Source organism: Castanea sativa, chromosome 11, assembly GCF_040712315.1.
Source record: "Castanea sativa cultivar Marrone di Chiusa Pesio chromosome 11, ASM4071231v1".
Classification (NCBI taxonomy): Eukaryota; Viridiplantae; Streptophyta; class Magnoliopsida; order Fagales; family Fagaceae; genus Castanea; species Castanea sativa.
Genome location: NC_134023.1, coordinates 16,093,814 through 16,237,992, shown reverse-complemented (window position 1 = coordinate 16,237,992; position 144,179 = coordinate 16,093,814). Strand labels below are relative to the sequence as shown.

General features: G+C 34.2%; 1 protein-coding gene, 3 long non-coding RNA genes and 3 pseudogenes across 9 annotated transcripts; 5 read left to right on the top strand and 2 right to left on the bottom strand.

The window, feature by feature from the left end:
- The first annotated feature begins 18,749 nt into the window (after window positions 1–18,749).
- Window positions 18,750–22,625, top strand: LOC142616145 (receptor-like protein 49; annotated as a pseudogene).
- Window positions 22,440–25,121, top strand: LOC142615502 (receptor like protein 27-like; annotated as a pseudogene).
- Window positions 25,122–33,872: 8,751 nt separating this feature from the next.
- LOC142614589 (uncharacterized) lies at window positions 33,873–42,131 on the bottom strand. The gene is made up of 5 exons (XM_075787144.1): window positions 41,882–42,131; window positions 41,594–41,707; window positions 40,698–40,764; window positions 40,580–40,614; window positions 33,873–34,629 (listed from the first exon to the last, which is right to left on the bottom strand). Exons 1-5 carry the CDS (start codon window positions 41,979–41,981, stop codon window positions 34,610–34,612), a joined length of 336 nt encoding a protein of 111 aa, XP_075643259.1. The 5' UTR covers window positions 41,982–42,131; the 3' UTR covers window positions 33,873–34,609.
- A 35,278-nt stretch (window positions 42,132–77,409) lies between these two features.
- Window positions 77,410–80,018, top strand: LOC142617304 (receptor like protein 27-like; annotated as a pseudogene).
- Window positions 80,019–81,285: 1,267 nt separating this feature from the next.
- LOC142617306 (uncharacterized) lies at window positions 81,286–87,464 on the top strand. Of its 2 annotated transcripts, none has more exons than XR_012840955.1 (3): window positions 81,286–81,426; window positions 86,283–86,366; window positions 86,760–87,464. It is a non-coding gene; the product is annotated as an uncharacterized LOC142617306 (long non-coding RNA). The 2 variants fall into 2 exon arrangements; XR_012840956.1 differs by having other exon boundaries at window positions 86,283–86,583.
- A 1,561-nt stretch (window positions 87,465–89,025) lies between these two features.
- On the bottom strand, window positions 89,026–97,634 carry LOC142614814 (uncharacterized). 2 transcript variants are annotated; one of them, XR_012840578.1, is made up of 6 exons: window positions 97,503–97,624; window positions 97,028–97,413; window positions 96,740–96,853; window positions 95,844–95,910; window positions 95,726–95,760; window positions 89,026–89,750 (listed from the first exon to the last, which is right to left on the bottom strand). It is a non-coding gene; the product is annotated as an uncharacterized LOC142614814 (long non-coding RNA). The 2 variants fall into 2 exon arrangements; XR_012840577.1 differs by having other exon boundaries at window positions 97,028–97,634.
- An 8,106-nt stretch (window positions 97,635–105,740) lies between these two features.
- Window positions 105,741–132,243, top strand: LOC142617305 (uncharacterized). 4 transcript variants are annotated; one of them, XR_012840953.1, is made up of 6 exons: window positions 105,741–105,899; window positions 108,587–108,674; window positions 115,334–115,387; window positions 129,066–129,147; window positions 130,118–130,171; window positions 131,504–132,243. It is a non-coding gene; the product is annotated as an uncharacterized LOC142617305 (long non-coding RNA). The 4 variants fall into 4 exon arrangements; XR_012840952.1 differs by having other exon boundaries at window positions 105,741–105,954; XR_012840954.1 differs by lacking the exon at window positions 105,741–105,899 and adding an exon at window positions 107,637–107,964.
- Window positions 132,244–144,179: the final 11,936 nt, after the last annotated feature.

Genomic DNA, 144,179 nt, shown 5'->3' with positions numbered 1-144,179 from the left:
CGTGATATCAACGCTGATTCTAAACTTCACATTTGTCTTTTTGACCATTACCACGTTCGCCGGCCGGTGCGGTAGTACACCTCTCGTATGAAGTCCGCTTCTCGTAGCTTCCGCACTTCCTCTCGTTGCGGCCCGATCTCGCTCAGGGGCAAACACGCGTTTCTTTTGTGAATTTGGGGGGAAGGAGGGTGATACATTCAATTTATGAACTATGACAACTGGATCTATTCCCGGCATGTCGTCATGGCTCCATGCGAACACATCTTGGTTCTCTTTAAGGAACGTTAAAAGCGCATGTCGAATCAGCTTGGTCGACCGAGGTTCCTATCCCGGTGGTTCGATCGGCCTTGAATCATCTAGTTGGACTTCTTCCAATGTCTCCACGGGTTCCGCCATTATTCTCTCGTTCTTCGATGCTCATTGTACGTACAGGTCATCCATCTCCATCATGGCCACGTAGCATTCCCTCGCAGTTACTTGATTTCCGCGTAGTTCTCCAACCCCATGTTCAGTGGGAAACTTGATCATCAGATGGTAGGTTGAAGTGATGGCTTTCCATGCGTTGAGTGTAGGTCGTCCGAGTATAGCGTTGTATGCTGAAGAACAATCCACCACTAGAAAGGAGACATTTTTAGTTATTTGTCGTGGGTAGTCTCCTACCGTCACCTCCAATGTAACGGATCCTAAAGGATGGACTCGGGTTTCCCCAATGAAGCCGACGAGGGGCGCGCGTGCCGGATCGAGCGCTCCTTTGCAATCCCCATCCGCCGGAACGCAGGATAGTAAAGGATGTCTACCGAGCTCCCGTTGTCTACTAGAACTCGGTGGACGTTGAAATCCCCTACTCGGATGCTAACCACAAGCGCGTCGTCACGGGGGTGGTGAAGGCGCCGGCCTCGTCTTCAAAAAACTCGATGCGGAGCCGTTTCGCCGTATTCTTTCTAATGAAGGTCCCGTCGATCGGACACTTTGTACCGTCCTTAAATAAGTCTTTCTCGGCCTTCTTGGACGATCCTATCGAAGCGTTGCCCCCCATTATCATCCGTATGTCCGTTACGGTGGTCCGGGACGCTCGTTTTCTCGTCTAGGATTCTGCTCCCGAGGATGATCAGCTCTTTCCTTCCTCACGAACCTTTGCAACCTTCCTTGCCTTATAAGGGCTTCAATCTGTTGTTTCAAATCAAAACAATCCGTCGTATCATGGCCGTGGTCCCGTGAAAGCGGCAATATCTATCTCTCGACCTCTTGTTCGGATCTCCCTTCAACTTACCCGGAATGTCAAGCTTCCTTCATCTTTGATTTGCATTAGCACTTGGTCAATCGGGGCCGCGAGGGGGTGAAACTTGTGAACCTCCCCGAAGGCGGCTCGGGTCTCCGGTCCTTCTCGTCGATCTCTGGTTCTAGCCACTTTTCGTCCGTTATCCGGTTTCATATCTTCCTCTCTCTCCTTTTCTTTGGTTTGTAGTCTTCTTTGGCCAGAAGGCATCCTCCGCGTTCATATACTTCGTCGCCTGTAATAGACATCGAACATAGTCTTTGGGTCATTCTTACATAGTGGAAAATAAGAACTTACCCTCTTGTAACCCGTTTGTGAATGCGCCACAGTGTCTTGTCGTCGGCCTCGTCTATCGAGAGGGATTCCTTATTAAAGCGGGCTATATAAGACCTTAAAGTCTCACCCTCTCGTTGTTTAATTCCCAATATACATGCAATAGACCTCTTGTGCCGATGACTTCCAATGAAGTGTGACACGAACGTGCACCTAATTCCTTAAAAGTGCCGATGGAATTGGGCGTCAACTTGTACCAATCCTCGCAGCCCTTTCAAGGTGGTGAGGAAAGCCCCGCACATGATCTCGTCCGGTACACCCCGAAGATGCATTAGAGTTCGAAAGACTCCGGGTGATCCAACGGGTCCTTGGGATCCGTCATAGTTTTCCACATGGGGCATTTTAAACTTCGAAGGGACGGGTATGAATTCACCAACGCCGTGAATGGTGAATCCGTTCTATGGACTAGGTCGTCCGTATCGTCGGATACCCTTCCCTTGCAGGGCGTTCATCATGGCATCCATACGTTCCCTCATCTCCCGCATCTCGGTGGCTATGTGGGTCGGCATCGTTTCTAAAGCAAGTGGTGGATTGGTTTCTTGTCGCTCGGGTCTAGTCGGAGCGTTGTCGCCTCGTGTCTTTCCACGTTCCTTCCTTCGGGGCTAGCGCCCTCCCCGATCTTCCCGTGGTGCACTTTGATTTGCGTTATTTGCCGCAACGTTCTTCCAAATCATGATTTTGCTTAGTGAGGCGCTCAACCGCCGCCGCAAGCGTTTGGACTGCCTTTCCAAAGCGGTGGCACGTGGTTCGTCGCCTTGATTGTTGTTCGTCGCCATCGACGGCGAGTGCCATGCAACTCTTTGTCTCAGGGATAGAGCGAGGCTAAAAATAATCAGAAGATTTTCTTCCTCGTTCCCACAGACGGCGCCAACTGATGATGCCGAAAATATCACCAGTGAGTTCCAAACACTCCTCAAACGAAAGCAACACCTGCAAAAGTAAAACGAAGAACCTAGAGGAGAGCACCGGTGTGGTGTCGGCCGAATACCCTCCGAAGGTCAAGTTAAAATCTTGTTCCTTTAACCCTAGAGTGCTAGAGTTAAGAATATTATGCGTACCTTCATACCTAGGGTTTCTGGGGTATTTATATTGAGTAGAATTACCTTTCTTTAAGGATACAACTTCCTTCTCAAGTTCCTTTCCATATAGGAGTCTTCCCAAACGTGCGTCGCAAGAAGTCCAAATATACACGTTTGCGTGGGGATAAAGCAAAGGCTTATCCGAAATGTATCAAACGACATGCCACGTGGCAGCCATAATTAATTTATACAGGACGGATATTCAGCAACACCCAACCGTCATAGCTGGGTCACTCATGGTGTCGACCCGTCATCTCTGTCCATCCATTTACTATTTTTATCCCCTTCAGTTTTCAAAAAAATTGTTTGCTTAAAAAAAAAAACTATTTGTGTATTGCACATTACATAATGGATTTATTCAATTTCCAAGTGTAAGTGTCTATTAGTTGGTAATGCTACATGCAGGGGTGTAGCCAGGAATTTGTATTTGAGGGGGCCAAGTTACAAAAGGCAGTCTATTTTACCATACACATATACAAAAATTTGCATACTATTATTTTAAGCACCAACCCATCATTATCCATAATATTGAAAATTTTCTTATTTTTTATTGAATTATTCAGCTCCTAATTTCAAATTAAAAAAAAAATGATGATATGGAAAGTGATATAATATATTATCATATAGCAATACAACAAATTGAACAACTTAATAAACAAAGCATATTCATAAAACTAAATGACCATTATCACATATATATAAAAGGCATAAATCTAAATGCCCATATGATGTTGAAGAAACAAACAAACCTGAAATACTGAGACACAAGAAGAAGCTGGAACTAAAAGCAAATATGGATTTTTTTTTAGATAAAAGGAGTTTATTTGATTTCTACCATTTTTAAGAAGAGAGTTAATGTGTTCAGAGCAATCAACAATGAGAGGAAAGAAACATAAGGTAGTGTGGGCTTGTATCAAGAGAAAAAGTAGCAGTGATAACTTCTATTTTCTTTGAGAATCTCATAGGTGGCTTCTTGAGATTGACAATGATGGGAAAAAAAAAAAGAGTAAAATTTTGTTTGAAAATGATTGGTAAAAGACGATATTTTGAGAGTGTGGATTATTGTCTATTGGATATTTGGATTGACAACAAATCATTTGGACAATTGAGAGAGCTAACTAGTATTTTATTTGAGGACTTGGGTTATCTATTGGACTAAGTAGAGATCCTAGAAAGAATTGGGGGGGGGGGGGGGGGGCCGTCATTATTTTCTAGGGGGCCATAGCCTTTTACTTATTTTTTGCTATCAAACTCATAGCCTAACAGTAGAAGAAATCAAAACTTGGGGGGGGGGGGGGGGGGGGCATGGCCCCCCAAATGGACAACATAGCTCCGCCCCTGGCTACATGTTTTATTTAAAGTATTCACTAACTAGTTCTTAATATTGATTTACTAAATATGCTAATAGTATAATGTTTAAATTTGATGGTGGTGCAGTAGGTTGTTGAAGTGATAACCATAGTGAATTCACAATATTTATCAGCTAGTTCTTTAAAGAAAAATGCTAGTACCACAATTTATTGCAAAACTTTTGCCACAATTTATCAAATGGCAAGTTGTAAGTGGTAGAAAAAAACTTGTGAGCCCACACTACCACAACTCGAGGCGAGTTGTGGCAAAAAATGGACAACAAGTTGTGATTCTAACATTGCTCTTTCTTTAATACTAATCTGATCAATATGCTATTAGAATAATGTTTAAATTTGATGTAGTTCAATAGGCTATTGAAGTGACAAATAAAGTGAATTCATAGGCTAAAAGGATGCATTTAACTATATAAGTATATCTTTGTTAAAACTGCAAACCACTTCCATTAGAGTATTTCAATAATTCCTTTATGACCAAAATGTACCAAGGGGATGAGAGAAGTAGTTTAATTTCTTATGTCTTGGTGGGGGGGGGGGGGGGGACAAATAAAAAACACGGATCACTCGAAAAAAGTGGATTAATTTTATTCTTTGACTCTTGAGTTCTAAATGTAACCACTTCCTATGTCATTCATCTCTCGCAAAATTTCCATCTTTTTTAGTATGAGTGTGTAGAACTAATGGAAAATTACTTTGAGCTTCTTTTCAATTTCTCCATTTATAGATAAAAATATGGTATAGAATCTAATTTTATATTATTTCTTGCTTTTTCAAACATATCTAACTCATGTAATAATTGATTACACTTTTTTTTGTAGCACACTATGAACAATAAATAACTTAAATTGTATATTGAATTGTGTATTGTACATTGTAGGGAAAAAATATTAATTATCTCTCTCTCTCTCTCTCTCTTGTTTGGGATATTGGGACTCAACATGTTTATTACCTTTCTATTATTCTCCAAAAGAAAGATTCTCCTTTGATGCTAGACTACTGTCTTTTTGGTTTGGGAAGTAGAAGAAAGAATTAGGCTTATTTTTTCTATTTATTTTTTGTTTAATTAACAATCTGTTTGTGTCTCCATTTAAATTATTTTTCTTTAAATTCATGATATGTTTTTTTAGATATGTGATATTTTGTATGTATTAATGATTTTTTGGCCCCCCTAAGAAGAATGTCTACTCCACCTAATGGACCACCACATGAGATGGTTGACTCAACTCCCATTTCAAGTGAGCAAGGAGCCCTTACTACATCTAGTGAGTGAAAGTTTAATCTTTCATGTAGTTATCTTTGTTATTGTATAGACTTTGAATAAGTTAATTTGCCAAAATGCTACTGACTATGCTGTCTTATTTTTCCTAATAGCTACTATGGCCAACAAACGGAAAAGAGGTAGAAATTTATGCACCAAATTTAAAAAACTAAGGGAAAATAGACTCATTCCGATAACCATCCCTCCAGGGGCCCAAGGGCCTGTGGGCAAAAATGCTAGTGTGTTTACAAGAAGGGTGGCTACATCATTCGTGAAAATGCGAACCTCAGTTATCAATCTTTGTCTAAGGCCCCACAAGAACACCGACAAATGTTGAAGAATGTTTTGGTGGTAAGTTGTTACTACAAAGGCTTGGTATTTAAAATTTGTGTAAAAAAATGAATGATAATTGTTTTTTTAATTATTACATTTTAGGCTGGTTTCTTGTTGGACCCAAATAGCGTTGAGCATAAAAAGTGTATGGAGATTTCATTGTTAAGTACCTATATAATAATGTTTGTAGTAACTATTACAAGGAGAACTTGAAATTTAATAAGGAGGAAGTAAGGGCCAATGTTCCACTAGAATTGACACGGGATAAATGGGATGCTTTATGTGATTTATATGAAACAAGCACATGGAAGGAAAATATTGTTAATACTAAAATGTAAATCATTTTCAACACAATTATATTTTGATATATTCTTTGTTATGATTTTTAATTCTCTTTGTTTTAATTGTTATCTTTTTTTTTTTTTTTTTCTATCTAATACTTGTTAGGGTAAGTCAGACTAAAATAAGGAGAACAGAGGAAAGAACAAAAGTGGTCACACTTGTGGATCCAAATCATTTATTGATTATTATGAAGAGGTTGCAACAATATAATTCTTTATTATTTATAATAATGCTAGTGTATACATGTTAATTTTATCTTTATAATTTGCAGAAAAATCAAAGTGGTAATTAAAGAGATTGGAAAAGTGGATTTTTATAAAATGACCCGCACAAAGAAAGATGGTTCTCTCTATGATTGCATGGAAGTGCACATGTCCATGCATTAATGAGATGATGAAGAGGGTAGATATATTTCATTGCAACAAGTTTCAACTTGGTTGCATATCTTCACAAGGAATTCGTTATCATTGATTAGTATTTGAGTGAATAGATTGGAGCTTTTTATTATGCATATGATATTGAACTTGGGTATTATTTTCCCTTATTAATAGTTATTGATTGAGCAGTCGTTATGCTTATATGAGTATTTGTGATTGAAAATTTTTTATGTGTATAGGATTGTGCCTTGTTATTTCCCAACAGGTATCCATGTAAAATTTAGAATATAAATTTTAAAGAAAAAAAAAACTTAAAATATTATTAGCAACAACAATGTCATCGCTAATATTTTATCATATCATTAGTGACGACAAACAATATCATCGCTAATATGCAATTTTTAGTGATGACATGTTTGTGGTCACTTATCTATCATTATCTGTGACGACAGCAAGCGTACTCGCTAATAATGACATATTAGCGACAACAAAAATGTCGTGTTTAATAATAATCTAATAGCGATGACAAAAAATTTCATCACTACTAATGAGATAGTAGCGACAACATTTCGTCTTGGGATCTCGAGTTATTTATGACGACAATTGTCACTATTAGTGACGACTTTGTCATCGTTAATAGTATTGTATTTGTGAAGACATTAATATCGTCACTAAAATACTTTTTTGTTACCACTTTTGTTTAACAAAAATTAGCAACGACATTTTTCGTCACCAATATAATTAGCGACGATATTTAAAGCATTAGTGATGACTATATGCCGTCGCTAAAGACCAAATTTCTTGTAGTGCTAGCATGTCCAGACATGGAGATGTTGGGGGGTTTTAGAAGTGTCCATTTCATATGAACAAAAGACGTCTAGCTAGAGAAGAACATATAGAAGCAACATCATCTTTGGACCGTTAACAGTTACATGGTAATGAAATGCTTATCCAACAACAACAACAACAACAAAGCCTTTAAAGTCCCAAAAATTTGGGATCAATTATGGATACTTGATAGACTAGTTAGTATCGGCCACATATATGGTAAAAGAAAGGCATATGCTTTCCCAAATCAAATCCAAAGAAGAAATCATGCACTTGGTCACCAATTCCAAATTTCCATATCTATGAAGATCATCAAGGCATCCCTCCGAGACCACACAACGCATCCCAACCAAGCTCAAATCAAGAAACAAATTAACTCATCCAAGCCAAGACCAATACCCCCTTCAGCACCAGAATAACAGATGATTCAATTGAACTGGAACAAATACAAAACTAATACTCTACTCTTCATAGTAACTACTAAATTTTTAGTGTCAGCAAAAACCCACGTCACAAATGGAAAATCAAGAATAATGTGCCTAGAATTAGCTTATTTCCCTCTTACATAACTAAAAAAAAATCAACAATTAACCCAAAAAAAAAAAAAAAAAAATTCTTGCACCATTGTCAATAAACCTCTAAAAAAATTCAAACCGATTAAATATTTGAGCTAAAAATAAAGATATTAATTAAAAAAGATCCCATTTTTCAAAAATTACATTCACCAAGCAATCATTGTTAATCTCAGCAAAACAAGTATATTTACGTATATGAACAGAGAGGGAAGTAGAGAACTGACCTCCAAAGAAACCAAACCATATGAGTTGGATATACTGAGGACTTAAAAATATAATTTTGACAAAGAAATAAGCAAAAATTAAGGACCTAAATTGGGATTTGGCAGAGAGAGAGAGAAGAAGAAGAAGAAAAAATGAAATAGGTTGGATGGATGATGCTTTAACGGCAGACGCCACTGTCCGTACAGGAAGAATTCGGGATTCTCGTCCTCTCCGTCAGTTTTCTCTCCATTACCGTCCATTGCCACATGCTCTGCCACGTGAGTGTGATTCACTAGAACTGCAACGTGAAACTTTTTATTTTTTATTTTTATTCTTTTGAGACACATATATATATATATATATATATATATATATATATATATATATAAAATATTTTTACAATAATTTTATACAAATCTTAATTGGTAAATTATTATTAATTCTAATATGATTTTACCATTGATATTTCTCCTTTAATTGTGAGTAAAAACTTATCATTCTTTTCTTTTTTTAATCAAAATAAAAAATTGTGTAAATGAAAAGAGTTTGTAAATATAGTGTATAACTATGAGTAAAATGTGGAGCATACAATTCGATGTATTTAAGATTTGTTTTTAATTTCACTATTTCATCCTTTTATTTTATTTTATTCCTCACTGTCTTTTAACCATTTGCCAAAATAATTTTTATCCTTAATTTAAGTGGGGTGGAGAAGCTTGCTGCAAGCTCGCGACATCATCAGGGAAGGGTCTGTATGGGAAGTGGCTACCACACCCTCCACGTTTCAGAGACGGGGTTGACCAGGATTTGAGAGTATGTGACTTGCTCAACGACGAAGGAAAATAAGTCCCGGCAGTTTACGATGAAGACGGCATACCAAGTGGCCCTCCGGCTCAGCCATCCGTGCTTTGGGGAACACTCCTCCGCCTCGCAAGATCAGCGGTTGTGGAAGAAGCTATGGTCCCTAAACGTGCCTCTGAAGGTTAGGACCTTTATGTGGAGAGCGTGCTCTAATGTTCTCTCCACAAGATCCAACCTTGCCCGGAGGAAAGTGTAGATTGACCCGAAGTGCTCCTTTTGTGGACAGCATGAAGAAACAACACAACATATTTTGTGGGAGTGCCCGTTTGCCCGTAATGTATGGGCTTTGGTTAGGGGTAAACTGCAAAAGAGCAGCTTCGAGACAGAGGAGTTCTTCATGCTCGCCCGCCATATGGTACACAGACTTGGCGGTAAGGACCTTGAGCTGTGGGCCATAACTTCATGGTCACTATGGAACGCCCGAAACCGCTTCCAGTTCAAGCATGTTCAAACCCACCCGTGCGAGATCTTCCACCAGGCCGACTCCTTACTTGAGGAATATCAGAGACTAGCTAAGTCTGTCCCCAAAAGATGATGTTTACGTTTACGTTGTTTTTTATGCATGATTTTGCATGGCTTTTTGTCTTTAGTAAAGAGAAAAAATAAAAGAGCCTTGGAGGTCCTGGAGCTATAGGTCCATTGTTTTTCTCTGGGCCGGGCTTCTTTGTTTTTGTTTCTTTTGTTTCGTTTTTCTTTTGATTAATATACTCCTACCTTTTCAGTCCAAATATATATATATATATATATATATATATATATATATATATATATATTATTTTTTTATTATTTTTATTTTGGAGAAACACGGTGGAAATCAACTTGAACTAAAAAATAAAAGGATAAAATATTATTTTGATCTCTAAATTTTACCAAAAGTTGTTTTTTCGTCCCTAAACTATATATAAAAAAAATCTACCTTTAATTTAAACTTGGTAATTCCCTAAAGGCATCTAAATTCTAAACACATAACTCAATATAGCACAATCTTTGAATTGCAGTAACTCAGTATGGTCCCTCTAACACAGTAGGTGAATATATTTGTAATTTATGACAGCTAGATGATTCCAACAATGAATATTTATGAAGTTAATAGGTGTTTTAAGGGGAACTTATTGTGGTAATTTTGTGGTTTGGATGTAGGCATGGAGGCAAAGATTTGGTACAAGCAACCATGGCGACAGTTCTAGGATTTTTTTTTTGGTACAAAATTCAGTTATAAAATTAGTTGCAGCCAAAGGTTACAACTTTACTTAATATCTTTTTATTAGTGGTGAATTTTGACAAATCCGCCATTGAATTACATCTTCTTATTATATCCTCTATGCTTGAAAAATTTCTAAAACATTAAAAATCAATAGCTATGTCATCAATAAGTTGTTTAAATTACAAGTTTTAAAGTTTAAAATTATGTATAAAATATAAACTTATAGATCATATAGTAAATAATATTCAATTGACACAAAATTTGACATGTGTATTAAAAGCGTAAAGAACATGCAATTCAATAGTTAGATTTTCAAAATATGTAATAATATTTATTTTATTGAGTAAAATTGTAACTTTAGGCTATAATCAATTTTGTAGCTAAACTTTGTTTTTTTTTTTTTGTGGGTTCAATAAAAAACATAAATTATACAAAAGTTAAAAATAAAACTTGAATATATCGTCGTTACAAAAAAAAAAGGCAAATAAATGAAGTTTTACAATTGCCTTCTATAAAGTTTTATATTTTGAAATTGTTGCATGATAAATTTATTAGAAAATCCTATGAGCTACATCTCTTTTAAATTTGGTAAGATCTAAATGTGTTTTTTTTTTTTTTTTTTTTTTTGAGGTTTAAGATCAACAAATTTTTATTTTTGTTGTTAGGCTTACTAAAATTTTTTATTTTTTATTTTCTAGATTTTAGATCAAATTGTTGTTGGGCTTTTTTATATGTGTGTTTAAAAAGGTCAAGAAACCCACTCTACCAATGTCACGAGTATCTTCACACCTAAATCAAGAAAGGGCCTCCCTTAGAGAGCTTCTAGTTCTCTCAATATGGCTATATTGTCTTTCTTAGTGAGGTGATTTAACCACACACTGAAGTCAAAGTTAAGAATGAGAGTGTAATGAATGATTGATCAGGAAAAGGTTTGGAGAAGAGGACCAAAAAGTCAGGTTTCAAACCTAGCTCATACAAGAGAAAGATTCCAAACAAGTACAAAGAAGATAGTGAAAGAAGTGTATTTCAAACTAGCATACGCAAAGCAAAGAGCGGGAAATGTGCCTTGTACCTCATTATATATATATATATATATATATATATATATATATAAAACCAACTCTAGGGGTTTATTTTAACCCCTTGGACTGAATATGTTTTTAATAAAAGCAAAAAGAAATGAAACATTTTTCAAAGTTGCTATCTTGCTAATATGGATGAAGTTTTAAGGAACCATTTTATTTTTTATTATTATTTTTTTTTGAGATAGAAGTTTTTAGGAACTTAATGTTGTTTTTAAGCTTGCATGTAATACTTAAGGGATCGCAGTTAGACTTATTTGGAAGGCCTACATTAATAATAAAGACAACTTTAGGCACTAATTAAAGTATTAGAAAATAAAACTTTAATTAAAGACCAAATGGGTAATAACCCCAAACTAAAAGAGCCAAAATATAATTTTCCATTATTATTATTTACTTGATAGTCTCTATCTTTTTTTCAAGCAAAATTTCCTGAAAACCACTTATGCTTAAATTAAAAAGTTCTATTCTCACATTTAAATAATCGATAATTTATTTATATGTGACTTAAGGGTTTTATCTAGAGATAGCTTGGAATATCCTACCAACGAAACAAGTGTTCATCTCTTTACCTATTATCGATTACTCTGTTTGCACAAATTGTTTGATCTATGATTTAGCGAACAGTGGCCCCTTAGGATATCATCTCTTAATATTCAAAGCTTAAGTTAGTGTGTTAAAATTATGTTGAATACATACAAAGCTTTTCTATCCAACGTGCAGTGGAATCAAACTTTGTACTATATGCTGCTACATGTTATGTATTGATTTGAATAGCTAATAATATGAGCCAAGGGCTGGAGCCTTTAGATCCAACATTGTTAGCTAAAACATCAACTTTTATTATAACAACAATAGGGTGGCATGAGAAACCGCATTGGTGAGAAAGTTAAGGCAACTAGGCAAGAGTGTTCCTCACTAATATTACTTTATCTTCTACTAATAGCAACTTCTCACCTCGTAGTTATGAAGTATTTTTACACAATAACGCATATGTGTGCTTCAATATTTTGACATGAGCGGTGGTTGTGTAATCATATATGAAAACATGATCTAACTCATGTTTTCATTTTTGTGACACGCTAAATGTAACTGATTTTACCTTCTTTTTTTTTACATTGAGAAGAAAGAAAGATGCTGAAAAAAGAGGCATGTTGAGTTAAGTCACCTGTATTTTTTTTTTTTTTTTTTTGTGAGGGAAAGCTCTCCATCTCCTCGGTGTCGTCCTCCTCTATTTGCCAAAATTTAATGGATGATGGAGATGGGATCAGTAAATTGAGAGGGAGTATCCTTCAATATATTAATTTTCAATAACAAACCATGCTAAATATAATAGTAAGTTTAAGGCTACAGTATAGATTCTATATATAGACAACGATGTTAGTAAGTAACAGCTTAGCTTTGAGCTTTAAGAGATGGAATTAACCTCTGCATCTCCTTAAATCGTCTTGCTGTAGAAATTTATCAGCTATTTGCCAAGCTGGTTTTTGATCTGCTCGGGAAAAAAGCAAATGAGCCTTCCAATGCAAATGATTCAATTTAGCACTACAAGGAAGGTCTGATCGAATCCCTTTAATTAGTAAAAAAATCAACACCCTTATAGGGAAGCAAACAAATGTGCCGATGTCCTTGCGAGGTGTGGGGCCAATCTTAACGAGGATTTTGTTTTATTTTTGGAACCTCTTATTTATTGATACCTTATGATGAGGATAATTCTGTAATTAGTCCATGACAAAACCTAAGGCAACGAATATAGCAAGGTCATCAACTTTAACCCATGAAACTACCTTCTTGTAAAGCCTACAGCTCCCCCTCATACCTGACACCTGTGTACTGACGGCAGTAAGCTGATGATAATAAACTAAAGGTGGTAAGCTGAAGACCACTGAGCTGAAGGGAGATGCTGAAGGTAGTAAGCTAATGACCCCAGTTATAAGATGACGACCTAAAAAAGGGATGACATTGAAGGCTAATGGGGATAAGCTGAAGAGATTAATTAAACCTCCGTCCGTGGCCTTACTTGGTCTCCACGCATACGTGTATAAGGGGAGTTCTTGTGCTACACGCATAACCCTAATTAAAAGGACTCCTATAAGGAAAAGAACTCTAGAAGATACGCAAAATCCACGAGTTACTCTCCTAGAAGGAAAAAAATTCTTGACCAAGGCATAAGTTTCGGCCCTACACTACTATAAATATCCCAAGACCCTCACAAAGCAAGGTACGTATAATTAATCCCAGTTCTGGCACTCTAGAGTTGCGAATAAGAGATTTCTATAACTTGACCATCGGAGGGTACTTGGCCGGTACTACACCGGTACTCCTCTTAAGGTCTTCAGCTTTTGAGTTGTGCAGGTACTTCATTGGGAGCACGTGAGGATCGTGTGGCATTCTTACAATTTTTGGCATCATCACCTTATTTTGTAAGGTCTTTAGCATGCCAAAATATTGGTTTAAGTCCTAAAAAAATGAAAGCCACGCTTCTAAAAAGTAATAAAATGAGGAATTACATTGGATTAATTATTCCAATGATCCAAGAGTTCAAAATCCCAAAAGCTTGCCATTCTTTTGCTGAGTTTGAATTTTTGATCCAACCATTTGATCAAAATAAAATTTTATCCATTTTAAAGATAATGAAATCCCCTTCAAAAGGATAGCACAATGGCCTATGATTTGATTTAAACTCTTTGGTTTTTACATTCAATAATTCACTTTCTACAAAAATTAAAAAATTAGATGGCATGGCGCAAAATTGGACTCCAATAAAAATGCAATTTAAAATCTAATTGGATTTAGACTCATCAATTTTTATACTTAATAATTCACTTTGTACAAAATTAAAAATTAGATAGAACACGTGGCGCAAAATTGAGAATCTAATTGAATTTTTTTCACTTAAGCATGAAACAGTCTTACTCATGCTAATGGACTGCATACTAGCTAAACAATGTGTTTATTTACAAGCCTTTGCCCACAAGTGTTTCTGGACCTCAACAAAGGAGGATAGGCCATCTGTTGTCTTTGGGTTTGGATGATGGAGGCCTATTACTTTTTGAACCTGATTGATTTGGGCTACGTTTGGAAATAGCTGAAAAAACTAGCTTTTAGCTTATTCAGCTTATTTCAAGTTGCCCATGTGAAACTTTATTCGGATTATTTGCAAGCCCACTGGCTACTTTTTCAATAACAAAACATCATTCTGAACGTAATCTTAGAAGGTGATGCTTGGAATGTCATTGAGCCGCTAAAAAAGTCAAATATGACCCCGCACTGGAGTATCAAGTCCATTCTAGAAGATATTTTGTCCTTTGCTAATTGTTTTTTAGATGTTGTATTTTCTTTTGTTCATAGAAAGGGTAATGTATCTGCACACTTACTCGCCCAGTGGGCAGCTCTTCTAAATTGGTCTGGGTCAATTCCCATCTCCAATTTGCCTTCTCATGTATCTCAGGCCTTTGTTAGAGATGGGTCCAGGCCCGATCTTTTTGATTATCCCCTGTTTCGGTTGAGTTTTTTGAGCAATAAAGTATTTATTCAGAAAAAAAAAAAGAAAAAGAACAAAACATCATTGGAATAAATAAAAAATAAAAAAGAACAAAACATCATTTGCAAGTGTTTGTGGGTCCACTTGAGTTACTTTTTGGTTTACTTTTTTAATATAAGGTCTCACATGACTTTTTCTTTTTCTTTTTTTTTCTTTTAGTTTTTTCTATTATACTTTCAACAATAAACTTTGAGCAAAAAATAAAATAAGTTGTTCCCAACAGATTCTTAAACTACTTTTAACATTTGATTTTACTTTTTTATTTGTTGTTGTAATTTGATTTTTATTTTCTTTCAGTATATGATGTGATCTGGGAATACTTATAGGCCCTGAATTTGAAAGTTGATTATTGCTAAAATAATATTTCTTTGTGAAGGATGTACTTATTTCAAAGTCCAACTAAGACACCCATGTATTGGCTTGCATGCATTTTTAGTGTTCGCATGTAGCACGTGACTATATATAGCGTGAAAAACTGTCTACTAATTTCTTTTAATTTTTTTTTTACCTATCTGCTAATACCAAAAGGAAATTGTTGTTATTTAAAAAAAGAAAAAGAAAAAAGAAATTAGGAAATTGAATAATTTTGTAACTAATAGTCTTAATACACTTAGAGTTAGTTATAGCTTTTGAACAAGCTTAGCAGTATTGTAGGGACACAATTTTGTACCTAAGCCCAAAAGAAGAAAGGAAATAGGCCCAAATAGCCTAATACAATGAATTTGTAAAGAGTATCTTGGAAAATTAGGTTCTAATGAATTTAAACAACAATCGTAATGGACCAAGATGACAATAGAATAAGGATGAACCAATTTTTTCTAAGGAAAATCGTCCTCGAACTCAATCTGAGGAGGTTGAATCTTTTATTTATCTCTCTTAGGGACATATTACAAATATTGTTCTTGATTCTACAAGTATCACTCTAGAGTCTAAATAAGAGTCATAAAGATCCTAAGTTATAGTTAAATTGTTCATCTTGTATTACATATATATCTCTTTCATCCTCTCCTCTTCTCGTTTATTTATGTTTTGAAACGGCGTGGAATGGCGTGGCATGGCGTGGCATGGCGTGGCATGGCATGGCATGACCTGAGATAAAGAAAATGTCAATTTTAGGAACCAATACATTAGAAAAATAAGATATTAAAAAAATGTTGAACGAAACTCACATTCAGAAAATGATAAAAAATAAAATAGTACTAATTAAGAAATAATAAAAATGAATTACTGTGAAATTAGTGTTAATTAGTAATGTCATATACATGCTCAAGATAAAGCAAAGGTCAAATTAGGAACAAATACATCAGAATAAGATATTAACATGATTAATCTAATAAATTTGAAAAAATCATTAAAAAATGCTGTAACTCATTCAAAAAATGACCAAAAAAAATGATATATCACTATTTAAGAAATAATAAAAATGAAATAGTGTGAAATTAGTGTTTTTCACTTTCTATTAAAAAAAAAGTTAATATAGATCGATTGGAGATGCTCCATCTCTTGCCCAACGAGTTCTTAGATGTTGTTCTTCTAGATATTCTCCTTCTTTGAAATGCAACAAATGACATAATTATCCTGTAATAACAACAACAATAAAAACATTTAGGGAGATGTTTAAACCGTATGTAATTTTTGCATTGTCTTTTTTTATTTTTTAAATTATTAAACAAGAAAAATTAGGAAACATATGTATCAGAAAAAAATCCATGGCTGTTTATTCCTTAATAAATCAAATCAAATAATTTTGTACAATATACAACATTAAGCAATTAAGCATCATTAAGAAAAAAAAAGCGGGTCACCATAATTGTAATTAACCAAAGAAAATGGATGAGCATAAGCATTTAAAGTCGGACTTATAGAATCAATTATGCATAGAACTTATATATATATATATATATATATATATATATATATATATATATATATATATATATATATATATATATATATCAACACCCAATTCCCAGGATATGTTAAAGTTCACACTCATCTATTATTCTTAGGTGCATCCTTTGCTAGACAATCTAACATATACATCCAGCAAAATAATTCATAAATGTTCTCACACTCACACATGCTTATTTATAAACCTCACCCAATAACTTAATTTGAGCAATATATGCAACAATATTAAGCAAGCATCATTAAAAAAAAAAAAAACCAAAACTAGGTCAACATTATAGCAACCAAATAAAATGGGAACTAAGCACTGTTTTCAACCGTCCCAATTCACAAATTGGATCACTAGGACTGAAATGAAAATTCCACAACATCTAGAATCCACTAACAGCAAGAAAAACCATGGACATTAAAACCCTAAATTCAATTGGCCACTTGACAAAATTGGTCAAATCCTCAAGAAAAAAAATAGTAACATAATTCAGTGACTGAAATCTAAGTAACAAATCAATTAAATGAGGAGTACCCATTTGAGTATATGAGCCAAAAATCAAATTCCTAGTCAAAATTTATTAACATGGAGACAAATATAGATGGAGCAATCAAGTTTGAGAACCAAACGATACAAATAGATTTCAAACATAATCAAGAAATAGAGCATTATGTATTTTAAATATAGAAAATCAAGCAAAAAAAATTACATGATTTGCCATTTTTGCAAACTCTGCGTCAAGTCGGTATTCATTCATGGTCTACCTTGCCATGCCATTGAAGCCATTCTTAGCAACAAATCGTAATGCCATTGAGCCATTAAGATTATTATTATTATTAAAAATACTTTATTGCAAAAAATATATATTTTTGCTATAATTTATTATTGCAACAAAATTTTTGTTACGATAGGTTACTACAACAATAATTTTTGTTGCAATAATGTATCTTTGGAAACTATTGCAACGGAATTTTTGTTGCAATAGGTTAGTAAAGTACCTGTGAAACTTATTGCAACAAACGTTTTGTTGCGATAAGTTACTACAGCAATAATTTTTGTTGCAATAAATTTTTTATATATTTTTAAATATTTTTTCCACCAAACACATCATATTTAACCTGTTAACAACATAAAAATATATTCACAATATTATAGCAACAATATATTTTGTTACAATAAAATATTTTTAATGATAATAAAAATCTTTTATTGCAACAGATTTATTGCAACAAAACTCTATTGCAACGAAATTTTTTTGTTGCAATAGAGATTTGTTGCAACAAAATGAAACTTATTGCAACAAAAAATTTCATTGCAATAAGGCTATTTTCTTGTAGTGTGGAAATAACGAAAAGTTAGAAAATAAATGAACTACTATAAATAAACTACTTGTAAGTTGTAACAGAATAAAAAATTAAATCAATCTCAAGGAATAGATCAAAACTTGGAGCATACCACTTAATTTTCGTGAGTGGGAAAAGTTTGTGCACATTGATTAGGAGTTTTGCATAAATGACATCTATCATCTCCAAAATTATTTGGTTTGGTTCACTAAGATTAGAAGCTATTATAGCACACCATGTGACAAATTGAGAGATTGAAACAAGAAATTCGTCTTTTGCATCTTCAGGCATCCCCTCATTCATTTTTTGGATGTTTGCTGGTCAACATCGGCTTATCCTGGCCAAAAACACAGTCTTTGTATCATAATGATCAACGAGTTGATTTAACAATATATATATATATATATATATATATATATATTTTTTTTTACAATAGAGTACTTCTGGAAACTTATTGCAACAAAATTTTTATGATAAGAAGCCAGTTAAGCGTGACAAAAACACAAGTCATGTGGCTAGCTTGGACCTTAGTTCCACTTGGCTTTATGGCCACATTCTTTCCAACAGTACCCTGTTTTTTCTTCCCAATCTCAGGAGGTTGAACCTCGCTGACAATTGGTTCTATGACTCCCTAATTCCTTCTAAGTTTGTCAACTTTAAGAGTTTGACTCACCTTAATCTTTCTCTTCCATATTTTTTGACCAAATCTCTTTTGAAATCTCTCAATTGTCTTTGCTGGTTTCACTTGATCTTTCTTACAATGAGCTATTAATCGAAGCTATAAAATGGAAAAGTGTCATTGGTAACCTAACTCAGTTAAGGGAACTTATTCTGGATTCCACAAATATGCCCTCAATTAGACCTAATTCCTTTGATGAATCTATTCTCCAAATATGCCCTCAACTGACAACAAATTTACAATATTTAGACGTTTCCAATAACCGAATTTATGGTCGAGTTCCAAGATGGTAGGGGGATGTGGGGATGAATTCATTATATTAGGTTGATCTTCATGACAAAATGCTTCAAGGACCATTTCCTACTCTAAATTTTTCTAGACTGCACTATATGTGTTTCTCCAATAACAATTTTATAGGAGAAATCCCTTCTTTAATTTGCGATGCAATTAACCTTCAAGTTCTAGACTTGTCTCATAACAACTTAAGTGGCATGATTCCTAACGGCACGTTTGGTAGATTGTAATGGTGATTACATAGGAATAGGAATAGGTATTACAAGGAATACAAGATGTTGTAATGTAATATTTATTACTATTCATTTGTTTGGTGACAACACAAAAATAGAACATTGAAGATAATGGAACGTTTAAATCAAGTTATATAAATTGTTACATTAGAATAAAACTTAAAATATATTTTAGGAAATATCTTACTAATATAATTATATTTCCAAAAGAAAATATTTTTTAAATTTGAAAGAAAGATTAGTCATTTTTAATTACTTTTTATTTTGATAATTGTTATGTGTATATGGAAAGTTTGTTTATTTAGAAAATATATTAATTTTAGAAATTAATACACTTACTAAGGAATAACTATTACAGTCCTTTTAGAAAGAAATAATTATTCCTCATTTTAAACAATAGTTATTCATGAGGAATGACTATTCCTGGTAATAAAAACATAACCAAACTACTAAATAGCTAAACCATAAGAATAACTATTACATTACAGTACTTACTACAGTCTACCAAACATACCCTAAGTGTTTTGTAAACTCTACTGCCATCTCGGTGTTGAATTTGTGAATGAATAGCCTTCATGATACCATCCCTGCAACCTTTGCCATTAGAAATAATTTTAGGAATATTAACCTTAGTGGCAATCAATTGGAGGGGCCATTGCCACCATCTTTGGCAAATTGTTAGGACTTGGAAGTTCTAGATTTGGGAAACAATAGGATATATGGAGCCTTCTCGTAATAGTTGGGAAGTCTTTAGAAATTGCAGGTTCCTGTCAATAGATCAAATAGATTTCGAGGTTGTATAGGCAGTCCTAAAACCAAATTTCCTTTCCTAAATTTGAGAATCATAGACATCTCTAACAATCAATTTAATGGTCCTTTACCAATAAAGTATTTCGAATATTTGAAAGCAATGATGAATGTAAATGAACGTGAGGTTGCATTGAATTATATGGGAGAATATTATTATCATGATTTATTGAATATCATGATTAAAGGGTAGTACATTGAGATAGATAGAGTCTTAACCGTCTTAACAAGCATTGATTTTTCAAACAATAGTTTCAGTGGAGAGATTCCAAAAATAATTGGAAGGCTTAAATCACTCAAGGGGCTCAACTTTTCTTACAATAACCTTACAAGTTATATTCCATCATCATTTGGAAATTTGACCAATCTTGAATGGTTAGACTTCTCTTTCAACAAGCTCGGTGGGGGGATTCCTAGTCAATTGATAGATCTAATGTCGCTTGAAGTCTTAAAGCTATCACATAACCAACTCATAGGACACATACTTTCAGGAAATCAATTCAATACATTCAACAATGATTCGTATACCGAAAACTTGGGATTGTGTGGGTTTCCATTGTCAAGAACATGTGACAACTACGAGGCAAAGCAACCACCACCACCGACCTTGCAACAAGATGAAAATTTAGAGCATGAAAATGGGTTTAATTGGCAAGCTGTTTTCATAGGTTATGCATGTGGAACAATATTTGGATTTTTTTGGGATATCTTATGTTTGAAATTGGAACACTAGAGTGGCTTATGAGGAAGGTTAAATTGAGGAGCATATCATGTTTAGAAGATTGAAGAAGAATGGCCACAAATGTGGTGGAAGAAGACAACTGATTCTAAGGTAAGTGATGTTCTTATTTTTGAGATTGCAGAATGAATCTCTATACCTAAAAGCATAAGGTTTTAATTATTATTAGCAATTGTGAACTTTTTTTCCCTGTCCCTTTGAAGATTATAGTTATGTATCTTGGATATCTTATGAATTACCTACTTATTCAATTTCTTTGAGTGTAATTTAGATGTCATGGGCATCCTTTTTTATCTCTTGCCTACTTGCAAATCTCTCAAAATAAATTAATTGTATTACTTCCAGAATCCCAAATAGTTTGTTTGAAACTCTGTTAGATCATAGTTGATTCAATTACTATGTTGAGTTCAATTAATGGAGGAAAAGAATATATGTGTCTGATCCTAACTAATTTGTTGAGGATCCATAGCCAACCCCAAATGTTTGGGATTGAAGCTTGCTGTTGTTGTTGAATTATTGTTTTAAGTTTGATTATAGTAATTTGTTGCAATAATGTATCTTTGGAAACTTATTGCAATGAAATTTTTGTTGTGATAGGTTAGTAAAGTACCTGTGAAACTTATTGCAACAAACGTTTTGTTGTGATAAGTTATTGTAACAATAATTTTTGTTGTAATAAATTTTATATATATTTTTAAACTTTTTTTTCCACTAAACACATCATATTTAACTTATTAACAACATAAAAATATCTTCACAATATTATAGCAACAATATATTTTGTTGCAATAAAGTATTTTTAATGATAATTAAAATCTTTTCTTGCAACAAAACTCTATTGCAACGAAATTTTTGTTGCAATAGTCTATTGCCACAGATTTTATCGCATCAGTGGGCAATGAAAATTTTTTGTTGCAATAGAGATTTGTTGCAACAAAGTGAAACTTGTTGCAACAAAAAATTTCATTGTAATAAGGTCCCAATATTTCAAATTAATTGTCAATTTCTGGACTTAATTAGCACTTATTAAAATATTATAATTAATCTGATCAGATATATGGAGGTTCCTAGAAAGTTTAAACTATGATAACGTGTACAAGTAGTACAATTTCACATCACCTCACACGTGACGTGAAATTAACATCTTTTTTTTATTAATAAAAGAAAGGTGGATGACTTCTGTTGACTTGGCAGCATATATATAATATGCATTCCACCCATACCTTCCTTATAACATCATCAGAAATACTACTCCATTTTCAGAGTTTTGTTTTTGTTGAATTGGGTATCAAATGGGGCGTTCAACTTGGAAGTATCAAGTCTTCTTTTTGTTCTGTTTGATCTTGCATTCTCAACTTCCCTTTCCATCGTCTCTCTCTACTTCCTTCTCTTCAATGCCACCATGCTCTGCTCTACTCCATTTTAATAAGTCTTTTTCTCTTGAAAAATCTGCTTCTGGCTATCATCCTTCTTATCCTAAAACAGCTAGTTGGCACGAGGATAAGCACTGTTGCACTTGGGATGGGGTCGAGTGTGACAAAAACACAAGCCATGTGGTTGGCCTGGACCTTAGTTCCAGCTGGCTTATGGGCCACATTCATTCCAATAGTACCCTATTTTTTCATCCCAATCTCAGGAGGTTGAACCTCGCTGACAATGACTTCAATGACTCTCTAATTCCTTCTGAGTTTGGCAACTTTAAGAATTTGACTCATCTTAACCTTTCTTTTTCCGTATTTTCTGGCAAAATCCCGTTTGAAATCTCTCAGTTGTCTTCACTGGTTTCACTTGATCTTTCTAAGAATGAGCTATTAGTCAAAGCTCTAGTATGGAAAAGAGTCATTGGTAACCTAACTCAGTTAAGGGAACTTATTCTGGAATCGGCAAATATGTCCTCAATTAGACCTAATTCCTTGATGAATCTATCCTCCTCTTTGACAACTCTTAGTCTCCGTTGCTGTCACTTATAGGGAAAACTCGAAAATAACATCCTCTGCCTTCCCAGTATACAAACCCTTGATCTAACGGGTAATTGAAACCTTAAAGGTTCTCTTCTAAAGTCTAATTGGAGCTGTAGTTCCCTAAAGTTCTTAGGTCTCTCTGGCAGAATGTTTCCAAGAGAATTCCTTAATTCTATCGACAATTTGAAGTCCTTGAAGCATTTAGCTCTCCCTAGTTGCAATATTACGGGGTCAATTCCAGCATGGCCTGGGATCCTTACAAAACTTACATATTTGGATTTGTCAAATAACAGTTTTAGCTGTGAGATTCTATTACCACTTTTAAATTTTAGATCTTTTTGGCTGACGCATCAAACTAACAATTTTTTAATTATTGGTGAATATTTTTAACAGGTCTGTTGCCGTCATCACTATTCAACTTGCCGAATCTCTCAACTTTAGACCTTGGGTACAATCAACTTGTTGGTCCCCTTCCTAGTCACGTAAGTGGTTTGAGTCTGATTGTTCTCTCTTTAAGTTCAAATTTCCTAAATGAAACACTGCCATCTTGGTTGTTCAGTATGCTATCTTTGGAGTTTTTGGATCTTTATGGTAATCAATTCATTGGTGAGATTAGTGAATTTAAGTACAATTCATTGAAGTATCTTAATTTGGGTTATAATAAGCTACATGGCTCTATACCTAGCTCAGTATCCAGACTTGTGAACCTTACTACTCTATATCTCTTGTCAAATAACTTGAGTATTATGTTGGGGTCTGAAATGTTTTCAAAACTCAAAAATCTTGAGGCTCTCTATTTGTCAAATAACTTAGTTAACATCAATAATAATGCTGCCTATGCCCTGCCCAATCTTCAATATTTGTTCTTGGCTTACTCCAATATCAGTGAATTCCCAATTTTCTTAAGACAGACAACAAATTTACAATACTTAGACCTTTCCAATAACCAAATTTATGGTCAAGTTCCAAGATGGTTGGGGGATGTGGGGAGGAATTCATTGTATTATGTTGATCTTCGTGATAACTGACTTCAAGGACCATTTCCCACTCTAAATTTTTCTAGTCTTCACTTTATCTTTTTCTCCAATAACAATTTAACAGGAGAAATCCCTTCTTTAATTTGTGATGCAATTCACCTTGAAGTTCTAGACCTGTCTCATAACAACTTAAGTGGCATGATTCCTAAGTGTTTGGTAAACTCTACTGCCCTCTCAGTGTTGGATTTGCGAATGAATAGTCTTCATGGCACCATCCTTGCAATATTTGCCAAAGGAAATAATTTTAGGAATATTAACCTTAATGGCAATCAATTGGAAGGGCCATTGCCGCAATCTTTGGTCAATTGTAAAAACTTGGAAGTTCTAGATCTTGGAAACAATAAGATAAATGGAACCTTCCCTTATTGGTTGGGAAGTCTTAAGAAACTGCAGGTTCTTGTCATAAGATCAAATAGATTTCAAGGTCATATAGGCAATCCTAAAACCAAATTTCCTTTCCCGAATTTGCGAATCATAGACATCTCTAACAATCAGTTTAATGGTCCTTTGCCAATAACATATTTTGAATTTTTGAAAGCCATGATGAATGTGGATGAAAGTGGAGTTACATTGAAATATATGGGAGAATATTATTATCATGATTTATTGATTATCATGATTAATGGGCAGTATATTGAGATGGAGAGAGTCTTAACCGTCTTAACAAGCATTGATTTTTCAAACAATAGTTTCAGAGGAGAGATGCCAAAGATAATTGGAAGGCTTAAATCACTCAAGGGGCTTAACTTTTCTTACAATAACCTTATAGGTTATATTCCATCATCATTTGGAAATTTGACTAATCTTGAATGGTTAGACCTCTCTTTCAACAAGCTCAGTGGGGAGATTCCTAGTCAATTGGCAGATCTAACAATGCTTGAAGTCTTAAAGCTATCACATAACCAACTCATAGGACACATACCTTCAGGAAATCAATTCAATACATTCAAAAATGATTCGTACACCGAAAACTTGGGATTGTGTGGGTTTCCATTGTCAAGAACATGCGATAAGCATGAGGCAAAGCAACCACCACCACCGACCTTGCAACAAGATGAAAATTTAGGGCATGAAAATGGGTTTAATTGGCAAGCTGTATCCATAGGTTATGCAAGTGGAACAATATTTGGAATTTTTATGGGATATCTTATATTTGAAATTGGAAAACCAAAGTGGCTTGTGAGGAAGGTCAAATTAGAGTAGCATATCATGCTTAGAAGATTGAAGATGAATGCCCACAAACGTGGTGGAAGAAGATAACTATTTCTAAGGTATGTGATGTTCTTATTTTTGAGACTTTAGAATGAATCTCTATACCTAAAAACATAAAAGTTTCTATTATTATTAGCAACTGTGAGTTTTTTTTTTTCTGTCCCTTTCAATTATAGTTATGTTTCTTGGATATCTTATGGATTTACCTTCTTATTTAATTTCTTTGGGTGTAATTTAGATGCCATGGATAGTATGCGGCAAATCTGGCTTGAATCCTTGTATGCTATTTAAGAAGACATAATATGGCTATGATGATGGCTGCTGTTTCTAGTCTTTTGCAAAATGGTGCATTCTAGTGTCTTGATGTAGTCACAACTGTTGGTTTGTTCACGTGGATCATCCCTTGGTTGCATTTCTATTTGCTATGTAGGTTTATTGTTTTGTTTTTAAAGGATAGGCTGACTTAGTCTGTTAGCTTGTGTTGAGGTGACACTGTTATGCTTTGTATTTTCTGTGCTTAAAAAGGATTCCTCCGTCTAGTGTAGTTCCCTTTAGGGCTTTGTGTACTCTAGTTTGTATTTAATAAAATTGAATGATTCATGGAAAAAAAAAATTCATATCATAACTAATGATTGGTTTAAAATATCAAGGGTGTATAATGTTAATTTTTCATGTGAATATTAACCCTGCCAATAATACTCAATAATTTACTTAATCAATTTAGATAATTCCATTTTATGTTGTTGATAATTTTAGACAAATCTATGTTAGCTTGTGGGACTATACTATTTTGTGTGAATGTCTTATTTATTTATGCATAAATGACTGTTCAATAAATGCCAAATTAATTTTTTTTTTTATTATCAATGTTTACTAGGCTATGGTGGAATACCTTTAGCACTGGTAATTATAGACTGAGGCCCTTAGAACTTAGTGCCCGCCTACCTAGAGATTTCCTTCTGCTCTCTTCAGAAGAAAAACAAGTGAGGATTCCAATGGATCCAACTTAGCCTTGGGCAGGCCAGATATGTGTTTTGTCTTAACCTTTGTAAATGATGGGTTTCATTTGGTTTCAACTTCAATGGAACATGACTGTGTAAATGGTGACTCCAAATTCAATTTCTTTCCACCATCAAAGAAAAAAAGGACATTTTGATTGAACTTTGAAGAAATATGCCTCCATCAAAGAATTACATTGAGATTGTTTTCTCCTCTATTGTTTCCATCCAGTTTCTTTATCATTTGATGCCTTTTGTCTCTCTCTTCCCCCCCTCTCTCTCTCTCTCTCTCTCTCTCTCTCTAAATTAAGAGGCTCATCCATAGTTGGTTTATTAATATAGACTTTTCAATTACTCAAGAATTTATTTTGTTTTAATTGATTTTTTTTTAATGCAGTTAATTGTGATAGTTGGTGTTGGAGTCAGTATTAGGCCCAAAATTTCCTCCACCTTGGATGGGAGGTCAGTCTAGTTTTCATTATTGGACAGTAGGTTTTCATATGTATATTTTATTGATCTGATTGGTCTACTTAAGATGCATATTTTCTGCTTACCTTATGAAACATGTGTACTCATTGTAGTCAGGAATAATCCTGCAACAGTTAATTTCCTTGTTCCAGTCATTCTTTTTAATCAAATGGTTTCTTATTTTAGAAAAATGTGTATCATTTTGACTTTTAAAAGCTACACTACATTTGTTTGGCTGTGTACAAGATTGTTTGAGATGAGAATCATGAATGATTTGCTTTGTAGCATTGCACCTTACTAGTCTATGATAGTTTCCTAGGTTAGCTGACCATTTAAAAGCAGGACATGCTGTCCAAAAGTTAAAATGGCTTGACATTTTAATACCTTTGGTTAGGATCTTTGAAACGATATTGTTTGTTGATTGGCGGAAGAGGTATTTTTCAATAATATAATCTAAAAGCATAGGTCTATATTATTTTTTGTACTTTTTCTGTTACTTAGGAATATCTGAATTATAGTGAGGATGGCTGGGCCACAACTTCACTATTATTGGGATAGCAACTGTAATTGCTGATATAACTGCTTTATTCCCTAAGTTTTTGGAATTGATCTTTCTATTCTTCTGGATCCTCTATCCATGTATTTTAGCCAATTTCCTAAAGCTCAAACTAAAATTTTAAAGTAGTTCTGAGTCACATTGTTGTCAATGGAATACAAGACAAGCATTAATAGAAAACCTCCAATTTCAAGTCAGTTTTATGATGTAGAAAGGATAGTTGGAAAATGAAAATCAACATTTAATAGTTTAACTCGCCTCTGAATTCTGCAGAAGGTTATGAGCTAAGCATCTTAAACTTCATGGCATACTGTGAACTGAAGATGGGCTCTCTAAATGAATGTTCTCAGGTATATAATATCCATAGACATTTGTCCATTTAAGAACTCACCTCAATTACACTATCTGCTTACACAGCGTATTTGATGAGGAAAAGAAGTATACCTTCTGTAATCCAATGCAAAGGTTCCAATTTACCTGTAGGCTGTAGCCAAGGTTTTTGTAATGAACTTTATCTGTGATTCAGGTTGGCACTATATGTTGCTTAACTTCTCAAGCCGCCAAAAATATATGGACATAAACATTCTTCACAACTTAGAGAAACAAGGATTGATTGTAAGAAAACTGCCAGTACCTATCCCAATACTCTTATTCAATGATGGGAAAAAAAAAAGATTGATTGTCTTGGCAATAATTTTTTTTTTTCAAGATTCATATAATGTGTGGTATTCTTGCATAAATACCCCAATACCACAACCACTCTCCCTGAGGTTCAAGATTCATATAATGTGTGGTATTTTTAAAAGCTGTTTGTGTGTATATACATATATGATGCATCGAACCTTGCAATTATATTTTTGATTGACTACTTACCAACCCATGGAAATCAGAAAAGTATTTCTACCACATCTTGAAGCAGAGTTTGGGTGCAGAGTCAAACTACCTTCTAGGAAGATTTCATGTTAAATAAGAAGTGAAAAGAAAATTGTACTTGAGTCAAACCTGTGTACTGGGGTAGTAATTTTCTTGATTTTTAATGAAAATGTTTATACATCCAAAAAAAAAAGGGGGATTATCTATTCTCATAGAAGCTAAATAGCTGGTAGTAAATGGGAACTCAATTCCTATTAACCATGACTTTTGGCTTATTGTAATAACTGATTATTTTTCTCTTTCTATGATTCAAAAGAATCCTTGTTGTCCTTCATTAGATTAAGCTCCATCCTTTAGGTTCTTTTTTTTTAATCTTTTTATTTTATTTTATAATTGTGTTAAATAGATATCTATAGTTTTTATTATTAGGTACAATGTCCATTTTCCATAGATAAGACAAGGTAACATTTGATTTTTTTCACTTTACATTTCATTCTAAATATAGACTGTCAGCTCTGTGCAGGTGTGGCTAGTGGATCAAGTATGAAAAAAATACCTATCATGTATTCTCACCTCCTTGCATATAACACGCCTCATGCTCTTTAATTTAATTCCAATATAATTTGAAAGGAGTTCGTGCCCTTAACATGCAAGGAATTCCAATGTCTTAGATCTTCACTGCTATGTCTTAGCCTGCTCAAATTTATTGATAGCTTTATGCATTATCTGACATATGAGGTTGCTATTTCCTATCCTCTAGCAAAAAAAATTTTCCACTCTCTGTGAAGATACTTCCATATTGCTTAGGCTTTTTAATGAAACCCTTTGTCTCATAGAATGATTCCTTTTCTACATATACTGTTGTTTATCAACAAAGCTCAAGTGCTACTCCAGTTTTCTTTTAAAAGAAAGTAGGGGAAAGATGTTGGATGGAGAGATCTAATTGAAAAGTTGAGAACAATGAACAAAAAAAATGTGAGAAAGCTCCTAATCAACATGTTGAGCCCAAGAGAACTTGTGAAGATTCAACTCAATGGGTTCTCTTTCTATGAGTTCTCTTTGGGGTTTATTTTTAGTAGCCATTTTTTTCAAATGCAGTAATTGAAGTACCTACGGTATGCCACGCAGCTCAATTTTTTATATCGTCTTCCATTGACATTCTTATGCTAGATGAATCTTTGGTTGGTTTAATTGGGAATTCAAGAAGTCCATCAAGGGCACTTAATTACCTTCAGAATTCTACAATCCTGATTCCATTCTATAAGTGACACATACACCTCTCTCTCTCTCTCTCTCTCTCTCTCTGTGTTTGTGTGTCTCTTTAATCTTTCGCACTTTTTGCATCAAATTCAAGAGAGAATTCAATGCTAAGCTTTAGAGCTAGGAGGCAAGGTTGAGTAGAGTTGCAAAACAGAGCCATGCTTGATTCATCTTTGCACAGCGAGGTTGGAAAAGAAAAATAATTGAGTTTTTTCTGATGAACAATAAATGAATAGGTTCATGTGAAATAAGATTGGAGGACAAAGATTTGTCTGAATTATATTTTCTGTGTATAGAACTTTTACATTGGTCTGAATATATAGATGCTGTTACAATGAACCTAGACAAAAAATTAACAGTTGCCAAATCCCATAATTACGACCGGAAACCCCTTAATGAAGCTGATTGGGAATCCCTTAATTGTCTCTAATAGTTCAACAAACCATATATGTCGGGTTTTTTATTTGAATATTGTTGTTCACTTCTTTGTATCTAGGATATGTGATTCCTTAAATATCCTTAACAAACATGAAAATCTTGTGAGTTTGTATAGATTTTTATTATTGTTGTGGTACTAGGTATTATAGTCCCTGATAATGTTATGGGTATAAACCAATGGTTCTAATGAGTTTGCTTTTCAATGTTCCTATCTTCATTACATTAAGTAAAGGTTGGATTGCTGCAATTTCTAATAGGTACTGAATTTCTAGTTTGGTATGAAAAAATAAATAAAATGTACAAGATAGGATGTGCTCAATAGGAATTGGAAGCTCCAGTAAAATTGCAGTGGAGATGGTTTGGTGCTCAATTTGGAAAGCAAAGGTCCCTAATAAAGTTAAGATGTTTGCATGGAGAGCATGTCATAACATTCTACCTGCATGTGCCAATCTAGTGAACAGAAGGGTTCTAACGTAGCCATGATGTCCAAGCTGCAAATTAAATGAGGATGACATGATACATGAATTATGGAATTGTGAAGAGGCATAAAGAATTTGGTGCTGCAGAAAAGAGGTAATTAGAGCATGAATTCCTAGACTTTGTTAGAATATTTTGGCCTATATTGGAGGAGGTCTGTGACAACACTGTGGACCAATTCCCGTCCTGGATGATTTGGAAGGCAAGGAATAAGTGGGTCTTTGAGCAGTCTACAAAACAGCCAAGTGTCATAGCAGGTGAGGCTATGTACAAGGAATATTTTGATGGTGCAGTTTTTGAGGATTTACATAGAACAGGAGCGGGAGTCATAATCCTAAATGAACAAGGATTGCTCATTGCAGCAATGAGCTGAAAAGGAAGACCAGTTCTGGAGACCTTTATGGCAGAACTTGAGGCTGCAGTCCAAACCATTTGGTTTGCTCGTGATGTTGGCATACAGAGGGGACAAGTTTTAGTGGGGGATTATATATAGCAAAACTTCAGGAACATGGAAACTACGAGTTTTGGTGGGCTAACGTTGTGAAGGAAGCTAAATTTCATCTGCAACGTTAACATGTTCAGCAATGGGAAGTTAGTTTTACTAGATACTCATTTTGGCAAGATGTGCACATAATACTGAAGATAATGTAACTTGGATAGAAGAGGTCCCATTATTTATTTTTGAACGGTTGAACAATGATGTACTGGGTTTGAATGTTTCAACATGCTACTTGTTTGGTTTTCCAAAGAAAAAATGGAAGCATAAATGGAAGCATATCACATTAATTCTACTCATACAGGGGACCAATACATTTTTTTTGCCCCCAACTAGTTCATTCTTACAATCAAAGTGGGGGGCTTTAGGCTTGCTACAACTAAATTTACAGAACCATGTACTATATATAGCTCATAATCCAATAACACAAGAAATACACAATACATTTATCTTTTTTTATTTATGCATAAATGACTGTTCAATAAATGCCAGTTAAAATTTTTTATCAATGTTTACTAGGCTATGGTGGCATAGCTTTAGCACTAGTAATTATCATAGACTGAGGCCCTTACACCTTAGTGTTCACTGCCTATGAATTTCCTTCTGTTTTCTTGAGGAGAAATATAAGTAATGCTTTCAATGGATACAACAAATGTACCAACTTATCCTTGGGAAGGCCAGATATGCGTTTTGTCTTATTCTTTGTAAATGATGGGTTTCATTTCAGGTACACAAAGCCTATTCTATACTTCAGGAAGACTACCAGGCCTCAAGGCAGGATCACCATGCTCACAATACCATTCCCCAGGAGGTTTGGAACCTAATTTGGAAAGGAAAAATCCCTCTGAAAATTGGAATCTTTGTGTGGAAAGTCATGCATGACAGTATTCCAACATTTCTGAATTTGTGTAATAGAGGGATCAATGTCCATAGTACATGCCCTCTCTGCAATTCTGAGGATGAAAGCACCACTCGTATTTTCCTCTACTGCCCTTTTGCTAGAGCCATTTGGCATGGTTCATCATTGGGTATTCATACTTCTGAGCTAAACAATGTTTCTGTCCAAGGGTGGGTTGGGTCCTTGCTGATAAGACACAAAAGGATGGATCAGGAGTCAATGAAATACCTGCAAACTCTGTTTACTGTCTTGTGGTCGATATGGAACAACAGAAGTGCTCTTAACTGCTCAAAATTTGTCTTGCAGGTACCATGAAATCTTTAACGAGGCTGATTCACTGGGCACACACAGGCATCAGCAAAATACAGACCAAATTCCAATTGGTGGGAAGTGGCAGCTGATTGTAAAGTTAGAAGAAAAGAAAGAGAGCTAAAAGAAGTGCTTATGCATATGAGGCCAGAAATCTACGAGAAGTGGTGTTTTGTGGTATTACTGTATTAGGAGCTGTGCTACTGGATCTGTTGCAGGTGCAGTTCAGGAGGCAATAGTGGAGGCAGCAGTCAAAGCTAAGAACCTTGGATATCAACAAATTTTTATGTTAAGTAATTGCAAAAAGCTAGTTCCATGCACCACCTATGTCCGCATTCCCGAAGGTACCCCTCTTTTTCAAGAGGATTCGCGGCATGTCAAGCCCTAGTAAGGTTCTTCGCTTTGCATGAATTAAAGCACATGCTCCACTGCTTGTGTGGGCCCCCGTCAATTCCTTTGAGTTAAGTAGTGGACAAGAAGCAAGCCCCAGATTGGAAAGAGAGAACTCTCGTGGCAGATATGTCCTCCCTATAGCAGATGGGATTAGATTGCAGGCTGATTTTTGTTTCTAAGGTTATCCTTAACTATGTATGGTCGTTATCTGTTTTAGCTACAAAAGAGCCAACTTCCTACTGCTGGCCGACTATGGAGCATGATGTAAATGCTACTTATGGTTAATGCCTTTTTTGAATGGTATAAAAAAAAAAAAAAAAAAAAAAACTTCAATGAAGTATGACTTTGAAGAAGTATGCCTACATCAAAAAATTACACTCAGACTGTTTTCTTCTCTATTGTTTCCATCCAATTTCTTTAACATTTGATGCCTTTTGTCACTCTCTTCTCCCTCTCTGAAAGACCGAATGGCCATACTTCACAAACTTTAACTAAGAACACTGGTACTTGGGAGCTTTTTTCTCTTCCCTCTATTAAAAATCTTTAGATTTAAAACAAAAGAAAACCATAATGAGCATACACTATACAGATATTATAAGCCCAATCATATTATAAGAGAGCACTATAAAAGCCAGTTACCCTGACTTTTAAGTGGAATTTATGACGTGCCTTTGTTTTAGACCCAATTTCTCTCTCCCTTGTGTGTGTTTCTCAAAAAAAAAATCCCAAGGCATTGAAGCCACTTGTGTGCAAGCTCCTCAAACCAGCATGCGCAAAGCAAAGAGTGAAAAATCTAGGGGTGATCATTTGTGTTCACACGTCGTGTTCATGTCATGTTAACTCATAAGTATCCAACCATATAAATCTACACGAACACAACATATTTATTAATCAAGTCATAACCCCTCAACCCTAACATGATCTGTTTATTAAACAAGTTGACACGATACAATTCACATAACCCATTTAATAATCATGTATTAAGGTCGGCATGACCTAACATAACTCATTTAATAAATAGGTCACGTAGTCAAGTTTACATGTTTTCCTAGCACGGATAACCTATTAACAATTCTCATATTTTAGTCAACTTTTTTTTTTTTTTTTTTTTTTTGAGATAGAAGTTTTTAGGAACTTAATTTTGTTTTTAAGCTTGCATGTAATATTTAAGGGATCGCAATTAGACTTATTTGGAAGGTCTAAATTAATAATAAAGACAACTTCAGGTACTGAAGTATTAGAAAAAAAACTTTAATTAAAGACCAAATGGGTAATAACCCCAAAACTAAAAGAGCCAAAATATAATTTACCATTATTATTATTTACTTCATAGTCTATATTTTTTTTTTTCAAGCAAAAGTTCCTGAAAACCACTTATGCTTAAATTTAAAGGTGTCATTCTCACATTTAAATAATCGATAGTTTATTTATACGTGACTTAAGGGTTTTATCTAGAGATAGCTTGGAATATCCTACCAACGAAACAACTGTTCATCTCTTTACCTATTGTCGATTACTCTGTTAGCACAAATTGTTTGGTCTATGATTTAGCGGACAGTGGCCACTTAGGATATCATCTCTTCATATTCAAAGCTCAAGTTAGTGAGTTAAAATTATGTTGAATACATACAAAGCTTTTCTATCCAACAAGCAGTGGAATCAAACTTTGTACTATATGCTGCATCATGTTATGTATTGATTTGGATAGCTCATAATATGAGCCAAGGGCTGGAGCCTTTGGTTCCAAAATTGTTAGCTAAAAACATCAACTTTTATTATAACAACAATAGGGTGGCATGTGAAACCGCATTGGTGAAAAAGTTAAGGCAACTAGGCAAGAGTTTTCTTCACTAATATTACTTTATCATCTACTAATAACAACTTTTCACATTTTTACACAATAGCGCGTATGTGTGCTCCAATATTTTGACATGAGCGGTGGTTAAAAATGAAATATTAATTAAGAAAGGATCCCCAAAAACATCACAGTCGACGATAACATTCATTGAGTCCTCGAAGATTGGGTTCCCTTGGACCTTGTTGAGAAGATAGTAGAGAACAATTTCTTGGTCATTGGGTCGAAACTTGACACTAGGTGGCAACTCCATATGTAGCTTCTGCACCAGCACTGATCTGATGATGAATCTTGTTGTTGTATCGATAATGAGTGCTCAAAAGATCACTGGAGTTGAAACTAACCGAGAATCTTCAAAGGGTTTGAAGATGATGAATGGGGTTTGCGTAAAAGAAAATTTCTTCAAGTGGGTTTGAAGAGAAGAGCACGCAATATTGAATGTTTTTATAGCAACAGAGAAGAGAAGAAATAATAATGATTAAGAGGCTAGGATTGATGTTAAACAATATTTCAGAGTCGAAGGCGAGTCGCTCGATGTCAATGCACGCGACGTGTTTGATTATGATCCTGATTTGTACACCAAGATGGTTAGGTACCCACTTGAAGTGCTGGCGATTTTCGACATTGTTTTGAGGAACATGGTGGGACGAATTAACCACTTGTTTGAAAACCACATTCAAACTCGGATTTTCAATCTCAAGAGCTCCCCTTCAGTGAGAAATCTTAACCCATCTGGTTAGTTTCTGAAGAAACACAGAGAAATCTATGAAATACAGAGGCAGAGTATAACAGAAAAAGAGAGAGAGAGCAAGAGAGAAGAAAAAATTTCTCAAATGAATTCAATTGTATTAGAATCTTCTACACTGAGTAACGAAGCTTTACCCAATATATATATATATATATATATATGTATATGTATTTATGTATGTATACAGTAACAAAAAAGGGGGAAAACGGTTACAAGTCCAGCTATCTATCTCACGTGCACACGTGCTGAAGCTTAAGTTAAAACATACACAAAGCCAAACGACAGCGTTCTATTTAGTTTTGCACTGTGTCTTCTCTATTTCTGGAACTGAACTTGCTTCATCTCCAATTTCTTCAAGCTGACAGCTACTACTGCTAGTGCTTTCAGTTTCTCCTTTTGCTTCTTGTACAATTTTTTAAACCCATATTTGACTTTTGGGATATTTGTACTGATTTTGGGTTGTGTTTTAATAAGATGTTGAGGTTACTACCCAGATCCTGTTGTTATAAATAGAGGTAATTTCATTTGGGGTGTTGTGATGATTATTGGTTTTATTTGTGTCACAGTAATTGCTTTTCTTGATATGAATGTATTTAGTAGTTGTTGACTATTGAGTTTTGTCAGGGCAAATAACTGAACCCCAGATATGCTTGAAGGAAGAGTGTCAAGCTAGGGACTCCATGACACTGGTTCACAACCGATGCAGCTAATTCATAGCTTGTAGACTGTAAGAATGTTGTAATATACTCTTGCTGCTAACAAGTTTTCACTGATTTTATCTTCTACTGATGTCTGTAGTTCATAGAAGATTCTTTATCAACAAGTTATTTTTATGTATTTTAATTTTTGTTGGGAAGGGATATTTGATGTTCATTGAAGACTCCATTTTTATTGTTGCTTGCTGTCAATATAGCTAGCATATATGAAAGGAAACTGTACAGAATCTGATATTATATGAGGTGTTTAATTAGTCTGTCCATCTCTTGGGAATTCAGGTCAAAATATTTGTTGTGAAACAAACGCACCTTTGTACTTGTTGTCCTATACATTTGTTTTTGCTGAATAATTCTGTAGTTATTCCACCAAAAGAAAGGTACATCAGGCTGAGGGCCTGAGCCCATCTCTGTTTTGTTAATGAATGTTCAAGTTAATTTGGGGTGGAAAATTTTGGTTTCAGAATCTGGGTTCAATACATGGTTTATGAATGATGTGGGTGGGTTTTGGTTGTGTGTGAATTAAAGTTGGGTAGGAAAACTTAAGATTGTTATTGATGAGGGGATATATATATATATATATATATATATATATATATATATATATATATATATATAGGAGATTGATTTTGAGTTTATATTTTAGATTCAGCATGGTGTGAAGTGTTTTTTTGTGATTGGGGTTTACAATTTGGTTGAGTCATACAATTGGCAGTGGGTCTTGGTCCTTTGAATGGCAGGGTGAGTTATTAATTTGAGGGTGGGTTCATAGGTTTGGATTAGATGGATCTTCAAGGCAGTGGCTTATCAATTATAAGGCCAGGGTTTACAAATCTATTTTGGATCAGGTTGGTTAATTCATGAAATTGGCATGCTATATATTTTTTATTTATTGAAGGATGATATTATATTACGTTCTTTTGTTCTGTTTCACTATAATGTTCAAGAGCAAATCCATGACTTTGTAGTTACAAAAAAAAAAAAAAAAGCATTTATAAGTTACTGTTCTCCATCACAAAATGTATTGTTGGATGGGAGAAGCTTGGTAAGAGTATTTTATATATTTTCACTCAAAAAAAGAGTATTAATTTATTTTAATTTGAACTGTCTTTCCCATGCATTAAATATTAGAACTCGATCTAATGTCCTGTACACTCTCATCTTCTCTGCAGGTAGTTGTTTGGTTTATAATCCTTTAGGATTTGAGGAAGTAATAGGAATTCTTGTGAGTGTTTCTATTCTTAGTCTTCCTTATGTAATTGATTTTTTTTTTTACTTAATATATTTTTTGTCAATGCTTCATACCCAGCACTTATTATATACCATCTTCCAAAATAATTTTATTATCATATTGTTTAGATTTTTTCTTTATCCTTTGTTTATTTAATTGTAATTATATACATGCAAGTCGCTTTTCTTTGAACTTAGTGATTGTTTATTCATTTTGATTTCTGGACCTTACTAATCCTAGTCCCAGCCATTTAGAGCACCCTGAATAGTGAATAGCATTGCTTTGAATAAGTCTGCATAGGTTATTGATTCTTACTTAGGCACATCTGCACATCACTAACATTACTTTATCATCTATCTTAACAACTTATTTGTGAAAAATTTTGGCTTTGGATTTCGTTGTAAACATAAGTATTGGTAGCATCATATTGCACTCAAATTATGGTTCTTTATTTCTTTTAGAGATAATTTCTAAAAATTCTATAAAAAAAAAAAGCTTATGGTTCTTTCTTTTTTGTGCCAAAAAAAACCCATAAACTATAGGATTATTTTTGTACTTTACATCCCATAATGTGAAATATGAAAACTTGTAATGATCACCACCCCTTTCGCTTCCAATGGTTTATTATAATGATGTACATGTGCACCGCAATATTGACGTTGGAAGAAAGATGATAGAAAAGAGTCATGTTGTAAGGGAAGTCATTTTATGCTCATAACTTATCTAATTGAGACACCTCTATTTCTTTCTTTCTTTTTATTTTTATTTTTATTTATTTTTAAGGAAATGATCTCCATCTCCATTAGCATAAGTTGTATTATGCTAAATGTCATTTTAACTCATCAAAATTTACTTTATTTATTATACCATAGCATTTAACTTTACACCCTACATGGCTACATCGTATTTTCTATTTTAACGTTCAATACGTTAAAATAATATGACCAACTCATAAAATAATATAAAAATACCATTTTTCATTTATTCATTTCACCCCTTCTCTCTCTCTCTCTCTCTCTCAACTTTTTCTTCTTTTCGAAACCCAAAGCAAACCATTTTTCTTCTTTTTATTTCTCCATCTCTGCATCAACCCAAATCAGCCAAACCAAATCCAGCATCAAACCCAAACTGATCAAACCTGAACAAATCCAGCCACTACCTCCCACAACCTAGAAAAGCCAATCATAACCCAAGAATCAAACCTAAACAGACCTAGCACCGCCGCCCACAACCCAGCACCATCACTCTCTCTCTTCAATCAACCCAACCGATGATGCAAAAACCAACAACCACCGATTGCAACCCATAACAACCACCATAACCCAAAACTGAAATGCCTAAACAAGTAAACCCATTGGAAAATTACCCAGACCCTATGAGTTGCGGGATAGAGAGAGAATTTGGCCGAGAAAGCTAGAGAAGAGGGAGAAAGAGAAAGTGCTGTCAATTTTTGGAGCCCGTGGTTAGCAGAGGTGTTTTGTTGAGGGAATCTATGAGAGAAAATTGGTTGAGAGAGAGAAATCTTTCCGTCAAGAGATACAGAGGGAAGACAAAAAGAAGATTGAATGAAAGAGAAGAAGCTATTTTATTATAGAAAGAGGGAAAAAATTGAATAAAATAATGCCAAAAAATTATAGCACATTTGTTCATACCAAGCCATTTGTAGACCATCATTGTAACCCATGCTAAATTTTTTGAGATTGAGGCATTTGGCACATCTAATGCACCTTTGTACGTCTGTTTTTGGTGAATAATTCTGAAGTTATCCCACAAAAAGGAAGGGTACATCAGGCTGAGGGCCTGAGCCCATCTCTGTGTTAATGGATGTTCAAGTTAAATTTGGGGTGAAAAATTCTGGTTTCAGAATCTGGCTTCAATAATTTAGGAATGATGTGGGTAGGTTTTGGTTGTGTGTGAATTAAAGTTGGGTAGGAAAAATTAAGGTTGTAATTGATGAGGGTATATAGGAGATTGATGTTGAACTTCATCTATTTTAGGTTCAGCAATCAGCGTGGTGTGAAGTTTTTTTTTTTTTTTTTTCCTTGTGATTGGGGAGTAATTCTAAGGTACTTTCGGAGCATCGAGAATGATGCTCCCTCCTCTCACATTTATGGTGGGGTCCGCTCATTACATTTATGGTGGGGTTCACCATGAATGTGAGAGGAGGGAGCACAATTTCACTATTCTTCGAGACTACCTAAGAATTTTCCATGATTGGGGGTTCACAATTTGGATGTGTCATACAATTGGCAGTGGGTCTTGGTCAATCTTGAATGGTAGGGTGAGTCATTAATTTGAGGGTGGGTAGTGGCTTACTAATGATAAGGCCAGGGATTAGAATTCTTGCTTAGGGTGTGTTTGGATACCGTTTATTTGCTGAAAATTGAAAATTTATTGCTGAAAACACTATAACAAAATAATTTTTAAAGGTGTGAATAGTGCTATGGGACCTAAATTTTCTTAGAAATCTATTGAAAAGTGAGTTTGGTGGTACGTTTACAGTACCCATGAGACCCACTAAAAAAACGCTGAACGCACGAATTGAACAAAACGCCCAATCCAAATGCACGCTTAGTCTTAGGGTAGATGTCTTAATAATGGTGGAGTTTTGCTCAAAGTGTGTAAACATAACACTGGGTGCAAACTATACCACAAGAGATTGAGGGCTTGGTGAAGTAGCAGGGGCCACTAGAAAGAAGAGTAAGAACTTTATATACAAATGATATTTGAAGGGAGACCTACTAGTTGAAGTCCTATTCACATGATAATTTTTTTATTATTAAAGGATGATATTATATTACGTTCTCCTGTTTTGTTTCACTATAATGTTCAAGAGCGACTAAATAACTTTGTAGCCTCTGTAATCAATGTTAAGTTGAAGTTGGATTTGTGGAAGGTACTGTATTGAGGACAGAAATCATCTCTTTTTTCTGTGCTCTTTTACTTAATTAAAGGATATGGATAATCTATGACCCCAAATTCAACTGGCTGGATTTAGTTGATTGGAGTGTAATTCACCTAAAAGGGAAGAGCTTAAAGGTCCGTTTGGTTGGAGGGGTGTAAAAGTGGAAAGATAGAAAATTATGGGAGGATGGAAAAGTAAGAGGATAGAAAAGATTTAATTTTCCCTCATGTGTATTTGGTTGGAGGGATGGAAAAGTGGAAGGATGGAAAACTTTTTTGTTTGGTTGAGAGGAAAAATGAGAAGATAGAAAATGATGTATGTATAAATTTACAATTATGTCCCCATTAAATAAAACAAAAAAAGTAACACATTTTTTATTTAAAAAATTGTGTCTAAAGTATGAACACTTCAATTTAAAAAAAAAAAGAAGTATAAGCTAAAGGAAGATGAGCACTAAAAAAAAAAAAAAGAGAAGTACAAGAAAAGACCAAAAAAAAAAAAGAATAAAAGGAAAAGAATCGTAAAATTAAACAAAAAGGAAGATATTTTTTGATAACCAAAAAATAAAAAAGAAAATGAAAAAATAGATAGCAGTAGTGTACTACGGACAGGGATAAAAATCAGAGGAGGTAAAAAAAAAAAAAACCAAACTGTCTTAGAAACTAAAACCCATGTGCAAAGTGCACAAGGGTATTCCAGTCTTTTTAATGCATTGAGTTTTCTCTTCTAAGTTTTCTCTCTATTTTGGAGAGAACATTTTGGTGGGCTCAAAGAGAAAATACTTGAGTCCCACCATATTTTTTTCCTCTCCTCCTTCCAACCAAACACCTATTAAAAAGTTTTCTCTCCTCAATTTTTCATCATCTCTAAAATCTCTCCAAACAAACATACCCTAAGAGCTATACTTTGTAAAGTGAGTAGTAAATTTATTTTTCTTCATTGCAAAGTTACACAAATGCCAAGTGAGTTTTGAATCTATGATCTCACCCTCCATCCCAGGGGCAGAGGAAGAGCCATCCGAGCTAAAACCCCATTAGAAGAGAAATAAAATGTATTTAGATGAATAAAAATGAAACCATTCACGGATAGAAATTACCTTCTCGGAATACGACTCCTTGATCTCCGAGGTAACTGTTATAATTAGAAAGAATAAGCAATGTAAGGTATCTAGTAGGAGGAATTCTCTTTTAAAACAAAAAATAACAGACACTAACCTTGTGTGGACTAGGTGATCCAGAGTAGGATGATGACCGCCCACGTCTTCCGACTGGTGCTCAACCTCTATTGTAAACACCACCCCCACAGAGAAAGACATGCTTAAGTTAAAAAGTAATACAAACTAACAGCACAAATCGAATTAACAAAGGGAGATAGCATTTTGCAAAACTCAACAACATACTGAGCCTATTACAAATTTGAAGAAAAAAGGAGTGGAATGAAATTGAAGCCAACATAATATTGCAACTCGAGTTCAGAACCTACATAGTCTTTATGTAAGATGCAAAAATCAAGGTGAAATCATGAGAACAACGGGCATGATAGAACTTATAAACAACACTAAATTGAAGACAGGTGGAGTTGTAGAGTCTTGCCCTTGGATATACCAGTATTGTCAAACAAGATAATGAACATTTCATGGCTATGTTAAAACCTATAGACATCCAATACATTCTATCTGTTACCCAAGCCACATAAAGGGCTTAAAGAAATTACTTCAACCCACAATGAACAACAATGTTTACAAGGCACCTCACAACCCATATTGAACAGCATTCCATATAGCACTACTACAATTTCTACCAAAATGTCCCCCGCTGCAACCCACAAGTACACCACCCATCTAGGTATCAACCACATGCACATCCCCACTACTTCTCATGTACACATACAAAGAAATTTGCTGGCATACACTCGAATGAAGCAATTCTACAAGTAACATCAGAGCTCTGCAACTTTGAGACCCATATTAAAAAAAAATTCATGAACCTTATTCCCATCCTACTGAAATAAATCCGACATAAATAAAGCAATAAAAGAGAGCCGACACAATTCAGACAACTAGAAACCAGATCAATCATGCTTAGGATTAGAAAAGATTTAGAAAAGTTACCTCCGTGGAGAAGCTGATGGTGAACGTGAGCGAGCAGTTGTACGAAGAGGAGGAGTACACCTACGACCAATAGGAGACCTTCTAAGAGGACTACGAGCTCGTCTTGGAGGTGAACTGAACGAAAACTAAGGTCATATTCAAGTTGCAAGAAGATAAACATATAAACAGATGTGTCTAAGAATGTGTGTATCACAAAATTAGTATATGAATAACTCCCTAGAGTTTTGAAGGGCCCCAGAAAAGCCAAAGGAAAATATAGCAGATAATCAAAAGTAATAAGTCTCATACAATGCTCAGAGGCTTTCCCTTTCACGATGCTCTGCCTTCCTCTACCAGCTCCTCCTCGATCAGACCCACTGCAAACCAACAGCAAAGCATCGCATCGCATCTAAAGACCCACCATACCCACAAACCAACAGACATTTTCTTCCTCGGAATCGATCTCCTTCCTCAGACCACCGATTTGACACAAACCACCCACATCCAACCTCTACAACCCAGAAACGGCGACCCATTTGCCGTAGGTCTCATCAAGCCCGTGGCCACAGATTCCTCAATCAAAACCCACCATACCCACCATGCCCACCATACCCACAAACCCACAGACATCTTCTTCCTCAAAACAGAGGTCAAGCTCCTTCCTCAGAAAGTTTTCTTCATTGGGCCCTCCCTCAAATTATAGAATCTCCTCCTTCAAGCTTGAGTTAGAATATCTAAACCTATTTCAGGCCTATAATTAATGAAGTAAAACATGTCATATCAAGAACAAACAAAATATGTATAAAGAAAAAGTATAAAGACATATTTTCAAGTGTAGAAGAGGAGTTGTACATTAAGAATTATGTTCTGCCATCATGTATAAAAACAAACCATTCCATTGTTTATTGCAATAGTAAGAGAAAATAGCATAATATCTTTCAAAGGGGCCAACAAAGAAAGCAATAGTGCAGCCCATGCCTTTATTTCCTTGAGAATTTTCAAATATTGTAGTAAAAGCCATTTTGGTAGCTGTTGTATCTCTATTTACTACCAATTACTTGAATAACAGTTTCTTTAGTTTGTGAAAATGGGGTGTTTATAACTTATTTGGATGAATTTAGCAATAAAATCATCTCTAAAACTAGTTAAATCATTATATTATTATCCCTAGGGTTTATTATGAGTTTCTTCCTTTATATTTTTGAGACAAATTGTATTCTCTTAATACTTTTTTTTCCCTTAAGCTCTTATATTTTAACATTTTTGTGCTCATGTAAATTATGAGTATCATCTACGTTCTAGATTATAGAGGAAAATGAATATGTATTTTTTAATTAGTAAAATAATGAATAAAAAAAAGTTAAATGATATATTTGCCTATCAAGGTTTGTGTTCTATCATAAAGCAAGCATTCATATATATATATATATATATATATCATTCAATTAATCTAATTTTTTGCGATAATTGATATATAATTGTTAAGTTTCATTTCAAATATAATAATACTTTCATAGTATGCTTTGAGCCATAGTATGTAGAAGATGAAATCTTATTCTTTCCAAGTGATTATTAATTTGAGAAAGTAAATATATATATAATTTTCTCTAAAACAATCTCGTGCATCGCACGGGTTAACGACTAGTATAAATTAAAACCCTACCCCTAAAAATCAAATTAGAAGAGGTTTAGAAAAGCAAGAAGATAAATAAATATTAGGCAAAAATGCAAAACTGATCCTCTAACTTTCACATTTTTTCATTTCAGTCCTCTAATTTTCAGTTTTGTCATTTCAGTCTTCTAATTTTCAATTTTTGTCAATGCAGGACTCTGTTAGAACTCAGTTAGTGGCTGTTAGAACTCCTGAAACGACACCGTTTTGCATTTTTTTTTTAAATTCGAAATTAAAAGAAAATAAGAAAAATCTGAAGAAGAAAAAAATTTATTCCCCTTCCCCTGAAATCAAAACAAAGATCTGAAGAACATCGGCTTACATAAATTGCAAGCTAGGGAAGTAGTAGCATAAAAAGAAGAGACGGCAGTTGCATAATTGCATTGCATATGTTCGTCAAAATTCCTGAGAGAAATAAAGAAAAGAACACGAGACAAGACGACATGGGCAAGAGAGGAGGAGGAGGTTTTGGGAACAAGAAATCAGTGCAAAAGTTGTCATCTTCGAATGGGTTTCACAATCCAATCTCATTGAGAGAAGAGATCATTGGAAAAAAGCAAACAAAAGGAGGCAACTCTATCAATTCCAAGTCCATGTTAAAGCTTGAGCATTTGCAGAAGCTTGCAACGTGGGCCAGTGGGGAGGCCACTATTCCTTCTTTGGGTACTACTGATAAGGTAGCAGGTGATTTCAGTCCTCAACTTAGTCTCTCTCTCTCTCCCTCAAACCGGCTCACTCTCTCTCTCAAACTGACCTCCAAATTTACACGGTTAGAGATTTGGGTGTTCTTCAGATCTTTGTTTTGGGTGTTCTTTTTTTTTTTTATATATGGATTTTTCTTATTTTCTTTTGATTCCGAATTTTTAAAAAAAAAAACATGCGAAACGGCGTCGTTTTAGGAGTTCTAACGGCAGTCACTAATTGAATTCTAACTGAGTCCTACATTAACAAAAATTGAAAGTTAGAGGACTGAAATGGCAAAACTGAAAATTAGAGAACAAAAATGTGAAAGTTAAAGGGTCAATTTTGCATTTTTGCCAAAATATTAATTGTCAAAAAAATCTCCCACAAAAAGGGAAAGATGCACATTTTGTCAAGTAAAGGTTGAGTGTATGTGTCAAACATGGGGACACAGACAAGCATCCACAAGGCAATTGTTACAAGGGAAGTAACCTAAACATAAAAAACTAATTACATATTTGAAGGCTAGTATTAACCATCTTAATAAGATTTGTTTAGAATTCATCTCAATAATAATAATAATAATAATAATAATAATAATAATAATAATAATAATAAGATTTTTTTTACAAAAATGCAAAAGACTATTTACAAAGAAATAGAGACTCAATAAACATAGGAATGGAATATAATAATTTTATTTATTTATTTTGGCCACAAAAAAGTCAAAGGAAAATATATTATTTTATTTATTAATTTATTTATTTTCCTTTTGTGATAATTTGATAGTTATAATGAGGAAGAGAATATTTAAACTTTTTTCCTTGGAAACACCAAAATGGGCATTTTTCCCCCAAATAACATCATTTTTGGAAATATTTAGGAAAAATGCACCAGGTCAAACTTATTTAGTTATGTTGCATTTTTTTTGGAACTCGCATTTTGAGTGAAACTCGAGTTTACTAAACTCGAATTCTAAGTATTATGCCAATCAAATCAAACATAATGCTTAGAGTTTGAGTTTGACAAACTCGAGTTTCAAAAAAGTGCTACATAACTAAATAAGTTTGAAATTGTATTATTTAGCAAAATTTTCCAAAAGAGTGCTACATAACTAAATAAGTAAAACTTGAGTTTACTAAACTCAAGTTCCAAGCATTATGGCAATCGGATCAAACAAAATGCTTGGAACTCGAGTTTGATAAATTTGAGTTTCAAAAAAGTGCTACATAACTAAATAAATTTGGTCATGTGCTATTTAGCAAATTTTTCTTAATATTAAGCTGTTTAGCAAGTTTTTCCCACTAAAATGTGTTAGTTGAATTAGAACTTACAAGTTTCTTGACCATATACCAAGCTTAGATTATTGTTTACTTAATTATAAAGATATAAAGGTATGAACTTATAAGAGAAATCATGTTGGAGTAAGGTTGTGTTCAAGGCCTAGTCTTCAATACTCTTCATTAAGATTGATTATTGTTAGATTTGTGACTTCAGGATTTTGGGGGCTTTTGGGTTTTGGCACCTCAACTATGTCTTTCTTTGCACTTCAATTAACTGACTAATTTTAAAAATCAATTAGCTAATTATTCACCAAAACTTTCACGTTAGCAAACCATTTTTTAGACGTCTATTTGCTTACACATTCTCAAGACTACCTCTTTATTTTTTTTATTTTTTTATTTTTTTTTCCTTCTGGGTTAAGAATCATTTTGAGACTACTATTAATGGAATTTCTTTAACCTCAGCATAAAACGATCTTACTCGTGCTAATGGACTGTACTAGGCTACTAGCTAAATAATGTGTTTATTTATAAGCCTTTGACAACAAGTGTTTTTGGACCTCAACAGAAGATAGCCCATACGTTGTCTTTGGGTTTGGATGATGGAGGCCTATTACTTGTTGGACCTGATTGATTTAAACTACTTTTAACATTTTATTCTACTTTTTTATTTGTTGTTGTAATTTGATTTTTATTTTCTTTTAATATATGATGTGATCTGATAAGAGAGTTGATTATTGCAGAATAATATTTGAAAATTTTCTTTGTGCAGGTTGTACTTAGTTCAAAGTTCAAATAAGACAACCAAGTATTGGCTTGCATGCATTTTTAGTGTTTGTATCATTGCATGTACCAGCACTTGGTTTCAGCATGTAAGCAAACTATATCTAGTGTGTGAAAAACTGTCTACTGTTTTCTTTGAATTTTATTTTTTTACCTATCCGCTGATACCAACATGAAATTGTTATTATTATTATTATTATTATTATTATTATTATTATTGTTGTTTTTTTTAAGCAAAAGGGTATAAGAAAAATTGAAGGACATTGCAACTAATAGTCTAATACACTTAAGTCTAGTTAATATAACTTTTGAACAAACTTACCGGTATCACTCTAGAGTCTAAATAAGAGTCATAAAGATCCTAAGGTACAATTAGTTAAGTCGTTCATCTTGTCTTTCTCAAAAAAAAAAAATGTCGTTCATCTTGTATTATATATATATATATATATATATATATATATATATATATATATATATATATATATATTTCTTTCATCCTCTCCGCCTCTCTTTTATTTATGTTTTGAAATGGCATGGCGTGGCCTAAGATAAATCAAAGGTCAAATATAGGAACAAATACATCATAATAATAAGATATTAACACGATTAATCTATAATAAATTTAAAAAAAACCATAAAAAATGTTTTAAGAAACACTCATTCAAAAAATGACAGAAAAATGAAATAGTGCTAGTTAAGAAATAATAAAAATGAAATACTGTGAAATTAGTGTCAATTACTAACGTCAAATAAATGCTCAAGATAAGCAAATGTCAAATTAGGAACAAATACATCAGAATTGATATTAACATAATTAATCTAATAATTTGAAAAAATCAATAAAAAAATGTTGGATGTAATTCATTCAGAAAATGACCCAAAGAATGTAATAGCACTAATAAAGAAATGATAAAAATGAAATACTGTGAAATTAGGTGTTGTATTACTTTCTATTAAAAAAAAAAGTTAATCTTTTTTTTTTTGAGAAAAAAAAAAGTTAATCTAGATTGGAGAAGTTCCATCTCTTGCCCAACGATGTCTTAGATGTTGCTCTTCTAGATATTCTCCTTCTTTGAAATGCAACAAATGACATAATTATCCTGCAATAACAACAACAATAAAAATATTTGGGGAGACGTTTAACCCATATTGAAAATTTTGCATTGTGTATTTTTTTTTTAATTTTTTAAATTATTAAACATGAAAATTAGGAAATCAGCAAAAAATCCATGGCTGTTTATTCCATAATAAATAAAATCAAATAACTTTGGACAATATACAACATTTAGCAATTCAGCATCATTAAGAAAACAAAAAGTGGGTCACCATAATTGTAGCCAAATAAAATGGGAGAGAATAAGCATTTAAAGTCGGACTCGATCATAGAATCAATTATGTATAGAACTTATGTATCAACACCCAATTCCTAGAATCTGTTAAAGTTCACCCTCATATATTCTCAGGTGCATCCTTTGCTAGACATTCTAATCAGATACATGCATCACAAGAAGTCATCAATGTTCTCTCACACACACATGCGCATCCATAAATCTTACCCAATGAGCAATGTATGTATATGCAACAGTATAAAGCAAGCATCATTAAAAGAACCAAAACTGAGTCACCATTATAGCAACCAAATAAAATGGGAACTAAACATTGTTTTCAACCGTCCGGCCCAGTTGACAAATTTGATCACTATGACTAAGGGTGAATTTGGTTCAGCTTTTTAAAATTGAACTTTTTGAAAAAGTGGAGTTTTTAAAAAGTGCAGTATCAAAATGTGCTTTTTTAAAAAGCTAAGTATTTGGTAAAAACTGTTAAAAAGTACTTTTTGAAAAAGCTCAGTGTTTGGCTAGCACTTATAAAAGTGGCAGTTTGAGGGGTAAATTACTAAAAATGACAATGTCTATATAAAGAGAATTCTTTGTTTTAATTACCTCTTTTAATGCAAGTTATGGACATAATATTTTCACAAAAATTTTACAATAAAGTCTATATAACAAGTTGTTAATGGTAGGAAAAAAAATGTCGCTAGTAGGTCTAGATGAGAACTAATAACAATTTACTATGAAAACTTTATTATGAAATTGTTATAAAAATATTCTGTCAATAGTACTATTTTTTTTCTAAAGAAAAATAGTACTAACTTAAAAAGTTTAGAAATATAATAAAATGTCACAATATTTTCACAATACTAATTTAAAATTAATCTTTGTAAAATAAAATTCTATTAACACTCATCTTTTAAATGAGTTGTTCTAGTATACACAATTTGTTCTCCACCACACTCTATAACATCACAGTTATGAAAAAAAAAGTTGTAATAGCATCTCTAACAGCCTCTCCAAATTTTTGTACTGTTTGAAGAGTGAACAGTACATTTTTCGCAATACTTTCACAAGAATCACATCAAAATCTTATGTAGAAAGTTGTTACTAGTTCTAATTTGAACCCATCACTGAAATTATTTTTTTACTCACCAATATTAGCTAATAACAATCTATTACTTAAAATTTATTGTGAAAATATTGTGGTAGCATTTCTTAATTGTGATTTCTCATTTTTATATTATTTTTCCAAACTTATTACATCTATACGTTTTTTTTTCTCTTGGTTTTTTCTCCACCACACAGCACACACCTACCCCACTCCCATCTCTATCTACCCTTCTTTTTCTTTTTCTAGTGCATTCCTGATCCCATTTTTTCTCCAACTCTCTTTCTTTCTCTAGCAGCTCTCTCTTTCTTTTACTTTTTCTATTTCTACTTGAACACTCTCTAGCAATGATAAGAAACAGAGAAATTAAGAACAAGTGATTGCATGCTCTACCGTTGATCGAAGGACACAGGCAGACGTTGTCTCTTTTTTGCTCCATCGTGGGTTGCTTGCTTGCTCCACCATGGGTCAGATGACTTCTGTCTTTTTTTTTTTTTTTTTTTGCTTTTATTATTATGATTTGATTAATTTTAAGATTGTGTTTTTGAGTTTGTATTTTGATTATGCTTGAGTTTAGAGATGTTTAAGAGAAATGATTGTTGTGAATGTAGTTGTTGTGAATGTTTGATTGAGACTGAGTTTAGAGATGTTTGAGAGAAAAGATCAAGAATAGTTCTTTTGTTACCGTGGTGATTTTTGAGTAAAAAAAAACTATAGGCAATTTAGGAAAAAAAGAAACCCAAGAAAATGTGTTTGTGCACGTTTTGCAACGGTAGCTTTGAGCTCCATTTTGCAACTGCAGCTTTGAGCTCCATTCTGCAAATGCACTTTTTTTCACAAACCCAAAACGCAACTTGTAACAAAAAGTTGCTTTTTGAACCTAACCAAATGGACTTTTTGGGCTGATGTTTTCAAAACGCACTTTTTGGGCTGGGAAAGTTGAAACAAACAGGCACTAAAATGAAGAATCCAAAACCTATAGAAATAGCAAGTAAAACCATGGACATTAAAACCTAAATATCAAAATCGCCACTTGATCACAAAATTGGTCAAATCCTCAACAACACGTACAGTAACATAAATTCAGTGACTGAAATCTAAGGGTCTGTTTGAGTATATGAGCCAAAAATCAAATTCCGAGCCTAAATTTATTAACTTGGACACAGATAAAAATGTAGCAATCAAGTTTGAGCACCAAACGATATTTCAAAGAAACTCTAGAAACAGAGCAATATGGATTATAAATATATAATATCAAGAAGAAAAAACTTACATGATTAGTCGTGTTTGCAAACTCCCCGTCAAGTCGGTATTCATTCATGGCCCACTTTCCCATGCCATTGAAGCCATTCTTAGCGACAAAACTGAAATTTCGCTTAGACACATAGTGTATCGTTTTGCTATCATCATAAAGCTCTTCGTCCTTTTGACTTCTCCAGTTGCGAGAATGTGTAGATCTCTCAACATGCTTATTTTTCTTCTTCGGTTTGGTGTAAAAATAGACACGGTCCATATGGGTTTCTTGAAAAATCTTCGTCCACGTGCTAGGATCTCCAAAAACATCACAGTGGACGATAACATTCATTGAGTCCTCGAAGATTGGGTTCCCTTGGACCTTGTTGAGAAGATAGTAGAGAACAATTTCTGGGTCATTGGGTCTAAACTTGACACCAGGTGGCAACTCCATATATAGCTTCTGCACCAGCACTGATCTGATGATGAATCTTGTTGGTGTGTCGATAATGAGTGCTCAAAAGATCACTGGGGTTGAAACTAACTGAGAATCTTCAAAGGGTTTGCGTAAAAGAAAATTTCTTCAAGTGGGTTTGAAGTGAAGAGCATGCAATATTGAATGTTTTTATAGCAACAGAGAAGAGAAGAAATAATAATGATTACAGAAAGAAAAGCTTTGGGTCTGAGTTATTAACGGAGGTTGAGGATTTTTTTTTTTTCAAATAACTTTACTATGCTAACAATATCATTAGTTGCCCGGTTTAAGAAGAATGTGGGAAACTAGCATCTCAAGTTTTAAAAACTCGAGATTCATATAAAACTCGAGTTTTTAATACTCGATTTTGGAGGTTTTTTATATCTTGACGTTGACCAAGTTTTTCCACGTGGATATCGAGTTTATAAAACTCAATTTAGAAAATTGAGTGTCCAAAACTCGATTAATAATCCACGTTTTTACTAAAACCGAGTTTCAGAAACACATTTTTGACCACTTAAAACCTAAACTCTGGCCTCACTTGTCACTCTCGCTTTTGTATCGGACAGTATCACTCTCAGACACTCTCACTCTCACTCTCACACTCACACTCACGCTCATTCTTCTTCTTCTTCTTCTTCTTCTTCTTCTTCTTCTTCTTCTTCGCCAGCTCCGCCTCCAATTCTAGTCCTCAAGAGCGCACTCGAGCGCCCAAAACCCACTGCTTCCATTGCCCACTGCTCCCATTACAGGATCTCGAGTCTTTCCCCACTGCTTTCATTGACCCACCATTCCGAAGGTACTCTCTCTCTCTCTCTCTCTCTCTCTCTCTCTCTCTCTCTCCAATTTTGGAATTTCATGATTTTGGGTTTTGGTGATTCATGTTTGGTTTCCGAGAAAAAAAATTGAGGTTTAGGATGATAGAGAGCTCTTGTGAGACCTTGCTTAGTTAGTCTACATTGAATTGAGTTTTTATTGTTTATTTGCTACTACATCAGTTTTAATTAAGTATTCCTGAAATTAGGTCAATCTAGTAAAGGAGTTTTTATTGTTTATTTGCTACTGCCCATGAAGCATACACACACACACACATAGATGACACCATTTTTATGTACAATGAAAAGGTATAAAGTCAACCAAGAATGAAAATATTTAAGAAAGCACACACACACACACACACACACACACATACTTCAAAGTTGGTTTGGATAGGATAGAATGACAAAAAAGCATACTTGAGGCTGACTCTGATTTGTCTATTGAGGATCTATAATTGAGCCCAACATATTAGGATTAAGGCTTTGTTGTTGGTGGTGTTGTATAGGAAAAAGTTGGTTGGTTTCTTTCTGATTTTCTACGCTTTATGTGTCTTGCAGATTGCAAATCAACTTGGTTGAGTGGTTGCAAGCATTGGGAGAAAGCCTTTGAAGGTCTTGGTCCAAGTAAATACCAATGGAGAAGAATGTTAGTTGATTATGTTTGCTGACTTAAATTCCAAAATCTGACCTGTTATGGCTGCTTGAACAGTAGAATGACAAGCAATAACAATTAATTTGGTTATGTCGTACAACATTTTGTTTTTGAAAATCATAGTATCAATCAGCATTTGGATTAATTTCTAGGTTTGTAATTCCTTGTTTATATGTTTTATTGTTAACCTGGTTGAGTAGTAGTGGTCTGTAATCTGCATGGTAATATTATTTATTGAAAATGAGCTATGGTTTTATTTTTCCCCTATTTTTTTCATGTGAAGTTAGTACCTGTTTTATCCATAGGTGTGCCTCATTTGTCTTTTAGCATTTGTGATTTGGTGATGAAGGTTAATACATCCATTCTCTCTGTGAGACATCTTGTTTTAAGCATTCCAAAATAATCACACAAACAAACAAACAAACCCTGAAAAATGAAAATCACTCTAAAAATGTCAGGAATTGTTGAGGTTATTAGTAAGTGAATGGTGTCGTTTTGTCTTCTACTATTCAAATTTGAACTCTTTATTTTTTTTTTTGGGCTACTGATATGTAGGGGTTTCTTTTTTTGTTGGGTAATAGATCTGGGCTGTTTTTTTTTCGTGGTCAAATTAAGATAGGACCAGCCGGCCCAAGTTTAAAACTTGCTCATGAAAAAAAAATTTTAAAAAAAAATTATAAATTGAGTATTCTAGGTGACGGATTGTTTTGATTCTAATCAAGGCCCATTTATGTTTAAGACTAATAATAATATGTTATAGATAGTAAGATTCATTCCACTCCAAAAGACAAAAAGGAAAGAAGTTTTTTTTTTTTTTTTTTTAATTTGCTAAAAAAGAAGCAAATCAAATATAAAAGGATTTTTTTTTCCAATAAGAAAAATAATAAGGACTAAAGAAGCATTGGATTTTGTGTTCTTACAATTATAATAACAAAAACTAAAGTTCACATGTTATTAATACCAATATCAACATTTTAACTTTGATTACAATAAAAATTTAGGCATTATATTATGTATTGTATTGTTCTTAGAAGTGAAAGTGATGGATTTAAATTACATATGGTAATGAATGTGTTTGATATTGCATCAACATCATAATAAATAAATTTGTAATTAATATTTTTGTTTTGTATTTATAAGTTGACATATCATGCAAGGATTTTGTAGTAAAATTTGTAACACAAAATTGAGATCTATATATATTTTTTTAACAAATCAGAATTTATAATAGGTACTCTTAACTCAAACTTTTTTTTTTTGTTAAGTAAATGGACCGAATTAAACCAAAGTGGACCAAGATTTTTCCCAAGTATTAGGTGAAGGGCGAAGATTAATAGGTTCAAGATTCTTGACTTGTGTAAAACACACAAAAAAGGGAAAACAAGACAACCAAAACTCGTTATAGGCTTTTTCCAAAATCCAAACACGCCCTATAATGATATTTTATAATTCCATATGGGCCTCAGTCACTGATTTTGATGATAATGATATTTTATATCTTCATGTGAAATCATTGTGTGTTGTGGTAATGCCTAATTTGTGATGACTCTCACACCAAAAAATGTATGTCTACCACATCATCTTTACATGTTTGTCTGCTTTTATAGCCATATACTTGTAATTAATCTTCTCCTTGAAGATTTCAGTTGGCATACGATAAGTAATTTGTACGTTGTGCAAAGTAGGATTCACACAATTCTTCCATAACTGTCTTCTACAATTCATCAAGGGTTTTCAACCTACGATCAATTTGGGTGAACTCCACGTGAGTGTGGGTGAGGCAGTGAGAGCAAAGTGAGTGTGGACTGATATGAGTGTGGGTGAGAGAGTTCACTTGAGTGTGGACTGATATGAGTGTTGGTGAGAGAGTTCTAAGTGAGGCTGAGTGGGTGAGGAAGAGAGAGTTCTAAGTGAGGCTGAGTGGGTGAGGAAGAGAGAGCTGTTCTGAGTGTGTGTGCGTGAGTGCATATTTAAAATTTGCCCAGAAAAACTCGAGTCTCTAAGACTCGAGATCTTAGTAATTTTTAATTAAATTTCGAGTCTTATAGACTTGAAATCTATGTGTCAAAAATGTTTACGTCAAGAAAATCGAGTGTTTAAGACTCGATTTTCTGTTTCAAAGAACTCGAGTATTTTAAACTCGAGATCTATGTGGTGTTTTCTGTCCACCCCATCATTTACAAAATGGGCTTAAAGCGAGTCTTTGAGACTCGAGTTTCACCCACATCTCGAGTTTCTGAAACTCGAGATGCTAGTTTCCTTAAAACTTCAAAACCTACGTTAACTTATTATGTCCCTAGTGCGCTAGCCTGCAAATTCCCTCGGAGGTTGAGGGTTAAGGAAGGTTATATTTATACATAAAAAGAGAGAGAGGTCGGATATGAGGGGTAAAATGGTCATTAGATATAATAACCCTCCAACGGGAAGGGAAGGGGGGAATGTGCAGATTAGCGGTGTGAGGGGCATCTATGTAGTAAGTTAGGCAACGTTTGAAGAATAAAGGAAACTAATATCTCGAGTTTTTGAAACTCGAGATCCACATTAAAACTCGAGTCTCAAAGACTCGCTTTGTTCTTGCTGAGGTGGACAAAAATGCCACCTAGATCTTGAGTCTTAAAAACTTGTTTTGCGCAAAATAAAAATGAAGTCTTTACAACTCGATTTTTTTAGGCAAAAAGTTCTTATCAACGCATAGAACTCAAGTCTATAAAACTCGAGTTCCACTGGACAAAATAATAAAAACTCATAGAACTCGAGTCTATAAGACTCGAGTTCCACTAGACAAAATAATAAAAACTCAACACCAGAGTCTAAAAGTCGTTTGAAAGTGCTGTGGATTTGTTTTTATGCTGCAGATTTCGAGTCTTATAAACTCGATTTCTACGTGGCTCCACGTGGCAATTTTGTCTAGCTAAGGGTAGCAAAAACCACTGAACTCGAGCTTTAGAAACTCGAGTTCTAATTAAATCTTGAGTTTTTAAAACTCGAGATGCTAGTTTCACACATTCTTTCAAACCCGGGCAACTAACAAAATTGTTAGAATATTATTGTTATTTGGAAAGGGTGTTCGGAAGGGAAGTATGAGATTGCGATCAAAAGAGTTATTGAAATCAAAGGCGAGTCGCTCGATGTCAATGCACGCGATGTGTTTGATTGTGATCCTGATGTGTACACCAAGATGGTTAGGTACCCACTTGAAGTGCTGGCGATTTTCTACATTGTTTTCATGAACATGGTGGGACGAATTAACCCCTTGTTTGAAAAGCACATTCAAACTCGGATTTTCAATCTCAAGAGCTCCACTTCAATGAGAAATCTTAACCCATCTGGTTAGTTTCTCTTTTTGCTTCTTATACAATTTTTTAAACCCATATTTGACTTTTGGGATATTTGTACTGATTTGGGTTGTGTTTTGATTAGATGTTGAGGATACTACCCAGATCCTGTTGTTATAAATAGAGGTAATTTCATTTGGGGTGTTGTGATGATTATTGGTTTAATTTGTGTCATAGTAATTGTTTTTGTTGAAATGAATGTATTTAGTAGTTGTTGAGTAGTGAGTTTTGTCAGGGCAAATAACTGAACCCAAGATATGCTTGAAAGAAGAGTGTCAAGCTAGGGACTCCATGACAACGGTTCACAACCGATTCAGGTTATGCATAGCTTGTAGACAGTAAGAATGTTGTAATAAACTCTTGCTGCTAACTAGTTTTCACTGATGCTGGTAACAAGTTTTCGCTGATATTATCTTCTACTGATGTCTGTAGTTCATAGAAGATTCTTTATCAACAAGTCTGTGTTTACATGTGTTTGTTGAATGCCTATAAGAAAGATTGAAAAGAAAAAAGTGTGGTCATGTTTATACATGGAACAAATAGTGGAAAATGTCGATTCTAGAATCCATACTACTACGTTCCTAAAGCTTTATTGAATTTATTGCAACAATGAAGGTAGTAAAAGGATTGATTCTGGGTATGGTTATCAAGTTATCTCATTAAAATATCGTAGCCTCACTTTTTGTCTAATTATAGTTAAACACAAAATTAATAGAAAAAAGAACGTCTCTAAATTTGTTTTGACTTTAGTATGAAATTGCAGGAAAATGAAGAATGCACTAACTAATTGTATGATGTGTGACCTCTAGGTAAGTGTCCCCCCCTTTCTTTTTGTTAACTTCAATTTGCCATAGTCAACAGGACAATATATAGGCACCTTATAGGAAGACGGGAGTACTGAAAAAGGTAGAAAACAATAGGGCACTTGTGTTGCAACCCCCAAATTTCTAATGACATTAAATTGTAAGATAAGTTCAATGATTCAAGATGGTTCTTGATGCAGGGCATTTCAAGTTGTTGCGTCCTAATCCTCTTGTAAATAGTTAGTTAGTTAGTTAGTTAGTTAGATGACTGCTTAAGCAGTTGCCAATAGGATTTAGGCACTTGTCAAGCATCTAGAAGGCTCCAATGCCAAAGAAGTACGACATTGTAGTTACTTTGTGATTAGTTTTGAATGCAATTTCAAAGATTAGCCTAGTGCTATTTTCAAGAGATAGATTTCTCTTAAGAAGGTTTTGTCGCACCTTGTTCACTGTTCTAAGCAACTCTCATTTCCCTTAATGAATTCTAAGCCTAAACAGCAGCCCCCTTAGAATCCTTGCATTAGTTCTAGCATCCTGCAAGAAAATAAGAACCCACATAGGTCCAAAACCAAATTGGAGAATCACTTTCTCAAGTCAAATTACATGGAAGTAGTAATAAAATCTGTTGTGAAACAAACGCACCTTTGTACTTGCTGTCCTATACATCTTTTTTTACTGAATAATTCTGAAGTTCTTCCGCTAAAAAGAAAGGTACATCAGGCTGAGGGCCTGAGCCCATCTCTGTTTTGTTAATGAATGTTCAAATTAATTTGGGGTGAAAAAAATTTGGTTTCAGAATCTGGCTTCAATAAGTGGTTTGTCAATCATATGGGTAGGTTTTGGTTGTGTGAATTAAAGTTGGGTAGGGAAACTTAAGGTTGTTATTGATGAGGGGATATATATAGGAGATTGATGTTGAGTTTATATTTTAGGTTCAACATGGTGCGAAGTGTTTTTTTTTTTTGTGAATGGGGGTTTACTATTTGGTTGAGTCATATATTTGGGTGAGTTATAAATTTGAGGGTGGGTCATAGGTTTGGATTAGATGGATCTTCAGAGTAGTGGCTTATTAATGATAAGGCCAAGGTTTACAAATCTATTTTGGATCAGGTTGGTTAATTCATGAAATTGGCATGCTATATATTTTTTATTTATTGAAGGATGAGATTATGTTATGTTCTCCTGTTCTGTTTCACTATAATGTTCAAGAGCGAAAGGATGACTTTGTAGTTTAAAAAAAGAAGAAGCATTTATAAGTTACTGTTCTCCATCACAAAATGTATTGTTGGATGGGAGAAGCTTGGTAAGAGTATCATTTTATTTTTTATATTTTCACTCAAAAAAAGAGTATTATTTTATTTTAATTTGAACTGTCTTTCCCATGCATTAAATATTAGAACTTGATCTAATGTCCTGTACACTCTCATCTTCTCTGCAGGTAGTTGTTTTGGTTTATAATCCCTTAGGATTTAAGGAAGTAATACGAATTCTTGTGAGTGTTTCTATTCTTAGTCTTCTTTGTGTAATTGATTTTTTTTTACTTAATATATATTTTGTCAATGCTTCATACCCAGCACTTATCAATTTTATTATCATATTGTTTAGATTTTGCTTTATCCTTTGTTTATCTAATTGTAATTATATACATGCAAGTCACTTTTCTTTGAACTTAGTGATTGTTTATTCATTCTTTTTTTTTTGATAAGTAAGAATGATATATGTACGAAAGGCTACTCTATACATGAAGAACATAGAGCAAACCCAGAAATATACAAGATGAAGAAAATAGAGAGAAACATAAGAGAAAATCAAACAGCAGAAAAATTACAAAAGAAAAAGGGAGCAAATAGAAGAAGGGAGGGAATCACTAGACGTGAGTCCCCACGCCTGAGACCAATCAAAAAGAGTTCCACTAAAAGAAGAAAGCAACTGATCATTGGAGCTATCCAAATCCTCAAAGGTCCTCCGATTCCGTTCCTTCCAAATACACTATTGGATGCACAACGGGACTAAGTTCCAGATCTAAGACGAATGCTTCCTTAGCCAATTCCACCAGCCAAAAAGCAAGTCTGGGATCGATCTAGGAATAACCTAAGACAAGCCAAAAGTAATAAAAACAAAACTCCATAATCGATAAGCCATCTCACAATGAAGAAGTAAGTGGTCTACCGTCTCTCCACAATGACGGCACATAATACACCAATCCACAAAATCCAATCTCCTCAATCTCAAGTTATCTCCTGTTAGGATCTTATTCCAAGCTACACACCAAACAAAAAAAGAAACTCGCTTAGGGACCTTTACTCTCCAAATAGCTTTCCAAGGAAAGACAGTTGAGAAAGAGTCCCTTAATTTGTTATAATATGACCTAATGTCAAAAGCCCGATTGGGCTTCAATTTCCATCTCATCCGGTCTCCAACATCCATAGGAGGAGTATTGGCACCCAATATACGAAGGAAATGCAGCCTTCCATTCATCTCCCAATCATTAACAAATCTACTAAAACGAACATCCCAAATTCTTCTCTCCTTCGTCCCCTGCCTAGGCAAAGAAGCTTAAGCAGAAACCTCCTTATCAATGGCAATACCATACAGCCTTGGAAATACCAATTGAAAAGGTTGATCCCCATACCACCCATCCTGCCAAAACCTCACTCTATTCCCCAACCCAACAACAAACTAACAATTTTTGCTGAAGTCCTCCCATCCCATACAAATACCTCTCCACAAATCACACCCATGAACTCCCCTACCCAGCTTTGAGGTCCATCCTCCTATTCTTCCCCATATTTTGAAGCTACCACCCTCCTCTATAACTGAACCTCTTCCTTCCCAAACCGCCACAACCATTTCCCCAATAAGACCTTATTAAAGGTAGTGAGTTTCCTTATCCCTAAGCCACCTTTGGCCATAGGTGCACAAACTTTATCCCATCCTACCAAATGAATCTCGCTATCACCCCATAGGAATTCCTTTGCAACTTTTCAATTTTATTAGCCACATGAGTAGGAATTGTGAATAACGATAGAAAGTAAGTAGAAAGTAAGTCGAAAGACTAGATAGCGTACTCTTGAGTAACATCAATTGACCCCCCTTAGATAGGTACAACTTCTTCCACACAGCTAATTTCTGCTCAATTTTTTCTAAAATTGGATTCCAAATTGAAGGGGAATTATGTGAAGCCCCCAACGGCATGCCAAGATACGACATAGGCAAAGTTCCAACTCTACAGCCCAAAATTTCAGCCAGGGCATGCACATCAACAACCTCCCTTATTGGAACCATTTCACTTTTATGCACATTGACCTTCAAACCTGTTACTGCCTGAAAACTAATTAACAGAAACCGAATATGAAGAATTTGCTCTATAGCTGCATCATAAAATAGGATAGTATCGTCTGCAAACAATAGATGTGAAACACGTTCCCCTTTATCCCTCCTACCCTCAAGATTAAAAGCACAGATCAAGCCAACTCCCATTACTCTTCTTAACATCCTACTGAACACCTCCATCATGATCAAAAATAGCATAGGAGATAACAGATCTCCTTGTCTTAACCCCCTTGAACTATCAAAGAAATCAGCTGAAGACCTATTAATCAAAACAGAGAACAAAATTGTGGATATGCAAGTATGGATCCACTTACACCACTTCACTCCAAAGCACATCCTAGTCAGCAAATACAGCAAAGCCTCCCAATTCACATGATCATAGGCTTTCTCCATATCGAGCTAACAAATGACTCCAGGAACCCTACTCTTCCCTCGGCTATCCACACACCCATTTGCAATAAGAACCGAGTCAAGGATTTGTCTCCCTCCCACAAAGCTATTCTGATTCTTAGAGATCAACTGATCTAAAACCACTCTCAAGCGATTTGCCAGGACCTTAGCCAAGATCTCATACACACTCCTCACCAAACTAATAGGTTGAAAATCTCTAATATTAGAGGCATAATTCGTTTTAGGAATTAATGCAATAAAAGTAGCATTAAGGGATTTTTCGAACTTGCAATGTTGGAAAAACTCTTCAAAGACTACTAAGACGTCTTTCTCCACTATCCCCCAACAATGATGATAGAATTCCATAGTAAACCCATTTGGACTTGGAGCTTTGTCCCCTTCCAAATCACTTACAACTTGAAGAATCTCCTCTCTCTCAAACTTCCTTTCAAGCCAAACCCTCTCCATATTCTCAATACTATCAAATTCCAAACCCTCCATAAAAGGCCTCCATCCCTCAGTCTCCTTGTACAAATTTTTATAAAATTGTACAACTTGATTAGTTACCTCAGAAACCTCCTCAAAAACCACCCTATCCACCTCCAAGGTCCTTAGATGACTAAACCTTCTATGGGAGTTAGCCTTTTTGTGAAAAAACTTGGTGTTATTATCCCATTCCTTGATACATAACATCCTAGATTTTTGTCTCTAGGAAATTTCTCCCAAGGAAAGAAGATGCTCCACCTGGGACCTCAACTAAGCCCTATGACATTTCTCCCCATCGGAGAGACCAAAATCCCCTTCCTTGGCGTCTAATGTTATCAACTCCTCCAGTAATTGCTTCTTTTGACGCGCTACATTACTAAACTCTCGGCGATTCCATTGCACAATGTCCTCTTTTAGAGCCTTTAGTTCTTTTGCAAGCACGAAACTAGGTGTACCTACAAAGGAATGCCAATTCCACCAGGTTTGAACTCTATCCACGAATCCCTCCGTCTTCAACCACATATTTTTAAATCTGAATAGACTTTTCCCCCTTGCCATTCCCCCTACCACCAAGAGGATTGGATTGTGATTTGAGATAGGACGGGGTAAAATCCTTTGATTAACATCTGGGAAATGGTCCTCCCAATTTGGAGTGACCAAAGCTCTGTCAATCCTAGACATCGCTGGTTGATCAGAACCACTAGACCAGGTATAGCTACCTCCTTCCAAAGGCAAATCAACTAAGTTAAGATTCTCAACAAATTCAGAGAATTTTTCCATAGCCAGAGTCAAACGGGTCTCGCCCCTATGCTCGCTAGGAAAGCGAACAATATTAAAGTCTCCAAAGCAACACCACGGAATCCTCTAATACTACTAAATACCCATTAACTCATCCCACATATGGCCCCTCTCAACATTCTCATTTGGGCCATAAATGCTTGAGCAAGCCCATATAAACCCGTCCCCCACCACTTGTCACTTTACCGACACTGAGAAAGTACCAACCATAACCTCCACCTTATCCAAAACTCTTTTATCCCACATAAGAAAAATACCACCAGCAGTCCGATCAGCCTCCAAAACAGCCCAATCCACATATGGACAGTTCCACAAACTACAAACCAGCTGTCTATTCATGCTAGCAATTTTTGTCTCTTGTAAACAAACATCACACTTCCTCTCCCGCAACAAATTCTTCACCACAAGACGTTTTTGAGGATCATTTAAACCTCTAACATTCCACGAAATCATTTTTATCTTCATAAACACTAAAATATCCCCAACTATAGACACCAACACAAGACCACCCTCTATCTCCTGTCATAATTCACCGAAGAAATCAAATTTTGCAGCTTTCTACGTCCCTTATTTTTGGACTTAGCCTCCTTTTTGCTACCCGTTGCTTTCCTGTGTAACACATTGGCTACCGTCATCACTGATTAAAGCCTCTGTAAGAGAGCAATGCACAATTTCTCATGTCAAGTCATAGACAACCCAATCAATTTACTGAAACCAGGAATTCTGTGTTTCACCCACCCAGAAATATCTAACTTAGTCTCAATACTTAATACCTCATTGACCTCCTCCAACTCTACCAAGGTTGTCGACGCACTAGGAGCAATGATTTGCAGAGGAAAGCCAACTGACAAATTTGTTTCACCAAAACCCGCAGCAAAATCAACTGCTTCCTCCACAGGCATGACCTCCCTAGGAAGGCATAAGGGTTCCTTACTATAGGAAGAATTAACCTTCTGACCCAATACCCCCAAACCCAGTGATCCAGCTCGCACCAACTCTAGAGAAAGATTGGGGGAAATAGGTCCAAATGATTGCGACACTAATTTGAGTCACCGTCCTCTTACCTTCAGAAACAAACCCACACAGCGGCAAATTGGAGCCCAAAATACTGTTCCGGTCGGAGGTAAGCCTAAAGACCATCCTTTGGAGGAGACTCGGTACACCCCGACACTCCTACCGGCGAAACCATCTGAAACTCGGTACAACACACTTCCTGTAATGGCAAAACAGGGCACATCGGAGGCACCGAGAAGCTCGAACCACCAATCTCGGCCTGAAATCGTATCGTCAGTGTCCTCACAGGACCTCCGGCCACCTGTGTCGGCATCTCGGAGCCCGTCGTACTCAACCCGATGCAACACACCTCTTGTAATGGAAAAACAGGGCACATCGGAGGCACCAGAGGCACCGAGAAGCTTGAACCACCAATCGCGACCTGAACCTGTACCGTTGGTGTCCTCATAGGACCTCCGGCCACCTGTGTCGGCATCTCAGAGCACGTTGTACTTACCCATTAACTCTCCCCGTCCTTCTCGTAAGTATCGGCTGAGAATATATGCCCTCCACAATGAACAAAGCATTCCCCAAGCATTAAGGTTTTTGGGCTTGTGAAATTTGGGCCTAAACTTAACATACTAACTGGTAGTTGGGCTGCCAACTTGTTAGGGCCCAAACCCAGCTTGCCCTTGCTCAAAAGCTTCCCAGCCCGTGATACCCGTTTAAACATCTGAACTCCCCTTTTCTTTCTATCCTAGGAAACTCGCCTCCTCATATCACTCGTCTCCCCATGTACATTTGCTTTTGAATTTGGAGTCCAAATCTTCTGTCCCATTTTTCCTACTCCACTCTATACTCCACCAGTAAAAACTTGCCACATGTTCACCTAAGTAATTAAATACTACTATTAATTAATAACGGTAGCATTAATAAGTCAATAATGATAGTATTTAATTATTTAGGTGAACACGTGGCAAATTTTTATTGGTGGAGTATAGAGTGGAGCAGGAAAAGCGAGACAGAAGATTTGAACTCTTGAATTTGATGGGATGCATATCCTAATTCCTGTCGGATTTTGCTCACCTAACTGTGACTCCACATTAATGCACTGCTCCCTCCTTTCCCCTCTCCCACCACCATCTTCTCAGGCTTCCTCCTACTGAAAACAGAGATCGTATGCTATGGAAGTTGACAAAAAATGGAGACTTTGATATTCGTTCGTTTTACAATAAGTTGAGAAGCCCCTTACTCGTTACGTTTCCTTGGAAAGGTGTTTGGAAGGTTAAGGCTCCTTGGCGTGTTTCCTTCTTTGTGTGGATTGCCGCATGGGATAGGATCCTTATAGGTGATAATTTGAGGGGTAGAGGGTTGAATTTTGTAGACTGGTGTATCATGTGCCGCAGTAATGGGGAGACGACGGATCATCTGTTACTACATTGTGGGAAGACTCATCGGCTGTGGAGTTTGGTGTTTAGATCTTTTGTGTTTTCGTGGGTCTTGTCTGGTTCGGTTGCGAATACTCTTTTTGGTTGGTGGAATTGGCCTAGAAAGCATATGTCTAGCATTTGAAATTTAGCCCCATTATGCTTGATGTGCTGTCTTTGGAGGGAGCGAAATAGGAAAACGTTCGAGGACATGGAAAGTCCGGTTGACCAGTTTTTGGCCTCTTTCAGTGGCACTCTGTTTGACTGGTCTAGGGCTTAGGGACTTACCTCTAGTGATTCTCTCTCTATGTTCCTTAGCTCTCTCTTGTGTACTTAGTCTTTTATTTTTTATCTGTTTTCTCTCTCTCCTCCCTTTGTATTTTTCTCTCTGCCTTATGTTTTTCTGCATAAGGTAGTGTTCTTGAATATATATCTTTTTTACCTATAAAAAAAAAAATCCCCCCCCCCTTGGCACCTATAAAACTTGGATTCACCACCATCTTCTCCTCTTTTAACTATGTCCTCTTCCCCTTGTTTGTGGTACCTAATTGCTTTAGCTGCTGTCTGTCCTCTGCATTTCCATGATAGCCTTGCATAGCATCAGCAAAAGTTCTAGAGTTTTGAGCCTCCAAGACATGCTTATGCACCTGAGGAATAAATTTTGGATGACCAATTCCACCCGCATATTGGGAAGGATTCAACATCTTTCTTAGTTTAAGGCCAAAGGCCCTCCAACCATTTTTCTCTTTGCCTTCAGGGATAATAATCGACCTCCTAGACCCACCAACTTTGAGTTCAGTCTATAGAAAGAACTGACCAAAGAATTGGTTCTCCATTGGAGAGTATAAGCAGTGTCACTATCTCTGAAAGTGAAAAACTATTTGGAATTTGCCCCAACAACAATGTGTTCAATATTATTCATCAGCCATTGTGCTGCATTCTTGCCCATGAAAACTGATCTCATGAAGTATTTGCCCCTCTCAAAAATCTCTGCCATTTAGAGCACCTTGAATAGTGAATAGCATTGCTTTTAATAAGTTTGCATAGGTTATTGATTCTTACTTAGGCACATCTGCACATCACTAACATTACTTTATCATCTATCTTAACAACTTATTTGTGAAAAATTTTGGCTTTGGATTTTATTGTAAACATAAGTATTGGTAGCATCATAATGCACTCAAATTATGGTTCTTTATTTCTTTTAGAGATAATTTCTAAAAACTCAAAAAAAAAAAAGCATGGTTCTTTCTTTTTTGTGCAAAAAAAAAAAAAAAAAAACCCCATAAACTATAGGATTATTTTTGTACTTTACATCCCATAATATGAAATATGAAAACTTGTAATGATCAACACCCCTTTCGCTTCCGATGGTTTATTATAATGATGTACATGTGCACCGTGATATTGACGTTGGAAGAAAGATGATAGAAAGGAGTCATGTTGTAAGGGAAGCCATTTTATGCTCATAACTTATCTAATTGAGACACCTGTATTTCTTTCTTTCTTTTTATTTATTTTTAAGGAAAGGATCTCAATCTCCATTAGCATCAGTTGTGTTATGCTAAATGTCATTTTAACTCATCAAAACGTACATTATTTATTTTACCTTAGCATTTAACTTTACACCCTACATGGCTACATCACATCTTCTATTTTAACATTCAATACATTTAAATAATATGACCAACTCATAAAATAATATAAAAAAATGATTTTTCATTCATTCATTTCACCCCCCCTATCTCTCTCTCTCTCAACTTTTTCTACTTCTCAAAACCCAAATCAAACTATTTTTCTTCTTCTTATTTCTCCATCTCTGCATCAACCCAAATCAGCCAAACCAAATCTAGCATCAAACACAAACCGATCAAACCTGAACAAATCCGGCCACTACCACCCACAACCTAGAAAAGCCAATCATAACCCAGCAATCAAACCTAAACAGACCTAGAAAAGCCAATCATAACCCAACAATCAAACCTAAACAGACCTACCACTGCCGCCCACAACCCAGCACCATCACTCTATCTCTTCAATCGACCCAACCGATGATGCAAAAACCAACCACCACTGATTGCAACCCACAATAACCACCATAACCCAAAATTGAAATGCCTAAACAAATAAACCCATTGAAAATTTACCCAGACCCTGTGAGTTGCAAGATAGAGAGAAAATTTGGTTGAGAAAGCTAGAGAAAAGGGAGAAAGAGAAAGTGTTGTCTATTTTTGGAGCCCGTGGTTAGCAGAGGTGTTTTGTTGAGGGAATTTGTGAGAGAAAATTGGTTGAGAGAGAGAAATCTTTCAGTCAAGAGATATAGAGAGAAGACAAAAAGCAGATTGAATGAAAGAGAAGAAGCTATTTTATTATAGAAAGAGTGAAAAAGTTGAATAAAATAATGCCAAAAAATTATAGCACATCTGTTCATATCAAGTCATTTGTAGAACATCATTGTATCCCATGCTAAATTTTTTGAGATTGGGGCATTTGACACATCTAATGTAGGTAGTTTTTTTGTGTTTGGTATACTAAATGCCAAATTTTTAGCATTTAGCACAACTGATGCTAATGCTTTTATTTTTTTTGAATTCATGTGTGTGTGTATATATAAATATAAATATATATATATATATATATATATATATATATATATATATATATATATAAAGAGACGCATACAATTTTTATTTCTCTTTTGTTGCTTTTTCTATAGTTTTCAGTATTTGTATCTCATCCATAGCTTTTTCTATAGTTTTTAGTTTGTGTTTGTAATTGGGATCTCTTCGTTGAGTGAAAATGTCAATTTCCTTTAATATATTAATATTATTAAGAAAAAAAAGAGAGGAAAAAAAGATGGTTTATTTATGTTTTATTTCTTGATTTAACATGTACTAATTAAGTTGAATAGCTAGCTAGGACTGTGCTAAAAGAATAGAAAGTGTAGAGTATAGACAAGACAAAAATTTCAATAAGTCACAAACTAAAGCGGGAAAAATGGGCTTTAGATCTTAATTTTTAATCTATGCAGTAATTTGTCCTTATTTTCAAACTATTTAGGTGTATGTCCCTATTTTGGAACTCAATTTTCTGAAAATCGAATTCCCCTTATTACTTGATTTTATGAAAATCGAGTTCTCCTTATTATCGATTTTTTGAAAATCAAGTTCCCCTTGTAACTTGAGTTTTCTTATTACCGATCTAATTATTACCAATCGATATTTCAAGTTTTCTTATTAGTGCCGATTGGTTTTAATTGAGAAATTATTAGTACCGATCAGTACTAATTGAAATTTGATCAATACCAATCGGTATTAATTGGAATGTAAATAATACCAATCGCTATTAATATGAATTCCCTTCAGAAAATGCTCAAAAACCGTTACGGTTTTTTAGCATCGACTTGAATCACATTTTTGGCTTTGGAAACATTGAAATTTAGTTTTCTCTGTATCTGGAAAAGTTGTAGAGAATTAAATTTCCTTTCAAAAGACACTAATATTGAATTAATTGGAATTATAAGCAGAAAGTTATAGCTAAAACACCAGATATGTGCAGAAGATAACTCGGAAATGGTAAAACCAAGTTATAAGGGGAACTTGATTTTCTAAAAATTGAGTTCCAAAAGAGCTACATGCTGCAATATAATTTCAAAACAAGGATAATTTGTTGCATAGTTTGAACTTAAGGGCAAAAGCCCATTTTCCCTGAACTAAAGCAATAGAATTTGTTCGGTTAATTTTCAATAAATAACAAGAAAATAAACAAAATTTATGGGATTAATCTTCACTTAATAACATGGATGGAGTTGTTATTGGACTAGGAAATTTTTTTAAAAATATATTATTATATTAATAGGTACTAATTTTAGCCATCAATTCTTTTGAGAGTAATGTTATAGTTACAAACATTTTTACAACATTTACACAAACTATTGAGGTAACAAATTCTTATTGGTTCGTACACTTGTATTACTTTTTACTTATCAATAACTACTTACCACATTAGTAATTTGTAAAAAATTTGTAGTTTTAGCATTTTTCACCTTTTAAATGACATAAAAAATTAATAGATTAAATCTAAAATAAAATATACGAGCCTACAAAAATTAGCCCAACAACAAAAATTACCAATAATAAAACTAAAAAAATTAAGCCCAATCAATCTATTTTACCCAGAACAAACAACTTAGCCATTTAAAAAATTTTAAACAAAAATCCTTAGTAATAAAGCAGTAGACTCAAAGGCCGGAGCCACTACACACTGCTAGCAAAGAGTGCCCCTAACTCCAAGTTCTGGCTCCATCCCTGCTTAATAATAATATTCTACACAGTAAAAACAATCATGCATAAAATCCGCATATAAGACAACGAAAGTTAGCCGATCAAACAAACTTGTTTTGAAACCAATTAGGGAATATCATTAATGAATAATGAGAAACAAATGGGAGGATCTTCCAACTAGACCCTTTCTACAAGACACAGTTTTCAGATAAAAGAAGCAAAACATATTCAGAAAAAGGAAACAAGAACATGCATGCAAGAGCTTCCAATATGTAGAAGACCGTCGTTGGCAAAGAAGCCAGATCTAGCACTTGTCAAGCTTGAACTTGAGCTTGAGCTTGAACGCTAGGAGCATGTGACGGTGAGAGCTAGTGAGGAGTTCCAGATCCGAGTCTCTCATAACCTATATCACTTTATTGGTTCTATCCAAAAGCTTCAAGTACTTTTTCAGAGGTTGATATGGTAGAGTAGAATTTTTTTTTACCCTTCTGTCGAATTTCGTTGTTGCAATTGCCTTTTGATCTAATTGGGGATATTAATTGAATATAATTCTTGTTGATATAGTACGAGAATGTCGTTCCCACAAACGGCGCCAAACTGATGAAGCAAAAGTTCGTCAGTCGTTATGAGTTCGTCCAGATATGGCCGGTCACGCTTCGGCGTTGCGACGGAAGCAAGAGCTCACTCAAGTAGTCACCGGTGTGGTGCTTGTCACAACGTCTCCGATGCCAAAGTTAGTGTGGAAGAGGATAACAATCAATAATACCTAGAAATAGCTTAGTATATCTTGTGATTATGTATGTACCTTGCATTGGTGTTGTGAGGGCTTTATATATCTCTCTGGATTCTAGCCGTTGTGGTGTTAATGTCTTCATTGATAACGTCTCCAATCGAGTAATGGGATTCAATACGTTTCCAACGGTTCGTCCAAATTGGTCTTGTAACTGTCCGGGACATTATTGGCAGCATTGAATAGTCTTAACATTCTCGCCAGTGATGCGGATAATCGACCAGGTTCGTCTGTGGAGACGATCTCGTCTATGGAGACGATCTCGTCCATGCTTTACTTCGTTAGTCCCATCAATTATATTTTTACAATAATTTCATACAAATCTTAATTGGTAAATTATTATTAATTCTAATATAATTTTACCATTGATATTTCTCCTTTAATTGTGAGTAAAAACTTATCATTCTTTTCTTTTTTTAATCAAAATAAAAAATTGTGTAAATGAAAAGAGTTTGTAAATATAGTGTATAACTATGAGTAAAATGTGGAGCATACAATTCGATGTATTTAAGATTTGTTTTTAATTTCACTATTTCATCCTTTTATTTTATTTTATTCCTCACCGTCTTTTAACCATTTGCCAAAATAATTTTTATCCTAACTTTACGTGGGGTGGAGAAGCTTGCGGCCTGCTCGCGACATCTTCGGGGAAGAGTACGTATGGGAAGTGGCTACCACACCCTCCACGTTTCGAGACGGGGTTGACCAGGATTTGAGAGTATGTGACTTGCTCAACGACGAAGGAAAATAAGTCCCGGCAGTTTACGATGAAGACGGCATACCAAGTGGCCCTCCGGCTCAGCCATCCGTGCTCTGGGGAACACTCCTCCGCCTCGCAAGATCAGCGGTTGTGGAAGAAGCTATGGTCCCTAAACGTGCCTCTGAAGGTTAGGACCTTTATGTGGAGAGCGTGCTCTAATGTTCTCCCCACAAGATCCAACCTTGCCCGGAGGAAAGTGTAGATTGACCCGAAGTGCTCCTTTTGTGGACAGCATGAAGAAACAACACAACATATTTTGTGGGAGTGCCCGTTTGCCCGTAATGTATGGGCTTTGGTTAATTGGTTCGGGGTAAACTGCAAAAGAGCAGCTTCGAGACAGAGGAGTTCTTCATGCTCGCCCGCCATATGGTACACAGACTTGGCGGTAAGGACCTTGAGCTCTGGGCCATAACTTCATGGTCACTATGGAACGCCCGAAACCGCTTCCAGTTCAAGCATGTTCAAACCCACCCGTGCGAGATCTTCCAGCAGGCCGACTCCTTACTCCTTACTCCTTATTCAGCTTATTTCAAGTTGCCCATGTGAAACTTTATTTGGATTATTTGCAAGCCCACTGGCTACTTTTTCAATAACAAAACATCATTCTGAACGTAATCTTAGAAGGTGATGCTTGGAATGTCATTGAGCCGCTAAAAAAGTCAAATATGACCCCGCACTGGAGTATCAAGTCCATTCTAGAAGATATTTTGTCCTTTGCTAATTGTTTTTTAGATGTTGTATTTTCTTTTGTTCATAGAAAGGGTAATGTATCTGCACACTTACTCGCCCAGTGGGCAGCTCTTCTAAATTGGTCTGGGTCAATTCCCATCTCCAATTTGCCTTCTCATGTATCTCAGGCCTTTGTTAGAGATGGGTCCAGGCCCGATCTTTTTTATTATCTCCTGTTTCGGGTTGAGTTTTTTGAGCAATAAAGTATTTATTCAGAAAAAAAAAAAAAAAAAAAAAAAAGAACAAAACATCATTAGAATAAATAAAAAATAAAAAAGAACAAAACATCATTTGCAAGTGTTTGTGGGTCCACTTGAGTTACTTTTTGGTTTACTTTTTTAATATAAGGTCTCACATGACTTTTTCTTTTACTTTTTTTTTTCTTTTAGTTTTTTCTATTATACTCTCAACAATAAACTTTGAGCAAAAAATTAAATAAGTTGTTCCCAACAGATTCTTAAACTACTTTTAACATTTGATTTTACTTTTTTATTTGTTGTTGTAATTTGATTTTTATTTTCTTTCAGTATATGATGTGATCTGGGAATACTTATAGGCCCTGAATTTGAAAGTTGATTATTGCTAAAATAATATTTCTTTGTGAAGGATGTACTTATTTCAAAGTCCAACTAAGACACCCATGTATTGGCTTGCATGCATTTTTAGTGTTCGCATGTAGCACGTGACTATATATAGCGTGAAAAACTGTCTACTAATTTCTTTTAATTTTTTTTTTACCTATCTGCTAATACCAAAAGGAAATTGTTGTTATTTAAAAAAAGAAAAAGAAAAAAGAAATTAGGAAGTTGAATAATTTTGTAACTAATAGTCTTAATACACTTAGAGTTAGTTATAGCTTTTGAACAAGCTTAGTAGTATTGTAGGGACACAATTTTGTACCTAAGCCCAAAAGAAGAAAGGAAATAGGCCCAAAGAGCCTAATACAATGAATTTGTAAAGAGTATCTTGGAAAATTAGGTTCTAATGAATTTAAACAACAATTGTAATGGACCAAGATGACAATAGAATAAGGATGAACCAATTTTTTCTAAGGAAAATCGTCCTCGAACTCAATCTGAGGAGGTTGAATCTTTTATTTATCTCTCTTAAGGACATATTACAAATATTGTTCTTGATTCTACAAGTATCACTCTAGAGTCTAAATAAGAGTCATAAAGATCCTAAGGTATAGTTAAATTGTTCATCTTGTATTACATATATATCTCTTTCATCCTCTCCTCTTCTCGTTTATTTATGTTTTGAAATGGCGTGGCATGGCGTGGCATGGCATGGCATGACCTGAGATAAAGAAAATGTCAATTTTAGGAACCAATACATTAGAAAAATAAGATATTAAAAAAATGTTGAACGAAACTCACATTCAGAAAATGATAAAAAATAAAATAGTACTAATTAAGAAATAATAAAAATGAATTACTGTGAAATTAGTGTTAATTAGTAATGTCATATACATGCTCAAGATAAAGCAAAGGTCAAATTAGGAACAAATACATCAGAATAAGATATTAACATGATTAATCTAATAAATTTGAAAAAATCATTAAAAAATGCTGTAACTCATTCAGAAAATGACCAAAAAAAATGATATATCACTGTTTAAGAAATAATAAAAATGAAATAGTGTGAAATTAGTGTTTTTCACTTTCTATTAAAAAAAAAGTTAATATAGATCGATTGGAGATGCTCCATCTCTTGCCCAACGAGGTCTTAGATGTTGTTCTTCTAGATATTCTCCTTCTTTGAAATGCAACAAATGACATAATTATCCTGTAATAACAACAACAATAAAAACATTTAGGGAGATGTTTAAACCGTATGTAATTTTTGCATTGTCTTTTTTTATTTTTTAAATTATTAAACAAGAAAAATTAGGAAACATATGTATCAGCAAAAAATCCATGGCTGTTTATTCCTTAATAAATAAAATCAAATAATTTTGTACAATATACAACATTAAGCAATTAAGCATCATTAAGAAAAAAAAAAGCGGGTCACCATAATTGTAATTAACCAAAGAAAATGGATGAGCATAAGCATTTAAAGTCGGACTTATAGAATCAATTATGCATAGAACTTATATATATATATATATATATATATATATATATATATATATATATATATATATATATATATATATCAACACCCAATTCCCAGGATATGTTAAAGTTCACACTCATCTATTATTCTCAGGTGCATCCTTTACTAGACAATCTAACATATACATCTAGCAAAATAATTCATAAATGTTCTCACACTCACACATGCTTATTTATAAACCTCACCCAATAACTTAATTTGAGCAATATATGCAACAATATTAAGCAAGCATCATTAAAAAAAAAAAAAAACCAAAACTAGGTCAACATTATAGCAACCAAATAAAATGGGAACTAAGCACTGTTTTCAACCGTCCCAATTCACAAATTGGATCACTAGGACTGAAATGAAAATTCCATAACATCTAGAATCCACTAACAGCAAGAAAAACCATGGACATTAAAACCCTAAATTCAATTGGCCACTTGACAAAATTGGTCAAATCCTCAAGAAAAAAAATAGTAACATAATTCAGTGACTGAAATCTAAGTAACAAATCAATTAAATGAGGAGTACCCATTTGAGTATATGAGCCAAAAATCAAATTCCTAGTCAAAATTTATTAACATGGAGACAAATATAGATGGAGCAATCAAGTTTGAGAACCAAACGATACAAATAGATTTCAAACATAATCAAGAAATAGAGCATTATGTATTTTAAATTAGAAAATGAAGCAAAAAAAATTACATGATTTGCCATTTTTGCAAACTCTGCGTCAAGTCGGTATTCATTCATGGTCTACCTTGCCATGCCATTGAAGCCATTCTTAGCAACAAATTGTAATGCCATTGAGCCATTAAGATTATTATTATTATTAAAAATACTTTATTGCAAAAAATATATATTTTTGCTATAATTTATTATTGCAACAAAATTTTTGTTACGATAGGTTACTACAACAATAATTTTTGTTGCAATAATGTATCTTTGGAAACTATTGCAACGGAATTTTTGTTGCAATAGGTTAGTAAAGTACCTGTGAAACTTATTGCAACAAACGTTTTGTTGCGATAAGTTACTACAGCAATAATTTTTGCTGCAATAAATTTTTTATATATTTTTAAATATTTTTTCCACCAAACACATCATATTTAACCTGTTAACAACATAAAAATATATTCACAATATTATAGCAACAATATATTTTGTTACAATAAAATATTTTTAATGATAATAAAAATCTTTTATTCCAACAGATTTATTGCAACAAAACTCTATTGCAACGAAATTTTTTTGTTGCAATAGAGATTTGTTGCAACAAAATGAAACTTATTGCAACAAAAAATTTCATTGCAATAAGGCTATTTTCTTGTAGTGTGGAAATAACGAAAAGTTAGAAAATAAATGAACTACTATAAATAAACTACTTGTAAGTTGTAACGAGAATAAAAAATTAAATGAATCTCAAGGAATAGATCAAAACTTGGAGCATACCACTTAATTTTCGTGAGTGGGAAAAGTTTGTGCACATTGATTAGGAGTTTTGCATAAATGACATCTATCATCTCCAAAATTATTTGGTTTGGTTCACTAAGATTAGAAGCTATTATAGCACACCATGTGACAAATTGAGAGATTGAAACAAGAAATTCGTCTTTTGCATCTTCAGGCATCCCCTCATTCATTTTTTGGATGTTTGCTGGTCAACATCGGCTCATCCTGGCCAAAAACGCAGTCTTTGTATCATAATGATCAACGAGTTGATTTAACAATATATATATATATATATATATATATATATATATATATATATATATTTTTTACAATAGAGTACTTCTGGAAACTTATTGCAACAAAATTTTTATGATAAGAAGCCAGTTAAGCGTGACAAAAACACAAGCCATGTGGCTAGCTTGGACCTTAGTTCCACTTGGCTTTATGGCCACATTCTTTCCAACAAGACTGTTTTTTCTTCCCAATCTCGGGAGGTTGAACTTCGCTGACAATTGGTTCTATGACGCCCTAAGTCCTTCTAAGTTTGTCAACTTTAAGAGTTTGACTCACCTTAATCTTTCTCTTCCATATTTTTTGACCAAATCTCTTTTGAAATCTCTCAATTGTCTTTGCTGGTTTCACTTGATCTTTCTTACAATGAGCTATTAATCGAAGCTATAAAATGGAAAAGTGTCATTGGTAACCTAACTTAGTTAAGGGAACTTATTCGGATTCCACAAATATGCCCTCAATTAGACCTAATTCCTTTGATGAATCTATTCTCCAAATATGCCCTCAACTGACAACAAATTTACAATATTTAGACGTTTCCAATAACCGAATTTATGGTCGAGTTCCAAGATGGTAGGGGGATGTGGGGATGAATTCATTATATTAGGTTGATCTTCATGACAAAATGCTTCAAGGACCATTTCCCACTCTAAATTTTTCTAGACTGCACTATATGTGTTTCTCCAATAACAATTTTATAGGAGAAATCCCTTCTTTAATTTGCGATGCAATTAACCTTCAAGTTCTAGACTTGTCTCATAACAACTTAAGTGGCATGATTCCTAACGGCACGTTTGGTAGATTGTAATGGTGATTACATAGGAATAGGAATAGGAATAGGTATTACAAGGAATACAAGATGTTGTAATGTAATACTTATTACCAATGTTATGAATACCGTTTCGGACCCCGTTTCGGTTTGCCTATTGGAACGGAATGTTTCGGTACCGGCTTATTTCGGCGTACCGTTTCAGTGTGTTTCAGAATTATTGCTATTTTATAATAAAAAATATATATTATTAATAAAAAAACCTATATAAATTATTAAGAGTTTTAAAGAAGTTATAAATACATATTTCAACTAATATGTAATTTTTAAGCCAAAATAATAATAATAATAATAATAATAATAATAATAATAATAGGTATTAGTTCAATCATTTATAAAATATAATAAGAGTAATAATATGATTAAAAAAAAAAATCCAAGAGTTAATATTAGTAGGTGGAATAAAGCTGAATATTCTATTTTTATTGTTAGTTGTGTGGGGCTCACAAAAACATAACAAAGAAAAAATTCAAATTTTAAGACAAGTGACAAGAGCATTACGTGGGCTGGCAAAACAAAGTAACAAACAAAAAAAATAAAACAAAGACATAGCATTAAAGGAGGTTGACGGTCAAAGCATCTCCATTTAGTCATTTACCTCTACAGCACAGTGAGCACACAAATAAAAAACGAAAAGGAGGCAGGACCGGAACCCACCAGAAGAAAAGAAGAAGAAGATGCGTTCAACCCACCAGAAGAAGAAGAAGAAGGAAAAAAAGAAAACAAGAAGAAGAATGGTCTGAAACCCAGAAGAAGGAGGAGGTAAGTTTTTTTTTTTTTTTTTTTTAAGCCAAAATCTGGTACCGGCCGAAAATAGTTTTTTCAAAGGAGGAGTCTTAACCGTCTTAACAAGCATTGATTTTTCAAACAATAGTTTCAGTGGAGAGATTCCAAAAATAATTGGAAGGCTTAAATCACTCAAGGGGCTCAACTTTTCTTACAATAACCTTACAAGTTATATTCCATCATCATTTGGAAATTTGACCAATCTTGAATGGTTAGACTTCTCTTTCAACAAGCTCGGTGGGGCGATTCCTAGTCAATTGATAGATCTAATGTCGCTTGAAGTCTTAAAGCTATCACATAACCAACTCATAGGACACATACTTTCAGGAAATCAATTCAATACATTCAACAATGATTCGTATACCGAAAACTTGGGATTGTGTGGGTTTCCATTGTCAAGAACATGTGACAACTACGAGGCAAAGCAACCACCACCACCGACCTTGCAACAAGATGAAAATTTAGAGCATGAAAATGGGTTTAATTGGCAAGCTGTTTTCATAGGTTATGCATGTGGAACAATATTTGGAATTTTTTGGGATATCTTATGTTTGAAATTGGAACACTAGAGTGGCTTATGAGGAAGGTTAAATTGAGGAGCATATCATGTTTAGAAGATTGAAGAAGAATGGCCACAAATGTGGTGGAAGAAGACAACTGTTTCTAAGGTAAGTGATGTTCTTATTTTTGAGATTGCAGAATGAATCTCTATACCTAAAAACATAAGGTTTTTTTTATTTATTTATTAGCAACTGACTTTTTTTTTTCCTGTCCCTTTGAAGATTATAGTTATGTATCTTGGATATCTTATGAATTACCTACTTATTCAATTTCTTTGAGTGTAATTTAGACGCCATGGACATCCTTTTTTTATCTCTTGCCTACTTGCATATCTCTCAAAATAAATTATTCCGAATAGTTTGCTTGAAGCTCTATTATATCCTAGTTGATTCAATTACTATGTTGTGTTGAATTATTGGAGGAAAATAATATATATGTCTGGTCTTGTCTAATTTGTTGAGGATCCATAGCTGACCCCAAATGTTTTGGATTGAGGCTTGTTATTGTTGTTGAATTATTGTTTTGAGTTTGATTATAGTAATTTGTTGCAATAATGTATCTTTGGAAACTTATTGCAATGAAATTTTTTTTGTGATAAGTTAGTAAAGTACCTGTGAAACTTATTGCAACAAACGTTTTGTTGTGATAAGTTATTGTAACAATAATTTTTGCTGTAATAAATTTTATATATATTTTTAAACTTTTTTTTCCACTAAACACATCATATTTAACTTATTAACAACATAAAAATATCTTCATAATATTATAGCAACAATATATTTTGTTGCAATAAAGTATTTTTAATGATAATAAAAATCTTTTCTTGCAACAAAACTCTATTGCACCGAAATTTTTGTTGCAATAATCTATTGCCACATATTTTATCGCATCAGTGGGCAATGAAAATTTTTTGTTGCAATAGAGATTTGTTGCAACAAAGTGAAACTTGTTGCAACAAAAAATTTCATTGTAATAAGGTCCCAATATTTCAAATTAATTGTCAATTTCTGGACTCAATTAGCAATTATTAAAATATTATAATTAATCTGATCAGATATATGGAGGTTCCTAGAAAGTTTAAACTATGATAACGTGTACAAGTAGTACAATTTCACATCACCTCACACGTGACGTGAAATTAACATCTTTTTTTTATTAATAAAAGAAAGGTGGATGACTTCTGTTGACTTGGCAGCATATATATAATATGCATTCCACCCATACCTTCCTTATAACATCATCAGAAATACTACTCCATTTTCAGAGTTTTGTTTTTGTTGAATTGGGTATCAAATGGGGCGTTCAACTTGGAAGTATCAAGTCTTCTTTTTGTTCTGTTTGATCTTGCATTCTCAACTTCCCTTTCCATCGTCTCTCTCTACTTCCTTCTCTTCAATGCCACCATGCTCTGCTCTACTCCATTTTAATAAGTCTTTTTCTCTTGAAAAATCTGCTTCTGGCTATCATCCTTCTTATCCTAAAATAGCTAGTTGGCACGAGGATAAGCACTGTTGCACTTGGGATGGGGTCGAGTGTGACAAAAACACAAGCCATGTGGTTGGCCTGGACCTTAGTTCCAGCTGGCTTATGGGCCACATTCATTCCAATAGTACCCTATTTTTTCATCCCAATCTCAGGAGGTTGAACCTCGCTGACAATGACTTCAATGACTCTCTAATTCCTTCTGAGTTTGGCAACTTTAAGAATTTGACTCATCTTAACCTTTCTTTTTCCGTATTTTCTGGCAAAATCCCGTTTGAAATCTCTCAGTTGTCTTCACTGGTTTCACTTGATCTTTCTAAGAATGAGCTATTAGTCAAAGCTCCAGTATGGAAAAGAGTCATTGGTAACCTAACTCAGTTAAGGGAACTTATTTTGGAATCGGCAAATATGTCCTCAATTAGACCTAATTCTTTGATGAATCTATCCTCCTCTTTGACAACTCTTAGTCTCCGTTACTGTCACTTATAGGGAAAACTCAAAAATAACATCCTCTGCCTTCCCAGTATACAAACCCTTGATCTAACGGGTAATTGAAACCTTAAAGGTTCTCTTCTAAAGTCTAATTGGAGCTGTAGTTCCCTGAAGTTCTTAGGTCTCTCTGGCAGGATGTTTCCAAGAGAATTCCTTAATTCTATCGACAATTTGAAGTCCTTGAAGCATTTAGCTCTCCCTGGTTGCAATATTACGGGGTCAATTCCAGCATGGCCTGGGATCCTTACAAAACTTACATATTTGGATTTGTCAAATAACAGTTTTAGCGGTGAGATTCTATTACCACTTTTAAATTTTAGATCTTTTTGGCTGACGCATCAAACTAACAATTTTTTAATTATTGGTGAATATTTTTAACAGGTCTGTTGCCATCATCACTATTCAACTTGCCGAATCTCTCAACTTTAGACCTTGGGTACAATCAACTTGTTGGTCCCCTTCCTAGTCACGTAAGTGGTTTGAATCTGATTGTTCTCTCTTTAAGTTCAAATTTCCTAAATGAAACACTGCCATCTTGGTTGTTCAGTATGCTATCTTTGGAGTTTTTGGATCTTTATGGTAATCAATTTGTTGGTGAAATTGGTGAATTCAAGTACAATTCATTGAAGTATCTTAATTTGGGTTATAATAAGCTACATGGCTCTATACCTAGGTCAGTATCCAGACTTGTGAACCTTACTACTCTATATCTCTTGTCAAATAACTTGAGTATTATGTTGGGGTCTGAAATGTTTTCAAAACTCAAAAATCTTGAGGCTCTCTATTTGTCAAATAACTTAGTTAACATCAATAATAATGCTGCCTATGCCCTGCCCAATCTTCAATATTTGTTCTTGGCTTACTCCAATATCAGTGAATTCCCAATTTTCTTAAGACAGACAACAAATTTACAATACTTAGACCTTTCCAATAACCAAATTTATGGTCAAGTTCCAAGATGGTTGGGGGATGTGGGGATGAATTCATTGTATTATGTTGATCTTCGTGATAACTGGCTTCAAGGACCATTTCCCACTCTAAATTTTTCTAGTCTTCACTTTATCTTTTTCTCCAATAACAATTTAACAGGAGAAATCCCTTCTTTAATTTGTGATGCAATTCACCTTGAAGTTCTAGACCTGTCTCATAACAACTTAAGTGGCATGATTCCTAAGTGTTTGGTAAACTCTACTGCCCTCTCAGTGTTGGATTTGCGAATGAATAGTCTTCATGGCACCATCCTTGCAATATTTGCCAAAGGAAATAATTTTAGGAATATTAACCTTAATGGCAATCAATTGGAAGGGCCATTGCCGCAATCTTTGGTCAATTGTAAAAACTTGGAAGTTCTAGATCTTGGAAACAATAAGATAAATGGAACCTTCCCTTATTGGTTGGGAAGTCTTAAGAAATTGCAGGCTCTTGTCATAAGATCAAATAGATTTCAAGGTCGGTTAGGCAATCCTAAAACCAAATTTATGTTCCGAATTTGCGAATCATAGACATCTCTAACAATCAGTTTAATGGTCCTTTGCCAATAACATATTTTGAATATTTGAAAGCCATGATGAATGTGGATGAAAGTGGAGTTGCATCGAAATATATGGGAGATAATTATTATCATGATTCACTGAATATCATGATTAAAGGGCACTATATTGAGATGGAGAGAGTTCTAACCATCTTAACAAGCATTGATTTTTCAAACAATAGTTTCAAAGGAGAGATGCCAAAGATAATTGGAAGGCTTAAATCACTCAAGGGGCTCAACTTTTCTTACAATAACCTTATAGGTTATATTCCATCATCAATTGGAAATTTGACCAATCTTGAATGGTTAGACCTCTCTTTCAACAAGCTCAGTGGGGAGATTCCTAGTCAATTGACAGATCTAACATCGCTTGCCGTCTTAAACCTATCACATAACCAACTCATAGGACACATACCTTCAGGAAATCAATTCTATACCTTCAACAATGATTCATACACCAACAACTCAGGATTGTGTGGGTTTCCATTGTCAAGAACATGCGACAACCACGAGGCAAAGCAGCCACCACCACCTAACTTGCAACAAGATGAAAATTTAGAGCATGAAAATGGGTTTGGTTGGTAAGCTGTATCCATAGGTTATGCATGTGGAACAATATTCGGAATGTTTATGGGATATCTTATGTTTAAGATTGGAAAACCAAAGTGCCTTGTGAGGATGGTCAAATTAGAGCAGCATATCATGCTCAGAAGATTGAAGAAGAATGCCCACAAACATGGTGGAAGAAGATAACTGTTTCTATGGTATGTGATGTTCTTATTTTTGAAGACTTTAGAAAGAATCTCTATAATTAAAAACATAAAAGTTTCTATTATTATTAGCAACTGTGAATTTTTTTTTTCTGTCCCTTTCAATTATAGTTATGTTTCTTGGATATCTTATGGATTTACCTTCTTATTTAATTTCTTTGGGTGTAATTTAGATGCCATGGATAGTATGCGGCAAATCTGGCTTGAATACTTGTATGATATTTAAGAAGACATAATATGGTTATGATGATGGCTGTTGTTTCTAGCCTTCTGCAAAATGGTGCATTCTAGTGTCTTGATGTAGTTACAACTGTTGGTTTGTTCACAAGGATCATCCCTTTGTTGTATTTCTATTTGCCATGTAGGTTTATTATTTTTATTTTTTTAGAGGATAGGTAGACTTAGTCTGTTGGCTTGATTTGAGGTGACACTGTTTTGCTTGTATTTTTTGTGCATACAAATGGTTCCTCTGTCTGGTGTAGTTCCCTTTAAGGCTATGTGCACTCTAGTTTGTATTTAATAAAATTGATTGATTCATCAAAAAAAAATTGTTCATAGCGTAACCAATGATTGGTTTAAAATATCAAGCTTGTGTAATGTTAATTTTGCATGTGAATATTAACCCTGTCAATAATACTCATTAATTTACTTAATCAGTTTAGACAATTTCATTTTTTTGTTATTGATTTAGACATTTCGATGTTAGCTTGTGAGACTATACTACTTTGTATGAATGTCTTTTTTTTATTTATGCATTAATTACTGTTCAATAAATGCCAAATTAAAATTTTTTTTTATTATCAATGTTTACTAGGCTATGGTGGAATACCTTTAGCACTGGTAATTATAGACTGAGGCCCTTAGAACTTAGTGCCCGCCTACCTAGAGATTTCCTTCTGCTCTCTTGAGAAGAAAAACAAGTGAGGATTCCAATGGATCCAACTTAGCCTTGGGCAGGCCAGATATGTGTTTTGTCTTAACCTTTGTAAATGATGGGTTTCATTTGGTTTCAACTTCAATGGAACATGACTTTGTAAATTATGACTCCAAATTCAATTTCTTTCCACCATCAAAGAAAAAAAAAGGACATTTTGATTGAACTTTGAAGAAATAGGCCTCAATCAAAAAATTGCATTGAGATTGTTTACTCCTTTATTGTTTCCATCCATTTTCTTAATCATTTGATGCCTTTTGTCACTCTCTTCTCCCTCTCTCTCTCTCTCTCTCAAAATTAAGAGGCTCATCCATAGTTGGATTATTAACATAGACTTTTCAATTACTCAAGTATTTATTTTATGTTAATTGATTTTTATTTTTCTAATGCAGTTAATTGTGATAGTTGGTGTTGGAGTTAGTATTAGGCCCAAAATTTCCTCCACCTTGGATGGGAGGTCAGTCTAGTTTTCATTATTGGATGGTAGGTTTTCATATGTATATTTTATTGATCTGATTGGTCTACTTAAGATGCATATTTTCTGCTTACCTTATCAAACATGTGTACTCATTGTAGTCAGGAATAATCCTGCAACAGTTAATTTCCTTGTTCCAGTCATTCTTTTTAATCAAATGGTTTCTTATTTTAGAAAAATGTGTATCATTTTGACTTTTAAAAGCTACACTACATTTGTTTGGCTGTGTACAAGATTGTTTGAGATGAGAATCATGAATGATTTGCTTTGTAGCATTGCACCTTACTAGTCTATGATAGTTTCCTAGGTTAGCTGACCATTTAAAAGCAGGACATGCTGTCCAAAAGTTAAAATGGCTTGACATTTTAATACCTTTGGTTAGGATCTTTGAAACGATATTGTTTGTTGATTGGCGGAAGAGCTATTTTTCAATAATATAATCTAAAAGCATAGGTCTATATTATTTTTTGTACTTTTTCTGTTACTTAGGAATATTTGAATTATAGTGAGGATGGCTGGGCCACAACTTCACTATTATTGGGATAGCAACTGTAATTGCTGATATAACTGCTTTATTCCCTAAGTTTTTGGAATTGATCTTTCTATTCTTCTGGATCCTCTATCCATGTATTTTAGCCAATTTCCTAAAGCTCAAACTAAAATTTTAAAGTAGTTCTGAGTCACATTGTTGTCAATGGAATACAAGACAAGCATTAACAGAAAAGCTCCAATTTCAAGTCAGTCTTATGATGTAGAAAGGATAGTTGGAAAATGAAAATCAGCATTTAATAGTTTAACTCGCTTCTAAATACTACAGAAAATTATGAGCTAAGCATCTCAAACTTCATGGCATACTGTGAACTGAAGATGGGCTCTCTAAATGAATGCGCTTAGGTATATAATATCCATAGACATTTGTCCATTTAAGAACTCACCTCAATTACACTATCTGCTTACGCAACTTATTTGACTAGGAAAAGAAGTATACCTTCTGTAATCCAATGCAAAAGTTCCAATTTACCTGTAGGCTGTAGCCAAGGTTTTTGTAATGAACTTTATCTCTGATTCAGGTTGGCACTATATGTTGCTTAACTTCTCAAGCCGCCAAAAATATATGGACATAAACATTCTTCATAACTTAGAGAAACAAGGATTGATTGTAAGAAAACTGCCAGTACCTATCCCAATACTCTTATTCAATGATGGGAAAAAAAAAAGATTGATTGTCTTGGCAATAATTTTTTTTTTCAAGATTCATATAATGTGTGGTATTCTTGCATAAATACCCCAATACCACAACCACTCTCCCTGAGGTTCAAGATTCATATAATGTGTGGTATTCATATAATGTGTGGTATTTTTAAAAGCTGTTTGTGTGTATATACATATATGATGCATCGAACCTTGCAATTATATTTTTGATTGACTACTTACCAACCCATGGAAATCAGAAAAGTATTTCTACCACATCTTGAAGCAGAGTTTGGGTGCAGAGTCAAACTACCTTCTAGGAAGATTTCATGTTAAATAAGAAGTGAAAAGAAAATTGTACTTGAGTCAAACCTGTGTACTGGGGTAGCAATTTTCTTGATTTTTAATGAAAATGTTTATACATCCAAAAAAAAGGGGGATTATCTATTCTCATAGAAGCTAAATAGCTGGTAGTAAATGGGAACTCAATTCCTATTAACCATGACTTTTGGCTTATTGTAATAACTGATTATTTTTCTCTTTCTATGATTCAAAAGAATCCTTCTTGTCCTTCATTAGATTAAGCTCCATCCTTTAGGTTCTTTTTTTTTTTTTATCTTTTTATTTTATTTTATTTTATTTTATAATTGTGTTAAATAGATATCTATAGTTTTTATTATTAGGTACAATGTCCATTTTCCATAGATAAGACAAGGTAACATTTGATTTTTTTCACTTTACATTTCATTCTAAATATAGACTGTCGGCTACGTGCGGGCGTGGCTAGTGGATCAAGTATGAAAAAAATACCTATCATGTATTCTCACCTCCTTGCATATAACACGCCTCATGCTCTTTAATTTAATTCCAATATAATTTGAAAGGAGTTCGTGCCCTTAACATGCAAGGAATTGCAATGTCTTAGATCTTCACTGCTATGTCTTAGCCTGCTCAAATTTATTGATAGCTTTATGCATTATCTGACATATGAGGTTGCTATTTCCTATCCTCTAGCAAAAAAATTTTTCCACTCTCTGTGAAGATACTTCCATATTGCTTAGGCTTTTTAATGAAACCCTTTGTCTCATAGAATGATTCCTTTTCTACATATACTGTTGTTTATCAACAAAGCTCAAGTGCTACTCCAGTTTTCTTTTAAAAGAAAGTAGGGGAAAGATGTTGGATGGAGAGATCTAATTGAAAAGTTGAGAACAATGAACAAAAAAAATGTGAGAAAGCTCCTAATCAACATGTTGAGCCCAAGAGAACTTGTGAAGATTCAACTCAATGGGTTCTCTTTCTATGAGTTCTCTTTGGGGTTTATTTTTAGTAGCCATTTTTTTCAAATGCAGTAATTGAAGTACCTACAGTATGCCACAGCAGCTCAATTTTTTATATCGTCTTCCATTGACATTCTTATGCTAGATGAATCTTTGGTTGGTTTAATTGGGAATTCAAGAAGTCCATCAAGGGCACTTAATTACCTTCAGAATTCTACAATCCTGATTCCATTCTATAAGTGACACAAACACCTCTCTCTCTCTCTCTGTGTGTTTGTGTGTCTCTTTAATCTTTCGCACTTTTTGCATCAAATTCAAGAGAGAATTCAATGCTAAGATTTAGAGCTAGGAGGCAAGGTTGAGTAGAGTTGCAAAACAGAGCCATGCTTGATTCATCTTTGCACAGCGAGGTTGGAAAAGAAAAATAATTGAGTTTTTTCTGATGAACAATAAATGAATAGGTTCATGTGAAATAAGATTGGAGGACAAAGATTTGTCTGAATTATATTTTCTGTGTATAGAACTTTTACATTGGTCTGAATATATAGATGCTGTTACAATGAACCTAGACAAAAAATTAACAGTTGCCAAATCCCATAATTACAGCTGACTGGAAACCCCTTAATGAAGCTGATTGGGAATCCCTTAATTGTCTCTAATAGTTCAACAAACCATATATGTCGGGTTTTTTATTTGAATATTGTTGTTCACTTCTTTGTATCTAGGATATGTGATTCCTTAAATATCCTTAACAAACATGAAAATCTTGTGAGTTTGTATAGATTTTTATTATTGTTGTGGTACTAGGTATTATAGTCCCTGATAATGTTATGGGTATAAACCAATGGTTCTAATGAGTTTGCTTTTCAATGTTCCTATCTTCATTACATTAAGTAAAGGTTGGATTGCTGCAATTTCTAATAGGTACTGAATTTCTAGTTTGGTATGAAAAAATAAATAAAATGTACAAGATAGGATGTGCTCAATAGGAATTGGAAGCTCCAGTAAAATTGCAGTGGAGATGGTTTGGTGCTCAATTTGGAAAGCAAAGGTCCCTAATAAAGTTAAGATGTTTGCATGGAGAGCATGTCAGAACATTCTACCTGCATGTGCCAATCTAGTGAACAGAAGGGTTCTAACGTAGCCATGATGTCCAAGCTGCAAATTAAATGAGGATGACATGATACATGAATTATGGAATTGTGAAGAGGCATAAAGAATTTGGTGCTGCAGAAAAGAGGTAATTAGAGCATGAATTCCTAGACTTTGTTAGAATATTTTGGCCTATATTGGAGGAGGTCTGTGACAACACTGTGGACCAATTCCCGTCCTGGATGATTTGGAAGGCAAGGAATAAGTGGGTCTTTGAGCAGTCTACAAAACAGCCAAGTGTCATAGCAGGTGAGGCTATGTACAAGGAATATTTTGATGGTGCAGTTTTTGAGGATTTACATAGAACAGGAGCGGGAGTCATAATCCTAAATGAACAAGGATTGCTCATTGCAGCAATGAGCTGAAAAGGAAGACCAGTTCTGGAGAGCTTTATGGCAGAACTTGAGGCTGCAGTCCAAACCATTTGGTTTGCTCGTGATGTTGGCATACAGAGGGGACAACTTTTAGTGGGGGATTATATATAGCAAAACTTCAGGAACATGGAAACTACGAGTTTTGGTGGGCTAACGTTGTGAAGGAAGCTAAATTTCATCTGCAACGTTAACATGTTCAGCAATGGGAAGTTAGTTTTACTAGATACTCATTTTGGCAAGATGCGCACATAATATTGAAGATAATGTAACTTGGATAGAAGAGGTCCCATTATTTATTTTTGAACGGTTGAACAATGATGTACTGGGTTTGAATGTTTCAACATGCTACTTGTTTGGTTTTCCAAAGAAAAAATGGAAGCATAAATGGAAGCATATCACATTAATTCTACTCATACAGGGGACCAATACATTTTTTTTGCCCCCAACTAGTTCATTCTTACAATCAAAGTGGGGGGCTTTAGGCTTGCTACAACTAAATTTACAGAACCATGTACTATATATAGCTCATAATCCAATAACACAAGAAATACACAATACATTTATCTTTTTTTATTTATGCATAAATGACTGTTCAATAAATGCCAGTTAAAATTTTTTATCAATGTTTACTAGGCTATGGTGGCATAGCTTTAGCACTAGTAATTATCATAGACTGAGGCCCTTACACCTTAGTGTTCACTGCCTATGAATTTCCTTCTGTTTTCTTGAGGAGAAATATAAGTAATGCTTTCAATGGATACAACAAATGTACCGACTTATCCTTGGGAAGGCCAGATATGCGTTTTGTCTTATTCTTTGTAAATGATGGGTTTCATTTCAGGTACACAAAGCCTATTCTATACTTCAGGAAGACTACCAGGCCTCAAGGCAGGATCACCATGCTCACAATACCATTCCCCAGGAGGTTTGGAACCTAATTTGGAAAGGAAAAATCCCTCTGAAAATTGGAATCTTTGTGTGGAAAGTCATGCATGACAGTATTCCAACATTTCTGAATTTGTGTAATAGAGGGATCAATGTCCGTAGTACATGCCCTCTCTGCAATTCTGAGGATGAAAGCACCACTCGTCTTTTCCTCTACTGCCCTTTTGCTAGAGCCATTTGGCATGGTTCATCATTGGGTATTCATACTTCTGAGCTAAACAATGTTTCTGTCGAAGGGTGGGTTGGGTCCTTGCTGATAAGACACAAAAGGATGGATCAGGAGTCAATGAAATACCTGCAAACTCTGTTTACTGTCTTGTGGTCGATATGGAACAACAGAAGTGCTCTTAACTGCTCAAAATTTGTCTTGCAGGTACCATGAAATCTTTAACGAGGCTGATTCACTGGGCACACACAGGCATCAGCAAAATACAGACCAAATTCCAATTGGTGGGAAGTGGCAGCTGATTGTAAAGTTAGAAGAAAAGAAAGAGAGCTAAAAGAAGTGCTTATGCATATGAGGCCAGAAATCTACGAGAAGTGGTGTTTTGTGGTATTACTGTATTAGGAGCTGTGCTACTGGATCTGTTGCAGGTGCAGTTCAGGAGGCAATAGTGGAGGCAGCAGTCAAAGCTAAGAACCTTGGATATCAACAAATTTTGATGTTAAGTAATTGCAAAAAGCTAGTTCCATGCACCACCTGTGTCCGCGTTCCCGAAGGCACTCCTCTCTTTCAAGAGGATTCGCAGCATGTCAAGCCCTGGTAAGGTTCTTCGCTTTGCATCGAATTAAACCACATGCTCCACTGCTTGTGTGGGCCCCCGTCAATTCCTTTGAGTTAAGTAGTGGACAAGAAGCGAGCCCCAGATTGGAAAGAGAGAACTCTCGTGGCAGATATGTCCTCCCTATAGCAGATGGGATTAGATTGCAGGCTGATTTTTGTTTCTAAGGTTATCCTTAACTATGTATGGTCGTTAGCTGTTTTAGCTACAAAAGAGCCAACTTACTACTGCTGGCCGACTATGGAACATGATGTAAATGCTACTTATGGTTAATGCCTTTTTTGAATGGTATCAAAAAAAAAACTTCAATGAAGCATGACTTTGAAGAAATATGCCTACATCAAAAAATTACACTGACTGTTTTCTTCTCTATTGTTTCCATCCAATTTCTTTAACATTTGATGCCTTTTGTCACTCTCTTCTCCCTCTCTGAAAGACCGAATGGCCATACTTCACAAACTTTAACTAAGAACACTGGTACTTGGGAGCTTTTTTCTCTTCCCTCTATTAAAAATCTTTAGATTTAAAACAAAAGAAAACCACAATGAGCATACACTATACAGATATTATAAGCCCAATCCCAAGACATATTATAAGAGAGCACTATAAAAGCCAATTACTATGACTTTTAAGTGGAGTTTATGACGTGCTTTTGTTTTAGACCCAATTTCTCTCTCCCTTGTGTGTGTTTCTCAAAAAAAAAAATCCCAAGGCATTGAAGCCACTTGTGTGCAAGCTCCTCAAACCATCAAAAGAAAACAGCGTTCAATTCTAGGAGTGATCATTTGTGTTCACATGTCATGTTCATGTCATGTTAATTCATAAGTATCCAACCATATAAATCTACACGAACACAACATATTTATTAATCGAGTCATAACCCCTCAATCCTAACATGACCTATTTATTAAACAAGTTGACACGATACGATGCACATAACTCATTTAATAACCATGTATTAAGGTCGGCATGACCTAACATAACTCATTTAATAAATAGGTCATGTAGTCAAGTTTACATGTTTTCCTAGCACGGATAACCTATTAACAATTCTCATATTTTAGTCAACTTTTTTTTTTTTTTTTTTTTTTTTTTTTTTTGAGATAGAAGTTTTTAGGAACTTAATTTTGTTTTTAAGCTTGCATGTAATATTTAAGGGATCGCAATTAGACTTATTTGGAAGGTCTACATTAATAATAAAGACAACTTCAGGTACTGAAGTATTAGAAAAAATACTTTAATTAAAGACCAAATGGGTAATAACCCCAAAACTAAAAGAGCCAAAATATAATTTACCATTATTATTATTTACTTCATAGTCTATTTTTTTTTTTCAAGCAAAAGTTCCTGAAAACCACTTATGCTTAAATTTAAAGGTGTCATTCTCACATTTAAATAATCGATAGTTTATTTATATGTGACTTAAGGGTTTTATCTAGAGATAGCTTGGAATATCCTACCAACGAAACAACTGTTCATCTCTTTACCTATTGTCGATTACTCTGTTAGCACAAATTGTTTGGTCTATGATTTAGCGGACAGTGGCCACTTAGGATATCATCTCTTAATATTCAAAGCTCAAGTTAGTGAGTTAAAATTATGTTGAATACGTACAAAGCTTTTCTATCCAACAGGTAGTGGAATCAAACTTTGTACTACATGCTGCATCATGTTATGTATTGATTTGAATAGCTCATAATATGAGCCAAGGGCTGGAGCCTTTGGATCCAAAATTGTTAGCTAAAAACATCAACTTTGATTATAACAACAATAGGGTGGCATGTGAAACCGCATTGGTGAAAAAGTTAACGCAACTAGGCAAGAGTTTTCTTCACTAATATTTCTTTATCATCTACTAATAACAACTTTTCACATTTTTACACAATAGCGCGTATGTGTGCTCCAATATTTTGACATGAGCGGTGGTTAAAAATGAAATATTAATTAAGAAAGGATCCCCAAAAACATCACAGTCGACGATAACATTCATTGAGTCCTCGAAGATTGGGTTCCCTTGGACCTTGTTGAGAAGATAGTAGAGAACAATTTCTTGGTCATTGGGTCGAAACTTGACACTAGGTGGCAACTCCATATGTAGCTTCTGCACCAGCACTGATCTGATGATGAATCTTGTTGTTGTATCGATAATGAGTGCTCAAAAGATCACTGGAGTTGAAACTAACCGAGAATCTTCAAAGGGTTTGAAGATGATGAATGGGGTTTGCGTAAAAGAAAATTTCTTCAAGTGGGTTTGAAGAGAAGAGCACGCAATATTGAATGTTTTTATAGCAACAGAGAAGAGAAGAAATAATAATGATTAAGAGGCTAGGATTGATGTTAAACGATATTTCAGAGTCGAAGGCGAGTCGCTCGATGTCAATGCACGCGACGTGTTTGATTATGATCCTGATTTGTACACCAAGATGGTTAGGTACCCACTTGAAGTGCTGGCGATTTTCGACATTGTTTTGAGGAACATGGTGGGACGAATTAACCACTTGTTTGAAAACCACATTCAAACTCGGATTTTCAATCTCAAGAGCTCCCCTTCAGTGAGAAATCTTAACCCATCTGGTTAGTTTCTGAAGAAACACAGAGAAATCTATGAAATACAGAGGCAGAGTATAACAGAAAAAGAGAGAGAGAGCAAGAGAGAAGAAAAAATTTCTCAAATGAATTCAATTGTATTAGAATCTTCTACACTGAGTAACGAAGCTTTACACAATATATATATATATATATATATATATATATATATATATATATATATATGTATATGTATATATGTATATATGTATACAGTAACAGGAAATGGGGAAAACAGTTACAAGTCCAGCTATCTATCTCACGTGCACACGTGCTGAAGCTTAAGTTAAAACATACACAAAGCCAAACGACAGCGTTCTATTTAGTTTTGCATTGTGTCTTCTCTATTTCTGGAACTGAACTTGCTTCATCTCCAATTTCTTCAAGCTGACAGCTACTACTGCTAGTGCTTTCAGTTTCTCCTTTTGCTTCTTGTACAATTTTTTAAACCCATATTTGACTTTTGGGATATTTGTACTGATTTTGGGTTGTGTTTTGATTAGATGTTGAGGTTACTACCCAGATCCTGTTGTTATAAATAGAGGTAATTTCATTTGGGGTGTTGTGATGATTATTGGTTTTTTTTTGTGTCACAGTAATTGTTTTTCTTGATATGAATGTATTTAGTAGTTGTTGACTATTGAGTTTTGTCAGGGCAAATAACTGAACCCCAGATATGCTTGAAGGAAGAGTGTCAAGCTAGGGACTCCATGACACTGGTTCACAACCGATGCAGCTAATTCATAGCTTGTAGACTGTAAGAATGTTGTAATATACTCTTGCTGCTAACAAGTTTTCACTGATTTTATCTTCTACTGATGTCTGTAGTTCATAGAAGATTCTTTATCAACAAGTTATTTTTATGTATTTTAATTTTTGTTGGGAAGGGATATTTGATGTTCATTGAAGACTCCATTTTTATTGTTGCTTGCTGTCAATATAGCTAGCATATCTGATATTATATGAGGTGTTTAATTAGTCTGTCCATCTCTTGGGAATTCAGGTCAGAATATTTGTTGTGAAACAAACACACCTTTGTACTTGCTGTCCTATACATCTGTTTTTGCTGAATAATTCTGTAGTTATTCCACCAAAAGAAAGGTACATCAGGCTGAGGGCCTGAGCCCATCTCTGTTTTGTTAATGAATGTTCAAGTTAATTTGGGGAGGAAAATTTTGGTTTCAGAATCTGGGTTCAATAAATGGTTTATGAATGATGTTGGTGGGTTTTGGTTGTGTGTGAATTAAAGTTGGGTAGGAAAACTTAAGATTGTTATTGATGAGGGGATATATATATATATATATATATATATATATATATATATATATATATATATATAGGAGATTGATTTTGAGTTTATATTTTAGATTCAGCATGGTGTGAAGTGTTTTTTTGTGATTGGGGTTTACAATTTGGTTGAGTCATACAATTGGCAGTGGGTCTTGGTCCTTTGAATGGCAGGGTGAGTTATTAATTTGAGGGTGGGTTCATAGGTTTGGATTAGATGGATCTTCAGGGTAGTGGCTTATCAATTATAAGGCCAGGGTTTACAAATCTATTTTGGATCAGGTTGGTTAATTCATGAAATTGGCATGCTATATATTTTTTATTTATTGAAGGATAATATTATATTATGTTCTTCTGTTCTGTTTCACTATAATGTTCAAGAGCAAATCCATGACTTTGTAGTTACAAAAAAAAAAAAAAAAAGCATTTATAAGTTACTGTTCTCCATCACAAAATGTATTGTTGGATGGGAGAAGCTTGGTAAGAGTATCATTTTATTTTCTATATTTTCACTCAAAAAAAGAGTATTAATTTATTTTAATTTGAACTATCTTTCCCATGCATTAAATATTAGAACTCGATCTAATGTCCTGTACACTCTCATCTTCTCTGCAGGTAGTTGTTTGGTTTATAATCCCTTAGGATTTGAGGAAGTAATAGGAATTCTTGTGAGTGTTTCTATTCTTAGTCTTCCTTATGTAATTGATTTTTTTTTTTTACTTAATATATTTTTTGTCAATTCTTCATACCCAGCACTTATTATATACCATCTTCCAAAATAATTTTATTATCATATTGTTTAGATTTTTTCTTTATCCTTTGTTTATTTAATTGTAATTATATACATGCAAGTCGCTTTTCTTTGAACTTAGTGATTGTTTATTCATTTTGATTTTTGGACCTTACTAATCCTGGTCCCAGCCATTTAGAGCACCCTGAATAGTGAATAGCATTGCTTTGAATAAGTCTGCATAGGTTATTGATTCTTACTTAGGCACATCTGCACATCACTAACATTACTTTATCATCTATCTTAACAACTTATTTGTGAAAAATTTTGGCTTTGGATTTCATTGTAAACATAAGTATTGGTAGCATCATATTGCACTCAAATTATGGTTCTTTATTTCTTTTAGAGATAATTTCTAAAAATTCTATAAAAAAAAAAAAGCTTATGGTTCTTTCTTTTTTGTGCCAAAAAAAAACCCATAAACTATAGGATTATTTTTGTACTTTACATCCCATAATGTGAAATATGAAAACTTGTAATGATCACCACCCCTTTCGCTTCCAATGGTTTATTATAATGATGTACATGTGCACAGCAATATTGACGTTGGAAGAAAGATGATAGAAAAGAGTCATGTTGTAAGGGAAGTCATTTTATGCTCATAACTTATCTAATTGAGACACCTGTATTTCTTTCTTTCTTTTTATATTTATTTTTATTTATTTTTAAGGAAATGATCTCCATCTCCATTAGCATAAGTTGTATTGTGCTAAATGTCATTTTAACTCATCAAAATTTACTTTATTTATTATACCATAGAATTTAACTTTACACCCTACATGGCTACATCGTATTTTCTATTTTAACATTCAATACGTTAAAATAATATGACCAACTCATAAAATAATATAAAAATACCATTTTTCATTTATTCATTTCACCCCTTCTCTCTCTCTCTCTCTCTCTCTCTCTCTCAACTTTTTCTTCTTTTCGAAACCCAAAGCAAACCATTTTTCTTTTTTTTATCTCTCCATCTTTGCATCAACCCAAATCAGCCAAACCAAATCCAGCATCAAACCCAAACTGATCAAACCTGAACAAATCCAGCCACTACCTCCCACAACCTAGAAAAGCCAATCATAACCCAAGAATCAAACCTAAACAGACCTAGCACCGCCGCCCACAACCCAGCACCATCACTCTCTCTCTTCAATCAACCCAACCGATGATGCAAAAACCAACAACCACCGATTGCAACCCATAACAACCACCATAACCCAAAACTGAAATGCCTAAACAAGTAAACCCATTGGAAAATTACCCAGACCCTGTGAGTTGCGGGATAGAGAGAGAATTTGGCCGAGAAAGCTAGAGAAGAGGGAGAAAGAGAAAGTGCTGTCAATTTTTGGAGCCCGTGGTTAGCAGAGGTGTTTTGTTGAGGGAATCTATGAGAGAAAATTGGTTGAGAGAGAGAAATCTTTCCGTCAAGAGATACAGAGGGAAGACAAAAAGAAGATTGAATGAAAGAGAAGAAGCTATTTTATTATAGAAAGAGGGAAAAAGTTGAATAAAATAATGCCAAAAAATTATAGCACATTTGTTCATACCAAGCCATTTGTAGACCATCATTGTAACCCATGCTAAATTTTTTGAGATTGGGGCATTTGGCACATCTAATGCACCTTTGTATGTCTGTTTTTGGTGAATAATTCTGAAGTTATTCCACAAAAAGGAAGGGTACATCAGGCTAAGGGCCTGAGCCCATCTCTGTGTTAATGGATGTTCAAGTTAAATTTGGGGTGAAAAATTCTGGTTTCAGAATCTGGCTTCAATAATTTAGGAATGATGTGGGTAGGTTTTGGTTGTGTGTGAATTAAAGTTGGGTAGGAAAAATTAAGGTTGTAATTGATGAGGGTATATAGGAGATTGATGTTGAACTTCATCTATTTTAGGTTCAGCAATCAGCGTGGTGTGAAGTTTTTTTTTTTTTTTTTCCTTGTGATTGGGGAGTAATTCTAAGGTACTTTCGGAGCATGGAGAATGATGCTCCCTCCTCTCACATTTATGGTGGGGTCCGCTCATTAAATTTATGGTGGGGTTCACCATGAATGTGAGAGGAGGGAGCACAATTTCACTATTCTTCGAGACTACCTAAGAATTTTCCATGATTGGGGGTTCACAATTTGGATGTGTCATACAATTGGCAGTGGGTCTTGGTCAATCTTGAATGGTAGGGTGAGTCATTAATTTGAGGGTGGGTAGTGGCTTACTAATGATAAGGCCAGGGATTAGAATTCTTGCTTAAGGTGTGTTTGGATACCGTTTATTTGCTGAAAATTGAAAATTTATTGCTGAAAACACTATAACAAAATAATTTTTAAAGGTGTGAATAGTGCTATGGGACCTAAATTTTCCTAGAAATCTATGAAAAAGTGAGTTTGGTGATACGTGAACAGTACCTATGAGATCCACTAAAAAAACACTGAACACGCGAATTGAACAAAACGCCCAATCCAAATGCACGCTTAGTCTTAGGGTAGATGTCTTAATAATGGTGGAGTTTTGCTCAAAGTGTGTAAACATAACACTGGGTGCAAACTATACCACAAGAGATTGAGGGCTTGGTGAAGTAGCAGGGGCCACTAGAAAGAAGAGTAAGAACTTTATATACAAATGATATTTGAAGGGAGACCTACTAGTTGAAGTCCTATTCACATGATATTTTTTTATTATTAAAGGATGATATTATATTACGTTCTCCTGTTTTGTTTCACTATAATGTTCAAGAGCGACTAAATAACTTTGTAGCCTCTGTAATCAATGTTAAGTTGAAGTTGGATTTGTGGAAGGTACTGTATTGAGGACAGAAATCATCTCTTTTTTCTATGCTCTTTTACTTAATTAAAGGATATGGATAATCTATGACCCCAAATTCAACTGGCTGGATTTAGTTGATTGGAGTGTAATTCACCTAAAAGGGAAGAGCTTAAAGGTCCGTTTGGTTGGAGGGGTGGAAAAGTGGAAAGATAGAAAATTATGGGGGGATGGAAAAGTAAGAGGATAGAAAAGATTTAATTTTCCCTCATGTGTATTTGGTTGGAGGGATGGAAAAGTGAAAGGATGGAAAACTTTTTTGTTTGGTTGAGAGGAAAAATGAGAAGATAGAAAATGATGTATGTATAAATTTACAATTATGTCCCCATTAAATAAAACAAAAAAAGTAACACATTTTTTATTTAAAAAATTGTGTCTAAAGTATGAACACTTCAATTTAAAAAAAAAAAGAAGTATAAGCTAAAGGAAGATGAGCACTAAAAAAAAAAAAATGAGAAGTACAAGTAAAGACCAAAAAAAAAAAAAGAATAAAAGGAAAAGAATCGTAAAATTAAACAAAAAGGAAGATATTTTTTGATAACCAAAAAATAAAAAAGAAAATGAAAAAATAGATAGCAGTAGTGTACTACGGACAAGGATAAAAATCAGAGGAGGTAAAAAAAAAAAAACCAAACTGTCTTAGAAACTAAAACCCATGTGCAAAGTGCACAAGGGTATTCCAGTCTTTTTAATGCATTGAGTTTTCTCTTCTAAGTTTTCTCTCTATTTTGGAGAGAACATTTTGGTGGGCTCAAAGAGAAAATACTTGGGTCCCACCATATTTTTTTCCTCTCCTCCTTCCAACCAAACACCTATTAAAAAGTTTTCTCTCCTCAATTTTTCATCATCTCTAAAATCTCTCCAAACAAACATACCCTAAGAGCTATACTTTGTAAAGTGAGTAGTAAATTTATTTTTCTTCATTGCAAAGTTACACAAATGCCAAGTGAGTTTTGAATCTATGATCTCACCCTCCATCCCAGGGGCAGAGGAAGAGCCATCCGAGCTAAAACCCCATTAGAAGAGAAATAAAATGTATTTAGATGAATAAAAATGAAACCATTCACGGATAGAAATTACCTTCTCGGAATACGACTCCTTGATCTCCGAGGTAACTGTTATAGTTAGAAAGAATAAGCAATGTAAGGTATCTAGTAGGAGGAATTCTCTTTTAAAAAAAAAAATAACAGACACTAACCTTGTGTGGACTAGGTGATCCAGAGTAGGATGATGACCGCCCACGTCTTCCGACTGATGCTCAACCTCTATTGTAAACACCACCCCCACAGAGAAAGACATGCTTAAGTTAAAAAGTAATACAAACTAACAGCACAAATCGAATTAACAAAGGGAGATAGCATTTTGCAAAACTCAACAACATACTGAGCCTATTACAAATTTGAAGAAAAAAGGAGTGGAATGAAATTGAAGCCAACATAATATTGCAACTCGAGTTCAGAACCTACATAGTCTTTATGTAAGATGCAAAAATCAAGGTGAAATCATGAGAACAACGGGCATGATAGAACTTATAAACAACACTAAATTGAAGACAGGTGGAGTTGTAGAGTCTTGCCCTTGGATATACCAGTATTGTCCAACAAGATAATGAACATTTTATGGCTATGTTAAAACCTATAGACATTCAATACATTCTATCTGTTACCCAAGCCACATAAAGGGCTTAAAGAAATTACTTCAACCCACAATGAACAACAATGTTTACAAGGCACCTCACAACCCATATTGAACAGCATTCCATATAGCACTACTACAATTTCTACCAAAATGTCCCCCGCTGCAACCCACAAGTACACCACCCATCTAGGTATCAACCACATGCACATCCCCACTACTTCTCATGTACACACACAAAGAAATTTGCTGGCATACACTCGAATGAAGCAATTCTACAAGTAACATCAGAGCTCTGCAACTTTGAGACCCATATTAAAAAAAAATTCATGAACCTTATTCCCATCCTACTGAAATAAATCCGACATAAATAAAGCAATAAAAGAGAGCCGACACAATTCAGACAACTAGAAACCAGATCAATCATGCTTAGGATTAGAAAAGATTTAGAAAAGTTACCTCCGTGGAGAAGCTGATCGTGAACGTGAGCGAGCAGTTGTACGAAGAGGAGGAGTACGCCTACGACCAATAGGAGACCTTCTAAGAGGACTACGAGCTCGTCTTGGAGGTGAACTGAACGAAAACAAAGGTCATATTCAAGTTGCAAGAAGATAAACATATAAACAGATGTGTCTAAGAATGTGTGTATCACAAAATTAGTATATGAATAACTCCCTAGAGTTTTGAAGGGCCCCAGAAAAGCAAAAGGAAAATATAGCAGATAATCAAAAGTAATAAGTCTCATACAATGTTAAGGGGCTTTCCCTTTCACGATGCTCTGCCTTCCTCTACCAGCTCCTCCTCGATCAAACCCACGGCAAACCAACAGCAAAGCATCGCATCGCATCTAAAGACCCACCATACCCACAAACCAACAGACATTTTCTTCCTCGGAATCGATCTCCTTCCTCAGACCACCGATTTGACACAAACCACCCACATCCAACCTCTACAACCCAGAAACGGTGACCCATTTGCCGTGGGTCTCATCAAGCCCATGGCCACAGATTCCTCAATCAAAACCCACCATACCCACCATGCCCACAGACATCTTCTTCCTCAGAACAGAGGTCAAGCTCCTTCCTCAGAAAGTTTTCTTCATTGGGCCCTCCCTCAAATTATAGAATCTCCTCCTTCAAGCTCAGAATATTGAACTAACCCAGTAAGAGTAAACCCCTTTAAAGAATAACCATAAAAAGAAGAAGAAAAAAAATCTGTCTACCCCATTGAAGCGCCGCCTTGCCTTGCCATGCACTCCTAAACCAGACCAACTGGTGGTACAACTCTCTCACTCTATCTTTGTTTTCTCTCTCGCTCTATTGTTCTGTCTGCTATCACTGCTGTATAGCAGTTTACAAATGACATTTACCTATTGGACTGACTCAAAGTAAAACCATTGGCCGAATGTATTGTAAATTGTGATGTGATTTTTTTTTTTTTTTTTGCTAAATTGTGACGGTGAACTAGCTGTACAGCATTTCACACATTATATAAAAGTATATAATAGTTTTGTTTTTGTTTAATATAATAATAATAAATATTTCTTTCTTCATCAAAAAAATAATTTTTTTTTTTTTTTTTGCTAATAGTTTGTTGAGTTTACGATATGTAATAATTATTATATACTATTAAACAATATAATTTAACTCAAAAATTATAAAATAAATAGTGTAATATATATATATATATTTATAAAACCGAAACTTCTAAAGTTTTCACAATTTTTCACGTCACTATTATTAAAAATAAAAAAAACTACTTTTAATCCAAAAATTTCAACTAAACAGTTTTGTAATTTTAGCCTCCAGAACCCAATAGTTCTCTAATATCACAGCCTTCACCTCAAACCTCTCTCTCCCTCAAGCACAACCTATCTCTCTCTGTGTTGAGTTTTTCTCTCTCCCATGGCAAACCCAAATACAAACCTCATGGCTACAAACCCATACCCAAACATAGATCTCATGGGTACAAATCCATTTGCAATCCGTGGCTTCATTGTAAACCCCACCTCCAAATCCCCAACTCTCACCATCTATGAAGTTCCAAAAACATCCCAAAGTCATCACCTCTCTCACCACTTCTCATCCAAATCCCAAGCAAAAATTCCAGAAATGTCATGAGTTAAGGTCATTAAAGACTTTAAATTGAGGAAAATTTTCTAATTTATGTTTCTAGGGTAGTGAATAGAACATCAGTAGTGTCTTTAATTGGTGGTGGTTTTTTGTTATCATGAATAAATTCATTCACTTAAGTTATCTGCTACTTTATGAAGGAAGCATTGGGTTTTGGTGTGAATTGGCACATGTTGATAGTATTGCTAGTCAAAGGATGTTTTCGGTGCATTGGTTTGTTGTGAAGGGTAAAGGTTTGGTTCATAGAACTCAATCATCCCCAAAGTGTTTGATGAAATGTCTGAGTTATACTCTCCACCATCAAACTCAAAACTCATAATATTATTTTGCAACAAAGCATATCCCATATCCATTAAATAGGATTATGTATATATTTTCTTTGGATTTTACCTTGATTTCCTTTATTGAGTTGTTTTCCTATCCTATCTGTTGCAGCCTTACTGCAAAAATTAATTCCAACTTGAAACATTGAGCATTCTTTTTGGCATGTTAGAATTTTTGTGAATGAATCAAGAAAACAGAGGGTCAATTCTTAACCAAGATTTTTGTGAACTCCAGGACTAAACAGCCTTCTCATAAGCTTATCTCTTATTTATTCAACCCCGAGTTTAAAATGAAAATAGGAATCATCATCATGTATTAAACTTAGCATATTACTTGGGGTTGGCCTCAGAAATTACTTTTTTCAATTTGATCTATAAAGGATCATATTCAGTTCAATCCATTAAACTATTATAATTTTTTTATTTAATAAGTTTTTCCAAAAATTTAGTCAATGTTTCTTTTCCAATTAGTTATGTAATTATTAAACAAAGACTTGAAGAGTAAAATTCCTTAGCCTCAAGTCAAAATCATTATGTCATGTGACCATAAAATTTGTGTTCATATAACTATGCTAGAGTAAATCTTCAGTAGTATTTAAGCTTGAGTTAGAATATCTAAACCTATTTCAAGGCTATAATTTATGAAGTAAAACATGTCATATCAAGAACAAACAAGATATGTATATAGAAAAAGTATAAAGACATATTTTCAAGTGTAGAAGAGGAGTTGTACATTAAGACTTATGTTCTGCCATCATGTATAAAAACAAACCATTCCATTGTTTATTGCAATAGTAAGAGAAAATAGCATAATATCTTTCAAAGGGGCCAACAAAGAAAGCAATAGTGCAGCCCATGCCTTTATTTCCTTGAGAATTTTCAAATATTGTAGTAAAAGCCATTTTGGTAGCTGTTGTATTTCTATTTACTACCAATTACTTGAATAACAGTTTCTTTAGTTTGCGAAAATGGGGTGTTTATAACTTATTTGGATGAATTTAGCAATAAAATCATCTCTAAAACTAGTTAAATCATGAAATTATTATCCCTAGGGTTTATTATGAGTTTCTTCCTTTATATTTTTGAGACAAATTGTATTCTCTTAGTACTTTTTTTTCCCTTAAACTCTTATATTTTAACATTTTTGTGCTCATGTAAATTATGAGTATCATCTACGTTCTAGATTATAGAGGAAAATGAATATGTATTTTTTAATTAGTAAAATAATGAATAAAAAAAAGTTAAAATGATATATTTGCCTATCAAGGTTTGGGTTCTATCATAAAGCAAGCATTCATATATATATATATATCATTCAATTAGTCTAATTTTTTGCGATAATTGATATATAATTGTTAAGTTTCATTTCAAATATAATAATACTTTCATAGTATCCTTTGAGCCATAGTATGTAGAAGATGAAATCTTATTCTTTCCAAGTGATTATTAATTTGAGAAAGTAAATATATATATATATATATATATATATATAATTTTTTCTAAAACAATCATGTGCATCACATAGGTTAGCGACTAGTATAAATTAAAACCCTACCCCTAAAAATCAAATTACAAGAGGTTTAGAAAAGCAAGGAGATAAATAAATATTAGGCAAAAATGCAAAACTGATTCTCTAACTTTCACCTTTTTTCATTTCAATCCTCTAACTTTCAGTTTTGTCATTTCAGTCTTCTAACTTTTAATTTTTGTCAATGCAAGACTCTGTTAGAACTCAGTTAGTGGCTGTTAGAACTCCTGAAACGACACCATTTTGCATTTTTTTTAAATTCAAAATTAAAAGAAAATAAGAAAAATCTGAAGAAGAAAAAAATTCGTTCCCCTTCCCCTGAAATCAAAACAAAGATCTGAAGAACATCGGCTTACATAAATTGCAAGCTAGGGAAGTAGTAGCATAAAAAGAAGAGACGGCAGTTGCATGCATATGCTCGTCAAAATTCTTGAGAGAAATAAAGAAAAGAACACGAGACAAGACGACATGGGCAAGAGAGGAGGAGGAGGTTTTGGGAGCAAGAAATCAGCGCAAAAGTTGTCATCTTCAAATGGGTTTCACAATCCAATCTCATTGAGAGAAGAGATCATTGGAAAAAAGCAAACAAAAGGAGGCAACTCTATCAATTCCAAGTCCATGTTAAAGCTTGAGCATTTGCAAAAGCTTGCAACGTGGGCCAGTGGGGAGGCCACTATTCCTTCTTTGGGTACTACTGATAAGGTAGCAGGTGATTTCAGTCCTCAACTTAGTCTCTATCTCTCTCTCTCTCAAACCGGCTCACTCTCTCTCTCAAATTGACCCCCAAATTTACACGGTTAGGGATTTGGGTGTTCTTCAGATCTTTGTTTTGGGTGTTCTTTTTTTATTTTTTATAGATTTTTCTTATTTTCTTTTAATTCTTTTTTTTAAAAAAAACATGCGAAACGGCGTCGTTTTAGGAGTTCTAACGGCAGTCACTAATTGAATTCTAACAGAGTCCTACATTAACAAAAATTGAAAGTTAGAGGACTGAAATGACAAAACTAAAAATTAGAGAACAAAAATGTGAAAGTTAGAGGGTTAGTTTTGCATTTTTGCCAAAATATTAATTGTCAAAAAAATCTCTCACAAAAAGGGAAAGATGCACATTTTGTCAAGTAAAGGTTGAGTGTATGTGTCAAACATGGGGACACAGACAAGCATCCACAAGGCAATTGTTACAAGGGAAGTAACCTAAACATAAAAAAACTAATTATATATTTGAAGGCTAGTATTAACCATCTTAATAAGATTTGTTTAGAATTCATCTCAATAATAATAATAATAATAAGATTTTTTTTACAAAAATGCAAAAGACTATATACAAAGAAATAGAGACTCAATAAACATAGGAATGGATTATAATAATTTATTTATTTATTTTGGCCACAAAAAAGTCAAAGGAAAATATATTATTTTATTTATTTATTTTCCTTTTGTGATAATTTGATAGTTATAACGAGGAAGAGAATATTTAAACTTTTTTCCTTGGAAACACCAAAATGGGCCTTTTTTCCCCAAATAGCATCATTTTTGGAAATATTTAGGAAAAATGCACCAGGTTAAACTTATTTAGTTATGTTGCATTTTTTTTGGAACTCGCGTTCCGAGTGAAACTCGAGTTTACTAAACTCGAATTCTAAGTATTAAGCTAATCAAATCAAACATAATGCTTAGAGTTCGAGTTTGACAAACTCGAGTTCCAAAAAAGTGCTACCTAACTAAATAAGTTTGGAATTGTATTATTTAGCAAACTTTTCCAAAAGAGTGCTACATAACTAAATAAGTAAAACTTGAGTTTACTAAACTCAAGTTCCAAGCATTATGGCAATCGGATCAAACAAAATGCTTGGACTTGAGTTTGATAAATTTGAGTTTCACTTGGAACTCAAGTTTGACAAATTTGAGTTTCAAAAAAGTGCTACATAACTAAATAAATTTAGTCATGTGCTATTTAGCAAATTTTTCTTAAAATTGTGCTATTTAGCAAATTTTTCTTCAAATTATGCCGTTTAGCAAGTTTTTCCCACTAAAATGTGTTAGTTGAATTAGAACTTACAAGTTTCTTGACCATATACCAAGCTTAGATTATTGTTTACTTAATTATAAAGATATAAAGGTATGAACTTATAAGAGAAATCATGTTGGAGTAAGGTTATGTTCAAGGCCTAGTCTTCAATACTCTTCATTAAGATTGATTATTGTTAGATTTGTGACTTCAGGATTTTGGGGGCTTTTGGGTTTTGGCACCTCAAATATGTCTTTCTTTGCACTTCAATTAACTGACTAATTTTAAAAATCAATTAGCTAATTATTCACCAAAACTTTCACGTTAGCAAACCATTTTTTAGACGTCTATTTGCTTACACATTCTCAAGACTACTTTTTTTTTTTTTTTCTTTTTTCTTTTTTCTTCTGGGTTAAGAATCATTTTGAGACTACTATTAATGGAATTTCTTTAACCTCAGCATAAAACGATCTTACTCGTGCTAATGGACTGTACTAGGCTACTAGCTAAATAATGTGTTTATTTATAAGCCTTTGACCACAAGTGTTTTTGGACCTCAACAGAAGATAGCCCATACGTTGTCTTTGGGTTTGGATGAAGGAGGCCTATTACTTGTTGGACCTGATTGATTTAAACTACTTTTAACATTTGATTCTACTTCTTTATTTGTTGTTGTAATTTGATTTTTATTTTCTTTTAATATATGATGTGATCTGATAAGAGAGTTGGTTATTGCAGAATAACATTTGAAAATTTTCTTTGTGCAGGTTGTACTTAGTTCAAAGTTCAAATAAGACAACCAAGTATTGGCTTGCATGCATTTTTAGTGTTTGTATCATTGCATGTACCAGCACTTGGTTTCAGCATGTAAGCAAACTATATCTAGTGTGTGAAAAACTGTCTACTATTTTCTTTGAATTTTATTTTCTTACCTATCTGCTGATACCAACATGAAATTGTTATTATTATTATTATTATTATTATTATTATTATTGTTTTTTTTTAAGCAAAAGGGTATAAGAAAAATTGAAGGACTTTGCAACTAATAGTCTAATACACTTAAGTCTAGTTAATATAACTTTTGAACAAACTTACCGGTATCACTCTAGAGTCTAAATAAGAGTCATAAAGATCCTAAGGTACAGTTAGTTAAGTCGTTCATCTTGTCTTTCTCAAAAAAAAAAAAATGTTGTTCATCTTGTATTACATATAAACATATATATATATATATATATATATATATATATATATATATATATATTTCTTTCATCCTCTCCTCCTCTCTTTTATTTATGTTTGGAAATGGCATGGCATGGCCTAAGATAAATCAAAGGTCAAATATAGGAACAAATACATCATAATAATAAGATATTAACACGATTAATCTATAATAAATTTAAAAAAACCATAAAAAAATGTTGTAAGAAACACTCATTCAAAAAATGACAGAAAAATGAAATAGTGCTAGTTAAGAAATAATAAAAATGAAATACTGTGAAATTAGTGTCTATTACTAACGTCAAATACATGCTCAAGATAAGCAAATGTCAAATTAGGAACAAATACATCAGAATTGATATTAACATGATTAATCTAATAATTTGAAAAAATCAATAAAAAAATGTTGGATGTAATTCATTCAGAAAATGACCCAAAGAATGTAATAGCACTAATAAAGAAATGATAAAAATGAAATACTGTGAAATTAGGTGTTGTTTTACTTTCTATTAAAAAAAAAAAGTTAATCTTTTTTTTTGTTTGAGAAACAAAAAAAAAAAAAAGTTAATCTAGATTGGAGAAGTTCCATCTCTTGCCCAACGATGTCTTAGATGTTGCTCTTCTAGATATTCTCCTTCTTTGAAATGCAGCAAATGACATAATTATCCTGCAATAACAACAACAATAAAAACATTTGGGGAGACGTTTAACCCATATTGAAAATTTTGCATTGTGTATTTTTTTAAAATTTTTTAAATTATTAAACACGAAAATTAGGAAATCAGCAAAAAATCCATGGCTGTTTATTCCATAATAAATAAAATCAAATAACTTTGGACAATATACAACATTTAGCAATTCAGCATCATTAAGAAAACAAAAAGTGGGTCACCATAATTGTAGCCAAATAAAATGGGAGAGAATAAGCATTTAAAGTCGGACTCGATCATAGAATCAATTATGTATAGAACTTATGTATCAACACTCAATTCCTAGAATCTGTTAAAGTTCACCCTCATATATTCTCAGGTGCATCCTTTGCTAGACATTCTAATCAGATACATGCATCACAAGAAGTCATCAATGTTCTCTCACACACACATGCGCATCCATAAATCTTACCCAATGAGCAATATATATATATGCAACAGTATAAAGCAAGCATCATTAAAAGAACCAAAACTGAGTCACCATTATAGCAACCAAATAAAATGGGAACTCAACATTGTTTTCAACCGTCCGGCCTAGTTGACAAATTCGATCACTATGACTAAGGGTGAATTTGGTTCAGCTTTTTTAAAATTGAGATTTTTGAAAAAGTGGAGTTTTCAAAAAGTGCAGTATCAAAATGTGATTTTTTAAAAAGCTGAGTGTTTGGTAAAAACTAAGTGTTTGGCTAGCACTTATAAAAGTGACAGTTTGAGAGGTAAATTACTAAAAAGGACAATGTCTATATAAAGAGAATTCTTTGTTTTAATTACCTCTTTTAATGCAAGTTATAGACATAATATTTTCATAAAAATTTCACAATAAAGTCAATATAACAAGTTGTTAATGGTAGGAAAAAAAATATTACTAGTAGGTCTAGATGAGAACTAATAACAATTTACTATGTAAACTTTATTATGAAATTGTTATAAAAATATTCTGTCAATAGTACTATTTTTTCTAAATGTCACAATATTACTATTCTGTCAATAGTACTAACTTAAAAAGTTTAGAAATATAATAAAATGTCACAATATTTTCACAATACTAATTTAAAATTAATCTTTGTAAAATAAAATTTTATTAACACTCATCTTTTAAATGAGTTGTTCTAGTATACACAATTTTTTCTCCACCACACTCTATAACATCACAGTTATGAAAAAAAAAGTTGTAATAGCATCTCCAACAGTCTCTCCAAATTTTTGTACTGTTTGGAGAGTGAACAATACATTTTTCAAAATACTTTCACAAGAATCACATCAAAATCTTATGTAGAAAGTTGTTACTAGTTCTAATTTGAACCTACAACTGAAATTATTTTTTTACTCACCAATATTAGCTAATAACAATCTATTACTTAAAATTTATTGTGAAAATATTGTGGTAGCATTTCTTAATTATGATTTCTCATTTTTATATTATTTTTCCAAACTTATTACATCCATACGTTTTTTTTTTCTCTTGGTTTTTTCTCCACCACACAGCACACACCTACCCCACTCCCATCTCTATCTACCCTTCTTTTTCTTTTTCTAGTGCATTCCTGATCCCATTTTTTCTCTAACTCTCTTTCTTTCTCTAGCAGCTCTCTCTTTCTTTAACTTTTTCTATTTCTACTTGAACACTCTCTAGCAATGATAAGAAATAGAGAAATTAAGAACAAGTGATTGCATGCTCTACCGTTGATCGAAGGACACAGGCAAGCGTTGTCTTTTTTTTGCTCCATCGTGGGTTGTTTGCTTGCTCCACCGTGGGTCAGATGGCTTCTATCTCTTTTTTGTTTTTTTTTTTTTTTTTTGCTTTTATTATTATGATTTGATTAATTTTAAGATTGTGTTTTTGAGTTTGTATTTTGATTATGCTTGAGTTTAGAGATGTTTAAGAGAAATGATTGTTGTGAATGTAGCTGTTGTGAATGTTTGATTAAGACTGAGTTTAGAGATGTTTGAGAGAAAAGATCAAGAATAGTTCTGTTGTTACCGTTGTGATTTTTGAGTAAAAATAAACTATGGGCAATTTAGGAAAAAAAGAAACCCAAGGAAACGTGTTTGTGCGCGTTTTGCAACTGCAGCTCTAAGCTCCATTTTGCAAATGCACGTTTTCTTCACAAACCCAAAACGCAACTTTTAACAAAAAGTTGCTTTTTGAACCTAACCAAACGGGCTTTTTGGGCTGATGTTTTCAAAACGCACTTTTTGGGTTGGGAAAGTTGAAACAAACAGGCACTAAAACGAAGAATCCAAAACATATAGAAACAGCAAGTAAAACCATGGACATTAAAACCCTAAATATCAAAATGGCCACTTGATCACAAAACTGGTCAAATCCTCAACAACACGTACAGTAACATAAATTCAGTGACTGAAATCTAAGGGTCTGTTTGAGTATATGAGCCAAAAATCAAATTCCGAGCCTAAATTTATTAACTTGGACACAGATAAAAATGTAGCAATCAAGTTTGAGCACCAAACGATATTTCAAAGAAACTCTAGAAACAGAGCAATATGGATTATAAATATATAATACCAAGAAGAAAAAACTTACATGATTAGTCGTGTTTGCAAACTCCCCGTCAAGTCGGTATTCATTCATGGCCCACTTTCCCGTGCCATTGAAGCCATTCTTAGCGACAAAACTGAAATTTCGCTTAGACATGCTTAGACTTGCTATCATCATAAAGCTCTTCGTCCTTTTGACTTCTCCAGGTTGCAGAATGTGTAGATCTCTCAACATGCTTATTTTTCTTCTTCAGTTTGGGGTAAAAATAGACACGGTCCATATGGGTTTCTTGAAAAATCTTCATCCACATGCTAGGATCTCCAAAAACATCACAGTCGACGATAGCATTCATCGAGTCCTCGAAGATTGGGTTCCTTTGGACCTTGTTGAGAAGATAGTAGAGAACAATTTCTAGGTCATTGGGTCTAAACTTGACACCAGGTGGCAACTCCATATATAGCTTCTGCACCAGCACTGATCTGATGATGAATCTTGTTGGTGTGTCGATAATGAGTGCTCAAAAGATCACTGGGGTTGAAACTAACTGAGAATCTTCGAAGGGTTTGCGTAAAAGAAAATTTCTTCAAGTGGGTTTGAAGTGAAGAGCATGCAATATTGAATGTTTTTATAGCAACAAAGAAGAGAAGAAATAATAATGATTACAGAAAGAAAAGCTTTGGGTCTGAGTTATTAACGGAGGTTGAGGATTTATTTTTTTCAAATAACTTTACTATGCTAACAATATCGTTAGTTGCCCAGTTTAAGAAGAATGTGGGAAATTAGCATCTCAAGTTTTAAAAACTCGAGATTCATATAAAACTCGAGTTTTTAATACTCAATTTCTGAGGTTTTTCATATCTTGATGTGGACTAAGTTTTTCCACGTGGATGTCGAGTTTATAAAACTTGATTTAGAAAATTGAATGTCCAAAACTCAATTTCTAATCCACGTTTTTACTAAAACCGAGTTTCAGAAACACGTTTTTGACCACTTAAAACCTAAACTCTAGCCTCACTCGTCACTCACACTCACTCTCACTCTCACACTCACACTCACACTCACTCTTAGACAATCTCACTCTCACTCTCACACTCACACTCACACTCATTCTTTTTCTTCTTCTTCTTCTTCGCCAACTCCGCCTCCGATTCCAGTCCTCAAGAGCGCACTTAAGCGCCCCAAACCCATTGCTCCCATTGCCCACTGCTCCCATTACAGGATCTTGAGTCTTTCCCCACTGCTTCCATTGACCCACTGTTCCGAAGGTACTCTCTCTCTCTACTCAATACTCTCTCTCTCTCTCTCTCTCTCTCTCTCTCTCCAATTTTGGAATTTCATGATTTTGGGTTTTGGTGATTCATGTTTGGTTTCCGAGAAAAAAAATTGAGGTTTAGGATGATAGAGAGCTCTTGTGAGACCTTGCTTAGTTAGTCTAAATTGAATTGAGTTTTTATTGTTTATTTGCTACTACATCAGTTTTAATTAAGTATTCCTGAAATTAGGTCAATCTGGTAAATGAGTTTTTATTGTTTATTTGCTACTACCCATGAAGCATACACACACACACACACACATAGATGATACCATTTTTATGTACAATGAAAAGGTATAAAGTGAACCAAGAATGAAAATTTTTAAGAAAACACACACACACACACACACACACACATACACACACACACACACACACACACACACACATACTTCAAAGTTGGTTTGGATAGGATAGAATGGCAAAAAAGCATACCTGAGGCTGACTCTGATTTTTTGTTGAGGATCTATAATCGAGCCCAACATATTAGGATTAAGGCTTTGTTGTTGGTGGTGTTGTATAGGAAAAAGTTGGTTGGTTTCTTTCTGATTTTCTACGCTTTATGTGTCTTGCAGATTGCAAATCAACTTGGTTGAGTGGTTGCAAGCATTGGGAGAAAGCCTTTGAAGGTCTTGGTCCAAGTAAATACCAGTGGAGAAGAATGTTAGTTGATTATGTCTGCTGATTTTGTTAAATAACTTTTTTTTTAATTGGTTATCTACAGTGCATGATAAATTTACCTACTTCTTGTAGATTTGATTAGTTTGACTTAAATTCCAAAATCTGACCTGTTATGGCTGCTTGAACAGTAGAATGACATGCTATAACAATTAATTTGGTTATGTCGTACAACATTTTGTTTTTGAAAATCATAGTATCAATCAGCATTTAGATTAATTTCTAGGTTTGTAATTCCTTATTTATATGTTTTATTGTTAACCTGGTTGAGTAGTAGTGGTCTATAATCTGCATGGTAATATTATTTATTGAAAATGAGCTATGGTTTTATTTTTCCCCTATTTTTTTCATGTGAAGTTTTAGTACCTGTTTTATCCATAGGTGTGCCTCATTTGTCTTTTAGCATTTGTGATTTGGTGATGAAGGTTAATACATCCATTCTCTTTGTGAGGCATCTTGTTTTAAGCATTCCAAAATAATCACACAAACAAACAAACAAACCCTGAAAAATGAAAATCACTCTAAAAATGTCAGGAGTTGTTGAGGTTATTAGTAAGTGAACGGTGTCGTTTTGTCTTCTACTATTCAAATTTGAACTCTTTATTTTTATTTTTGGGCTACTGATATGTATGGGTTTCTTTTTTTGTTGGGTAATAGATTTGGGCTGTTTTTTTTTTGTGGTCAAATTAAGATGACCAGCCGGCCCAAGTTTAAAACTTCCTCATGAAAAAAAAATTATAAATTGAGAATTCTAGGTGACGGATTGTTTTGATTCTAATCAAGGCCCATTTATGTTTAAGACTAATAATAATATGTTATAGATAGTAAGATTCATTCCACTCCAAAAGACAAAGGAAAGAATTTTTTTTTTTTTTTTTTTTTTTTTTTTTTTTTTTTAATTTGCTAAAAAAGAAGCAAATCAAATATAAAAGGATTTTTTTTTCCAATAAGAAAAATAATAAGGACTAAAGAAGCATTGTATTTTGTGTTCTTACAATTATAATAACAAAAACTAAAGTTCACATGTTATTAATACCAATATCAACATTTTAACTTTGATTACAATAAAAATTTAGGCATTATATTATGTATTGTATTGTTCTTAGAAGTAAAAGAGATGGATTTAAATTACATATGGTAATGAATGTGTTTGATATTGCATCAACATCATAATAAATAAATTTGTAATTAATATTTTTGTTTTGTATTTATAAGTTGACATATCATGCAAGGATTTTGTAGTAAAATTTGTAACACAAAATTGAGATATATATATATATATATATATATATATATATATATATTTAACAAATCAGAATTTATAATAGGTACTCTTAACTCAAACTTTTTTTTTCCTTAAGTAAATGGACGGAATTAAACCAAAGTGGACCAAGAGTTTTCCCAAGTATTAGGTGAAGGGTGAAGATTAATAGGTTCAAGATTCTTGACTTGTGTAAAACACCCAAAAAAGGGAAAACAAGACAACCAAAACTCGTTATAGGCTTTTTCCAAAATCCAAACACGCCCTATAATGATATTTTATAATTCCATATGGGCCTCAGTCACTGATTTTGATGATAATGATATTTTATATCTTCATGTGAAATCTTTGTGTGTTGTGGTAATGCCTAATTTGTGATGACTCTCACACCAAAAAATGTATGTCTGCCACATCATCTTTACATCTTTGTCTGCTTTTATCGCCATATACTTGTAATTAATCTTCTCCTTGAAGATTTCAGTTGGCATACGATAAGTAATTTGTACGTTATGCAAAGCAAGATTCACACATAATTCTTCCATAACTGTCTTCTTCAATTCATCAAGGGTCTTCAACCTACGATCAATTTGGGTGAACTCCATGTGAGTGTGGGTGAGGTAGTGAGAGCAAAGTGAGTGTGGACTGATATGAGTGTGGGTGAGAGAGTTCTAAGTGAGGCTGAGTGGGTGAGGAAGAGAGAGTTCTAAGTGAGGCTGAGTGGGTGAGGAAGAGAGAGCTATTCTGAGTGTGTGTGCGTATTTAAAATTTGCCCAGAAAAACTTGAGTCTCTAAGACTCGAGATCTTAGTAATTTTTAATTAAATTTCGAGTCTTATAGACTCGAAATCTATGTGTCAAAAATGTTTACTTCAAGAAAATCGAGTGTTTAAGACTCGATTTTTTGTTTCAAAGAACTCGAGTATTTAAAACTCGAGATCTATGTGGTGTTTTCTGTCCACCTCATCATTTACAAAACGGGCTTAAAGCGAGTCTTTGAGACTCGAGTTTCACCCACATCTCGAGTTTCTAAAACTCGAGATGCTAGTTTTCTTAAAACTTCAAAACCTACGTTAACTTATTATATATTTTGTCCCTAGTGCGCTAGCCTGCAAATTCCCTCGGAGGTTGAGGGTTAAGGAAGGTTATATTTATACATAAAAAGAGAGAGAGGTCGGAGATAAGGGGTAAAATAGTCATTAGATATAATAACCCTCCAACGGGGAATTTTTTTTCCATTTAACTTTAATTTTCTAAGAATATAGTTAGTTGTCCTGTTGCAAAACAAAGTGGGAAACTGACATCTCGAGTTTCAAAAACTCGAGATTAATGGTAGAACTCGAGTTTTTAAAACTCAAGACCCAAGCGGTGGAAGCTGACATGGAAAAAATTCCACATGGAACTCGAGTTTTAGAAACTCGAGTTCCACCATTTTTCCCTTTCAGATCATCCTTCTTTGTGCAGATCGTCCAATCGGAGCTCCAGTGTTCTAGGTTCTTCCTCTGTTCTTCCCTCTGTTCTTCATCTTTAGATCGTTCTGGGTTTCTTCATCTTCTGGGGTTTTTTCATCATCTTCGTTCTTCGCTCTGTTCTTCTTTTACTGGGTTCATCTTCGTTCTGTTCTTGTTGTTTAATTTTCGATCGGTTCGGGTTTCATCTTCTTCGTTCTGGGTTTTTCTTCACCTTCATTCTGGGTTTCTCTCTTCTTCATCGTTCTGGGTACTGAGTTTCTCTCTTCTTCAAAGTTCTGCTGGGTTTGCAGTGTGTGTCTTTGGTAGAACTTGAGTCTAAGAGACTCGAGATCTATGTGGCATTTCTTCACATTTCTATCTAAGTCATCAGTACAAAGCGAGTCTTTGAGACTCGAGTTTCAAAATTGAACTCGAGTTTCTAAAACTCGAGACGCTAGTTTGTTAATGTGTTTCAAACGTGTGTTAACTTACTATATTGCCCTCCCTCACTATGCTAGTCTGAAAATTCCCTCCTCCAACGGGAAGGGAAGTATAAGATTGTGATCAAAAGAGTTATTGAAATCAAGAATTTTTTTTTAAAAATAACAATAAATATTAAAAAATTTAGTTAGTTGTCATGTTTCAAAACAATGTTGAAAACTAGCATCTTGAGTGTCTAAAACTCGAGTTCCAAGATAAAACTCGAGTTTTTAAGTCTCAATTTGTAAGTGGTGGTAGCTGATGTGGAAGAAAAATCCACGTGGAACTACGTTGAAATCGAGTTTCTGAAACTCGATTTGCTTTAAGTTGAAATTGAGTTTCAAAAACTCAATTTGTCATCATTTTCGCCTTCTCCCTCCAATCTCCAGAACACTTTCACACCTAAACATACAAAACCCAACCTGAGACAAGCGCAGACATCAAAAACCTGATCGACAAACCCATCGGTGGAGACAAGCGCAGACATCAGAAAACCAATCGGCGGAGACAAGCGCAGACATCAGAAAACCCATCGGCAAACCCACATCGGCAAACCCATCGGCAAACCCATCAGCAAACCCATTGGCAAACCCATCGACGGAGACAACGCATCTCAGATCTGTTCTTCCTCTGTTCTTCGTCGTCTGTCTCCTCTGTTCTTCGTCGTCTGTTCTTTCTCTTCATCGTCAGATCGTTGGTTCTTCTTCAGGCCTATTCTCCATCGTCTTCAGTTCTGTTGTTGCTCAAGTACAAAATCGTTTTGCTTTTTAGAACTCGAGTCTCAGAGACTCGAGATCTATGTGGCATTTTCTGTCCACCTCATCTAGCACAAACTCGCAAAGCAAGTCTTTGAGACTCGAGTTTCAATATAGATCTTGAGTTTCTGAAACTCGAGATGCTAGTTTCCAGTTTCTTTTCCACCATATGTTAACTTATCATATATTTTCCCCTCACACTGCTACTCTGAAAATATCCCCTTGAAATCGAAGGCGAGTCGCTCGATGTCAATGCATGCGACGTGTTTGATTATGATCCCGACGTGTACATCAAGATGGTTAGGTACCCACTTGAAGTGCCGGCGATTTTCTACATTGTTTTGATGAACATGGTGGGACGAATTAACCCCTTGTTTGAAAAGCACATTCAAACTCGGATTTTCAATCTCAAGAGCTCCACTTCAATGAGAAATCTTAACCCATCTGGTTAGTTTCTCTTTTTGCTTCTTATACAATTTTTTAAACCCATATTTGACTTTTGGGATATTTGTACTGATTTGGGTTGTGTTTCGATTAGATGTTGAGGATACTACCCAGATCCTGTTGTTATAAATAGAGGTAATTTCATTTGGGGTGTTGTGATGATTATTGGTTTAATTTGTGTCATAGTAATTGTTTTTGTTGAAATGAATGTATTTAGTAGTTGTTGAGTAGTGAGTTTTGTCAGGGCAAATAACTGAACCCAAGATATGCTTGAAAGAAGAGTGTCAAGCTAGGGACTCCATGACAATGGTTCACAACCGATGCAGGTTATTCATAGCTTGTAGACAGTAAGAATGTTGTAATAAACTCTTGCTGCTAACTAGTTTTCACTGATGCTGGTAACAAGTTTTCGTTGATTTTATCTTCTACTGATGTCTGTAGTTCATAGAAGATTCTTTATCAACAAGTCTGTGTTTACATCTGTTTGTTGAATGCCTATAAGAAAGATTGAAAAGAAAAAAGTGTGGTCATGTTTATACATAGAACAAATAGTGGAAAATGTCGATTCTAGAATCCATACTACTACGTTCCTAAAGCTTTATTGAATTTATTGCAACAATGAAGGTAGTAAAAGGATTGATTCTGGGTATGGTTATCAAGTTATCTCATTAAAATATCGTAGCCTCACTTTTTGTCTAATTATAGTTAAACACAAAATTAATAGAAAAAAGAACGTCTCTAAATTTGTTTTGACTTTAGTATGAAATTGCAGGAAAATGAAGAATGCACTATCTAATTGTATGATGTGTGACCTCTAGGTAAGTGTCCCCCCCTTTCTTTTTGTTAACTTCAATTTGCCATAGTCAACAGGACAATATATAGGCACCTTATAGGAAGACGGGAGTACTGAAAAAGGTAGAAAACAATAGGGCACTTGTGTTGCAACCCCCAAATTTCTAATGACATTAAATTGTAAGATAAGTTCAATGATTCAAGATGGTTCTTGATGCAGGGCATTTCAAGTTGTTGCGTCCTAATCCTCTTGTAAATAGTTAGTTAGTTAGTTAGATGACTGCTTAAGCAGTTGCCAATAGGATTTAGGCACTTGTCAAGCATCTAGAAGGCTCCAATGCCAAACAAGTACGACATTGTAGTTACTTTGTGATTAGTTTTGAATGCAATTACAAAGATTAGCCTAGTGCTATTTTCAAGAGATGAATTTCTCTTAAGAAGGTTTTGTCGCACCTTGTTCACTTTTCTAAGCAACTCTCATTTCCCTTAATGAATTCTAAGCCTAAACAGCAGCCCCCTTAGAATCCTTGCATTAGTTCTAGCATCCTGCAAGAAAATAAGAACCCACATAGGTCCAAAACCAAATTGGAGAATCACTTTCTCAAGTAAAATTACATGGAAGTAGTAATAAAATCTGTTGTGAAACAAACGCACCTTTGTACTTGCTGTCCTATACATCTTTTTTTACTGAATAATTCTGAAGTTCTTCCGCTAAAAAGAAAGGTACATCAGGCTGAGGGCCTGAGCCCATCTCTGTTTTGTTAATGAATGTTCAAATTAATTTGGGGTGAAAAAAATTTGGTTTGAGAATCTGGCTTCAATAAGTGGTTTGTGAATGATATGGGTAGGTTTTGGTTGTGTGAATTAAAGTTGAGTAGGAAAACTTAAGGTTGTTATTGATGAGGGGATATATATAGGAGATTGATGTTGAGTTTATATTTTAGGTTCAGCATGGTGGGAAGTGTTTTTTTTTTTTTTTTTTTTTTTTTGATTGGGGGTTTACTATTTGGTTGAGTCATATATTTGGGTGAGTTATTAATTTGAGGGTGGGTCATAGGTTTGGATTAGATGGATCTTCAGAGTAGTGGCTTATTAATGATAAGGCCAAGGTTTACAAATCTATTTTGGATCAGGTTGGTTAATTCATGAAATTGGCATGCTATATATATTTTATTTATTGAAGGATGAGATTATATTATGTTCTCCTGTTCTGTTTCACTATAATGTTCAAGAGCGAAAGGATGACTTTGTAGTTAAAAAAAAGAAAAGAAAAGCATTTATAAGTTTATGTTCTCCATCACCAAATGTATTGTTGGATAGGAGAAGCTTGGTAAGAGTATCATTTTATTTTCTATATTTTCACTCAAAAAAAGAGTATTATTTTATTTTAATTTGAACTGTCTTTCCCATGCATTAAATATTAGAACTTGATCTAATGTCCTGTACACTCTCATCTTCTCTGCAGGTAGTTGTTTTGGTTTATAATCCCTTAGGATTTGAGGAAGTAATACGAATTCTTGTGAGCGTTTCTATTCTTAGTCTTCTTTGTGTAATTGATTTTTTTTTTACTTAATATATATTTTGTCAATGCTTCATACCCAGCACTTATCAATTTTATTATCATATTGTTTAGATTTTGCTTTATCCTTTGTTTATCTAATTGTAATTATATACATGCAAGTCACTTTTCTTTGAACTTAGTGATTGTTTATTCATTCTTTTTTTTTGATAAGTAAGAATGATACATATACGAAAGGCTACTCTATGCATTAAGAACATAGAGCAAACCCAGAAAATACAAGAAGAAGAAAATAGAGAGAAACATAAGAGAAAATCAAACAACAGAAAAATTACAAAAGAAAAAGGGAGCAAAGAAAAGAAGGGAGGGAATCACTAGACGTGAGTCCCCAAGCCCGAGACCAATCAAAAAGAGTTCCACTAAAAGAAGAAAGCAACTGATCACTGGAGCTATCCAAATCCTCAAAAGTCCTTTGATTCCATTCCTTCCAAATACACCATTGGATGCACAACAGGACTAAGTTCCAGATCTAAGACGAATGCTTCCCCAGCCAATTTCACCAGCCAAAAAGCAAGTCTGGGATCAATCTAGGAATAACCCAAGACAAGCCAAAAGTTATAAAAACAAAACTCCATAACCGAAAAGCCATCTCACAATGAAGAAGTAGGTGGTCTACCGTCTCTCCACAATGATGGCACATAATACACCAATCCACAAAATCCAATCTCCTCAATCTCAAGTTATCTCCTGTTAGGATCTTATTCCAAGCTACACACCAAACAAAAAAAGAAACTCGCTTAGGGACCTTTACTCTCCAAATAGCTTTCCAAGGAAAGACAGTTGAGAGAGAGTCCCTTAATTTGTTATAATACGACCTGATGTCAAAAGCCCCATTGGGCTTCAATTTCCATCTCATCCGGTCTCCAACATCCATAGAAGGAGTATTAGCACCCAATATACGAAGGAAATGCAGCCTTTCATCCATCTCCCAATCATTAAAAAATCTACTAAAATGAACATCTCAAATTCTTCTCTCCTCCGCCCCCTGCCTAGGCAAAGAAGCTTAAACAGAAACCTTCTTATCAATAGCAATACCATACAGCCTTGGAAATACCAATTGAAAAGGTTGATCCCCATACCACCTATCCTGCCAAAACCTCACTTTATTCCCCAACCCAACAACAAACTGACAATTTTTGCTAAAGTCCTCCCATCCCATGCAAATACCTCTCCACAAACCACACCCATGAACTCCCTTACCCAGCTTTGAGGTCCATCCCCCCATTCTTCCCCATATGTTGAAGCTACCACCCTCCTCCATAACTGAACCTCTTCCTTCCCAAACCGCCACAACCATTTCCCTAATAAGGCCTTATTAAAGGTAGTGAGTTTCCTTATCCCTAAGCCACCTTTGGCCATAGGTGCACAAACTTTATCCTATCTTACCAAATGAATCTTGCTATCACCCCATAGGAAATTCCTTTGCAACTTTTCAATTTTATTAGCCACATGAGTAGGAATTGTGAATAACGATAGAAAGTAAGTCGGAAGACTAGATAGCGTACTCTTGAGTAACATCAATCGACCCCCTTTAGATAGGTACAACTTCTTCCACCCAGCTAATTTTCGCTCAATTTTTTCTAAAATTGGATTCCAAATTGAAGGGGAATTATGTGAAGCCCCCAACGGCATGCCAAGATACGACATAGGCAAAGTTCCAACTCTACAACCCAAAATTTCAGCCAGGGCATGCACATCAACAACCTCCCTTATTGGAACCATTTCACTCTTATGCACATTGACCTTCAAACCTGTTACTGCCTGAAAACTAAGTAACAACAACCGAATATGAAGAATTTGCTCAACAGCTACATCACAAAATAGGATAGTATCGTCTGCAAACAATAGATGTGAAACACATTCCCCTCTATCCCTCCTACCCTCAAGATTAAAACCACGGATCAAGCCAACTCCCTCCACTCTTCTCAACATCCTACTAAACACCTCCATCATGATCAAAAACAGCATAGGAGATAGCAGATCTCCTTGTCTTAACCCCCTTGAATTACCAAAGAAATCAGCTGAAGACCCATTAATTCACTCCACTTCACTCCAAAGCCCATCCTAGTCAGCAAATACAGCAAAGCCTCCCAATTCACATGATCATAGGCTTTCTCCATATCAAGCTTACAAATGACTCTAAGAACCCTACTCTTCCCTCGGCTATCCACACACTCATTTGCAATAAGAATCGAGTCAAGGATTTGTCTCCCACCTACAAAGCTATTCTGATTCTCAGAGATCAACTGATCTAGAACCACTCTCAAGCGATTTGCCAAGACCTTAGCCAAGATCTTATACACATTCCCCACCAAACTAATAGGTTGAAAATCTCTAATATTAGAGGCATCATTCTTTTTAGGAATTAATGCAATGAAAGTAGCATTAAGGGATTTTTCGAACTTGCAATGTTGGAAAAACTCTTCAAAGACTGCTAAGATGTCTTTTTCCACCATCCCCCAACAATGATGATAGAATGCCATAGCAAACCCATCTGGACTTAGAGCTTTGTCCCCTTCCAAATCACTTACAACTTGAAGAATCTCCTCTCTCTCAAACTTCCTTTCAAGCCAAACCCTCTTCATATTCTCAATACGATCAAATTCCAAACCCTCCACAAAAGGCCTCCATCCCTTAGTCTCCTTGTACAAATTTTTATAAAATTGTACAACTTGATTAGTTACCTCAGAAACCTCCTCAAAAACCACCCCATCCACCTCCAAGGTCCTTAGATGATTAAACTTTCTATGGGAGTTAGCCTTTTTGTGAAAAAACTTGGTGTTATTATCCCATTCCTTGATACATAACATCCTAGATTTTTGTCTCTAGGAAATTTCTTCCAAGGAAAGAAGATGCTCCACCTGGGACCTCAACTAAGCCCTATGACATTTCTCCCCATTGGAGAGACCAAAATCCCCTTCCTTGGCATCTAATGTTATCAACTCCTCCAGTAATTGCTTCTTTTGAAGCGCTACATTACCAAACTCTCGGCGATTCCATCGCACAATGTCCTCTTTTAGAGCCTTTAGTTCTTTTGCAAGCATGAAACTAGGTGTACCTACAAAGGAATGCCAATTCCACCAAGTTTGAACTCTATCCACAAATCCCTCCGTCTTCAACCACATATTTTCAAATCTGAACGGACTTTTCCCCCTTGCCATTCCCCCTACCTCCAAGAGGATTGGATTGTGATCTGAGATAGGACGGGGTAAAATCCTTTGAGTAGCATCTGGGAAATGGTCCTCCTAATTTGGAGTGACCAAAGCTCTGTCAATCCTAGACATCGCTGGTTGATTAGAACCACTAGACCAGGTATAGCTACCTCCTTCCAAAGGCAAATCAACTAAGTTAAGATCCTCAACAAATTCAGAGAATTTTTCCATAGCCAGAGTCAAACGGGTCTCGCCCCTACGCTCGCTAGGAAAGCGAACAATATTAAAGTCCCCAAAGCAACACCACGGAATCCTCCAATACTACTGAATACCCATTAACTCATCCCACATATGGCCCCTCTCAACATTCTCATTTGGGCCATAAATGCTTGAGCAAGCCCATATAAACCCATCCCCCACCCCTTGCCACTTTACCGACACTGAGAAAGTACCAACCATAACCTCCACCTTATCCAAAACCCTTTTATCCCACATAACAAAAATACCACCAGCAGTTCGATTAGCCTCCAAAACAGCCCAATCCACATATGGACAGTTCCACAAACTAAAAACCAGTTGTCTATTCATGCTAGCAATTTTTTTCTCTTGTAAACAAACATCACACTTCCTCTACCGCAACAAATTCTTCACCACAAGATGTTTTTGAGGATCATTTAAACCTCTAACATTCCAAGAAATCATTTTTATCTTCATAAACACTAAAATATCCCCAACTACAGACACCAGCACAAGACCACCCTCTATCTCCTGTCACAATTCACCGAAGAGATCAAGTTTTGCAGCTTTCTACGCCCCTTATTTTTGGACTTAGCCTCCTTTTTGCTACCCGTTGCTTTCCTATGTAACACATTGGCTACCACCATCACTGATTCAAGCCTCTGTAAGAGAGCAATGCACAATTTCTCATGTTGAGTCATAGACAACCCAACCAATTTACTGAAACTAGGAATTCTGTGTTTCACCCACCTAACAATATCTAACTTAGTCTCAATACTTAATACCTCATTGACCTCCTCCAACTCTACCAAGGTTGTCAACGCACTCGGAGCAATGATTTGCAGAGGAAAGCCAACTGACAAATATGTTTCACCAAACCCCGCAGCAAAATCAATTGCTTCCTCCATAGGCATGACCTCCCTAGGAAGGTATAAGGGTTCCTTACTATAGGAAGAATTAACCTCCTGACCCAATACCCCCAAACCCAGTGATCCAGCTCGCACCAACTCTAGAGAAAGATTGGGGGAAATAGGTCCAAACGATCGCGACACTAATTTGAGTCACCGTCTTCTTACCTTCAGAAACCAACCCACCCGACAACAAATTGGAGCCCAAAATACCGTTCCAGTCAGAGGTAAGCCTAAAGACCATCACTGGAGGAGACTCGGTACACCCTGACACTCCTACCGGCGAAACCATCTGAAACCCAGTACGACACACTTCCTGTAATGGAAAAACAGGGCACATCGGAGGCACCAAGAAGCTCGAACCACCAATCTCGGCCTGAAATTGTATCGGCATCTCAGAGCCCGTCGTACTCAACCCGGTGCAACACACCTCTTATAACGGCAAAACAGGGCACATCGGAGGCACCAAAGGCACCGAGAAGCTTGAACCACCAATCGCGGCCTGAACCCGTACTGTTGGTGTCCTCATAGGACCTCCAACCACCTATGTCGGCATCTCAAAGCACGTCGTACTCACCCATGGCCTCTCCCCGTCTTTCTCGTGAGTATTGGTTGAGAATATATGCCCTCCACAATGAACAGAGCATTCCCCAGGCTTTAAGGTTTTTGGGCTTGTGAAATTTGGGCCTAAACTTAACATACTAACTGGCAGTTGGGCTGCTAGCTTGTTAGGGCCCAAACCCAGCTTGCCTTTGCTCAAAAGCTTCCCAGCCCGTGATACCCGTTTAAACATCTAAGCTCCCCTTTTCTTTCTATCCCAGGAAACTCGCCTCCTCCCTTTCTATCCCAACATGGTCTCCTTATATCACTCGTCTCCCTATGTACATTTGCTTTTGAATTTGATGGGATGCGTATCCTAATTCCTGCCAGATTTTGCTCACCTAACTTTGACTCCACATTAATGCACTGCTCCCTCCTTTCCCCTCTCCCACCACCATCTTCTCAAGCTTCCTCCTACTGAAAACAGAGATCGTATGCGATGGAAGTTGACAAAAAATGGGGACTTTGACATTCGTTCGTTTTACAATAAGTTGAGAAGCCCCTTACCCGTTATGTTTCCTTGGAAAGGTGTTTGGAAGGTTAAGGCTCCTTGGCATGTTTCCTTCTTTGTGTGGACTACCGTATGGGATAGGATCCTTACAGGTGATAATTTGAAGGGTAGAGGGTTGGATTTTATAGAGTGGTGTATCATGTGCTGCAGTAATGGGGAGATGGCGGATCATTTGTTACTACATTATGGGAAGGCTCATCAGCTGTGGAGTTTGGTGTTTAAATCTTTTGGGTTTTCCTGGGTCTTGTTTGGTTTAGTTGCGAATACTCTTTTTGGTTGGTGGAATTGGCCTAGAAAGCATATGTCTAGCATTTGAAATTTAGCCCCATTATGCTTGATGTGGTGTCTTTGGAGGGAGCGGAATAGGAAAACGTTCGAGGACATGGAAAGTCCATTTGACCAGTTTTTGGCCTCTTTCAGTGGCACTCTGTTTGACTAGTCTAGGGCTTATGGACTTACCTCTAGTGATTCTCTCCCTATGTTCCTTAGCTCTCTCTTGTGTACTTAGTCTTTTTTTTTATCTGTTTTCTCTCTCTCCTCCCTTTGTATTTTTCTCTCTGCCTTATATTTTTCTGCATAAGGTAGTGTTCTTGAATATATATTTTTTTTACCTATCCAAAAAAAAAAATCCCCCCCCCTTGGCACCTATAAAACTCGGATTCACCACCATCTTCTCCTCTTTTAACCGTGTCCTCTTCCCCTTGTTTGTGGTACCTAACTACTTTAGCTGCTGTCTGTCCTCTGCGTTTCCATGATAGCCTTGCATAGCATCAGCAAAAGTTCTAGAGTTTTAAGCCTCCAAGACATGCCTATGCACCTGAGGAATAAATTTTGGATGACCAATTCCACCTGCATATTGGGAAGGATTCAACATCTTTCTTAGTTTAAGGCCAAAGGCCCTCCAACCATTTTTCTCTTTGCCTTTAGGGATAATAATCGACCTCCTAGACCCACCAACTTTGAGTTCAGTCTATAGAAAGAATTGACCAAAGAATTGGTTCTCCATTGGAGAGTATAAGCAGTGTCACTGTCTCTGAAAGTGAAAAACTATTTGGAATTTGCCCCAACAACAATGTGTTCAATATTATTCATCAGCCATTGTGCTGCATTCTTGCCCATGAAAACTGATCTCATGAAGTATTTGCCCCTCTCAAAAATCCCTGCCATTTAGAGCACCTTGAATAGTGAATAGCATTGCTTTTAATAAGTTTGCATAGGTTATTGATTCTTACTTAGGCACATCTGCACATCATTAACATTACTTTATCATCTATCTTAAAAACTTATTTGTGAAAAATTTTGGCTTTGGATTTTATTGTAAACATAAGTATTGGTAGCATCATAATGCACTCAAATTATGGTTCTTTATTTCTTTTTGAGATAATTTCTAAAAACTCAAAAAAAAAAAAGCATGGTTCTTGCTTTTTTGTGCAAAAAAAAAAAACCCCCCATAAACTATAGGATTATTTTTGTACTTAACATCCCATAATATGAAATATGAAAACTTGTCATGATCAACACCCCTTTCACTTCCGATGGTTTATTATAATGATGTACATGTGCACCGCGATATTGACGTTGGAAGAAAGATGATAGAAAGGAGTCATGTTGTAAGGGAAGCCATTTTATGCTCATAACTTATCTAATTGAGACACCTGTATTTCTTTCTTTCTTTTTATTTATTTTTAAGGAAAGGATCTCAATCTCCATTAGCATTAGTTGTGTTATGCTAAATGTCATTTTAACTCATCAAAACGTACATTATTTATTTTACCATAGCATTTAACTTTACACCCTACATGGCTACATCACATCTTCTATTTTAACATTCAATACATTTAAATAATATAACCAACTCATAAAATAATATAAAAAAACGATTTTTCATTCATTCATTTCACCCCTATCTCTCTCTCTCTCTCTCTCTCTCTCTCTCTCAACTTTTTCTACTTCTCAAAACCCAAATCAAACTATTTTTCTTCTTCTTATTTCTCAATCTCTGCATCAACCCAAATCAGCCAAACCAAATCTAGCATCAAACCCAAACCGATCAAACCTGAACAAATCCGGCCACTACCACCCACAACCTAGAAAAGCTGATCATAACCCAACAATCAAACCTAAACAGACCTAGAAAAGCCAATCATAACCTAATAATCAAACCTAAACAGACCTAGCACCGCCGCCCACAACCCAGCACCATCACTCTATCTCTTCAATCGACCCAACCGATGATGCAAAAACCAACAATCATTGATTGCAACCCACAACAACCACCATAACCCAAAACTGAAATGCCTAAACAAATAAACCCATTGAAAATTTACCCAGACCCTGTGAATTGCAAGATAGAGAGAAAATTTGGCCGAGAAAGCTAGAGAAGAGGGAGAAAGAGAAAGTGTTGTCTATTTTTGGAGCTCGTGGTTAGCAGAGGTGTTTTGTTAAGGGAATTTGTGAGAGAAAATTGGTTGAGAGAGAGAAATCTTTCAGTCAAGAGATATAGAGAGAAGACAAAAAGCAGATTGAATGAAAGAGAAGAAGCTATTTTATTATAGAAAGAGTGAAAAAGTTGAATAAAATAATGCCAAAAAATTATAGCACAGTTGTTCGTATCGAGTCATTTGTAGAACATCATTGTATCCCATGCTAAATTTTTTGAGATTGGGGCATTTGGCACATCTAATGTAGGTAGTTTTTTTGTGTTTGGTATACTAAATGCCAAATTTTTAGCATTTAGCACAACTGAAGCTAGTAGATACACAAAGCTTGTAACTAGAACCAGGACTATCTTTCAAGCCTTGTACTACTATCCCTGTTGATTACTATCCCTGTTAATCATTGTAATCTTGTGACTACTACTACTGTAAGTGTTTTGAAGTACATTCAATAAACACTTCTATGTTCAATACTTTGAATTACTTTGATATACAATTGCTTGGCTGGTTCTATCGCCTTACTTTAAATTATCATTTACTTTGAATTATTCTATATATCTGTATATTTGTTGTGCTTCCGCCTTCTGCGCTTTTTGTATATCTGAGGGCGTGAGAGGAAAACAGTTTCAAGGGGTGGATGACTGGATTTAACAATAGTTTTATTAGGTTTAACAAAAGTAGATTTTCTTATTACGTTCAAGTAATTGGTATGAACCTCATTTCTTGAAACATAATAATTCTCAAGATAATCAAAAAAACAAAATACAGTCCAATTTAGATTATAAACAGTTTTAGTAGAAATCTTAGGGATATTCCATTTTCTAAAATCTGGGTACTCACGTTTTCCAACAGTGAGGTCTTCTTCATTCACAATATCAAGAGGACAACCAGTCCTAGAGCTAATAGAGGAGTCAGATCTCCACATCCTATTAATATCTATCTTAGTTATAACACTCAATTATCATGTTTTTCTCACAATCGTTGCATTTCGTAACACATACCGTTCATCAACCCTATTCCTCTCACGCCCTCACGCTCTCCTGGCTTCATGGGCCTTACTGTTCGGATCTGGGACTTTTTATGACGGCGGTGGCACCAACGACGACAAGATCGACACAACAAAAAAGTATCACAAGGTCAAGTAGACACGGAGAGAACATGAAAGACACAACAACACTATCGGCCAAGGAAAGAATGACTCTGATACCATAAAGGGGCAAGTTGATTCCTTATTTGTTTGGCCTGCACAACATCTACTGATGTTACAATATTCACTCAAGAGTAAAAATATTTACTGCTGCTTTCCATGATAACAATGATTCCTTTGTTGACCACTTTTGGTACTACACGCCAAGCTACTTTTAGTCTCAAAAGCCGACTTGATTCCTTCTGCAAATTACGCTCCTGATGCCCCTCACGGGTCCTGATATGAATAGTAAAAAGTCACTATTCACTTTGTACTATTCACTGCTTTATTTACCTATATAAGGGGGGTTGTCCCTTATTGTTGATCTCAGAATTCTCTTCTAGGATTTCCTTTAGAACTCTCTCCAGGACTTCCCTTAGACCACAATATCTCACTGATTACACAAAACTTGTAACTAGATCTAGGACTAGCTTTCAAGCCTTGTACTACTATCCTTGTTGATTACTATTCCTGTTAATCATTGTAATCTTGTGACTACTACTACTGTAAGTGTTTTGAAGTACAACCAATAAACACTTCTGTTTTCAATACTTTGAATTACTTTGATATACAACTGTTTGGCTGGTTCTACCGCCTTACTTTAAATTATCATTTACTTTGAATTATTCTATATATCTGTTATCTGTTGTGCTTCTGCCTTCTGCACTGTCGTCCTTCCCCCTTTATGGTTACAGTCTTTACTGAAATGACCAAATTTGCCACAGTTAAAGCATTTACCTTTACCTGATCTTTGTTTATCATGTTTTCGAAAAGCAGATTTGTTTTTAGCATAAAAATCATTGGGTTTAACAAAGTGGGTTCTGTATCTTTTATGCTTTTTATGGGAATAACTTTTGTAAACCTTATCATGTTTACTTTTTTCTTTTTGCCTAGAAGGGGCAATAGGAGATAAACCATATTATTCACAGAAATTACTCATTTCATATTTAGCTTTCTTCTTATCTTTTAATTGTTGTTTTAACAATTTTTATTTCTCTTCCGTTGCTTTTTCTATAGTTTTCAGTATTTGTATCTCATCCATAGCTTTTTCTATAGTTTTCAGTTTGTGTTTGTAATTGGGATCTCTTCGTTGAGTGAAAATGTCAATTTCCTTTAATATATTAATATTATTAAGAAAAAAAAAGAGGAAAAAAAGATGGTTTATTTATGTTTTATTTCTTGGTTTAACTTGTACTAATTAAGTTGAATAGCTAGCTAGGATTGTGCTAAAAGAATAGAAAGTGTAAAGTATAGACAAGACAACAATTTCAATAAGTCACAAACTAAAGCAGGGAAAATGGGCTTTTGCTCTTAATTTTTAATCTATGCAGTAATTTGTCCTTATTTTCAAACTATTTAGGTGTATGTCCCTATTTTGGAACTCAATTTTCTGAAAATCGAATTCCCCTTATTACTCGATTTTATGAAAATCGAGTTCTCCTTATTACTCGATTTTTTGAAAATCAAGTTCCCCTTGTAACTTGAGTTTTCTTATTACCGATCTAATTATTACCAATCGGTATTTCAAGTTTTCTTATTAGTGCCGATTGGTTTTGATTGAGAAATTATTAGTACCGATCAGTACTAATTGAAATTTGATCAATACCAATCGGTATTAATTGGAACGTAAATAATACCAATCGCTATTAATATGAATTCCCTTCAGAAAATGCTCAAAAACCGTTACGATTTTTTAGCATCGACTTGAATCACATTTTTGGCTTTGCAAACATTGAAATTTGGTTTTCTCTATATCTGAAAAAGTTGTAGAGAATTAAATTTCCTTTCAAAAGACACTAATATTGAATTAATTAGAATTATAAGCAGAAAGTTATAGCTAAAACACCAGATAGGTGTAGAAGATAACTCGAAAATGGTAAAACCAAGTTATAAGGGGAACTTGATTTTCTAAAAATCGAGTTCCAAAAGAGGGACATATTGCAATATAATTTCAAATCAAGGATAATTTGTTGCATAGTTTCAAACTTAAGGGCAAAAGCCCATTTTCCCTGAACTAAAGCAATAGAATTTGTTCGGTTAATTTTCTGTAAATAACAAGAAAATAAACAAAATTTATGGGATTAATCTTCACTTAATAACATGGATGGAGTTGTTATTGGACCAGGAAACTTTAAAAAAAATATATTATTATATTAATAGGTACTAATTTTAGCCATCAATTCTTTTGAGAGTAATGTTATAGTTACAAACATTTTAACAACATTTATACAAACTATTAAGGTAACAAATTCTTATTGGTTCGTACACTTGTATTACTTTTTACTTATCAATAACTACTTACCACATTAGTAATTTGTAAAAAATTAACCCAACAACAAAAATTACCAATAATAAAACTAAAAAACTTAAACCCAATCAATCTATTTTACCCGGAACAAACAACTTAGCTTTAAAAAATTTTAAAGAAAAATCTTTAGTAATAAAGCAGTAGACTTAAAGACCGAAGCCACTGCACATTGCTAACAAAGAGTAGCCCCTTAACTCCAAGTCCTAGCTCATCCTTGCTTAATAATAATATTCTACGCAGTAAAAACAATCATGCATAAAATCCGCATACAAGACAACGAAAGTTAGCCGATCAAACAAACTTGTTTTGAAACCAATTAGGGAATATCATTAATGAATAATGAGAAACAAATGGGAGGATCTTCCAACTAGACCCTTTCTACGAGACACAGTTTTCAGATCAAAGAAGCAAAACATATTTGGGAAAAGGAAACAAGAACATGCATGCAAGAGCTTCCAATATGTAGAAGACCGTCGTTGGCAGAGAAGCCAGATCTAGCACTTGTCAAGCTTGAACTTGAGCTTGAGCTTGAACGCTAGGAGCACGTGACGGTGAGAGCTAGTGAGGAGTTCCAGATCTGAGTCTCTCACAACCTATATCACTTTATTGGTTCTATCCAAAAGCTTCAAGTACTTTTTCAAAGGTTGATATAGTAGAGTAGAATTTTTTTGGTACCCTTCTGTCGAATTTCGTTGTTGCAATTGCCTTTTGATCTAATTGGGGATATTAATTGAATATAATTCTTATGCTACTATACATACCTTACATTTTTTAGGCTAACAGAGAATCATGCCACATAAAGGTGTGATGCATGTCTTATATTTGTAAGTTATTTTTTAAGAAACTCTTATTCAGAAAATGTTAAAAATGAAATATTAATTAAGAAAGGATCCATCACCTACTTGGGTTCCTCGAAGATAACATTCTTTGAGTCCTCGAAGATTGGGTTCCCTTGGACCTTGTTGAGAAGATAGTAGAGAACAATTTCTTGGTCATAGGATCTAAACTTGACACCAGGTGGCAACTCCATATATAGCTTCTGCACCAGCACTGATCTGATGATGAATTGTTGTTGTGTTGATAATGAGTGCTCAAAAGATCACTGGAGTTGAAACTAACCGAGAATCTTCAAAGGGTTTGAAGATGATGAATGGAGTTTGCGTATAAGAAGATTTCTTCAAGTGGGTTTGTTGTGAAGAGCACGGAATATTGAATGGATTAAAGCAACAGAGGAGAGAAGAAATAATAATGATTACAGAAAGGAAATTTTAGGGTTTGAGTTATTAATGGAGGTTGAGGATTAAGGAAGGTTATATTAATATATAAAAAGAGAGAGAGAGGTCGGAGATGAGGGGTAAAATGGTCATTAGATATAATAACCCTCCAACAGTAGTGGAAAGTTTTCCAATGTAATTTCAATTTGTTTTGTCTTTTTTTGAATTGGGTTTAATTAATTTTCTTTCCTAATGGCGGCAGAATTTCCACGTGATGAGGGTTTTAGTTGAAACTTTTTTTTTTTTTTTGAGAAAGTGAAGAAACTTTGTTCAGGCATTTTCTCAAACATGGTGGAGGCATCAATGTTAAGTGGTTATCGTTGATGTTAAACAATATATTGTTTCACATTTGAGATGGTAAACGATGTTTCCTTTTTCCACGTCCACCGACGATGCGCCGGCCTCTTCCGAGGGAGGTGCGGCCTATGACGCCGATGATGCTCGGCCGACGTTTGTTTGGGGCGAGAATGTCAACGAGGCGATTTATCGGTTTTTTAAGCATGAGATTGCGATCAAAAGAGATTACGATCAAAAGAGTCATTGAAATCGAAGGCGAGTCGCTTGATGTCAATGCACGCGACGTGTTTGATTATGATCCTGTCGTGTGCAGAAAGATGGTTAGGTACCCACTTGAAGTGCTGGCGATTTTCGACATTGTTTTGATGAACATGGTGGGACGAATTAACCCCTTGTTTGAAAAGCACATTCAATTCAAACTCGGATTTTCAATCTCAAGAGCTCCACTTTAGTGAGAAATCTTAACCCATCTGGTTAGTTTCTCCTTTTGCTTCTTATACAATTTTTTAAACCCATATTTGACTTTTGGGATATTTATACTGATTTGGGTTGTGTTTTGATTAGATGTTGAGGTTATTACCCAGATCCTGTTGTTATAATAGAGTTAATTTCATTTGGGGTGTTTTGATTATTGGTTTAATTTGTGTCATAGTAATTGTTTTTGTTGAAATGAATGTATTTAGTAGTTGTTGACTAGTGAGTTTTGTCAGGGCAAATAACTGAACCCCAGATATGCTTGAAGGAAGAGTGTCAAGCTAGGGACTCCATGACACTTGTTCACAACCGATGTAGGTAATTCATAGCTTGCAGACTGTAAGAATTTTGTAATAAACTCTTGCTGCTAACAAGTTTTCACTGATGCTGGTAACAAGTTTTCACTGATTTTATCTTCTACTGATGTCTGTAGTTCATAGAAGATTATTTATCAACAAGTTAATTTTATGTATTTTAATTTTTGTTGGGAAGGGATATTTGATGTTCATTGAAGACTCCATTTTTATTGTTGCTTGCTGTCAATATAGCTAGCATATATGAAAGGAAACTGTACAGAATCTGATATTATTTGAGGTCTTTAATTAGTCCGTCCATGTCTTCGGAATTCAGGTCAAAATATTTGTTGTGTAACAAACGCACCTTTGTACTAGCTGTCTTATACATCTGTTTTTGCTGAATAATTCTGAAGTTGATATTGATGAGGGGATATATATAGGAGATTGATGTTGAGTTTATATTTTAGGTTCAGCATGGTGTGAAGTATTTTTTTGTGATTAGGGGTTTACAATTTGGTTCGTCATACAATTGGCGGTGGGTCTTGGTCAATCTTGAATGGTAGGGTGAGTTATTAATTTGAGGATGGGTCATACGTTTGGATTAGATGGATCTTCAGGGTAGTGGCTTATCAATTATAAGGCCAGGGTTTACAAATCTATTTTGGATTAGGTTGGTTAATTCATGAAATTGGCATACTATATATTTTTTATTTATTGAAGGATGATATTATATTATGTAGTCCTGTTGTGTTTCACTATAATGTTCAAGAGCGAATCGATGACTTTGTAGTTAAAAAGAAAGCATTTATAAGTGACTGTTCTCCATCAAAAATGTATTGTTTGATGGGAGAAGCTTGGTGAGAGTATCATTTTATTTTCTATATTTTCACTCAAAAAAAGAGTATTATTTTATTTTAATTTGAACTGTCTTTCCCATGCATTAAATATTAGAACTCGATCTTACATCCTGTATACTCTCATCTTCTCTGTAGGTTGTTGTTTTGGTTTATAATCCCTTAGGATTTGAGGAAGTAATACAAATTCTTGTGAGTGCTTCTATTCTTAGTCTTCCTTGTGTAATTGATTTTTTTTTTACTTAATATATTTTTTGTCAGTGCTTCATACCTAGCACTTATTATATACCATGTTCCAAAATAATTTTATTATTGTATTGTTTAGATTTTGCTTTATCCTTTGTTTATCTAATTGTAATTATATACATGCAAGTCGCTTTTCTTTGAACTTAGTGATTGTTTATTCATTTTGATTTCTGGACCTTACTAATCCTGGTCCCTGCCATTTAGAGCACCCTGAATAGTTAATAGCATTGCTTTTAATAAGTCTGTATGTGGCATAATCACCCAAAACGATGCCACCTAAGGATTTTGTTGGCTATCTCTAAAGGGGTTATAATCAAGTACAATAAGATAAGCACACCAGCAATAATCCTTTTTTTTGTGAAAAACTGGACAATAAAATCATTCCATTTTTTTTTTTAAACTGGCTTTTAGTGGCAGACATACATTATTTGGTGTGAGAGTCATCACAAATCAGGCATTACCACAACACACAATGATTTCACATGAAGATATAAAAAATGGTTCACTGCATTAAAGAATTGAAATATTACGGCAGAACAACCTCCGGTGCTCTAAATGAGATGATTTGATATTTGCATAAAAATTAAGAAATGTCACATCGAAGTATAAAATATAGTATTATAAAAAACGTGTGACATCAACAGCAAGAAGAGAAACTGCAAATGTGCAGAGATTTATGATTTTTATTTTGGATAAATAATACACATAGTTTGGCCAATAAGATATCTGTAGTTTGCTTTTTATTTGCTATACTTTTGGCTAAATGTTCTTCTAGCTTTGACTCTTCTCATCCCATAGGTCTATACTATCCTGTGGCGTGACCATGAATTTCTTAGATATGTGTGCTTTATTATTAGGTACAATATCCATTTTCTATAGATAATACAAAGTAACAATTGATTTTTTTTCACTTTATAAGTTTCTTTCTGAACACAAACTATCAGCTCTGTTCACGTATGGCAAGTGCATCAGGTATGAAAAAAGTAACTTTCATGTACTCTCACCTCCTTGCATATTACATGCCTTGTCATGCTTTTTTAATTTAGTTGCAATATAATTTTGAAAGGAGTTCGTGCCCGTAACGTGCAAGGAATTGCAATGTCTAAGATCATCACTGCTACGTCTTAACCTGTTCAAATATTTTGATAGCTTTATGCATTATCTGACATTTGAGGTCGCGATTTCCTATCCTCTAGCAAAATCTGTTTTCCACTCTTTGTCAAGATATTTCCATGTTGCTTAGGCTTTGTCTCATAGAATGTTTTCTTTTCTGCATAGACTGTTGTTTATCAACAAAGCTCAAGTGCTACTCCGAATTTCTTTTAAAAGTAGGGCAAAGATGTTGGATGGAAAAATCTAATTGAAAAATGAGAACAATGAACAAGGAAAATGTGAGAAAGCTCCTAATCAAAACGTTGAGCCCAGGAAACCTTGTGAAGATTCAACTCAATGGGTTCTCTTTCCATCAGTTCTCTTTGGGGTTTATTCCTAGTAGCCAGCTTTTTCAAATGCAGTAATTGATGTGCCTACAGTATGCCGCAGCAACTCAATTTTTATATTGTCTTCCATTGACATTCTTAAGCAAGATGAAGCTTCTGTTGGTTTAATTGGGATCTCAAGAACTCAATCAAGGGTACTTAATTAGTTCCAGGATTCTACAGTCCTGATTCCAATCTATAAGTGACATATACAGCTCTCTCTCTCTCTCTCTCTCTCTCTCTCTCTGTTTGTGTGTCTCTTTCTCTTTTGCACTTTTTGCAGCAAATTCAAGAGATATTTCAATGCTAAGCTTTAGAGCTAGGAGGCAAGGTTGAGCAGAGTTCCAAAACAAAGCCATACTTGATTCATCTTTGCACAGTGAGGTGGAAAAGACAAATAATTGAGATTTTTCTAATGAACAATAAATGAATATGTTCAACACACCATATATGTTGGGAATTTAATTTGTATATTGTTGTTTGTATCTAGGATATGTGATACCGTAAATATACTTAATGAACATGAAAATCTTGTGAGTTTGTATAGATTTTTATTATTGTTGTGGGACTATGTATTATAGTCCCCCGGTAATGTTATGGGTATAAACCAACACTTAGTTTTAATTATGTTGATTGTGGTATTACTGGAAGTATGTGCAGTAATAATCTGCTTAAATCTTATTCTTTCAAAGCAATTCTTGTAGGAAGGGTAGATAGGGGTGTTAAAATTCAATCTTGAGTTCTATACCTATGGTTCTAAATAGTTTGCTTTTCAATGTTCCTATCTTCATTTAATTAAGTAAAGGTTGGATTGCTGAAATTTCTAATAGGCACTAGAACTTATGAATTTATTAATGGTAATACATCCGTTGCATGAACATTTCCTTCTTATCAACTTGCTTTTTCTTTTTCCAAATCATGACATGGGAAAAAAGGGCTTTACCACTTCAGATTGTCTGATGAGTTAGTGACGAGCTAGTAAGCTATTGTTCACCAAGTCCTGATCAGCTCAGAATTTGAATAATTTAAGCAACATACTCATTGGCATTATATCTTTCTTCCTCTTTCTATGATTATTAGCCTATGGAAACCATCTCCTGGTATTTCTTTCACAATTATCTTGGAGATCTCTCTATTTTATTATGTTGTTATTTCTCAATGCCTATTAATTTGTTGTAAATTTATTCCTCCATGACATCTCACCCATCTATAGATGGTGAGATCCTAGGGGCCCTTGCAATAGCATCTATAGATGATGTGCATCACTACTGAATTTCTAGTTTGGTATGAAAATAAAATAAAATGTACAAGATGGGATGTGCTCTATAGGAATTGGAAGCTCCAGTAGAATTGCAGTGGAGATGGTTTGGTGCTGAATTTGGAAAGCAAAGGTCCCTAATAATGTTAAGATGTTTGCATGGTGAGCATGTCATAATGTTCTACCTGCATGTTCTTATCATAGATTTGTCAAGAGGCACAAAGAATTTGGTGCTGCATTAAAGAGGTAATTAGAGCATGAATTCCTTGACTTTGTGAGAATATTTTGGCCTGTATTGGAGGAGTGCGGAGCAATAGCCTAATTTAAAAGAAAAAGAAAAAGAAAAAGAAAAGAGTGTACTCCTTACATACAATTGGTAAAATGAAGACCATATTTGGGTTTAGGTGCACATAAATTTTTTTGAGCAATCCTAATTCTTATACGAGGAATCTATAGCTAATTTGAAAAGATAATTACGCCACTATTAGTATTATGTCTAATCTTTTAATCAGCAAGGTTTTTAATTATGTAATTTAAATTCTTTCAAAAAGGAATCTACTTCAATTAAATGAGGCAAAGTATAAGAAATTGAAAAGAGAATTAGGCAACCATATTTACTATACAACATTTGCTACTGAAGATCGTTGCCAAATGTAAATGGGTTACTTGATGATTTCCTACTAACATATAGGTTTTAGTTTGCATGGATTCGATTGGATATATTTTGGCATGGATTGGATTGACTGGGTTGTTCTTTTCTTTTCTTTCTTTTTTTTGGGTGAGAAAACTTTACCAAAAGTTTGTTTTTCAATCCCTAAACTTTAAAATTTTCTTTTTTCATCCTTAAATTTTGTAACGAGTTTTTTTAATAGTTTAGAGACAAAAATAAAGACGAATCTTTTTTAATAATTTAGGGACAAAAAAACAATATTTTGTTAAAGTATAAGGACAAAATGTAAAACAATTTTAATATTGTAGGGATAAAAAACACAAACTTTTTAAAGAGTAGGGATTAAAAAAAACTTTAGTAAAGTTTAGGGATGAAAAACGAACTTTTAGTATAGTTTGAGAATAAAGAACAAACTTCGGTAAATGACCAAAATATTATTTCACCTTTTTTTAATGTGAATTTTGACAGATTCAACATTTAATTGTATTTTCTTATTATTTCTTCTATACCTGTCAAATTTCAAGAAAATAAAAAATCAATAATTATGTCATCAATCAAATATTTAATTTCGAGTTTGCATAGTCTTAAATTATGTATAAAAAATAAGTTTATGGATCGAATCGTAAATATTATTCAATTTGAACGAAATTTGACATACATGTTAATAACAAAAAGAATATGCATTCCAACGGTTACATTTAATTTCAAAATATATAACCTTGTTAATTTTTTAGTAGGAGTTTGTAGCTGAATTTTTTCATTTTCATATACTTTCACCCGTCAAGTACATACCATACAACAACCATTCCCATTTCAAATCATCTTTACTAATATCTTGCTACCTGGAAAGGACTACTATTAGTTCATATGTTCTGTCCATACTTGGGATAGAAAATCACACTCAGGAAAGTGAACCCTTTTTCCTTTGAATAAATAGGGGGTCCCAATGGGATGAGGGCTAGCAATTTTCTCTCCAAAACATTGTAGGAACCTAAACGTTTTCCATTCTATACTTTTCACGCTTAAAAAACATGACTTGCTAACTAATCATACTAGAGTTCTTAATACCTACAACAATTTCACCAGACTAATCATACTAGACTTTTCCATTCTAGACAACTTTGCATGCTGTCATACTAATCATACTAGACTTTTCCAATCTAGACTTTTCACACGTGAAGAACATGACTTGCCAACTAATCTTACTAGAGTTCTTAGGACCTATAGCAATTTCACCAAACTAATCATACTAGACTTTTCCATTCTAGACAACTTTGCATGCTGCCATACTAATCATATTAGACTTGTCCATTCTAGACTTGTCCATTCTAGACTTTTTATGCTTAAGAACATGACTTACCAACTAAACAAACCCCATCGTATACGGTGTCAAATTTCATTATCTCGTATCACATCATAAGAATGTTTAATTTTTCACAAAAAAGAAGTGAATAGTAAAGCTTCTGGGCCATGGTCTCAACTACAACTCTCAAGCATGTTGGATTTGGATGACACTTTCCACAACATATCATTATGAAATGCAATAAAAATTTGGAGTGTACACAACGTTAGTGTGCATGGGAAGAAATTTCATCCTTGAATGGTAATACATTAATGATCCTTGAATTTCGTATACAAGTAATAATCAATGAAATTTACATCTAAAATACGTCAGACTTTTTGTGGGAAGAAAATTGTTGTCTAGCTAATGAAGCTATGGCTGATCAAAATGGACTATATTCTTATCTTGACTTATTCCATGTACAAGACTTAAAAGTCAATGCTTGGAGTATAAGGGTTGAACATCTTATCCAAAGCCCATGCTTTGAAAGCTTCAGAAAAATATCCATTTAAGCCAACACAAAATAAGAAATTATAAAGGATTTAAAATAAATAAAAAAAGGCTTGTAAAAGATAACGAAAATTTAATTTATGCTTCAATTCATATAAGGATGAACACTAGCAATAGCCTTTTTTTCTTTTTTAAAGAAAAAAAAAATATCTATGCTTATTTTGTTTGTATGATAAAGTCGCTTGTTCCATTTTTACTTACCTTATTATTGCCGACAGAGCCGCAAAAGTAACAGATTAGAAAACATGTTACTAATATCTTTCGGTACATATGGATCATAAAATAACCAAATTAACGTCAAACAACCATTGTGAGAGGAATTACTTGTTAAGTGTTTGATATCTGGCCAGATTGTTAATAATCACTTTTTTTTATTAATAATAATTTTACTTATTCACTTGTGAAGCACATGACTTTTGGAACTAATCACACTAGACTTTTCAATAGCTAGCTACAGCAATTTCACAACATCAAACAAACTCATTGTATACATAGTGAATTCCAATATCACTTATTTCATCAAAGGAATATTGAATTATTCAAACTAGTACTGATTAGAAAAGATTATGGGCTAAGGCATCACATATTTCCAATTAACCTGGATGACAATTTCCATAGTATCTTATCAGATGGAGAAAAAGAATATAGTATATTTAATGTTTTAGTGTGCATGGGAAGGAATTTGATCATAGCTAGATCTTTTATGAGAAAATTGTGCGAGCATAAGGAAGACTTCCAAGATATAGACACCAATAAGAAAATCAATATCTTAGATCTTGACACCTTCTTTAAAATAAAAAAAATTCAGTAGTTACAATCAATAAGGAGATTCAAACTTTGGTTGTCTCCGACTTTTTATTAGAAACACTAGAAGAAGTCAGTCGAGCAACAAAGTTCTTGGCTAGGTTTGACATTTGCACATTCATGAATTTCTGATTTTCTTGATGATAAATAAATTTTGTGCTCTACAATTTCAAAGTTCATGCCCATCCAATACATAATAAACACTAGCCTGTAGCATTATTTATATTCATGGAATACATTTACAAATAAGCATAACAAAATGCATATTAAAGTTTTACCAAATTTATATACAATATATATAATGTTTGTATATTTGAAAATATAAAATGTAAGTTTAAACAAATAAAAAATCATTTCAAATTTTATCGATGAAAATGTTGTTGCATATTTTATATAAAAAATAATCATTTCATCTAATTGCATATTTTAACTTGTACTTATGCATATGCATGAATTTACAAGTTAGTACTATTGGAACTACAAAAACCAAGCCGAATTGAACTAATTCTAAATCACAAAATGTGAATTATCATTAATTGAGTAATGTGCTAAGTTTGTCGACCAGTAAAAGCAAGTAACATCTTACCACCTAAAAGTTGTGAAAATATTATGAAAATGTTGTACATAACTTTTCTCTTAAAAGATTGTTAAATTTTGAATGACTAATCAAATTCCCGTCTAAAATAAGTTGTGCTTTCACAAGTTAGAAAATTGATATATGTAGCCAAATGAACCTTGGGCCCATAAACAGGACTTACAGAGTCAATCCCTAACTTATGGTAGAAATTTAAAGAGAAATTCTATGTACACATATCAAAATATTTTCATAATAAATTATAAGTTGTAGGTTGTTATTGCCTTACTGGTTTTTATTAATTGGCAAAAAAATTATTTCAATGATGAGTTCAAATTAGAACTAGTAACAACTTACCATATAAGATTTGTTGTAAAAATATTGTGAATTTTATAAATTCAACATTAGATTGTATTTTCTTATTATTTCTTCTATACCTGTCAAATTTCAAGAAAATAAAAAATCAATAATTATGTCATCAATCAAATATTTAATTTCGAGTTTGCATAGTCTTAAATTATGTATAAAAAATAAGCTTATAGATCAAATGGTAAATATTATTCGATTTGAACGAAATTTGATATGCATATTAAGAACAAAAATAATATGCATTCCAACGATTACATTTAATTTCAAAATATATAACCTTGTTAATTTTTTAGTAGGAGTTTGTAGTTGAATTTTGTCATTTTCATATACCTTCACCCGTCAAGTACATACCATACAACAACCATTCCCATTTCAACTCATCTTTACTAATATCTTGCTACCTGAAAAGGACTACAATTAGTTCACATGTTCTGTCCATACTTGGGATAGAAAGTCACACTCAGGAAAGTGGACCCTTTTTCCTTTGTATAAATAGGGGGTCCGAATGGGATGAGGGCTAGCAATTTTCTCTCCAAAACATTGTAAGAACCTAAAAGTTTTCCATTCTAAACTTTTCACGCTTAAAAAACATGACGTGCCCACTAATCATACTAGAGTTCTTAATACCTACAGCAATTTCACCAGACTAATCATACTAGACTTTTCCATTCTAGACAACTTTGCATGCTGTCATACTAATCATACTAGACTTTTCCATTCTGGACTTCTCACACTTGAAGAACATGACTTGCCAACTAATCTTACTAGAGTTCTTAGTACCTATAGCAATTTCACCATACTAATCATACTAGACCTTTCCATTCTAGACAACTTTGCATGCTGCCATACTAATAATATTAGACTTGTCCATTCTAGTCTTTTCACACTTAAGAACATGACTTGCCAACTAAACAAACCCTAACATATACAGTGTCAAATTCCATTATCTCGTATCACATCAAATGAATGTTTAATTTTTCACAAAAAAGAATTGAATAGTAAAGCTTCTGGGTCATGGTCTCAACTATAACTCTCAAGCATGTTGGACTTGGATGACACTTTCCACAACATATAATTACAAAATGCAAAAAAAAACTTGGAGTATACACAACGTTAGTGTGCATGGGAAGAAATTTCATCCTTGAATGGTAATACATTAATGATCCTTGAATTTTGTATACAAGTAATAATCAATGAAATTTACATCTAAAATAAGTTGGACTTTTGGCAGGAAGAAAATTGGTATCTAGCAAATGAAGCTATGGGTGATCAAAATGGACTATATTCTTATCTTGACTTGTTCCATGTACAAGACTTAAAATCAATGCTTGGCATATAAGAGTTGAACATCTTATCTAAAGCCCATGCTCTGAATTATTCACTCATAAAGCACATGACTTTTGGAACTAGTCACACTAGACTTTTCAATAGCTAGCTACATCAATTTCACAACATCAAACAAACTTATTATTGTATTCATAGCAAATTCCAATATCACCTATTTCATCAAAGGAATGTTGAATTATTCAAACTAGTACTGATTAGAAAAGATTATGGGCCAGGGTATCACATACAATTAACTTGTATGACAATTTCCACAATATCTTATCAGATGGAGAAAAAGAATATAGTATATTTAATGCTTTAGTGTGCATGGGAAGGAATTTGATCATAGCTAGATATTTTATGAGAAAATTGTGTGATCATAAGGAAAACTTCTAAGATATAGACACTAATAAGAAAATCAATATCTTAGATTTTGACACCTTTTTTTACAATAAAAAATTGAGTAGTTACAATCAATAAGGAGATTTAAACTTTGGTTGTCTCCGACTTTTATTGGAAACACTAGATGATGCCTGTTGAGCAACAAAGTTCTTGGCTAGGTTTGGCATTTGCATATTCATGAACTTCTAATTTTTTTGATGATAAATTAACCTTGTGCTCTACAATTTTAAAGTTCATGCCCATCCAATACATAATAAACACTATCATGTAGCATTATGCATATACAAGGAATACATTTACAAATAAGCATAACAAAATGCATATTAAAGTTTTACCAAATTTATTTACAATATATATAATGTTTGTATATTTGAAAATATAAAATATAAGTTTATTTAAAACAAATAAAAAATAATTTCAATTGTTATCGATGAAAATGTTGTTGCATATTTTATATAAAAAATAATCATTTCATCTAATTGCAAATTTTAAAATTTACTTATGCATATGCATGAGTTTACAAGTTAGTACTCCTTATTTGGAACTACAAAAACCAGGCCGAATTGAACTAATTCTAAATCTCAAAATTTGAATTATCATTAATTGAGTAATGTGCTAAGTTTGTCCATCAATAAAAGCAACATCTTACCACCCAACAGTAGTGAAATATTATGAAATTGTTGTACACTTAACTTTTCTCTTAAAAGATTGTTAAATTTTGAATGACTAATCAAACTCCCGTCTAAAATAAGTTGTGCTTTCACAAGTTAGAAAATTGATATATGTAACCAAATGAACCTAGGGCCCATAAACAAGACTTACAGAGTCAATATCTAACTTATGGTAGAAATTTAAAGAGAAATTCTATGTACACATTCGAAAATATTTTCATAATAAATTCTAAGTTGTTGGTTGTTACTGCCTTACTGGTTGTTATTAATGGACAAAAAAATTATTTCAATGGTGAGTTCAAATTAAAACTAGTAACAACTTACCATATAAAATTTATTGTGAATATAGCACTTCTCAAATTAAAAGCAACAAAAACCGATTAAGCTCAGATCATAATTGTCAAAACATGAATCGTATTATAAATCAATTTTTTATTTTTCTGTGTCATATATTATAAGATACACAAACACTTAATTAAATTTATAAAAAATTATAGATATATATCTATAAAAGGTATATTCATTATAAATTTTGAGTATATTCAACTGATGGCCAGTTTTTTGATTAATAATAATAGGGATCTATTGTGTTAATTCATTCAGCAGTTTTATGTGTGACATTTTGAGATCCCTTCCCTGCATAGAAAGTATCTCATGATATCAACTTAAAAATGAACATTGGCTTATCAAAGGTAGTCATGAAGGGATTCACCTATGATTTTTGCATTTATTAGAGAAAACAATAAGAAGAAAAGATAAAATTTTAAAATGGAAATAACCACTCATTCTCTATCTATTTTCTTCTCTACAGACCACGAAATATTTATCACAAATTCTATAAAAAGGTAAACATAGTGGGATTTATCACTAATGACGAATCAAAATACCGTCTAAAATACAGTGCACTTTTTGTTTTAAGTTTAGAAAATTGATATGAAGGCCAAAATGGGCTTTTACCTTTTTTTTAAAAAATATCCAGCAAAATGCCCAATGTCTGAAACTAATTAGGAAAATGCTCTTGTTTTGAAACTCGATTTTTGGAACATCGAGTTATAGCAAACGTGGACTTAGAAATTTTTTTTTTGGAACTCAAGTTCCATGTAAAGTACTCAAGTTCATGGAACTCAAGTTCCACTTGAATTTCTTCAAGGAACTCGAGTTCTGTGAACTCGAGTACTTCACATGGAACTCGAGTTCCAGATTTTTTTTTTTAATTTTTAGTTCGCTATAACTCGATTGTCCAAAAATCGAGTTTTAAATTAGAACTTGATTTTTAGAAAATTGAGCTTTAAAACAGGGGCATTTCCCTAAATAGTTTTAGATATAGGGCATTTTGCTGAAAAGTTTTGGCGAAAAGAGCAAGCCCATTTTCTCCTTGATATGAATCCAAATGAACCTAAATAAGGGCCCCAAAAATATGGTGTGTCCTCATCTACAAGACTTACAGTCAATTCTTGTCACCAAATGTGTGGTAACATCAACAAACAAATCCACCTCGTCTATATGGTAACAAATTCCAATATCTCCTATTGCATCGGTGTAATATTGCATGCGCATAAACTATTGATCTTTTCTTAAAGAGTTGCTCCCAATATGAGCTAGACTTCCAGGATACATACACTAACTAGAAACTCAAGGTTTTTTTTTTTCCTTCAGTTTTGACACTTAAATTTATAAGCTACAAATTTTCTTGGTGATAAAATTAACACTATACTCCACTGTTCCTGCATTTCAAGAGTCCTTTTGGGTAAAAATGCGATTTTTTTTTCTGCTTTATTCTTTTTGTCTCAATTTTTTTAAAAATAATCTAACTTAATTATTTTTTTCAAATAAACTAGTTTTTAATTTTCTTTTCACACATTTAACATAAAAATTACCAAAAAATATATCTTTTGATAAACACTATAAAAATAAGCTACAACAAATGGACAATAAACGAACACCAAAGCTCAACTCAATATGCTTGACTAATGCACAATAAATATTGATACCTTTATAAATACACCAATATATAGGATAGAATTTGATGAGCCTAAGAAAAAACTTCGTCTAGCAGTAATGGCAACCGTTACCGGATTGAAGGCCACCCACAATAAATCAACGGAATTAAGACCGTTGGGGACTTTTTCGTTAGCCATAAATGGCGCAAACATTCAACAATCATCAAGGACAATAAAGGGCCTCGACATAGAATCGTTCATCCAAAGTTCCTATATAAACCACCATGGACACAGAAAAAAGGTATGAGTTTACTCAGATAATTGCTATTGCTAGATTCACAAAATCCTCCTCATGAGAGATAGTCTAACTTGAGCTTCGAAGGGTCCTTGACAAGCACCACACCGGTGTATCTTGGGATCATTGCTTTTTATTTCTTTACAAGCAAGGAGGTTGATCATCCATCCAAACCGGCGAGGAACTTAATTGACAAATTTGGCTTCATCAGAATCTATCCAATGCAACAAATTTGTTTTGCAACTGCACCAAAAATTAAAAAATTTTGACATTGGGAGCTCTAGAATCACTTCAATCCTGCCTAATTTTTGTAAGGAAAAGTTCAAGGATGCTAAGGGCATTAGTTTAAAAAATATTTTTAGAAACTTTTTGTGGAAAAAGAAAAAAATAACTGAGTTTTTTTTTATAACTTTTTATTTTTCATGAAAGTTGTATCAAAAGTTTCTTAAAATAATCTATTAACAAATACCCTATAGGCTTCTGTTAACCAAAACCTTTTTGTAATTCCAATAAACAATATTTGCCTAATGATCTCATTAAAACTTTTGTCCTTTTTTTCCACAATATTTCAAACTAAAATCCAGCCTTTTCAATTTCATAGAAAATGTTTCCTAAAATAGTTTTATTAATAATGTTCTATCCTTCGAAGTAGTATCACCTTAAAAATAAAAAATAAAAAATCACTATAATAAACACAGCCACTTTTTTTATTTTTTTAAGAAAAAAATACACAGCCACTTAAAATTTAAAATCAAATCACTAGATTTCATTTTAATGATCCTTGAATGTTTTTAAAAGAATTTGATACAGCAACAAATGATGATGACCAATCATAGTTCCGTGTAAAATAAGTTGCAGTGCACCTTTCTCAACTTAGAAAATTGATATATGCATCCAAATTGAATGGTCGCATCTACAAGACTCACAGAGTTAATGCTTGACGCCAAATCTCTATGTGTGGTATTTAAGATCCTCTAAATTTTTTAAGGTACTCTACAATTTAGAGTTCTTTAAATCACAACCTTTCTTTTAAAATAAATGGTTAAGATTCTACCACGTTATCGATTCATAAATACAACCCTAAATTAGCTTTTTTAAAAAGTACACTTAATGTATAGTAAACGTTGAAGTTAGCAGCTTAACACCATTCAGTAACTTATTCTTTTAAATTGTCTTTTTCCATAAAATCGCCAACTCAAAAAACAATCCTTGCCTCAATTGATGATTTACGAGAAATGAATATTAATATTAACATTTAATAAGAAATGAACCAGTGAGGTCAAGCAGTCAAGGTGGACTCCCAAACCAGAGCAAGTCTTAAGACTAAGTTTATCTTCAACATTGGGATGGTTAATCCTCCCAAGCATGAAACAAGTTAGAATAATAAAATTGCTTGAGCAATTCTGTTCAGGTGGAGATGCAAACGCTTTTTACTGGTTCAAGAATCTAGAAACAACTCTAAAGATCTTGTTGCCAACAATGCTAGATGCAAGCTATACCCTTGAAAAAAGCATTTGATGAAAAATGACTGGGTTGTTATTTAGTTTTTAAAGATAGAAACATGGAGATAAATGCGTAAGTTATAATGATCATTGTTTTTGGGTTGATGATTTTTCTAAAAAGAGAAGTAATAGAGATAAGTCTATAATTTAATAAAAAAAATTGAGAGATAAGTCTAGAAGTTGAAAGGTGTTTAGTATAAATAGTAATATTTATGTGTTTTGAAAGACTAATTTAAGATTGTATAAGTGAATTGATGATGTGTCACCATTTTAACCATTTATTTTAATAGAAATGTTGAGATGTAAAGAACTTTACATTGTATAATACTCTAAGAAATTTAGAAGATCTGAATCCACATGAATATGCCTTGAATTCTTACAAGTTACAACTTACAACCAGACTAGGTAGCATTTTTGAAGTTAATGTTTTTGAATAAATATTGAATGCCAGAGATTATCTTACAGCAGTAATAACGCCACTCAGTCTTACAATTAATATGAAGAAATGGTTTCAATATTCTCAAGTCCAACAAAATCCTAAATTAAGTTAATTCTTGGTCAAGATTTTGTGTGGAATTTCACCTATTCAGTCCAGCAAGTTTTGTGTGGAACTCATTGAAATCCTTCATTAATTGGCTATCTGCATTGAGGTAAACTTGCAGCTCCTTCTCTACGCACTTTCAAAACGACATGCACTTTGATTTCAAACAATCTTTTTTTTTTTTTAAATGACGCACTTTCAAAAGGTAAAGTGTAAAACCGACTTTATTTCTATCCAAAAAAAAAAAAATTAGTGAAAAAAGACTGGACGAA

Bases quoted from the DNA above. Each gene is read 5' to 3' on its own strand.
- LOC142614589 (XM_075787144.1), bottom strand. From the start codon at position 41,981: ATGCGATGCGATGCTTTGCTGTTGGTTTGCAGTGGGTCTGATCGAGGA. The intron at 41,708-41,881 runs GTATGAGACTTA...GTTTTCGTTCAG, and splicing joins AGGGAAAGCCTCTGAGCATT to TTCACCTCCAAGACGAGCTC. The intron at 40,765-41,593 runs GTAACTTTTCTA...TGTTTACAATAG, and splicing joins CCATCAGCTTCTCCACGGAG to AGGTTGAGCACCAGTCGGAA.